This window comes from Pecten maximus, chromosome 11 (assembly GCF_902652985.1).
Source record: "Pecten maximus chromosome 11, xPecMax1.1, whole genome shotgun sequence".
Classification (NCBI taxonomy): Eukaryota; Metazoa; Mollusca; class Bivalvia; order Pectinida; family Pectinidae; genus Pecten; species Pecten maximus.
Genome location: NC_047025.1, coordinates 23,777,518 through 23,899,413, shown reverse-complemented (window position 1 = coordinate 23,899,413; position 121,896 = coordinate 23,777,518). Strand labels below are relative to the sequence as shown.

The 121,896-nt window shown below is 37.1% G+C and overlaps 6 protein-coding genes across 6 annotated transcripts; 4 read left to right on the top strand and 2 right to left on the bottom strand.

Moving 5' to 3' along the window:
• The first annotated feature begins 446 nt into the window (after positions 1-446).
• Positions 447-15,018, top strand: LOC117337907 (dnaJ homolog subfamily A member 2-like). The gene is made up of 10 exons (XM_033899050.1): positions 447-553; positions 1,796-1,855; positions 2,134-2,248; positions 2,506-2,632; positions 2,761-2,841; positions 3,203-3,336; positions 4,091-4,233; positions 4,697-4,895; positions 7,455-7,582; positions 10,629-15,018. Exons 1-10 carry the CDS (start codon positions 485-487, stop codon positions 10,818-10,820), a joined length of 1,248 nt encoding a protein of 415 aa, XP_033754941.1. The 5' UTR covers positions 447-484; the 3' UTR covers positions 10,821-15,018.
• Positions 15,019-15,787: 769 nt separating this feature from the next.
• On the bottom strand, positions 15,788-33,327 carry LOC117337906 (xaa-Pro dipeptidase-like). Its single transcript, XM_033899049.1, has 15 exons — positions 33,096-33,327; positions 31,548-31,725; positions 30,162-30,289; positions 26,796-26,859; positions 25,959-26,006; positions 25,670-25,731; positions 24,347-24,391; positions 23,805-23,880; positions 22,767-22,813; positions 22,188-22,256; positions 21,458-21,535; positions 20,994-21,142; positions 20,491-20,675; positions 19,432-19,539; positions 15,788-18,249 (listed from the first exon to the last, which is right to left on the bottom strand). Exons 1-15 carry the CDS (start codon positions 33,116-33,118, stop codon positions 18,013-18,015), a joined length of 1,497 nt encoding a protein of 498 aa, XP_033754940.1. The 5' UTR covers positions 33,119-33,327; the 3' UTR covers positions 15,788-18,012.
• Positions 33,328-33,451: 124 nt separating this feature from the next.
• LOC117337908 (nucleoside diphosphate-linked moiety X motif 19-like) lies at positions 33,452-43,570 on the top strand. Its single transcript, XM_033899051.1, has 3 exons — positions 33,452-34,272; positions 34,883-35,090; positions 42,151-43,570. Exons 1-3 carry the CDS (start codon positions 33,550-33,552, stop codon positions 42,366-42,368), a joined length of 1,149 nt encoding a protein of 382 aa, XP_033754942.1. The 5' UTR covers positions 33,452-33,549; the 3' UTR covers positions 42,369-43,570.
• Positions 43,571-44,454: 884 nt separating this feature from the next.
• On the bottom strand, positions 44,455-55,848 carry LOC117337256. Its single transcript, XM_033898147.1, has 6 exons — positions 55,783-55,848; positions 52,095-52,315; positions 51,096-51,212; positions 50,651-50,752; positions 50,120-50,209; positions 44,455-49,839 (listed from the first exon to the last, which is right to left on the bottom strand). Exons 2-6 carry the CDS (start codon positions 52,300-52,302, stop codon positions 49,346-49,348), a joined length of 1,011 nt encoding a protein of 336 aa, XP_033754038.1. The 5' UTR covers positions 52,303-52,315; positions 55,783-55,848; the 3' UTR covers positions 44,455-49,345.
• A 24-nt stretch (positions 55,849-55,872) lies between these two features.
• On the top strand, positions 55,873-62,716 carry LOC117337255 (dynein regulatory complex subunit 4-like). Its single transcript, XM_033898146.1, has 10 exons — positions 55,873-55,991; positions 56,976-57,089; positions 57,376-57,573; positions 58,579-58,785; positions 58,974-59,234; positions 59,707-59,874; positions 60,264-60,350; positions 61,127-61,336; positions 61,517-61,582; positions 61,905-62,716. The coding sequence occupies exons 1-10, from the start codon at positions 55,989-55,991 to the stop codon at positions 62,052-62,054; spliced, it is 1,464 nt and encodes a 487-aa protein (XP_033754037.1). The 5' UTR covers positions 55,873-55,988; the 3' UTR covers positions 62,055-62,716.
• Positions 62,717-78,696: 15,980 nt separating this feature from the next.
• LOC117338665 (E3 ubiquitin-protein ligase MYLIP-B-like) lies at positions 78,697-98,957 on the top strand. The gene is made up of 6 exons (XM_033900036.1): positions 78,697-78,897; positions 80,546-80,736; positions 88,139-88,534; positions 90,876-91,132; positions 91,696-91,862; positions 92,926-98,957. Exons 1-6 carry the CDS (start codon positions 78,811-78,813, stop codon positions 93,133-93,135), a joined length of 1,308 nt encoding a protein of 435 aa, XP_033755927.1. The 5' UTR covers positions 78,697-78,810; the 3' UTR covers positions 93,136-98,957.
• The last annotated feature ends 22,939 nt before the right edge of the window (positions 98,958-121,896 follow it).

Below are 121,896 nucleotides of genomic sequence, written 5' to 3'. Positions count from 1 at the left end.
ACTGGAAAAATATTCATTTTAAAGTTTAACATTTTAGATATATTGAGGAAACATAGCAATTGATATACTGGAAATCAATCATTTATTTATTTTATGTACATATATTGTTGATATGGATATAGAGGCTTCCAGCCTGCATCCATTAATTATCCTAATAAATCCTAATAAAGAAACGGAACAATAAGTCACAAGTCAACCAACTTCGTGTATGTTTCTTGTTCGGAGTCAATTAATTAGTATGCCATTTTATTGATATCCACATAATTTCTTTTTATAACAGTAAATCACTTGATAATATCCATAAACGACTGCAATGTTAGGTTTTGACAGGCCCTTAAAAGGAACTATACTTATAATATAACGACTGTATAATGACATGAACCTGCTCACAACTTGCGTATAGAATACTATAGTTATCTCCCTTCACAATACAAAAAAGATTTTCCTACCAGGTGGCTATGACGTCACGGTACACCTCGTGAAAATGGCAGACACAACGCTCTACGAAGTGTTGGGCGTTTCTAAAACTGCCTCTGATGGAGAAATTAAGAAGGTAAATGAAGACAAAAGTTGATATTTAAGATATTCGTTATCTTTCTTTTCAATACAGAATTCTTAAATTGTCTCAAATGTAGTGCTAGTTTTCGTTTACAATGGTTTTGTTCCCCGATCATGTTCCGGCGTGGAGAAAAGTCGTGCATGGTCTTGACATTATCTTTATGCGACTTAATTTAAGAATCATCACTGCTAACGATATGATGTACTTTCGTTAAATGAGATTCTTCTACATCATTTACTCGGGGGTTGATTCATGCGACAAACACAGTTATAATTTTAATGTCTAAAAGTGCCATAAATATATTTGACAAAATGGCGAGTAAGAAGAATATTCTAGTTTCACTAAAATTACGTCACCTACTGGGCCCAATTAAAGTTGTAAATTGCAGTTCGTGAAGAATCTCGTTATGACTGTTCGGTTAATTTCATTTCTTTGCTTCAATTACTTGCTAAATTTCCCGAAGTTCCATTGAATTTTTGACTGTAATTAGTGATATTTTTTGTGACCGTCTATAGGCTATAGTTCATTAAAAAGACAATGACATAGCCAGTAAGCAATTGAAAGTTTCCCATGGTGCGTTGCGGAACTAGACAGTTAACTCATCGTTTTTCAGCCAGCTCAGTTGAGTAGAATTTCAAGTGTCTTGCTTTGTCAATCAGAACATTGTGCATACATTTCTAGAATTTATCTCAATATAACCCCCAACGTCATAATTCAGCAAGAATTGCATCCCTCTTTCACATAAAAAGACAGACAAAACATGACTAATTACTGGCATATATATACTTATGTACATTGCTGATGCACTTTTGAATTGTCTGATGAAGGAAGTTACCAATATTACCTTAAAGTTAGGTCGAAATAGAAGAAAATCATAGATTAGGAACCGTGAAATTAAATGATATTGAAAAGAGATGTGTTGTTCTGGGAAGCAGACATCGAAATAGGGAAATAGTTTGAAATACCCACTGCCAGTTGGGCATCCTGTATTAAGGTGCATTATACATGAGATGAATTCCAAGAATGAAACGAAGCATGTGGTTTTCAGTATTTGATCATCTTAATCATGTGATAATAAGTTCCATTTCATGAGAGATTTTTGATACTTTAAGATTTCACTAGCAAAAATGATAATTCTCATTTCATCTATAGATTTTCAGTATGAATGAATTTGGGAATATTGTAATTGTGTATGCCTATATATTCTAAAAATGTATTAAATTTTATTTTTAATAGTCCTACTATAAGTTGGCAAAGGAATTTCATCCTGACAAGAACCCAGCAGCAGAAGACAAAGTAAGGATGTTACCTGTTACTTGTGATCTCAATGAATCTTACTACCATCCGTCGTCATCATAATTTCTTACATTAACTTGATTAAGTTGGCTAATGATTGAATTGATGGTCACATCTTCCCATCAGGTTTTGTGTAGTAAAATGTTATAATTGTAAAACTTCATAAGCTAAAATATAACAAATATGCATATCATATATTCTTTTTCTGGAATTGCATTTATTTTTACTTGATTAACAATACAAGATAGTTGCCATCTAATAAATGGTTTTTTTTATAGTTTAAAGAAATAAGCTTTGCCTATGAAGTTCTTTCCAATCCTGAGAAAAGGGAGACCTATGACAGGTTTGGACTACAAGGACTCAAGGAAGGAGGTGGAGGTGGAGGGGGAGCAGGTATTAAACTGAATAACATTATATTCATATACCAGTGTTCAGAATTCCATACCTTATTACAAGCTTATAGAAAGGACAACCATCCAATTTCAGAAAAAAATAGTCTTTTTATTCCATTTTTACCAGTAAAATTATCAGCTTGATCAGATAAATAAGGAGACATAAATCTACCTGTCTACTGTTGGTGTCACTAGAACCCTGTTAGTCATCTTGAGTCATTTTCATCTTCTGAAGTAGAGTTTGATGTGATCTTTCAGGTTTTTCCGACATGTTTGGTGATTTGTTTGGAGGAATGTTTGGTGGTGGTCCATTTGGAATGGGTGGAATGGGAATGGGTGGACGACGTGGCAGAAGGAAAGGAGAGGATACACTTCATCCCCTCAGGTGCATTTTTTTTCATTTTTAAATAAGGATGTAACAATGCACCATGAACTTCCTTTTTCCTCTTTGTCATTTATTTTAATTTATAAGAGCATTTTAAACATAGCATGATTTTTACATTGATATTTCAGAGTAACGCTTGAAGACCTGTATAATGGAAAAACATCAAAGTTGCAATTAAGCAAAACTGTAATCTGTACAAAGTGCAATGGGTGAGTAACATATCTGTCAGAATGTGTTTCAATGATATGACCTTAATGGATTTTGTGTTAATGTTCAATTAATATCATATTTTGGACAGCTTTCCCTGAATTGCTAGTGTCAATTTTAGACAATAACTGGGAAAATTATATCGTCTCTCCATATAACCTTTGTATTATCTAGACAGTTATTATTCCTTTATCTACCAATGCACTGTATTTGATTGTTAACAAGAGACATAGTTTTTATTTAGACAGAAATGTATTTATACAGAAATGATGTACATTACTCCTGTCACTCTTCATTTGATGATATTTTTACATGTCAAGAAATACAATAGATGACCATTTAAGATATGCAACTTTTTTCTAGATCTGGTGGAAAAGAAGGAGCCATGCATAGATGTAGAACATGTAATGGTCGTGGTGTCAAGGTAACACTTAGACAGCTAGGTCCTGGCATGGTACAGCAAATGCAATCTGTATGTCCTGATTGTCATGGAGAAGGTAATTTATAATGCAATAAAAGCAAGCTATGGGATTACTTGTAAATCATTAAATGTTTCCAGTAAAGGCAAAAGACTGAAAGTTACGTGATTTCCTTTACACTAAAATAAGTAGGCAAGCAATCCCAAGTCAGAAAAATGCTGAACATATTCTCAACGGATCATGATGGTACTGTGGTAACACTATTCCCTAGTCAGTCAGGGTTTGATTCCCTGATCAGACGTGAAAAGGTATACTATGTATGCCATACCACTGGGTTTTCTTTGGGTAATCTGGTTTTCTCCCTCAATAAGACCCCTCACGCACTTCCATAACAAGTTGGTGTAACTTGTTTTGCAATTGTTGTGAAATAAATAAAGTTAACATTTAACTGGAGATAAAGCAGAAACAAGGCTTACATTCTATCTGATGTGTTTTTCAATTCATTATATATGAGTGTTTAAAGGGAGGTGAGCAATGAATTAATAAAAATTCTCCACGATCCATTCACAAATCATTGGAGTCTGGTATCACTCATTATCTAGTACAATATCAATCATTGACAAGAATTTGGTTCATATTTAATTAAGTGGTGGGGTTGTTAGTATGTGAATTGTTATGTGAATATGCGCTTAGCTAACTCTTAGTGCTAAACCGAAACAACTTCTTTCCATAAAAAATGCTGAAATTACACTCTTATTAGTCATACTGAAAATATGTTGTGGGAAAAGTCAAATTTTTCATACTCAGGTTAAAACTGTTTGGTTGTTTACAGGTGAGATGATTAATGAAAAGGACAAGTGTAAAGACTGTAAAGGAAAGAAAGTGATCAATCAAACAAAGATCCTTGAGGTCAATGTGGACAAAGGCATGAGGGACAACCAGAAAATTACTTTCCGATGGGAAGGTGACCAACTGGTATGCGTTCTAAACATCACATCATTATCATTTTCTGTGTTTTATATCAAAAAATTCTAATTTGTAGTTACTTAGGGTTGCTACTGTGCACATTCTTCAGTTTATAAGTCAACCTTGGCTTACTAAACTGTATTTGACTTAAAAAGAATTAAAGTTTTGGAACAGAGGCTTCCAGTTCATTTCTAGTTTTACATTTATTTCAGATCTTCATGATTATCTATTGTAATGTTCTAGCTCATACATTCTGTTATCAGATATATTGTTGGCCTCTATTATGGTCTATATTATAAATAGAATACACTGTATAAACATCTATTTAGGATAAATATATATTTTTTATTTTGACAAATTTCATAGTAGACTAAAGTAGAGTACTTAAATTAATTATGATTTCAAATAGCTTATTGTCCTTTAAATTATGGATAGTACACATACATTATTAACAGTGTCTGTTTTGTTACAGCCTGATATGGAACCTGGTGATGTTATAATTGTGCTGAAGCAACAGGAACATGAACTATACACACGTGATGGAGAAAACCTTTACTGTACTTACAACCTTAGTCTAACAGAAGCTCTCTGTGGTTTCCAGTTTACTCTCAAACATTTAGATGGTAGAGATTTACTCGTCAAAAGTCCCCCTGGTGATGTAATACATCCAGGTAATTGTTCTGGTCTCTGACCTGCAGGGCATCTCTGACCTACAGGGCAATGCCATGATGCATTGTCTAGTATCTATTGTTCTTGGTCTTGCTACTCTTTAATGAATGATGGTACAGTGAAAGGATTAATAGTGATGCAGAGTAGAACATGGTCTAATTGGTCTTTAGAAATGTAATTCTGGTCCATACAAGATGGTCACAGATCTAGCCATCTTGAAAATCTTGTTATTAGCTCACCTGGTCCGGAGGACCAAGGTGAACTTATGCCATACCGTGGCGTCCGTCCGTCCGTCAACAATTGACTTCTTCTTCATAACCGCTGATCAGAATTTGAACAAATTTGGTCAGAATCATCCCTATGGGTAGGGGACTCAAAATTGTACAAATGATGGGGCTGACCCCCTGGGGGCCTCTGGGGCGGGGCCAAAAGGTGTCAATTTGGCGCTATTGATATAAACGACTTCTTCTCTGAAACTAAGCAATGGCTATCGCTCATATTTGGTGGGTAGCATCACTATGGGGTAGGGAATCAAAATTGTACAAATGATGGGGCTGACCCCCCAGGGGCCTGAGGGGTGGGGCCAAATGTGGTCAATCTGGCTATATTGATATAAACGACTTCTTCTCTGAAACCAAGCAATGGCTATTGCTCATATTTGCCTTGGTAGCATCATTATGGGGTGGGGATTCAAAATTGTACAAATGATGGAGCTGACCCCCCCAGGGGCCTGAAGGGCAGGGCCAAATGTGGTCAATCTGGCTATATTGATAAACGACTTCTTCTCTGAAACCAAGCAATGGCTATTGCTCATATTTGCCTGGTAGCATCATTATGGGATGGGGATTCAAAATTGTACAAATGATGGGGCTGACCCCCCAGGGGCCTGAGGGGCGGGGCCAAATTTGGTCAATCGGGCTATATTCATATAATGGACTTCTTCTCTGGAACCAAGCAATGGCTATTGCTCATATATTACTGGTAGCATTATTATGGGGTAGGAATTCGAAATTGTACAAATGACGGGGCTGACCCCCCTGGGAGCTGAGGGGCCAAAAGGGGTCAGTTTTGCAGAATTGATATAAACGACTTCTGTTCTGAAAAAAAGCAATGGATATTGCTCATATTGGCCTGGTAGCATCCCTATGGGGTGGGGATTCAAAATTTTACAAATGGTGGGGCTGACCCCCTGGGGGCCTCTTGGGGGGGGGGGGGCAAAAGGGGTCAATTTGGAGCTATTGATATAAATGACTTCTTCTCTGAAACCAAGCAATGGCTATTGCTCATATTTGCCTGGTAGCATCATCATGGGGTGGGGATTCAAAATTGTACAAATGATGGGGCTGACCCCCCAGGGGCCTGAGGGGCGGGGCCAAATTTGGTCAATCGGGCTATATTCATATAATGGTCTTCTTCTCTGGAACCAAGCAATGGCTATTGCTCATATATTACTGGTAGCATCACCTTGGGGTAGGAATTTGAAATTGTACAAATGACGGGGCTGAGGAACGGGGCCAAAAGGGGTCAGTTTTGCAGAATTGATATAAACGACTTCTGCTCTGAAAAAAAGCAACGGATATTGCTTATATTTGCCTGGTAGCATCCCTATGGGGTGGGGATTCAAAATTGTGCAAATGGTATGGCTGACCCCCCTGGGGGCCTCTGGGGCGGGGCCAAAAGGGGTCAATTTGGCACTATTGATATAAACGACTTCTTCTCTGAAATCAAGCAATGGCTATCGCTCATATTTGCCGGGTAGCATCACTATGGGGTGGGGATTCAAAATTGTACAAATGGTGGGGCTGACCCCCCCAGGGGCCTGAGGGGTGGGGCCAAATGGGGTCAGTTTGGCTAAATGGATTTTAACAACTTATTCTCTGAAACTTAGCAATGGTTTGACTGGTAGCATCCTATTTGGGTAGGGATTCAAAATTGTATAAAGGAAGGAGCTGACCCCCAGGGGGCAGGGTCAAAAGGGGTCAATTGGTCTAGACAAGTTCTTCTCTGAAACTAAGCAATGGACATCACTCACATTTGTGTGGTAGCATTCCTATGGGGTGGCGCCAAAAGACTATTTCGATTCATGGATTAATGCACTTTGTGGCATTTTTAGTATATTTTAGTATATGTACCCATATAAAATGCTTATGATATATATTGACATAGCAATACCAGCGACAAATATACTTAAGCATCATTCTTGTTTCATATCTCATGAAACCAGGTGAGCGATACAGGCCCTCTGGGCCTCTTGTTACTACTTAATAGAGAAATTCATATCAACCCATGATTTGTCCTTACTATTTAACTTGTGTATCAATAAAGTCTTGATGTGTTAAAATATTTATTGAATATCTTTAAGGTTATATTAATTTTACTACAAATAGTTAAAAATGTACCTTCCTGACCCTATATTATCATGGCAATATATTTTATTTCCTGTGTTAAAATATGAATGTCTTTCAATATGACCTTAGAATGATACAGGTCACTGTGTTTGGCATCTCAAAACTATTTCATCAATTATACATCCTAATTAACACATGGTTGTTATTTTTTAGGAGCTGTAAAGTGCATAAAAGGAGAGGGAATGCCTCTATACAAGAGTCCATTTGACAAGGGAGACCTTTTGGTCAAGTTTGATATCACCTTCCCACCACAGAACTTTGCTCCTGAACACAAGTTACAGGTAATACTTAATAGTCCTGCAGTACAGAAAGTTTCTAGGTTTTTAGCCCACCATCATCAGATGGTGGGCTATTCAAATCGCCCTGCGTCCGTGGTCCGTGGTCCGTCCGTCCGTCCCTCCGTCCGTCCGTCCGTCCGTCCCTCCGTCCGTCCGTAAACAATTCTTGTTATCGCTAATCCTCAGAAAGTACTAAAGGGATCTTTCTCAAATTTCATATGTAGGTTCCCCTTGGTGCCTAGTTATGCATATTGTATTTTGAGACAAATCGGAAAACAACATGGCCGACAGGCAGCCATCTTGGATTTTGACAATTGAAGTTTGTTATCGCTATTTCTCAGAAAGTACTGAAGGGATCTTTCTCAAATTTCATATGAAGGTTCCCCTTGGTGCCTTGTTATGCATATTGCATTTTGAGACCAATCCGAAAACAACATGGCCGACAGGTAGCCATCTTGGATATTGACAATTTAAGTTTGTTATCGCTATTTCTCAGAAAGTACTGAAGGGATCTTTCTCAAATTTCATATGAAGGTTCCCCTTGGTGCCTAGTTATGCATATTGCATTTTGATACCAATCCGAAAACAACATGGCCGACAGGCAGCCATCTTGGATATTGACAATTGAAGTTTGTTATCGCTATTTCTCAGAAAGCACTGAAGGGATCTTTCTCAAATTTCATATGTAGGTTCCCCTAGGTGCCTAGTTATGCATATTGCATTTTGAGACCAATCAGAAAACAACATGGCCGACAGGTAGCCATCTTGGATATTGACAATTTAAGTTTGTTATCGCTATTTCTCAGAAAGTACTGAAGGGATCTTTCTCAAATTTCATATGAAGGTTCCCCTTGGTGCCTAGTTATGCATATTGCATTTTGAGACCAATCCGAAAACAACATGGCCGACAGGCAGCCATCTTGGATTTTGACAATTTAAGTTTGTAATCACTATTTCTGAGAAAGTATTGAAGGGGTCTTTCTCAAATTTCATACGCAGGTTCCCCTTGGTGCCTAGTTATGCATATTGCATTTTGAGACTAATCAGAAAACAATATGGCCAACAGGTAGCCATCTTGGATTTTGACAATTTAAGTTTGTTATCGCTATTTTTCAGAAAGTAATGAAGGGATCTTTCTCAAATTTCATATATAGGTTTCCCTCGGTGCCTATAGTTATGCATATTGCATTTTGAGACCAATCCGAAAACAACATGGCCGACAGGCAGCCATCTTAGATTTTGACAATTGAAGTTTGTTATCGCTATTACGGAGATAGTACTGAAGGATCTTTCTCAAATTCATATGTAGGTTCTCCTTGATGCTTAGTTATGCATATTGCATTTTGAGACCAATCGGAAAACAACATGGCTGACACCTGAGGGGCGGGGCCAAATTTGGTCAATCGGGCTATATTCATATAATGGACTTCTTCTCTGGAACCAAGCAATGGCTATTGCTCATATATTACTGGTAGCATCACCTTGGGGTAGGAATTTGAAATTGTACAAATGACGGGGCTGAGGAGCGGGGCCAAAAGGGGTCAGTTTTGCAGAATTGATATAAACAACTTCTGCTCTGAAAAAAAGCAACGGATATTGCTTATATTTGCCTGGTAGCATCCCTATGGGGTGGGGATTCAAAATTGTGCAAATGGTATGGCTGACCCCCCTGGGGGCCTCTGGGGCGGGGCCAAAAGGGGTCAATTTGGCACTATTGATATAAACGACTTCTTCTCTGAAATCAAGCAATGGCTATCGCTCATATTTGCCGGGTAGCATCACTATGGGGTGGGGATTCAAAATTGTACAAATGATCGGGCTGACCCCCCAGGGGCCTGAGGGGTGGGGCCAAATGGGGTCAGTTTGGCTAAATGGATTTAAACAACTTATTCTCTGAAACTTAGCAATGGTTTGACTGGTAGCATCCTATTTGGGTAGGGATTCAAAATTGTATAAAGGAAGGAGCTGACCCCCCAGGGGGCAGGGTCAAAAGGGGTCAATTGGTCTAGACAAGTTCTTCTCTGAAACTAAGCAATGGACATCACTCACATTTGTGTGGTAGCATTCCTATGGGGTGGCGCCTAAAGACTATTTCGATTCATGGATTAATGCACTTTGTGGCATTTTTAGTATATTTTAGTATATGTACCCATATAAAATGCTTATGATATATATTGACATAGCAATACCAGCGACAAATATACTTAAGCATCATTCTTGTTTCATATCTCATGAAACCAGGTGAGCGATACAGGCCCTCTGGGCCTCTTGTTACTACTTAATAGAGAAATTCATATCAACCCATGATTTGTCCTTACTATTTAACTTGTGTATCAATAAAGTCTTGATGTGTTAAAATATTTATTGAATATCTTTAAGGTTATATTAATTTTACTACAAATAGTTAAAAATGTACCTTCCTGACCCTATATTATCATGGCAATATATTTTATTTCCTGTGTTAAAATATGAATGTCTTTCAATATGACCTTAGAATGATACAGGTCACTGTGTTTGGCATCTCAAAACTATTTCATCAATTATACATCCTAATTAACACATGGTTGTTATTTTTTAGGAGCTGTAAAGTGCATAAAAGGAGAGGGAATGCCTCTATACAAGAGTCCATTTGACAAGGGAGACCTTTTGGTCAAGTTTGATATCACCTTCCCACCACAGAACTTTGCTCCTGAACACAAGTTACAGGTAATACTTAATAGTCCTGCAGTACAGAAAGTTTCTAGGTTTTTTTAATCAATATTTATTATTTTCACAAAAAATTTGTTTAATATTGACACTTAAATGGGATAAAGATGAGATGATTTAAACAATCTCTGTTTTCTGGTTATCAAGTTTTTGCTCATCAAAATGTTTAGAAAAGTTTGTGTTAAGAAATATAAATTAAGATTGTGTTAAGAAATATAAATTAAGATATTAGAATTTGATAGTTTTTTTGATAGAACTACACAAAGGAATGTTGATATTGTTGTGTCAAATGACTGCATGTAGTTATTTATGTGTGAAAAGATGAATGGTTTGTATCTTGTAGAAATTGGAGAAACTTCTCCCAGCTCGGCCCAAAGTCGAAATCCCAACTGGTGAAGATGTAGAGGAAGTGAACTTGGTAGATTTGGATGAAACCAGAGGAAGTGGTCGTCGCGGTGGCAATGAGGCATACGATGAGGATAGTGATGATGAGGGAGGCCATGGAGGACCCAGGGTTCAGTGTGCACATCAATAACGCACAGACTTTTAGTAACAATGTGGGTGTGGATGGATAAAAGGGAGAAATGGAAGGGAGTGTGTTGTCAGATGTGAGAATTGTCAAGCAAGTCTTTGACTGCCCAGGTTCAAATTTCAAAAGAAAAAGTAAAAAAATCAAGATCTTATTTCACTATTAAATCTAAGGTCTTTATTATGAAAACCATCATTTAAATTGAAAATGAATTTGATTTTATTCCTTTTTTGTTTTGAAATTCAGACCTTAGTTGAATGGAAAGATCAATTTTATTGTTGTCAACTGTTTTTTGAATATTTATAATCTATACGATAAATGTGATGCCATTACATATATTATGACTTTTGAGGTGACGTTTTAAAAGATAGAACAACTTTTTTTTTAAAGTTTGTTCCTTTATTATTATAAAGGTTCTGTCAGTGCATTTCAACAATTTCTCTGGTAATTCCCATCATTTTCATGTCATTTGTTTTATAAATATGTATTTTTGGTTTCTAATAAATTCAAACGATATTTCCTGTTTAAATATATTCATGCATGGCAGTTTGTTTATGATCCATTACTAAACTCTCTTGTATAAACAGAGATCTGAATAGTCTGTTTGAAGATCAAGCATTTTCGTTGAGCAGCTTAACTGCATTTGTAAATTTGGAAGCTTTCAAAATCGTTTTCTTTTAAATTTTATTGCATTGTTCTGTGAATGCATTTATTTATCAAGTTGTGAAGTGTGATCATGCATCTGACATTGAACTTCCACATAGCTGTACATGTGATCATTGATTTTAAAGAAAATTTATAGACATGCAATGTTGCTTTTGAGTTCAGGTGAAGAATGAATGGAACAGTTCAAAAAATTGTCTATTCGTCCTAATATTGATACCAAATACTCTAACATTTGTGTCTTGCTAAAAATTATTACAGTTTAAAAAAAAATAATGTACTAAGGATTTGTTTGTAGCATTGAGCAAGAATTCATGAAACAAATCTTTGAACTATGAAATCCAGAACAAGAAATATCTAATAATAGATTGTAAACAAAACTATACAACAGCAAGGCCAGCCAGTCTGGATGTACTAAAACTGTAATCACAAACAAGTAGGATATAAATTTTTATATTCTTTAACTGAAAGGTCAGTAATAAGGAGCAACCATATACTGAGGTATTAAAAGTATGGTATATCTTCAATGTTATAAAATATGTCCTATCCTATACCAGTATATGTGTGAATACATCTTTTGTAATTTTAATGATAAATAAACAGCTTTTTATTTTCAGCCAATTTTTATTCTTGCATTTATTTGATTATATACAGTTTTCCTACAAGAAGTTGGGGTATCCATATTTTGTTTTTGATGTAGCAGAATGAAAGATCGTAATTGATACTTTTCTGGATTAATGATGCAACCTTTATTGAGATGGTAATATTTATAAGACAGTTTGTGAATTGGGTTATGTGGAAGTGTGTCCAAGTTTCCTGACTTGCGTTATGAAAATGGTGTATTGTAGTGACACAGTATATCAAAGTGACAACCTTTAGGTGATTGTACACATTCTAGAGGGAGAGTGTATGGTGGATGATTCACTCAGTACTAGTAGGGTAAATGTGGATTTGGTGTTGTGCTATTTGTTGTGTCTGTTGACCCTGCTTACGTTTGTAGATCATAATACAAATACATTGTTGTGCATTGGATTGCAAATTTTCATCAGAAATCTTTCATTGTGGAGGTTGTAAAAGCTTGTATCTCTATGTACTACAGCTGAAACCATTCATCACAATGTTTGTCTATTTAGAACAAATATTATCTGGGTATACTTTTCTATCATTGAAAAAAAGACCTATCTTTTATTTAATGAAGATTGATTTTGAGTGGCTTTTGGCATGAAAAAAAAAAGCAGTATCATCAAATTACTTTGCCCGGTGATCAAATGTACAGGTGGGGCTTCATGGCAAATACTCGACCAGTGAGTTACTATAGACACTCATATTATCAAAAAATATATACAATGACCTATATTTAAAGGTCACATTAAATTATCACTTTCATATTCTACTTACTGGCAAAGGAATATATTTGAAGATACATGATGTGAATACTTCTTTGGATGTATAAAAACAAAGATGAAATCATTCCAGATTTAACCCCATGAATCTTTCGGGAATCGTGTTGTATTTTCTTGCCAATTTTTGACAGAAAAAAATCTTTAATGTATCGCAGTTTTTTTTATAGAGTATGTGGCTATACGCATGCAAGGCCATGGTACAAGTGGGATATTGCATGATTTATTGCAGCTTCAATTAGAATTGATGGTCTTTTAACTGGATTGCACAATTTATAATCCTTCAATATATATATTTTAATAAGTAGCAATCTAACTTCTGAAAAAATCTAATGTTTCATAACTTTTCTCAAACATTTTAGTTCTACTCAAATGAAAAGAAATGTGAAAAGAAACTTGTTTTGATTTGAATGTAAATAATGTACTGTCTACTCTGTGAATAATGTTCTGTCTACCTAGAAAGTGACAAATTCATGAGATTTTTTCCTGGTACGTGTTGTCTGGTACTGCAAGTTTTCAGGACTGAATAGTACTTTAGATTTTAGAGATGAACCACTGAAAGAGATAGTACAGTAAATGATAATATAAAACTGCTGAATAGACTTTTAGCTTACTCTTCAGACGATTAAAAGTTTACTACATCTGTTTCTCCTCACAGTTAACCTATAATTGACTGGTTATTAGTTCACCTGGTCCAAAGGACCAAGGTGAGCTTATGCCATACCGTGGCGTATGTCGTCCGTCCGTCCGTCTGTCAACAATTGACTTCTTCTTCATAACCACCGATCGGAATTTGACCAAATTTGGTCAAAAGCATCCCTATGGGGTGGGGACTCAAAATTGTACAAATGGTGGGGCTGACCCCCTGGGGGTCTTAGAGGCAGGGCCAAAAGGGGTCAATTTGGCTAAATTGATATAAACAACTTATTCTCTGAAACTAAGCAATGGATATCGCTCATATTCGCCTGGTAGCATCCCCTTGGGTAGGGATTCAAAATTGTACAAATGATGGGGCTGAGGGGCGGGGTCAGAAGTGGTCAATTTGGCTAAATGATATAAACAACTTCTCCTCTGAAACAATTAAGCAATGGATATTGCTCATATTTGACTGTGAGCATCCCTTTGCGGTCTGGATTCAAAAATGTACAAACGGTGGGACTGACCCCCCTAGGGGGCTGAGGGGAGGGGCCAAAAGGGGTCAATTTGGCTAAATTGATATAAACAACTTCTCTGAAATTAAGCAATGGATATCGCTCATATTTGCCTGGTAGCATCCCCTTGGGGCAGGGATTCGTAATTGTACAAATGACGGGCCGACCCCCCGGGGAGCTGAGGGGTGGGGCGAAACAGGGTCAATTTGGCTAAATTGATATAAACAACTTCTATGAAACTAAGCAATTGATATGGCTCATATTTGACTGAGCATCCCTTTGGGGTCTGGATTCAAAATTGAACAAATGGTGGGGCTGACCCCCGGGGTTTGAGGGGCGGGGTCAATTCGGCTAAATTGATATACACAACTTCTTTTCTGAAACCAAGCAATGGATATAGCTCATACTAGACTGTGAGCATCCTTTTGGGGTCGGGATTCAAAATTGTACAAATGGTGGGGCTAACCCCCTCCCAGGGGGGCTGATGGTTGGGGCCAAAAGGAGTCAATTTGGCTAAATTGATATAAACAACTTCTTTTCTGAAACTGAGCAATGGATAGCGCTCATATTTGCCTTGTAGCATCCCCTTGGGGTTGGGATTCAAAAAGGGGTCAATTTGGCTAAATTGACATTTTTAGAATTACAATAAAACAATGTACCCATATGAAATGCTTATGATATATTGACATAGCAATACCAGCGACAAATATACTTAAGCATCATTCTTGTTTCATATCTCATGCAACCAGGTGAGCGATACAGGCCCTCTGGGCCTCTTGTATAACTAGACAGGGTGATTGTTGTCTAATATACAGAGAACCGTTAAGTAATCAATCCCTATACAAGGTTTAAACTAATGATCATTATGTACTATCAATATAGATGTTTTTAGAACTTGACAAGGATCTATTATTCTTGTATTTGTGAATGGTGTCTTCTTCAATATTTGAGGGAGAAATTTATAAAAGAATAAACATGACGCACCAACAACAGGTTCTCTGTTTTGTATCTGTTGTCAAGCATGACTAAAATAGGAAGTATCAAATGTTTTCACTTTTTTTTCAGGTAAATATATCTTACCTATATTTTATGCATTGCAAAAACGATTTCTTATGTACATTTGTATATATGTATTTATAAATAGATAAATTAAGCTGCAGTTACTTGAGAAGTTTGAATATGACGGAAGGTACATGTATAACAGATAAATCACCTAACGTCCGTAAATCTAGACAATCCGATGAGGTCAGGTTGAAAGTATTCTTGGTCTCACAAGAATTGATGTTGAAATTTCCAAGAAGAAGCTTAATTTCCAACAGAAACTGATCTCGCTTGATAGTATATACGCTATAAAGCGTTTATTTCTCCAAGTGTGCGTATCAATATTTCCTGGCACCTGAAGGTTTAAGAATGAAAACACAATATTCCCGATAGTTACTATTCTGACCAAATAAAGACTTATTGGCCATCCTGACACTTATCGGGTATCAGAGGTTTCCGAAAAAAGATAAAATGGAAAAGACTGCTCAATGGAGCAATTCTTTCCATTGAAAATAACTTTCCGAATCAGAAATCATTGAGTGTTATAACAAATTTAACCCATGTGACTTTTGAAAGGGCCCAGTTTATTTCTATTCTAAACTTTGTGAAGCATCATTCAACAAATCTACCCGCCAAATGAATTGATTCTAGGTCTTTCAGTTAATTAGAAGTCTTGAATTTCTGAACAAATTTGATCCCTGTGAACTTGATCAAGGTATTTTTTTTTCAAAACTATGATCTTTTGAATTTTGGTTTTTGAAGTATTTAAATAAAAAATGTTGACCGAATTATGAGGCTATATTTACTGCATTTATAAAGAAAATTGATATACAGTATCCCATTGCCTACTATATACAGGTGAATTGACTTTTCTTGTAAAAATAATTAGGTCAATAAAACTGATTTTGTCTCGAGACTAATACACTTTGGTTGTCTTGCGGTTTATAAGCGAGACAATTTGACTTCTCACCATCATGTATTTTAGTTCTTCTGCTTATCCAAAAACAAAACAAGATTGCGGGCGAGAAGGCAGATTGAAGGAGATAAGAAACTATAGAAGATACACCCAACCCCCTCGTCAATAAAATAAGGAAATTTACAGTAGTTGATTCCAACATGAATACATTTTTATTACGTGACAAATTCTGCATTAAAACACCCGTAATTATAGCTTGTATTATTAAGCCATGTAAACTTGTGAACATAAAGAGCCAATGTTACATTTAAAACAAGTTTATGGTGAAGCAGAAGTTTATTAGGTAATACACGTGTGGTATACCAAGTTCTCAATTGCTTTTAGAATTAATGTTTGAAATGTTCAATAGAAATGGACTGAAATTTGGTGGGAGTTCATTATTATACACATTTGGAACCCGTTTGCAATATGTTTAGATATATTAGCAGACACCTGCATCCAAATCAACAAAGTCATAACTCTTTAATTTCCGTTTGATAATATTTGATATAAAATCTGTCCAAGCTTTTGGAGTAATTAAACGTTCAAAGCTGTTTTATTAACTGAACAGACAAAGTGTAATCCATGGGATAAAAATGAAACAATTTGAAAACATGACATTTCCTTTATTAAAAAAAATCTGAATAAGATATTTGCTCCAGCAAATTTTGCACTAGTCAGCATATCTTTAATGAAGAATAACAATTTTCAAATGTACAATTTCTGTGAAGATGAGACAACCAAATTACGAAAGTATATTTAATATTGTAGTTCACATAGAATTATTACATACCTAGTATACATATATATGCACAATGGAATCCTTTATTATATCATTTAATACATGAGACAGACATGGTAAATGTATAAATTTTGTTTGAATGTGTGTGTCAACTCTCAATTAGGAGGGAAACAGCCATTTTGGACCTAATTTTGATATGAAATATTGCAACAATCATTTTAAACAATCATAGTTATAGTGCATTACATATACATGTACAATTGTTTTGGGACTAATCCATAACCAGATGATATGATTTTTGCAACCAATCCATTGCATTTTTTTCCAAAAACATGAATTTTATAACGTTGGACCAATCCCTAACATAAGTACAATTTGTTTATCTCTTGATTTTCGAAAAGCCTTTGGATATCATGTGTTATCTGATCTCACTGGGGAGTAATTCTGACAAGGTAGAGAGACATTAGACCCTTTTAAATAATTTGATATCAGCAAATTAAAACCACAGATTCCCCCTTGATTACGATTTCAACAATTCGTCCAACTTCACTGTGGATTAGCATGCATTTTGGAATTTAAGAACAAAAATAACAATAATAATTTAAAGTTGGCATTTTTCTGAGTACAGTACGGTACTTGTTACGGTCACAATGTGTGTACAAACAACTGATCTGTAGCTTGAAGTTAAGAGCTACCTTCTTTGCTAACCCTGGTCCGCGATCTTGAAAAGACCATATTCCATACCATGTTATCTACAGGGATTAGATTTGTTTTTTATAGTAAACGTGCATGACCATACAAATGAGGCAGCAAGTACAAAATATGGCACCAATACTTTACATTTCAACTGAATATTGGGTATATACAGCAAACCATTACTTTAAATATAATTTACAACTAAATATCAGGTATTATGTACAACAGACCACAGAATGCTTTGACAATTGTTTCCCAATAAATATAACGCCTTGAGATTTGTACATATTGTGTTATGTATTGTAAATGAAGTCTAAGACATCATATGATAATATTGATGAATTATAACTCTTAAATTTCATTATATAAATGTCAAATTATAAATTGAAAAAAGGTACTACATATATGACATTTTAATGTAATCATTCTGACAACTCTAAATAATAACCAATATCCATTTTCAAAGTCAATATTCTGTTTAAACAACAGGTAACATGTCACTCATTTGAACAGCACACTGTTTCTAAATTTCTTTTCAATGACATCTTTCTCATGCCAGTTTCTCTGTTTCTTGAGGAAGAGGCACATGAGGTCTGTTATGGCCCTCCTTCATAATAGCCTCAATCTCCTCCACTGTCCTTGGAACACATGTAAGGCACTCCATCCCATCTTCTGTTACAGTGACGTCATCCTCAATCCTCACCCCTCCAAAGCCTCGGTACTGGTCAATTTGTTCCCTCACCAAAAACCGTGCCTGCTCTGGGTTGTTCAGGGCAGCATCTATCAGCTGCAGTGATATGACCAAAAGTTTAACATTTCTTATGAAGTTGAATTGTAATTTAGAACTATTACACAATTTCTCATTTAAATATAAACTTATAGAAACCATTGTCTAGGACAAAGACTGAAACTTATGCCAAAATTCTATCTGAAATTTTTCTGACAGTTACAACAATTTTCAGATGTAATATAATATTTTTGAGGCAAAAGGATGCTTCTTATGTACAGGATATCTAAGCGTTTTCAGTAATACCAAATATATTTCACGAGTGTGGCTAATATTAAGCACTTGTGAAAAATATCAAAATATTAGCCACACTCGTGAAGTGTATTTGATATTACTGAAGATATTCTGTTTCTTACAATTCAAAGCAAAGTATACAGAGGCAGCTCAATCTCTCCCAGAATTCATTGTGATCCCCTGTCAACGGCTCACAAATATAAGTCAATTTGTGACGTTTTATATTCTATCTTGCATTAGGACATCATATAACATGACAGAGCTATATGAAAATCTTAATTTTCCCCATTGTTGTTTGTAAGCAGTGTTCTGATTGGTCAAATATGAAAAAGTTATATTTTTCAGTAGTGAATTTTCGATATTTCACTGGTAAAAATGTAAAAGTATTCTTCCAGATACATGTATAAAATTTCTCAAAACATATCCCTTATCAGGTACCATATATTATGATCCGAGTAAAACTAGATCTTGATTTACTATGATACTCTCTGCAAAGCATTGGCATATTGAAGGGATGTATTTTAACCATACTGACGCAATATATGTAATGGAACACAACTGAATCTCAAGTGAGTTTCCAAATAATTTAAACCTAAGCACTGACGATTTTTCTTTTTAACAGACAAAAATCCAATACCTAAAGAGTTCCATCAAATGTCATTTATGAGTACAATTTCAAAAACAAAGATTCTCCACGTTTTCAACAAAAAGTATATTTGGAAGATGAATGAAGCATCAGTTTCTCCATCTTGGATCCAAGTGATATGTTTCGGACAACGAAACCTTTGGTTCTACTGGTGCGCCATGTTCTATTATTATCATTATCAGCAGCACAGCGTAATTCTATATATATAAGTGGAAATCGTGGTCCAAACATCAGTATTGACCCAAACAGAACAGCTGTATTTATGTAACTAGTTACTTGTGATTGCCTCAGTGTTTACTCACCACATCAATGAAATAGATCCCTGGCTCTACTGTGATGACCATGCGGTGGTCAAGTGTCCGTACTGTCCGAAGTGACCGCAGGCCTGGCTTATCTATTCGCTCTGTACCCTGAATCAGAGAAGTTCCAATATTAAACGGTCTTAATTCCCTGAGTGATTGAACTCTGAACCAAGTGTACAATACCATCTTTCTTCATACAGCATGCTGTATATTTAATGAAGGTAAATTTGTAAACTGAAGCTTGTTACTCTTTCATAAACCCACCTACACAGTCTATTGACATATACATGTACTTGCAAGTATTCAGTGAGTCTCATGCAATATCTAACTCACCGTTGTTATTTAATTAGCACTTTTTTTCTCTTTTCTTTTTGTTTCATTCATCTGTAAGTTGACTAAATTGATAACTTTTTGTTAGAAATGTAATCAGTTTTAATATGATGTTAAAATGTACACTACACATTCAATTTCGGTATCTTAATTCAAAAACATCTGAAAATCAATGCCATGTTAAGATGTATGATTTGTTTCTGTTGCTGAAACTGGAGAAACTTCTCTCAGCTCCACCCTAGATGACACATGATACCTAGCAATGGGCGGAGTCATGTAGACAGGAAACCCGTAACTAAATAACTAAGGCAACCTAGACTGTATGTACTGCTACATCACAGCAACACAGCTGTCTCAAAGTGGTTCACAAATTATCATCAGTGGTTATTGAGCCTTTAGCAACCAGTCGATGCGTTTCTCAACTCCAAGGGAAGCATACAGCCAGAGCTGCTATTTCTGCACTAACATTTTACATGCGACCTTGCCCTACCGCGTACTCATTTACAGCTAAGTCGACTGAAATACAACAGAGTAAAGTATCTTGTTCAAGGATGCAACAGTGCCCTTGCTGGGATGCGGACAAGCAACCCTTTGGTCACGTAGCCCTGCATCCTACCACTAGAGCCCGACACCTCTGTAAATATAATATTTTCAGCACACATATTACCAGAAACCTGGTATTGAAAGATAATTCTTTCCTCTCTTACTTTCCGACTTTGATATCCTCACCTCTGGATAACCCCCAACATCGTGTGTGTCTATCCCCATGAAATGTCCAAGCCCGTGTGGCATGAACACTGCCCCTAGCCTGACTTTCATCATCTCATCAACATCACCCTGTACTAGTCCGATCTTCTTCAATTCCTCCAAGTGGGTTCGGTCTGCCAACAGGTGCATATCTACCCAGGATACACCTGTCAAGGATGTCCGTGAAGTTGAAAAGTGAAAATTTTAAGGTGAAAAATTTGGCTGAAAAAAAACTTTTTCAGCAAGCGACAAATTTTTCAAAAAAGTAGTAAAATATATAGTAGATTTTAATTTCATAATCATTATTATTATCTTTTAATTTCGATGATTTGTCTTTAATTTTGCATGACACTGTTTGGAATTTAAGATGATCATTCAGTTAAGATGTTCAGAACTATATAAATGGGCAAGCAAATAGTGTTAAACTGGTGTCTTGCAGTTTTGAATATTTTTTATGTCACTCATATCTGAGAGAGTAACTATACCTGGTTTCATGGCAGCCATGACAGCTTGACTAGACGCAAGGACAGCCTCATATATGTTACGCTGTTTCTGTGAGAACTTTCCATTGGCTGGGAAGGAACATGTGATATCTGAGGCATAGCAACAGTATTCACTGCCCATGTCAAATAAGCTGAAAAAAGGCAAAATTAGTTAATATCATAGCTTTATATGAATACTCTATTGAAGCATGCGCCATATTTAGTCATTCTAATATGTGTGCACATCAAAAACGCATATACCTATACAGCATAGTAAATCTACCCCAGATGGTCCTCTGAAAGTCTTAAACAAGTCAATGTCAAAACTTTCAGACCAAATCTATCCTAAACAATATTAATAAATTCAATTATTGTTTTGTCTATTCAAGTGCAGCAAATATCCCTATACTTGATCCCAATCACATTTTTTCTTAAACTGAAAAAAAACAACAAACAAACCTACATACCACATGTCTCCGTCGTTGACCTGTTTAGAGTTTGGAGCTCCTGCATGGCCATAGTGTAACACTGATCCATTGTCACCTCTGAAAATAGTAAAACAAACTCATTGATCAGAAATTCTAACATGGATTCACATTATATCTTTGTACACAAGACTGACCAGTCTGTTGACCATTCATCTGAGAGACAGGGACAGTCTATCTGTAATGTTTTCAGTTGTATCTAATGCTGTGTTCATTGAATTTTTAAAAGAGAAAAGAAAATTGAAATATGTCTCAGAATGTAAACACGAAATGTCGATAAGGCAGATTACCGTCATGATAAAAGAATCAATAAAACAGCTCCTAGTCTTGTCTGATGCTTCTGTGAAATACCACAAACTGCACTCAATTATCTACTCATCTGAAAATTTTAACAGATTTGGCACACCCACAGCACATAAACCCATACACAGAAAATGATATTAGCATAATAGAAATCTAGCACTATCATAATGTACCAGGCATTCTACATATTGTACAAGCAGAACTAAAACATATCATAGGAACTGTAAGTTAACTGAAGTTCTTAATTTGAAGAGTCAACAAAATTTTCTAATCATAGTGATCTGATGCTCATGAATTAACTTACGATCCACAAACGCCGTGCCCCCAGGCTAGGTGCCTTGTACCCCCATTAAAGTAGCAGAAATGTTGGAAGGTGCTGAAAGTAAAGGCACACTTGATGTTCACTTACGTTCCACAGATACAAGTGTAGGCCAGGTTCCGTGCCCCACCATTGTAGTAACAATAATGACGAAATATGCTGTAATACAGAAAACAGTTATCCTCTATAAATTATCACTTAATCAGTATGATTTCTGTACAATTTTTCAATTAGATGCACATCAACAACCAAAACACTGTTCTATTGGAAACAGAATAGATACTGTAAACGTGATTATTTTCGCGGGGGGTTAATTTCGCGATTTCAATATGTAAACTATATGCGTGGGGGTAATTTTCGCGATCGATCCACTTTGGCTTGTAGTTCAAGATTACACAAATTGATATCAAAATAATACCTGTGGGGGAAAATTTTCGCAAATAAAAGGAGTCCGCGTAGTTAGCGTAAAATTCCCCCTCACGTAAATTTCAACGTTTACAGTAGTTACAGAGATAACTATTTGACTAGTGATTGGTTTTGCAATATTCTCAATTAATATATGTATTCAAACTTTCAATATCATTTATAAACTTCAACACAATTCAGACAATATCACTCCTGAGGAAAATCTCGTGATCAAGATGTTCCAGAGGAAGTGTCATTCCGTACCTTTCCAACTGGTATTCATACATTCCTGGCCGGATACATCTCATAACCTGAAAACAGGAGATCCTCTAATGGAATATCGATGTTTACAGAAAAACCTGCCTATTGCAACATCACTCAACACTCAATGATTTGGGCCTATATAATGAGTATGTCTTTAAATCAAAACTAGAAAGTCAGTAAAACTAATGTCTTCAACTGAAAACCAATGAAGCAAGTAGGAAATTACCTGATGTAAGTAAAACAGTTCTTTTTATCACCGACAGTTATTGTTATAAGATTCCACCGACAATTTCTTAATGAATTTATGAAACTGTTAACACTTATAATAGAATATAATAATAGGTAGGTTTGTAGTGCCGATACAAATGGAATTTCGATGTTGAAAAAATGTTGGCGTTTACCATCGATCTTTGGGACACAAAAATTATACTTCGACTTATTCGTTCATTTCAAGTAGCATTTTTATTGTTAGGACCAAATTTTCACTTCGTATAAATATTATCTGAGTTTTTCGAGTTTTCTGAATTTGAGTTTTCCGAGTTTTTTTTACTAGGATAAAGAGAGAATTCGGCAGGGACTGACGAAGTACTTCGAGTTAAGCGGGGTATTCAAGTTTTCCGAGTTCGAGTTCCACTGTACTGATATTTTTCAATACTGAAACAGTCTATGAGACAAAATGTCCCTACCTTCTAGATCAAGTTTGGATCACGGCTATTGTTCCAAATATACTTAGGAATTACTAGTAACATTAGTGATGTCAGAAGATCAATGAGAAATGTGTGTGAAACATGTACATGCCTGCTCCTGTTAATGGAAATGGAGCTAAAAGTAGACAAAATCTAAAACATGTCGAGGATAAAATAATTTCCCAATTTGCCTGCACGGTATTGATGTTTGACCGCTTAAGAACTGTAATATAAAGTAGTTGCATCCTATCACTATTCATAAGTGTATGACAAACTCTGTAAATCTTCCTAACCAAACTTTCAACCTAGGAATGTTAAGTCAGGAACTTGTCTAAAATTCAAGAGAGTGTACCTCCTTGTGAGCCTCACTGCTGAGTTGGTTGCTGTAACGAAGTACCTCCAGCTCCTCATCAGTCTTGAACACACGGCTGTTGATAAGAAGGAATACAAAATCTATTCAGTCACCAAAAAATACAAGCATATTGGGTATTGCTAAAGCAATACATGTTCTCTACCAGCCTCTGCTAAAAATAGTGACAATGACCTTGACCTTGACCCAAAAACCCTGAAATTTGAACTTGTCCTAGAAATTAAGGACCTTTATCGTTGTCTGACAATCTTTGGCATTACATACCGTACAAATGTACCTACATATGGACAGAGAGGAAACCTATAGTCTCCCCAGATTTCACTTGTTAGGGGACTAATAGAAACTTTCATTGGCCTGTTCTTTTGACAGATATCTCAACCCAAGTGTAACAGACTGGCCCGTTTCTCAGCTTCCCAAGAAACACAAACCAATATGGGTAGGGAGTGTCAAACCACACATATCATCTTGACACCTGAGGTTACCTGGTTGGCACTGAGTAACAAGAATAACAGAAAACAACATACCATTCCATAATCTGAGGATGAAGGGCTATGTTGTCCAATTTAAACCTGTAGGTAAAAACAGAAAATTACAGAACAGTTCATATGGCACATCTCTTTCATGTACATGTATGTACAACTGGAAAACTCCACCTGAGGAATGATACGAAAGCTTGTGTGTAATTTTCAATCTACAAAAAGGTAATTTTCCTCTCATTGTTTTCACTTCATATTTCTAACAAACAAAGTTTAAATATAAAGTAAAAAAAATGTTTTTCATGGCAGCTGAATAGCCTATTTCAAATTAAATCAGCTGTATAGCCTAAATTTCAAGCTAAAGCAGCTGTATAGCCTAGATTTCAAGTCAAATCAGCTGCATAGCCTAAATTTCAAGCTAAAGCAGCTGTATAGCCTAGATTTCAAGTCAAAGCAGTTGTATAGCTTAAATTTCAAGCTAAAGCAGCTGTATAGCCTAGATTTCAAGTCAATTCAGCTGTATAGCCTAGATTTCAAGTCAATTCAGCTGTATAGCCTAAATTTCAAGCTAAATCAGTTGTATAGCCTAGATTTCAAGTCAAATCAGTTATATAGCCTAGATTTCAAGTTATTTCAGCTGTATAGCCTAGATTTCAAGTCAATTCAGCTGTATAGCCTAGATTTCAAGTCAATTCAGCTGTATAGCCTAAATTTCAAGCTAAAGCAGCTGTATAGCCTAGATTTCAAGTCAAATCAGTTATATAGCCTAGATTTGAAGTTAAATCAGTTGTATAACCTAGATTCAAGTTAAATAAGCTTTAGAGTCTAAATTTCAAGTTGAATAAGCTTTAGAGCTTAACTTTCAAGTTAAAGAAGCTCTAGAGCATAACTTTCAAGTTAAATAAGCTTTAGAGCCTAACTTTCAAGTTAAAGAAGCTCTAGAGCATAACTTTCAAGTTAAATAAGCTTTAGAGCATAACTTTCAAGTCAAAGAAGCTTTAGAGCCTAAATTTCAAGTTATCTGTAATCTATCTAAAAACAGTTCCTTGTATGATCTCTTGAATTATTTCAAACAAAGATATCTCAATTGTTTCCATCATGATTTTTCAAAATAAAATTTTATGTGCAATTGAACTGATCTTATAAGGACTCTTTTTCACAAATCAATACGCAATGTCAATTGCTGCATTGTGACGTCACATATTTCACGCCATTTTCAGATTTTTTTCATAGAGGTATCAAACACTGGACAACTAATTATTACAAAACTGATTTTGACTACAATTATCTGCCTTTCATAGAATAAGATCCCTGAGATGGGGACTCCCTCAGACTATCCATGCTAGAGAGGTCTATTGTCGCTATACTCACTCGCTAATACCATCAAAGGCTGCCTCCCTAGTATAATTACTACTGTCTGTGTCCATCCCCCTCTGTAACACAGAACAGTCCGCTCAAACACAGATGTGACATAGTTAGAGAGGATCAGGGACCATATAGTACAAAAAATACTTACATTTCATATGAACAAGAATATCTATTGTTGATTTGATTAATGATAGTTTATACCTAAATATATAATAATGTTATACCAGTTGTGGATGAGGATAGAAGAGCAGCAATCAAAATCAAACACGATCAAATGATTAATATACATTACCAGGGTAAGGATTACAGAAGGTGCTTTAGTCTTGAGAACTTGAGCAATCTGTAACATAAGCATATAAATGTCCAAGTATTGTGAAACATCCAGTTTACTACAGGCAATGAAATGTTTGTCCCTCAAAATACTGGGTGGATAATGGGGACCACCAGATTCAGGGTTGATTAGATACAGAAAGTACATCTGTACTCATGCAAGTTTTTGTGTTTCTCAGGGAGATTTAGTTTGATTTGGTTTATTTTGTTTAACGTCCTATTAACAGCCAGGGTCATTTAAGGACATGCCAGGTTTAGAGGTGGAGGAAAGTCGGAATACCCTGAGAAAAACCACCACTCTATGGTAAGTACCAGGCAATTGCCCCACATGGGTTTCGAACTCGCAACCTAGGTTTTGTATTAGGAAAACCATGATTGCACAATTATGTTACAAAATGGTCACCATGACTGCCATGTTCAGTTTTTATGAGGTTGAAAAAAAACAACACTTTGTTGGCTCTCCTTCCTCAACCTCCTCACTAATTTCCAGCACAATGCCACCAGTGGAACAAGAAAAGGAGTTTAAAATGTGTTTTACAAGATGGCTACCATGGCCGCCATCTCGGATTTTGGACCAATCCAAAAAATAACAACACTTAGTCAGGGCCATCTCAGGATCATTCCTGGCAAGTTTCAGTTCTTTCCCACCAGTGGAACTTGAGATGAAGTTTGAAATGTGACAAGTTTACACAAAGCGCATGACGACAGACAAAGCACGATAACTTAGGTCCTCCTGACCCTTCGGGTCAAATGACCTAAAAATGTAAATACTTTAATAACGTAGAACAATTTTACTTACATCACAGGCCCATTGAGCTTCATCCACACCATATCTCACTCTGAAGTCTTCGAGCTCTAAGAGTCTAAGATGAAATTGAAAAATGAGAAGGAAAAATATATAACAGCATGACTTATGGAAATGGCAACTTAACAATACTGCAGTCCATGTACTTCCCCCTTTACTACTACAACTCCACCAACACAATCTTACATCTTCCACTATTCCCTTTTGATCATTCTCTCCTTTTCACCTGTACATCTTCACTATCTCCCTTTCCATCTGTATATCTCCACTATCTCCCTTTCTACCTGTATATTTCCACTATCTCCCTTTCCACCTGTATAGCTCCACTATCTCCCTTTCCACCTGTATATCTCCACTATCTCCCTTTCCACCTGTATATCTCAACTATCTCCCTATTCACCTGTATATCTCCACTATCTCCCTTTCCACCTGTATATCTCCACTATCTCCCTTACCACCTGTATATCTCCACTATCTCCCTTTCCACCTGTATATCTCCACTATTTCCCTTTCTACCTGTAAATCTCCACTATCTCCCTTTCCACCTGTACATGTATATCTCCACTATCTCCCTTTCCACCTGTATATATCCACTATCTCCCTTTCCACCTGTACATGTATATCTCCACTATCTCCCTTTCCACCTGTATATCTCCACTATCTCCCTTTCCACCTGTACATGTATATCTCCATTATCTCCGTTTCCACCTGTATATCTCCACTATCTCCCTATTCACCTGTATATCTCCACTATCTCCTTTTCAACCTGTATATCTCCACTATCTCCCTATTCACCTGTATATCTCCACTATCTCCTTTTCCACCTGTATATCTCCACTATCTCCCTTTCCACCTGTATATCTCCACTATCTCCCTTTCCACCTGTATATCTCCACTCTCTCCCTTTCTACCTGTACATCTCAACTATCTCCCTTTCCACCTGTATATCTCCACTATCTCCCTTTCAACCTGTATATCTCCACTATCTCCCTTTCAACCTGTATATCTCCACTATCTCCCTTTCCACCTGTATATCTCCACTATCTCCCTTTCCACCTGTATATCTCCACTATCTCCCTTTCCACCTGTACATCTCAACTATCTCCCTTTCCACCTGTATATCTCCACTATCTCCCTTTCTACCTGTATATCTCCACTATCTCCCTTTCCACCTGTATATCTCCACTATCTCCCTTTCCACCTGTATATCCTCACTATCTCCCTTTCCACCTGTATATCTCCACTATCTCCCTTTCCACCTGTATATCTCCACTATCTCCCTTTCCACCTGTATATAACCACTTTCTCCCTTTCCACCTGTATATCTCCACTATCTCCCTTTCCACCTGTATATCTCCACTTTCTCCCTTTCCACCTGTATATATCCACTATACCCCTTTCCATCTGTATATTTCCACTATCTCCCTATTCACCTGTATATCTCCACTATTTCCCTTTCCACCTGTATATTTCCACTATCTCCCTTTCCACCTGTATATCTCCACTATCTCCCTTTCCACCTGTATATCTCCACTATCTCCCTTTCCACCTGTATATCTCCACTATCTCCTTTTCAACCTGTATATCTCCACTATCTCCCTATTCACCTGTATATAACCACTATCTCCCTTTCTACGTGTATATCTCCACTATCTCCCTTTCCACCTGTATATCTCCACTATTTCCCTTTCCACCTGTTTATATCCACTATCTCCCTTTCCACCTGTATATCTCCACTATCTCCCTTTCCACCTGTATATCTCCACTATCTCCTTTTCAACCTGTATATCTCCACTATCTCCCTATTCACCTGTATATAACCACTATCTCCCTTTCCACCTGTATATCTCCACTATCTCCCTTTCCACCTGTATATCTCCACTATCTCCTTTTCAACCTGTATATCTCCACTATCTCCCTATTCACCTGTATATAACCACTATCTCCCTTTCCACCTGTATATCTCCACTATACCCCTTTCCACCTGTATATCTCCACTCTCTCCCTTTCCACCTGTATATATCCACTATCTCCCTTTCCACCTGTATATCTCCACTATTTCCCTTTCCACCTGTATATCTCCACTATCTCCCTTTCCACCTGTATATATCCACTATCTCCCTTTCAACCTCTATATCTCCACTATCTCCATTTCCACCTGTATATCTCCACTATACCCCTTTCCATCTGTATATTTCCACTATCTCCCTATTCACCTGTATATCTCCACTATCTCCCTTTCAACCTCTATATCTCCACTATCTCCATTTCCACCTGTATATCTCCACTATACCCCTTTCCATCTGTATATTTCCACTATCTCCCTATTCACCTGTATATCTCCACTATTTCCCTTTCCATCTGTATATCTCCACTATCTCCCTTTCCACCTGTATATATCCACTATACCCCTTTCCATCTGCATATTTCCACTATCTCCCTATTCACCTGTATATCTCCACTATCTCCCTTTCCACCTGTATATCTCCACTATCTCCCTTTCCACCTGTATATCTCCACTATCTCCCTTTCCATCTGTATATCTCCACTATCTCCCTTTCCACCTGTATATTTCGACTATCTCCCTATTCACCTGTATATCTCCACTATCTCCTTTTCCACCTGTATATCTCCACTATCTCCCTTTCAACCTGTATATCTCCACTATCTCCCTTTCCACCTGTATATCTCAACTATACCCCTTTCCATCTGTATATTTCCACTATCTCCCTTTCTACCTGTATATCTCCACTATCTCCCTTTCCATCTGTATATCTCCACTATCTCCCTTTCCACCAGTATATCTCCACTATCTCCCTTTCCACCTGTATATCTCCACTATTTCCCTTTCCACCTGTATATCTCCACTATCTCCCTTTCCACCTGTATATCTCCACTATCTCCCTTTCCACCTGTATATCTCCACTATCTCCCTTTCCACCTGTATATCTCCACTATCTCCCTTTCCACCTGCATATCTCAACTTTCTCCCTTTCCACCTGTATATATACACTATCTCCCTTTCCACCGGTATATCTCCACTATCTCCCTTTCAACCTGTATATCTCCACTATCTCCCTTTCCACCGGTATATCTCCACTATCTCCCTTTCCACCGGTATATCTCCACTATCTCCCTTTCAACCTGTATATCTCCACTATCTCCCTTTCCACCTGTATATCTCCACTCTCTCCTTTTCCACCTGTATATCTCCACTCTCTCCCTTTCCACCGGTATATCTCCACTACCTCCCTTTCCACCTGTATATCTCCACTCTCTCCCTTTCCACCGGTATATCTCCACTATACAAAGGGGTACAATGTACAATAGAAATCTATAACACATTGTTTTTGCACTCACTTCCCCATCCACACTGCATAAGAGTCTGGCAATTTAGGAGGGAACAAGATACTTTTCTGGGTGTCAACATCTATAGCTCCAAAGAAGTCTGGCTCCTCTACTCCGAATGTCCAGTGGAAGTAAGACTCCTAATAAAAGTAAAAAGGTATAACTTACATAACTTGATGGCTGTCATCAACACTGATGTATAGGTTATTCACTGAAGGATACAACTGAGAGGTCTGTTGAAAATATCTTTACACTATAGGATACAACACAGGGGTCTGTAGGAAAGGAATATTATTTTAGAATATTTCAAAATTTATCCTGCAATAAACCCAGAGGCCAACACATAATCTCTCTCTCAAAATAGGTGTGGGCTACTAAATAATTACAGACACGGTGGGCTAATTACCAACCAGAAACTTACTAGTACATGTATTGTTGGATAAAAAACAACTTTTCAATTCAACTCAGCTTGAGAACTGAATTAATGCAAGGGAGAATTGTACAGTATACACTTCGTGAAAATCTGTTGATTCACCTGATGCTGCAGACAATGTAAATGTTTATGGGTGACCATCAATGAATGTGGGCATAAAAAATAGTGTCTTAAGGGTACTAATAGTCTGGAAACTGATTATTCTGGGAATAATGATTATATGTCAAATTACAAACAAATAGTATTATGACAATAAGTGTTTAAACAAGCAATTTCATGGAAGTTAGATCCCCCGCTTTCCTGAGATATTACACCATTGCAAGATAATTCTATCTGCCAATAACTACCAATCATGAATTTGGCTGAGCCCTGTTATTTATTTAATACATTGAATCCTGTTCCTAAGTTTTTGCCAAAGACTTTCGGAAAATATTTGGGAAAGTTATGTAATGGCAAATAACAATGCTTTTCATAAATCAAGGTGATGATAATGGGATAATATCTGTGGCAATCAAACTTGGCCTAGCCCTTGAGGCATTTAACATGTAACTGTGTTTAAAGAAAATCTGTTAACAACTGCTCAAGTTATAACAAATTTAATTAATCAAGGGGCCGAGCTCTTAAGGCTCTTGTTACGAAGTCTGAAGAAAATCTGTTGATATTTATTGCAGTTATTGCACAGAAACGAAGCGTGACAGAAGGAAAGACAGTTAGTCAGACAGACAAACAAAACCAAATTAATATCCCCCGCCCCGTTTTGGTGAAAGCAGGGGATAAAAATAAAGTTATTATCTATCCGACATTCTCCAACAAGAAATGGTCCTACAATTAATTGAATAAATTATGTTCAAAGTAAATAAATTCATCTGTTATGACTTTACAATCCAAAAAATTGCTCCTTTGTATCAAAATTATTTCACCTCTGTTATCACTATCTTGTTGAAAGAATGCATTGCTATATATACCTGTCTAAAGATAGGTTCGTGATCTGAAGAGTGGCGTGTTTCCGACTCTCCGCCCTGTAGTAGTACCAGTGCCCCTTTTGGGACTTTGTTCTTTAGAATTTCACACAGTCTTTTCCTGTTTATTTTGAACAGATCCGCTGAAACAGCTAGGGTATGTACCCCTCTGCAGAATGCAGGCCTGTAAAAACAATCAATTTTAATGTTTAAATAAATGGACTGTATCACTACATGTATTATCCAATGGCAATGCCACAATGTAGTTATCTCAATGCTGATCAAATCTTAAACAAGAGGTCCAATGGGCCTATGTTACTCATCTGTTCTGTAGCTAATGAAATGAAGACTTTGTTAATTTGACCCCTGTGATCTTGATAGTATGAAAAGGTCATTTACTTAAACAAACCTGGTAGCCTTTCATCGCAGCATGGATGAGTATGGCCCAACATCATAACCCTGGGCCTGGTTAATGGGAAGAATTTGTTTAAATATTTAAATCTGTACACTGAAGGATACCAACAAATGAAGGATACAACTGAAAAGTTTGTAGAAAACATTTTTATAATGACAGATGCAACAGATGAAGGATAAAACAGTGAAGTCTGTAGAAACACAGCAAGAAGCTTCAGAAGAAGCATTGTTGATCGGTTAGCAAGGAAATATAGTTTCTCACGGAGAGTTGCTAATAACGTGAATGCCTTACAAAATGAAATTGTGTGTGACAAAAAATTTAATTACTTCAAATCCAAAATCTTCAAACACTGGAAATGAACAGAGAAGACAACCATGCAAATGGCTCAGAGAGGCTCCCAAGCCTAACAGAAGAGCTTGATGACAAGTGACAGTAACAAAACATCTTTATACTGAAGGATACAACAGAAGGATACAACAGAGAGGTCTGTAGAAAACATCTTTATACTGAAGGATACAACAGCGATCTGTAGAAAACATCTTTATACTGAAGGATACAACAGCGATCTGTAGAAAACATCATTATACTGAAGGATACAACAGAGAGGTCTGTAGAAAACATCTTTATACTGAAGGATACAACAGCGATCTGTAGAAAACATCTTTATACTGAAGGGTACAACAGCGATCTGTAGAAAACATCTTTATACTGAAGGATACAACAGAGAGGTCTGTAGAAAACATCTTTATACTGAAGGATACAACACAGAGGTCTGTAGAAAACATCTTTATACTGAAGGATACAACAGCGAGGTCTGTAGAAAACATCTTTATACTGAAGGATACAACAGAGGTATGTAGAAAACATCTTTATACCGAAGGATACAACAGAGGTATGTAGAAAACATCTTTATACTGTCACCAGACATGGTGTTAGGGCCAGAGGAAACTTGGGCTAACTAGCCTAGATGTAACTGACACAGCAGGAAAGAAATTCAGTTTAGGTAATGTAGATGTAAAGTGAAAGTAACTATCATGACATACATGTTACTTAATTTATTTGCGTGAGGAGCAGAGTAGATCATTAATCCTCGTCATCAACTCACGTAAAAAAAATATACCATTAGGCCTATTACTTACTGTGCCCTGTACGCCGCCATCATTTAACAGTAGGTGGTGATAAGTCAGATGACAGGAGCCAGGGCCGTTTTCGATTTTGCGATCCAACCGGTTGGACTAGTTAGCCCGGTGTTGTTCGTTTATGAAATAAAGACGGACCTGGTGATTCTATATTGTTCTCAGACGAGCCTTGACAAAGACTTCCAAGACATGTATTAACATTTGCAGGTCCGTCAAGATATATGTTTGAAATATTACATTTAAAAACTCACGAACCGGGTTGTCCGCATAACGAACAGGTCCCTAGAGTCGGAAGAACGGGCAGCTCGGAGTCACAACACGCTTAAGAGAAAAAACTTGTGTTAATGTAAAGAATTCCAGAGACTCTGATCAATTTTCAATATGGATGCGCACATGTTTCAAAGTCCGACTGTATTTTGAAAGATTTATGAAAGAGTCCACACGATAGGTAAATATGGCAGCAGTTCTAAAGCACTGGAGAGAAGCTGCTACATTGATTTTAGTTGCTAAAAGGGCCCCAGTAATCTCTGGTATCAGTAACCGGATCGAGAAGTCTATAAGAAAGTATGATTATGACATTTTGATGTTGAAAAGAAGCAGTAGAAGCAAGTTCATGCCCAAGTTGTACGTGTTTCCTGGAGGTGCAGCCCACGATGTAGACTTTTCAAAAGAATGGATAGATGTTTTCAGAAACTGCCAAATAGATAGTTTGCTCGAGTTCGTGAAACTAGGAGGGGCGGGACCGTCTATGTTTAGCAGACGACGTAGCCCAGAATTTGAACACATACCCAGTGAGCTAGCATTTCGGATTTGTGCTATACGAGAAACATTCGAAGAATCTGGAGTCCTATTAGTGAGGAATGGTGCGGATTCTCTTAACAGCAATAGCTTAGAAACTCCTGTCTTTGGAACCACTAGCAGTTTTTCAGATTCAGTTATTCAGTCTTGGAGACAGAGGGTGAATGAAGATGCCAGTGAATTCTTGAAAATGTGTCGGGAATTACACATCGTTCCCGATGTTTGGTCACTCAACGAATGGTCAAATTGGTTGACCCCAGTCATGATGCGTTCGGGTCAAGGTCGGTCAAATAGACGGTTTGATACTGCATTTTATGTGTGTGTCTTGGACCATATGCCACCTGCTCTTCAAGATAATACAGAAACTGTACATGCAGAGGTAACATGATTTATGTGCAAGTTGATAGATATATTGATAGAGAGCAATAAAAAAATAATTCTAATAAATTTCTATAATGAGCATGTCTGTGATAGTCATGACATGGTCCTAGTATATTCCTGGAATATTTTGAAAATAATTTGAAAAGTTGATAAGGAAATCAACATAATGAATTCAATATCAATTGGTTTTCTTTTCAATATTGTATGCATATATCAAGAACCATTGGATCATTTAACTCTGTCAACTGTCATGTCACATGGCTTCCAGCATTACACAGATTCAGGACATGTTTCTGCTAACATGCCAGAAAAAAATAGGCAGGTCGAAAAATGTTTCTTTTTTTTTGTTTTGTTATATGCCATTATGGACAAGGAATCATGACTTAAACTAGTCCTTCCTTGAAAATGACCAAAGGACTTCAAGGTGGGTATGCACAAAAGTATTTGGCAGGTAAGCCAAGGGTTAGCAGAGTATTTTGAGGCCTCATCTTTTAGAAATTTCAAGAAAAATCAAAGAATTTACCCATTGTATGAAAATTGCTGTTATTCACCAAGAATATCCTATTTTAGTATTTAAATATCATATTGCTTGCATTTTTCTATTTCAGTGGTCCTCACCAGACAAACTCCTGATTGATCGCTCAGAAGGTGGTCTAGCCCCACCACAAGTGTATGAGCTCTGTCGAATGCTGCACTTCACTGATGCTGACAAACTTAACCAGTTTGCATGGTCAAGAGCTAAGACTTGTAGTCGTGTCGAGAGATACTTTCCTGTACCATGTATCTGTAAGGATGGGATAATTGTCCTCTATCCAGGTAAGATCAAAGATGTTTACCTTGTTTAACTACTAATTGGGCCCTGTCCACAGATATTAAAGCCCTTTTTTATGTAGTATTAAACCAAAATATGCCATTCCCAAACTTCAGAGCTAAAATTTTGTACAAAGGGATAGCTAAATGATGAACCTGTTCAAATCATTCTGCGTCCATGGTCTGTCCTTCCATGCTTAAACAATTTTTGCTATCACTTTTTCTTGAAAACTACTTGAGGGATATTTCTCAAACTTCACATGAAGGTTCCACTTGGTCCCTAGTTGTGACCATTTTATTTTGAGTCTGATCTGACAGGCAGCCTAATATGATTTTGACAATTGAAGTTTGTTATTGCTATTTCTTAAACTACTGAAGGGATATTTTTCAATCTTCACATTTATGTTTCCATAGTTGTTCAGAACTAATCAAGGAGTCAGCTGACCAATGGTCATAATCATGTCAAAAGTCAAGGTCAAAAGTTTGTATCTTTTCACTGAGGGCAATTTTGTTAAGACATTAACAAGCAAAGCTAGGTAGAATTAAGTAAGGAGTCAGTTGGCTTAAGGTCAAGGTTATTTGGTCAAATATCAAGGTCACATTTATATATTTTCACTGTGGACAATTTTGTGATGACATTATGAAGCAAAGTTGGTCACATTTAAACAAGTAGTCAGCTGGCTGAAGGTCAAGGTCACTGGGTAAAATGTCAAGGTCACATTTTGTATCCTATTTGCTTATGAGGTCCGCGGTGGCGGAGTGGTCAAGGTGTCCCGACACTTAATCACTAGCCCTCCACCTCTGCGTTGAGAGTTCGAAACCTACATGGGGCAGTTGCCAGGTACTGACCATAGGCCAGTGGTTTTTCTCTGGGTACTCCGGCTTTCCTCCACCTCAAAAACTAGGCATGTCTTTAAATGACCCTGGCTGTTAATAGGACATTAAACAAAAACAAACCAAAAATTAATTATGATTGTTTTGCTTCAACGTGATGAATCAGTGTTCAAAATCAAACAAGGAGACAACTGACAAAATGTTAAGATCATGGTGTAGAGGTCAAGGTCATAAGATCAGAGGCCAAGGTCACATTTTTAGCTCACCTGCCCGAAGGACAAGTGAGCTTATGCCATGGCGCTGCGTCCGGCGTTAACTTTTCCATTTAAACAACTTCTTCTCAATAACTAAGAGGCCCAGAGACCTAATACTGGGCCTGTAGCATGAAGTTGATATTGGGTCTGTAGCATGCTGGGGTGAAGGGCTACCAAGTTTGTTCAAATGGATGAAATTGACTTTCATTCAAGGTCACAGGGGTCATAAAGGCTAAAATATTTAAACAACTTTTCTCAATAACCAAGAGACCCAGGAACTTGATAATGGGTGTGTAGCATGCTGTGGTAAAGAGCTACAAAGTTTGTTCAAATGAATGACCTTGACCTGCAAGCTGGTGTAAAAGACTATCATGGATGACCTTGACCTATATCAAAAGTCACAGGGGTCTATTAGGCTAAAATCTAACGACTTCCAAATAACCAAGAGTCCCAGGGAGTTGATAGTGGGTCTCTAGCACGCTGGGATGAAGTGATACCAAGTTTGTTCAAATGAATGACCTTAACCTTCATTCAATGTCACAGGGATCAAATAGGCTGAAATCTGTAAACAACTTCTTCTCAATAACCAAGAGTCCCAGGGTGTTGATATTGGGTCTGTGGCATGCTTGGGTGAAATGAATGACCTTGACCTTCATTCAAGGTCACAGGGTCAAATAAGCTGAAGTCTTTAAACGACCTCTTCTCAGTAACCAAGAGTCCCAGGGAGTTGATATTGGATCTGTAGCATGCTGGAGTGAAGGGCTACCAAGTTTGTTCAAATGAATGACCTTGACCTTTCAAGGTGAGAGCAGTCAGATAGGCTAAAATATTTCCATGTCTTATTTTTAATAACTGAAAGGTCCAGAGACCTTATATTAGGCTTGTAGCATTCTTGGATGGTAGACATATTTAGAATTCAAGTCTAAATCAAGACTAACAAATTGGGCACTTGCAATTGCTAGCCTCTCATTGTTAAACTTTTTTTTAAAGTTTGATTCAGAAAACAAATTGGCTTTGTATTAAGATCTCTAATTCACAAAATGTTCTGCTTAGATTTCATATGTTGGTTCCTCTTTTCTCACGCTTCATATGCAGTCTTCCCTTGGTCTCTAGTTGTGCACATTTGATTTGAGTCTGATCTAGAAAGCATAATTGATGACAGATGAGGTAGAACATTGCTATTTCTTATTCACAGAAAATTCTTTTCTAAAATGTCTCTGATATATATATATATAGATTTCATATAAAGGCTTCCTTGTTATTGGATGATTTAAGTAGAGAAAATATACATATAACAAATAAAGATCATTCATTGATGGGTGCAAATAACCCTCTTGGATATCTTATTTTATGATAGTAATTATGGTAAGTTTATTATTAGCTCACCTGCCAAAAGGGCAAGCAAGCTTGTGCAGCATCTGTCATCAATCTGACATCAACTTTTTCCTTTAAACAACTTCTTTTCAATAACAAAGAGTTCCAGAGATCTGACAATATACTTATTAGCTCACCTGGTCCGAAGGACCAAGGTGAGCTTATGCCATACCGTGGCGGACGTCGTCCGTCTGTCGTCCGTCTGTCGTCCGTCCGTCCGTCAACAATCGACTTATTTGACTTCTTCTTCATAACCGCTGATCGGAATTTGAACAAATTTGGTCAGAAGCATCCCTATGGGTAGGGGACTCAAAATTGTACAAATGATGGGGCTGACCACCTGGGGGCCTCTGGGGCGGGGCCAAAAGGGGTCAATTTGGCATTATTGATATAAACGACTTCTCTGAAACCACGCAATGGCTATCGCTCATATTTGCCTGGTAGCATCACTATGCGGTGGGGATTCAAAATTGTACAAATGATGGGGCTGACCCCCCAGGGGCCTGAGGGGCGGTGCCAAATGTGGTCAATCCGGCTATATTGATATAAACGACTTCTTCTCTGAAACCAAGCAATGGCTATCGCTCATATTTGTCTGGAAGCATCATTATGGGGTGGGGATTCAAAATTGTACAAATGATGGGGCTGACCCCCCAGGGGCCTGAGGGGCGGGGCCGAATGTGGTCAATCCAGCTATATTGATATAAACGACTTCTTCTCTGAAACCAAGCAATGGCTATCGCTCATATTTGCCTGCTAGCATCACTATGGGGTGGGGATTCAAAATTGTATAAATGATGGGGCTGACCCCCCAGGGGCCTGAGGGGCGGGGCCAATTGTGGTCAATCGGGCTATATTCATATAATTGACTTCTTCTCTGGAACCAAGCAATGAATATCTCTCATATTTTAGTGGTAGCATCCCCTTAGGGTAGGAATTTGAAATTGTACAAATGACGGGGCCGACCCGCCTGGGGGCTGAGGGGCGGGGCCAAAAGGGGTCAGTTTTGCAGAATTGATATAAACGACTTCTGCTCTGAAACTAAGCAATGGATATCGCTCATATTTGCCTGGTAGCATCCCTATGGGGTTGGGATTCAAAATTGTACAAATGGTGGGGCTGACCCCCCAGGGGCCTGAGGGGCAGGGCCAAAATTGGTCAATTTGTTTAAACAACTTCTTCTCTGAAACTAAGCAATGGATATTACTCATATTTGTATGGTAACATGGTTATGGGGTGGGGATTCAAAATTGCAAAAATGTTGGGGTTGACCAGGGCTGCCAGGGGGCTGAGGAGTGGGGCCAAAAGGGGTCAATTTGGTTAAATTGAATTAAACAACTTATTCTCTGAAACTTAGCAATGGTTTGACTGGTAGCATCCTATTGGGGTAGGGATTCAAAATTGCATAAAGGAAGGAGCCGACACCCAAGGGGGCAGAGGGCAGGGTCAAAAGGGGTCAATTGGTCTAAACAAGTTCTTCTCTGAAACTAAGCAATGGATATCACTCACATTTGTGTGGTAGCATCCCTATGGGGTTGCGCCAAAAGTCAATTTCATTTCATGGATTAATGCACTTTTTGGCATTTTTAGCCCACATCATCAGATGGTGGGCTATTCAAATCGCCCTGCGTCCGTGGTCCGTCCCTCCGTCCGTCCGTCCGTAAACAATTCTTGTTATCGCTATTTCTCAGAAAGTACTGAAGGGATCTTTCTCAAATTTCATATGTAGGTTCCCCTTGATGCCTAGTTATGCATATTGCATTTTGAGACCAATCTGAAAGCAACATGGCCGACAGGCAGCCATCTTGGATTTTGACAATTGAAGTTTGTTATCGCTATTTCTCAGAAAGCACTGAAGGGATATTTATCAAACTTTATATGTAGGTTCCCCTTGGTGTCTAGTTGTGCATATTGCGTTTTGAGACCAATCCGAAAACAACATGGCCGACAGGCAGCCATCTTGGATTTTGACAATTGAAGTTTGTTATCGCTGTTTCTCAGAAAGTACTGAAGGGATCTTTCTCAAATTTCATATGTAGGTTTCCCTTGGTGCCTAGTTATGCATTTTGCGTTTTGAGACCAATCTGAAAACAACATGGCCGACAGGCAGCCATCTTGGATTTTGACAATTGAAGTTTGTTAACGCTATTTCTCAGAAAGTACTGAAGAGATCTTTCTCAAATTTGATATGTAGGTTCCCCTTGGTGCCTAGTTATGCATATTGCATTTTGAGACCAATTGGAAAACAACATGGCCGACAGATAGCCATCTTGGATTTTGACAATTGACTTTTGTTATCGCTATTTCTCAGAAAGTACTGAAGGGATCTTTCTCAAATTTGATATGTAGGCTCCCCTTGGTGCCTAGTTATGCATATTCAATTTTGAAATCAATCGGAAAACAACATGGCCAACAGGCAGCCATCTTGGATTTTGACAATTGAAGTATGTTATCGCTATTTCTCAGAAAGTACTGAAGGGATCTTTCTCAAATTTCATATGTAGGTTCCCCTTGGTGCCTAGTTATGCATGTTCCATTTTCAGACCAATCAGAAAACAACATGGCCAACAGGCAGCCATCTTGGATTTTGACAATTGAAGTTTGTTAGCACTATTTCTCATCTAGCACTGAAGGGAGGATCTTTCTCAAATTTCATTTGTAGGTTGGCCTTGGTCCCAAGTAAGCATATTCCATTTTTGGACCAGTTAGAAAACAACATGGCCCACAGGCAGCCATCTTGGATTTTGACAATTGAAGTTTGTTATCGCTATTTCTCAAAGTACTGAAGGGATCTTTCTCAAATTTCATAAGTAGGTTCCCCTTGGTCCCTCGTATTGCATTTTGGGAGCAGTCTGTCCTGAAAACAACCTGGCAAACAAACAGCCATTATCGCTAAATCTCAAATTTCTTATATAGCTAGGATTCCCTTGTTTGAAAAGTACTGGAGGGATGTCTCAATTTGCACAGATTAGTAAAATGAAGGGAAAAGTAGAGAGAAGATCAATCTGACATAGAACCTATAAAGATCATTCAGTGGTGGGCGCCAAGATCCCTCTGGGATCTCTTGTTAGTATTAAAATAAAACCAATGTACATGTACCCATATAAAATGCTTATGATATATGTTGACATAGCAATACCAGCGACAAATATACTTAAGCATCATTCTTGTTTCATATCTCATGAAACCAGGTGAGCGATACAGGCCCTCTGGGCCTCTTGTTCATGCAGTGTTTTCATGCTAGGTGCATTTACTAGGTGTCATGCATCGAAAGTAGGTCACTTCGACATTTGACCCACATCAAAGAAAAAAGTTTGTCCAGTCTCTTAAACTACTGGAACTTCATACTTAGGGTATGAGTTCACCTAGGCGAGGTTGTGTGTTATGTACCAAAAGTAGATTACTCTGACATACATCAAAGAAAAGTTTGTCTGAGCTCAATTTCTTACATACTATTCACTGAAACTTTCTACTTTGGCATCGTTCAACCTTACTCCAACAATGTTAGAGGTTCAACATGGCAAGAAACTTTCAACAGGTGCTGTGTTACAGTCGGCACAATAATATCAGATAACAATACAGCCGACCAGGGGCCTTTTATGTTATATGAGTAGGGTTAACCTAGTTGAGAGAGTGCGACATGTACCAAAAGTAAGTCACTTTTACCACAGGCGCCTGCTTCTGGTTAGTATTAATAGAAAAAAATTAGACCCTACTCATACTATATCTGTCAACATGGTGTAACACTTGAAGATCTACGATGCATCAACTGTGAAACAGAAGTAGACTTGATTGGTTGACAATAATAGTTATTATCGCTTTTGATCCATCTTCTTATATTTAAATCATTGTCATACGACAAAAGAATAACATGCATTGATATTAAAGGATTCTAAACCAAGGTACCTTACTGAACTTTCAGGTGAATTTTATATTTTAATCGGATTGAACTTTAATTCAAAGTGAGTCGAAGCTTAGCCACTACTTCCGGTTTTTCGAGTGTTACAACTTGATGATATAGTACCTGCCGGTATGAGTAGGGTCAAATTTTTTTTCTATTAATACTAACCAGAAGCAGGTGCCTGTGCATTTACCTAAAATTTGACCTTGACCTACTCGAAGAAAAATTGTTTAGGCCTGATCTCCTGTACTACCTGTCACTGGAACTTCTTACTTTGGGTGTAAGTTATTCTTACTTCAGGGTTCACTTGCATTGAACTTCTGATAATGCCTACTAAAATTTGTGATATTACTAAATTCATTCACATTGATACCAACAATTTATGAATTATTGAGTACAACAGGTCAATCTGTCAAACTTTAAGTGTCTAGAATTAGTTCCTACACAAATTCATCATCTGTGCATTCTAGGTATATAATTTTACATTCCGTGGGAGACTGTAATTTGCTAAAATGCCTTGCTTCTTCTCCCCATAAAACACTTAGAAATTTTGTTGTCATTTTTCAGACCAATACTGAATTACCCACACTACACAGTTAATATGATTCTAATGTAGTTAATAATTCTGCAGTAAAAAAGGTAAATCATATAAGTAAATCAAAGAAGCAAAGTTGGAACTTATGCCTATAATGTATATATGCAGGTGATGAGCTGTACCCAGAGGAACCTGATTTTGAGGGGAAGAATCCTTTCACCACATATGATTTTACTATGGAGGAGCTGAAAAAGAAATATCCTCGTATGAACAGGGCATTCAATACACCTAATGGGCCACTTGAGGTTACTGTAGAGCCAAAGGATGGACACAAAATGCCGCTGTTAAATCTGTCCTCTATTGGTATGACTGTTGCAAAACTGTAATAAATTATCCAGAGTAAGCTGTGTGTGAAATAGTGGTTTATATATGCCATGTGTATTTGGATTTTATTTAATTATGTATGGAACAAATATGCAAGTGTATAGGTACACATGAACTGTTGTTGGGCATTTGTAAAGTAGAAAGTGCAGTATTGGTAATTATTTCTAAGTTACCAAGAGATAGACTTATCGATGAAATAAATAACTGTTATATGATAGAGACAGGCCTTATTAGCTGGACATGTTCGTCTTGATGTGAAGATTATTTATAATTATTCAATTCAGAATTTAGAAATATATACACAAATGTAATAATCAGGTATTTTGACAATTCTGGTTGTGGAATTATACAAATACATGTACATAGTATCCTGTTTTATTTTACAATATTCTGATGAACCTCATCATGAAATCAAAATCTGGCAAATTAAACCTTGATTTATATATATACAGATCTCCAGTGTAACCATGTAAAATGTCACTACTAAATTGAAGGTTTGGGATTAGCCGTTTGATAGTTCCATACAAATCCCTTTAATGGCTGGTGTATTTATCTACCTCTGGTATGTTTTGGTAAAAATGCTGTTCAGTCCATCTGGTCTTAAAAACACTTGACATGTGTTAAGAAGATCTTCAATAATTGGTGTCTCATTACCATGCTTACACTGTTATTACTTGAGCTATTAATCTAGGAAATTAAAATAAAGTGTTCTATATTCAACCTGATATAAACCTACCTGCCAAATATTTATAAGCATATAATTTTGTTGTACTTTTGTATTAAAGCAAACAGTTTTTATTTGTATTTGGTCAATCATGATAAAAAAAGTTTTATAGCGTGTTTAATTTTTTTAGTATTGATAGATGTCCTGTATTAATTTGGAAATCACAGTTACCACATAATTCATTTGGTTTGTGACCAGTCAATGAAACACTACAAACATATCTATAGGAAAGGATAAGAGCAGTGACCAGGTGGACCCAATGTTAACTTATACTGAAGGCAGATATATCTAGATGTATTGTCAGATAAAGGTTTTACAGTATTAGAGATACAGGAGAAAGGACACATTCACTACCTATATATACTGATGTTATTTTGTGTTGAAAATTTACAGATCACCATTGATTTTATTCCTTTACTGTTCATGATTATGTAAATAAATATTATAATTTATGAATAATAAAATTTGCTATATTTTTGAGATAGTTTTAGTTTTGTCTTTGTACATCAAATACATACGTTAAAAAAGAAAAAAAGTCACCTAATGTTAATGGTTTTTGGCAAAAATATAGCTAAGATGTTGTTATACATTGGATACTTCTCCGAGGGAAGTAATTGAAATTCGTTCATATACCAGCTATTTTTACTATTAGGATAGCTGCTTACCTCAATAAGACAGCAAAAAGATGATTATGGATCGCAGTAGAGAGTAAGTGTTCCAATCTTTGACAAGAGTTGTCTCTCACAGGAAGAAGTAATTTGTGTTAAAACTTTACAGGCCTATCAATTGTAGATATCCTTTTCCTGATGGATTATAGGAGGTCATTTCAGTCTGAAGAGCTGAACACATTTGACCTCTGTGTCAAGGTCATAAAATAAACACATTGATTGAGCTACACACCTATAGTATCATATGCCATGTGATATTTGACATAACCAACTTTCCAAATGTGCATCAAAATCTTTGGTATTTACTTACCAGTAAACAAAGTTGCATTTTTTTAGGAGGATCAATATCAGATGTTTGGCTGTTAAAGTCACCTGTTGTCCATAGGAGCACATAAACAATCATTATCACTATTTCTTGAGTACTGACAAGAAATTTCTCCAACTTTATGTGTAGATTTCCTTTTGTCCCTAGATGCATGCCCACTCAATTTTGGGAAAGCAAAATGGTCGACAGGTGGTCATCTTAGATGTTGAAAGTGAGAATTCGTTAGCATTATTTCTTAAGATGTACTGGAAGGATATTTCGGTAACCTGATGTGTATTTCCCCATTATTAGACAACAAAATCAAGTGACCTCAAGCAAGTGAGAGTTCATGGCTCAGATGTAAAGGTCTATAAAGAAAAAGTTAAGGTAAGATCATTTTATTTCTTTATTCAAAATTCCTGAAAAATCACTATTATCACATGCATCATTAATACATACTGTAATCATTTATCATCTACATTAACAGGTTCTCATTATAAAGGGGACCATTAAAGTGATTTCCCTTGTCACAAATGTCACATACATACCAATTTTGATAGAAAATTGGACATATAATTTTACCGTTACTTTGAACAAATTTGAAGCAAGACCATATTAAACGAGATGAGCATAACATTTGAAAGAAATTTATCAACGTGTCTTTGAATTGCAACAAGTGAATTTCATTTTTATTAAGTGATCAACTCCATTAAAAAAAATTCATTTTAAAAGTGCTTAATCCAGCTATTATTATGTACAAACACATATGCTTCATATATCACTGTTTTAAATTTGACACAATTAAAATCCCATCCTCCAACACCAGGTGAAAATTGCTGCGATTTTCACCTCGGATAGAGGATGCCCCCAACTCTGGCTTTCATAAGTTGGAGTTTCATAAGATTAATAATGAGCATCTTTTCATTGCAAAATGAAAATTATTTCATTTTTACAAAGAATGTGAACAATGTAATATAATATGTAATAGAAATAAAAATGTGCCTAAGTCATATCTTAACCGTTCCATTAATATATTAACATGAATTTAAAGAAGACATTTTTCATTCATTTTTTTTTTATTTGAAATAAATCTTGAGCCATTTATACATATTTAAGAGCAAACATCATTATTCTATAAACAATGAAATTCGTTGTTATTTCTCAGACATTTTGTCACTGTATATGTAAGTTCACACACTCAAGTTCAAAAGCATATAATTAAGTATTACACTGTTACCTAATCTGACTTAAAAAGAATATGATATTGTAACAAAACAATAACCTACTAATTATCTATATAAAAATAGGCAGATTTGGAAAAAAAAAATGCATGTACATCAAAATAACAGTATAAAGTTTTTCTGATATAAGTTAAAACATAGGTATTAATTCAATCCTCAAAGAATGTAAATATTTGTATAGACACTATCATTGTCTGGTTCTCATTGCTGATCTCATAGTGTACATATACACCTCCAAACTGTGTTTTATATAGGCTGTCCCTTTATCACTTATCAACTTCTCTAACACTGTCAGTCAACAGTAAAATTATATAATGTACTTAATTGAAAGATTAATCAGTCAATAGGTATCGTCATATAACAGTCTTCACTTAAAAGACAAAAAAATCATTCATAGATCAAATATTAATAAATGTGATGATAACTATCTGATTTTGGGGTCGTTTTTCATTTATAGGTTGGACCATCCAGTTTGTGTTGATTTTAGACAGGCCTTGACAAAGAATTTCAATGCCTGCAATAACATCTGCAGGACTGTCAAGATCTATTCCTGAAATATTACAAACAGGCCCAAGGTTGTCTGATAAGTAAAATATGCTAAGGGAGATTACTCTCTCTGACATAATTTTCTTATAAGTATCCGGTTGATAAAATTTTACCAAATATTTAATTTACTTTGAAACATAAATACAATAAGAAAATACAACATGGAGTAAACTTTAACACGAGAATATTTGTTTCATTGAAAATTGAAAAAAAAAAAAAAAAAAAATTCATTAATTAACAAGATCTAACACAAGAAAACCAATTAAATTATTAATACTTAAAAGATATACATGTACTATTCAAAAACAATCATTTTTAACTATTAAATCAAGTCACTTTGTAAAAAAACATCTTTTTTAACAAACTCCATAAAAAACCATTCCTTCTCAATAGCACCTAGAATATAAAGCAGATACACACATTTTGACACAGTGCTGCGACTTCGAAAGTAATCATCAACATATTAAAACAAAATAAAATACAGTTATCAAACTTGCTTGTTAAAATTACTTGATATGCATATGCAATTTTATTACAAAATATTTCAAAATGAGCAGTCTCCAAGTAGCAAGTGATTCACCAAAACCAACATAAATACTGGTAGTAACCCAAGGTTTTCTCTGTCTGTATTGTGTTTTTGCTAAAGGATTTCTTTTCACAGCTATAACACTAAAATAAGCAATAAACAACAAATAATTTTATTAAAAACATGCATTCATTGGTAATATATTGACAATAAGTTATATCAGTCTTGTCATAAGAGTTGTTCATCTACTGTAAACTCCAGTAATTCTAGCATGTTTGGAGTCCAAGGCTAACATTCTTGATTAGTTATCTGGTAAGTGAATGCAATACCTGAAATTTCAAGTAATTTTAGAGGTTAACAAGACCATATCCTATTAAAATTATTACAAATCATGGAGAACAAAGAAAAGTCATAATCTATTTATCATATACATGTACTACGAAAAGGCAATTGTTACTAGTGGCATTAGAATTATTACAAGTCAACATTCCAAAACCAGACTGTGATGAGCCATTATATGATGTGTGACTTAGTTTTACAGGAAGTAAAACATATATTATGCATTCAGGTCAGATAGGGATCAAGCCAAAGTATAGCATGCAGACCATGATATAGACTGCAGGATGAATATGGATTAGGACAAGATATAAGATATAAACCAATCACCAGATATGGATTGGGCCCAGATAAATCATGCATGCAACAGATATTGATTGGGTCAAGATATGACCCTCAGACCAGATATGGATCAGGCAGATATATAAACCCCAGACTGGATATGGATTGTGCTGAGATATGACCCATAGACTGGATATAAATCAAGCCTAGATATGATCCCCCAGACTAGATATGAATCCGGCTGAGATATGATTCCCCCAGACTTGATATGGATCTAGCTGAGATATGATTCCCCCAGACTAGATATGGATCTAGCTGAGATATGATTCCCCCAGACTAGATATGGATCTAGCTGAGATATGATTCCCCCAGACTAGATATGAATCCGGCTGACATGATTCCCCCAGACTAGATATGAATCCGGCTGACATGATTCCCCCAGACTAGATATGGATCTGGCTGAGATATTACTCCCGGACAGGATATTATGGATATATCAAGATATGAAGGAACTGATTAAAATACTGATCATCATTATACACTACTGGGTACATTATGTGAAGATCTGATGATGGCTAACAAGGGGTCATGTTCAGTTGACCTCAATGCTTAACATACATTAGTATATGTTCAGGCAAACAAAAAGCATCACTTATATGTCTGTTTCAGGGTGTGTGCAAATTGAACAGGAAATCAAAAGAATACTGAAAAAGTTAATTAGCCTATAATCTATCTTTTATTTTGCTACATATACTTTCATTTCCTTCTGGGGCATTTTTAGAACAAAGGAAAATCTACAAATCACTCATACCTTGTCCACAAAATACATCAATTTGAATATGAATTTTCTTGAGGTGGGTGCAGCCATATTATCTTTGATGATATTTGGGACGCTTGGATATACATGTACCCGGTAATCTATTCAATAAGGATCAACCATGAGATTGTCAATGGAAAGGAGATTCTGGAAAAATTTTGCCAGTGAAGCTATGATTGGTTGGTTGAAAGGCCATCTAACAGACACCCTAACTAGCCACCACCATGTCTTCATAACATAGTATATAATGACGATTCGTATTTAGATCAGAAGGCAATATGACCTGTAGGTGTTATGGTATGGACCAGGTATGGATCAGGCCAAGATATGTCTAGACAGACATGCACTGGGTCAAGGTAAAACATTCATGTCTAACATGGTGTCACAAAGATATGACAAGTGTACAACAAACTGTATGTTGATTGTGTCGCATATATATCAAATGGCTGACCTTACCATAGAATATAATAAGCGGCTGCAATGTACATATAAATCTAGCATATTTTACTTGAAACTGTTCCGATACTTAGTTTTAGGCCCAACCCACTGTTCCATCATATCTAAAACAAAATTGGTACAATGGTCATATGGCCTTTCTTAATTTGCTTATTGCGATAGGAAATCTGTGTCTAATATACTAATTAATGATCGCAAGCCTATTTGGGTTATAGATAAGATATAGTACACTTATGTAAAATCAATACTGAAACATATGTACCACTAAGTCCTTCAAACAATGACATCAACACATCTAATCCTACTGTATCATACATGAAAATGACTTAAATTTCAATTTAGAAAATATTGTATGTATGCAGCAAACAACCTGATAACATGTACAACAATTCAGGTTAACTGTTTAACACCAGTATCCAAACGATCAGTCAAAGGTGAATATTACCTACACACTGAAAACAAAGATCACATGTACTGATATTAATAGGTGGTTTTAGATTTTGGCAGGGTACTTGTACTTACTAATGACTACTAAGTGAGGTGTTTTGGCATCATAATTTACATCTATAACAATTTGATGTGCCAATACATGCACAATCAATCCAATATCTAACAAGTTTCAAGTAAATATGAATCATCCACCTTAAAATTAAACATTAACCTGCGGTATAATCTGAAGGTTTCTGATGTTTTATCAGCCTTTTAAAAATCTGACATGGGCCGAGTGAGATTAACTCTAGTAGTACCAGTAATAATAGAGTGATTAACCTGCTAATCATATGCCATCTCCTATGTGCAGTAATAGAGTTGTATCATTTTCCAATCAAAAAAGATTGCAATATATAAATATGTAAAGAATGCCCTTCCATCAAGCAATAACACTTAAATAAGATCATATTTATATAAAAATGCAGTTCCATTTTAAAATATCTCCATCCCATGGAAGGCAATTATTTTTGAAAACACAAACTATTATTTATAAATAAATGTAAAAATGTAGCTATTATTCGGAATCCAACCAAAGCCTTCCATGGGTGTGAAATGTTTTTAACTAAAAATTTCTGCATCTCATCGTGGTATTAGTTGTTCTCTCCTTCGTTTCGGTTTTGGTTTTGGAGTCTGGCTAAGATAGCTCTACAGTGGTTCTGGACAGAGGGGCTGATAAAGTATAGGAGGATAAACAGTGGTATCACTGTCCGTAGTATGGTACCTACAGTCATCGTGACGACCTGTATCAAACCCAGGGCCATTGTTAAGGGTAAGACACCTAACGCCACAATCATCTGTACAATTGATACCAAGGTCTCCACAGTGACATCTGCTATGGTGGACGCTACCTCCATGGTGCATAGAAATGAACAATGTAGCGGACGGAAGACAATGTAGGTCAAGCACACCAGCAGTTCATGAAAGATGAAGAAAAACGTGTGAAACACTGGAAAGATCACAGATTGTATAAGGCCATCTTTATGTTGGACATCCACTATGAGAAGGACCACCAGCACGGCCAGGGAAATGGCTAATACATGTTTCCAGTCCTCTGACAATCCCTGCCATTTCCTCTTCAGAGACTCTGTAATACAACATCATAGGTAGGTTCTAGTGTAAGTCATGTATCCATGACACAGACAGAAAATGCCAGTGATTCTATGTTACATTTACTGCAGTTTTAATGTAGGTTTAAGTATGACAGTAAACAATAACCTAACTCGTATGTAGAGGTGTCATTACTTCTATTTACAACACTGACATCTTATACGGTCTTATGTAAAGGCATGTACATGTACAAAAGTAAATAAAAATGTAGGGTGTTGTTTACAGTTACTAAAATTCTACTGTAAATGATAACCTACCAGTGTGTCGATGGTGCATCACTTTATGTTTACAATGACTGACGCCCTGATGTAGGCGCTGCTTCACCAAGTTTACTTTGTTCTCCAAACCTGAAATAATGTATATCCCAAGTTATCATAAATTATTACAATATTACTATACCTGTCCATTTATTATTATTACAATTCCTTTAGTTTATATTTATAGAAGAAATACTGGAGATTTCTATATCATGTTATAATTATAGCCATCATTACTTGGTGGAATTTCTCAAAAAGGTCCCACAACCTGGGACATCCTACATGTAGTGTGTAAACCATTTTATAAAATCTAATTTGGGCTATTCCAGAGAAAAATATCCCATGGGAAGACTCCAGAGCTACAAACATACTAGCAGGTGCTGGAGAATGTTTTTTTATATATTTTTTACTGCTTGAATTTAATCATTTCTTACTGTGGTTCCTGTTTGATAAACCTGGAGTCCTCCTGTTGGGTTGATATATTACTACTGTAGAATAGCCTTAATATTCACAAAAACACAACAATCTCACCATCAGATGCATGGACCTCTCCTATAAACCGTTTTCCAACATTCCAGCCATCCTTGGCACAATACCACATGTGTTTGACACAGTCATATGATAGTATTCTGGCTGTAATATAAATATTAAAACTGCATCTAAATGTGGGTAAATGTTTTGCAAGACTTCTAATAAGAATATACATAATTTGTCATGTTTGTCAAATTGACTACAGATCCATTGAATCTTGTTTTGAAAAAATCTGAACTCTGAAGCAAAAGTATTTATACAATTAAGTATATAAGTTTCCTTGATTTCATTACAGAAGCATACAAGCTTGGATTCATTATTTATATGATGGTAAATATAATAAGAAGCAGATTATGTTTTTTCTTCAATTTTGTCATAACAAATACAAATCCTGACCAATAAATGCCATGACACAAACCTAAGTGTATCCGTTCAGCAATTTTACCTTGTCCAGATTTGAAGATTTGTCTCATTTGACTCCTTTTCCAAATATTTTCCAATGATTTCAAAATTGTTCCAACATCAGATTCATCCCAAGGATTTTCAACAGCATCATCATATTCTGTAATGTAAATGCCATTGGAGTGACACTTTTGTGAAAACATTAAGAATGTGAAAGTTAATGACCAGTTCAAATATTCTGAACAAAAGATAAGAAAATGTAAAATCTTTCGAACAAAAGATAAGAAAATGTAAAATCTTTCGAACTTATTGTACTGGTGAAATTTTCCTATTTGAAACATAGTTGTTAAAATTAAGAGAAATCTTGGTGTCCACCATTGAATGGTCTTTATTGGATCTATGTAAGAGTGATCTTTTCTCTACTTTAATCATCTTTACTTTCTTTTTTATCTAAAAAAATGGGGAATCTACATTAGTAACCTCAGAAAGATCCATCAAGATCTTTCTAAGAAATAGTAATAGCAAATTTCAACTACCGGAAATATCCAAGGTGGCTGTAATCAGCCATTTTTTTTTTCAGATCAGTCTCAACATTTATCATACAAAATAAGAGATCAAAGAGAACCCACACATCAAGTTTGAGAAATATCCTGAATTACTTCTCAAGATATAATGATAATAAACTAACACATTCGAAAATCCAAGATAGCCACCTGTTGGTCATTTCGTTTTCCCAATCAGACTTAATATTAAAAGGGTACAACAAAGGACCAAGGGGAACCTATATATCATGTTTAAGAAATATCCTCCTCTTCTTCTCAAGATATAGTGATACAAACTTCAACTGTCAAAATCCAATATGGTTGCCTGTTGGCCATCTTGTTTTCTGATCAGTCTCAAAATTACATTGTGTTGTCTAAATTGTTTGCTATGTATTTAGGCTTGTAGAAATTATCATACTGGCAAGTGTTGCAATACATGTAATTTACAACTTAATACATATAACCACACATCATGATCACATATGTACAAATGTGTATACCTATGTCATTGACTTCCTCCGAGATATCAAACCTGATGATCTGGGCGTGTTCTATCTGGCGCCGACACTGTGGGCAGTCCCTGGTTGTACCGTTGTAGGCATGCTGTCGCTGCCATCGTCCTATACACATGTTACAGAACACATGTCCACAGGGAATGCAACAAGTCGGCGTCTTGATGGCATCAAGGCAGATGGAACAGTTCACCATCTCGTCATTTCTCCTACAAAAGTTATCTCATTTTAATTGTGATTAAATGTATTCCATATATCATTTATTGCTAGGGATTGTTCTAGGAACTTTATTACTGTGCAAACCAAGAAATGAGCTAGATTGTGAACTAGACTAATAGTCCCATATTCTACCAACAGCAAAGTTTGGTTTTAAATTTAGGGTTTAAAACATCTTTCAACATTTTTCCACATCTTTCCACAGTTTTAGATATGTGCTTGCGTCTAAAGTTCCATGTGATTTTTAGTTGGGTACCAATGTGAAAGATAAGGGGGAAATACATTTCTGTTGAGTGCCCCTAAGAAATCAAAATGGGTCTCAGTACTCTATGGTAAGATAATCCTCTGCTCTACATTCTGAGCCAAAGGAGCATGCTCATCAGCTGAGTGACAGGGACCATATTTAACACTATGTACAAGCCACACACTTGTAGATCTATATATGATCACATGTAGGTGAATTTTCACTCAAATATATCACATCACATGAATAATGTGTATTTTATATACTATGGTATACATGTACTATAAATGACATATATACAATACAGTATACAAACTACAGTAGGTAGGTGTAGCCTTGTGATCTCTGGGCAGTCAATTAAAGAGCATTTTTTAGCTACGGTAATATGATTGAATAAATGTGGTGGATCTGGAATGAGATTCCTGTCAGGGAATTTGGCAGGTAGGTGTGTTGTCTTCTCCTCCACAAGATTATGACAAAACATTAATATGATTGAATGGACGGACCAAGCATATATAAGCTTTGTACTCCTACAACATAAGAGGCCGCTTGTTGGTGATTTATTATTTGTCAAGGGGTGTACCAAGCATATGTAATCTTTGTACTCCTACAACATAAGAGGCCACTGATTGGCCTATTTATTATCTGACATTATTTTGCCGACTGTAACGCCTATAATAAATTTCTCACTGTGTCAACCTCTAACATTGTTGGAGTACAAGCTTTGGTGTTTCAACAGAGTCAAAGGAAAGACTGACAGAAGTGTAAAATGTCAGCTAGGCATACATGTACAATTAACCTTGTATTTCAGAAACCCATCAATATTTCTCTGAAATCAGAAAGGCCAAAACATGTCAAATAGACAATTCCCTTCAAACCCAAGAGTCAGATATCATTTTTGGGCTTTGAAAACATTCAACTCAATAGTCTGGATACAGAAAACATATTTCATTTGTTTTAATTCACATTATCAATACATGTATTAGTCTAGTACACATTTCTAAATGATAATGACCAACTTCAACAAGTTGAAGATGATGTCATGAGAGAGAAAAAGAGATGCGGTCGTTTCCTAGAAAGCCAAAAAAGATGTACATGTATATATTTTTAACGGGTGCCAGACGTTTCGCCCCAATGTCACAATGTCCCATGCCTCAATGTCCCAAATTTGTTTCTTAATGTCCCAAATTTCTGTCACAATGTCCCAAGGAGGGTGTCACAATGTCCCAAATTATTTGGGACATTGTGCCTGTCATTTTCACAATGTCCCAAAATACCTTGCCACAATGTCCCAAATGTTACTACAATGTCCCAAAATATTTCTCATGTTTTAAATAGATGGAAAATTGTGAGAGTGAAATATTATCATATGCACTGGCTACTTACCACTTATTACAGGATATGTACACGTTTTATACCATTTATTCACCGTACAGTGTGGTGAAAATGTGGCTTAAAGTGTACCCTTAATGAAAAATTATATGTAAATATGTTATTGGTATTGATTAATAAACAAGAATGCAGAAAACCGCATCAAAATCGGCCGACCCATTACCGAGTAATTGGGATTTTTCTCAAAAACACACCTGAAGCCCAAAGCCGAATGACCTCTGACCTGTGACGTCACAGGTTAAACACGATCGGAGCCGCCATATAGGAAATATATAGAAACAAACGTGAACACGTGCCTGTAGTAGATGCGAATAAGACAACAAAAAGGAAAGTGCTGAATAAACTCTCTGAGTTATATTTGTGAATTAGTTAATAACAAGTGCTACCGAAACCAGGGGCATATAATTTTCTTTTGAAACGGTGCCATATAGGCTTATAACATGTAGATCTAGCATCTCACTAATTTTCTCTCATAACGAGCCATATACAACATGTAACATCTTACTAATTTTCTATTATAACGGACCAAATACAACGTGTATCATCTTATTTATTTTCTATTTTAACAGGTCGTATATATAACATGTTTATTTATTTTTTTGTTTTGCTTAGCGGTATACTAACCCATTCAAACTTGAGAATTTTGGGACATTGTGGCAAGGTATTTTGGGACATTATGGTAATGACAGGCACAATGTCTCCAAATAATTTGGGACATTGTGGCAGAAATTTGGGACATTAGGAAAAATATTTGGAACATTGTGGCATGGGACATTGTGACATTGGGGCGAAACGTCTGTAATTTATTTTTAACTTAGGGCGAATTTGTTCTCCTAAAACCAGTTTTAGTTTCGAACCGGTTCTGTAAACTTTCCATTTGTTGAGTAAACCAGTTTCAAACCACATTTAAACTGAAACCGGTTCATTCATTTGTTTCTGATAAACCTAAACTAGTTTATTAAACCATTCAAACCACCACCGGTTGTGGTTTGGAAGGTTTCGTTTCTGAAAACAAGATGGCGAATGTTGTCAACACACATGCAGAATGTGCTCTTGAAGTGCGCTACGTGCTCCAAACTTGCCAGTTATGGCTTGTAGAGTCATTTGACTTGACAAATAAAATATAAATTATAAATATTAATAATTGTTTTCCCATTGGTATGACAGTGTTCCCTTGTGTTTGAAAGAAAGTTTGCTAGAATTGCATGCGTTTCCCTGTCATTGCATTGAATTGTGGAAGTATGTCTTCAACATAATTTGGGATTCGGGGGATTTTTGTGCGTTCAGGAGGTATTAACGTTTCAAATACTGCTCTGAAGCTTTTTCTCCCAAAGACACCATATTGAAAACTAGAATTTCGCATTTGTTTCTCAAGAGCAAACCAGTTTAAGTTTACAAACCGTTTTGAAAACCAGGTTTAAACCATAAACCCAAACCTAAACCAGTTTATTTGCAACAAATTTGCCCATAGTCTATTACATATAGTCTAGTACATGTACTTGTAATGTGAATCAAAACAAATGAAGCCTTCTTTGTATGGCCGTAGTTTATTGATAACGATTCTGTATCATTTGAAATAAAACTGGAAAATGAAAGTTGTGTACTATATAACACTGCATTGGTCACCAATGGGTTTTTCTTACTGTTACCAGAGACCTATATTATATATACAGGTCTCTGCTGTTACTGTACAGTACAGTATAATAAAATACTGCGCAATTTTTCAATCATATAAAAGTAACGTATCTGTAATATAATTAACCACGGCTTTACCACCGTTCTAACTTAATCTGTCTATAAATATTTCAATAGTGACAAATATACCTCCGGGCTTTTAACAAAGTCAGAATCAGCACTTGTCTCCAACCATCAGGTAGAACTACACATGATAGTGATCTCCCCTGGCGGAAACTGTACCGGAAGTGACCCAACATCCGGGTTCTGTTGCCTGGACAACAAAGTAAAGCCATCTTGGTTGCAAACGGGAAAAGGAGCACAGTTCTGACAGTTTGGGCTTCAAAACAAACAAAATGGTAAGGATGATGTTTATCAGATGATAGGTACCCCAAGTTTATAGTTGTGTGTGCTGTTTTGCGGACTTATGGCTTTCATATACAAATAGATCGCTAGAAAAAGTGAAATGTGTGAATGATTTGTTTCGAAAACAAAACAAGTTTGGAACTCTCAGTCGTAAAATATATTTGTCTTTTCGCAAAATTTAGACTGTATTCGCTTTCCGAGAGCGTTTGCAACCTAATATGACTGGATTAAGTGTATTGCCTGTAATTGTTTGAACAGTATTCCCTTACTCAAGTTAAGAACGAAGCTCTATTCCTCAGAATACATAATTCGTCAGAATACATCGTTACCTTATTATTGATCATTCTCGCACCTCTTATATTTTAAATCACAAGAGCTTGACATTCTATAAAAAATTATGATAATCTATAAAACTACAATGTTTACTATAAAATTATAGAATGTTGTGGTCCTATATATATATGAAAACGGACTGTTCTGACACTGTTTCCCATTGGTGTTGCTAAATTATGCATTACATAAAGACTTTGCACCTACCTTTCATATAATCATATATTAATTTATCCAGTATAATTGATTTAGTCCTAAATTGCTGTTGCATTCTGTCCATACAGAATACCCCTCTGTAATCATATACATGTATGCATTTCCTACTAGCTATAGCTAAAGCCAATGTCATTTTGCAATCTAATTTATCTAAATATTGTGATGAAATAGTGTTGCAGTTAATGTGGTTAATTCAATTTCAGATTCATCCAAGTCTTTTCGACAAAGTGTTATTAACATAACTTCTTAACATTGTTTCATACCTGAAATGGATTTTTCCCCTTTCCTTTGCATCTATGTGTTGAAACACCGGCAAGTGATGTTACCTATACATGTTCTAATCAATATAAACAGTATAATGCTTTGGTATAAATAACTACAGGCCATTTGGATCATAAAAGTGAGTACTATAAAAGCTTTCTTACTTTTAGCCTCCTAAAAAGAAGAAGAGTGGAAAGAAGGGAAAGAAAGGCAAAAAATCTGGAAAGGCAAAAACTCCAACCGTCATTGATGGAATCTCAACAGAGGAAATGTCTAAGGAACAGGTATGTGCTAAATGAGGACAAAATTTGTATGGTGTTGAATAATTTTATATGAATAGATATTTTTACCTCTCATGGGAATGGAAATGAAGAAGATCCCCTTGATTTTAGAATTGAGTACAGTATTCTGTTTCCCTAATTTCAGGGATGGATTTCAAATATTTTGACAAAAAGAATAACACCTATCACCTTTTGACATAATTCACTATCTTTGTGTGGGATATGTAGTTCAGTTTATGTGTAACTTGTAAATATGTGCATACTTCAAATTGATATGTTTATCCTTTAGCTGGAGGAGCATATTGTACGCCTTCGCGAAGAATTGGACAGAGAACGTGAAGAAAGAAATTACTTCCAGCTTGAGAGAGACAAAGTTAACACATTTTGGGAAATTACAAAAAGACAGCTGGAGGAAAAGAAAGCAGAATTACGTAATAAAGATAGAGAAATGGAAGATGGAGAAGAAAGGCATCAAATAGAAATTAAGGTAAGATTAGACCTGTTTAAACCTGTTTATGCTTTAAATAATAGATATCATATGGGGTAAGATATGCAATATATTTTATCAATGAGCAGTACAGAACCAAGTCTTAATAACTATAGACCACAATTGGTAGAGTATACATGTATTTATTAGCCCACCATCATCAGATGGTGGGCTATTCAAATCGCCCTGCGTCCGTGGTCCGTCCCTCCATCCGTCCGTAAACAATTCTTGTTATCGCTAATCCTCAGAAAGTATTGAAGGGATCTTTCTCAAATTTCATATGTAGGTTCCCCTTGGTGCCTAGTTATGCATATTGCATTTTGAGACCAATTGGAAAACAACATGGCCGACAGGCAGCCATCTTGGATTTTGACAATTGAAGTTTGTTATCACTATTTCTCAGAAAGTACTAAAGAGATCTTTCTCAAATTTCATATGTAGGTTCCCCTTGGTGCTTAGTTATGCATATTGCATTTTGAGACCAATCGGAAACTAACATGGCCGACAGGCAGCCATATTGGATTTTGACAATTGAAGTTTGTTATTGCTATTTCTCAGAAAGTACTGAAGGGATCTTTCTCAAATTTCATATGAAGGTTCCCCTTGATGCCTAGTTATGCATATTGCATTTTGAGACCAATCGGAAAACAACATGGCCAACAGGCAGTCATCTTGGATTTTGTTAATTGAAGTTTGTTATCGCTATTTCTCAGAAAGTACTGAAGGGATCTTTCTCAAGTTTCATATATAGCTTCCCCTTGTTTGAAAAGTACTAGAGGGATGTTTCTCAATTTACACAGATTAGTAAAAGGAAGAGAAAAATAGAGAAAAGATCAATCTGACATGGAACCTATAAAGATCGTTCAATGGTGGGCGCCAAGATCCCTCTGGGATCTCTTGTTGTATACAAAACCACTTGTTTTGGATCCTGACTCCCTCTAAAGCATTGGTTGATTGGTGTATGATACAGTTGACAATAAGCACATCATTGTTTTTCTTACACAGGTTTATAAACAGAAAGTGAAGCATTTATTATATGAGCACCAAAACAACATATCAGAATTGAAGGCAGAAAGTGTTTGTGCCATCAAGTTAGCACAGGATGATCACAGGTCTGGTGAGAATGAGTTACGGAAAGACAAGCGAGGCCTCAAAGTGGAGCTTAAGGAGCGCGAACTTTCTCATGAGGACTACATTAAAAATTTGAAAAAGGTATGTGATAAACTGTTTGAACTATATTTTTATACATCAACTTAATGTCATTAAGTTACTTCACTCAGTTTAGCTTTGATATTCCTTTAAAATATTCAATACAAAATAAGGAAACGTATGCATTTTTTTGGCATGACTGTTGACAATCGAAGGCAATGATTACTATTGTTTGATTCCTTTCTTCACAGAAACATGATGAAGTAGTAACACAGCTGAGGTCAGACTTTGAAAGGCAGTCGCGAGAAATTGAAGCCAAATATGAGAGAAAGATGCGAACTCTTCGGGATGAGTTAGATCTAAGGAGGAAAACTGAAATTCACGAGATTGAAGAGAGAAAGAATGGTCAAATTAATGAACTTATGAGAACACATGAAAGGGCTTTCAGTGATATCAAGAACTACTACAATGACATCACACTCAACAACTTAGCACTCATCAACACACTCAAGGTATTGTTGTGCCCACCTATTTACAATCAAACTTCCTTATCTCGAACTGGGATAACTTGAAGAAAAAAATCAGTCCAGCAGTAAAAAATCTACATAAAGTATATATACTTGGTTACCTCGAATACTTGTGATAAGTTATTTCATGTCCCATCTGATTTCGTGATAGCGAGGTTCAACTGTAATTAATTTTTTTTTTTTACAAATTGTCCCTTTTGGCATGAAACATTGACTTCCATGTAGTTTCTGCATATATAGTAGCAAACATTTTGATTGTAGCTTTTCATAGTTCAATTATCAAATTCTTGTGTTTTATGATGAAAAATAGGACAATCTAAATTTGTTATTCGGCTTCAAAATTTATTTGAATTATTACACTGCAAAGCTAATATATACAAACAGTACATTATAAATAACCGATATGCAAATAAGTGGGCTCCTCTGTATAACATCATTATTGATCATCCTTCCACAGGAGCAAGTAGAAGAGATGAAGAAGAAGGAAGAAAGAATGGAGAAGAGGATGGCAGAAGTGATCCCAGAGAACACTAGGCTTCGAGAACAGTTGGAGAAAGCGAATGGAGAAGTGGACGATCTGAGAAAACAACTAGCCAACTATGAGAAGGATAAAGAGACATTGAGGGTATGTACTTTTTGTCCTTTGTGTGTGAAACATGTTGCAGAAATGCATGTTTTGATGCCCTTGGCATGTACGTATATCAAAAATGTTCTTTTACAGATAGCTCACAAATTACCTATTTGATCCAAAGAAAATAAGAAATAGTTCATTTACTTTGATACATTTTTTATCATAATTTGTAAACATATCTGGTTCGAGGTACCTTTAAAAGTCATTCTACATAAAGGTTGTCCATAATATACATGTAGTTTTATCCACTACCACGAACTGTCGTTAGTAAAATGCATATTTCTCTTGAAATAGTCCAAATAAGTATATAAATGGTGTTTTATCTGTTGTACTAAATTCATGGTAGTTTGCAGAGCATTAACAAAACTGTATTTTAATCACAGATGACCAAGGCTAGACTGAGAGTAACAGAGGATGACTTCAGAGCCATGAAGTGGGAACATGAGGTGCTCGAACAGAGGTTTGAAAAGGTGAAGAGACTTTTACCCACGATATTAAGTCAGAGTAATAAAGGATAGAATCAGTTACTCTTGTGTGATGTAGACAGTCAAATCTCAAGTTTTAGATGAAGAAGTTTCAGAGGTTTTTAAGCTAAGATACACAGAAGTGAATATTTTCTGTCACACTTTTCTACAATTAAAATGTTGATACCTTCATCACTAGCACAGGGAATATTTATGACCAAATAGATGATGAGATCCCATTTTGAATATGAAATACAGCATGTTAATACATTTGAGAAAACACTAAGAACTATACTATATATGTACCATATTTAAATGTTTAAGCATTGAAATTGATAATTTTTTGAAAAGCAGAATTTTGAGTCCTTATCCTGGGACACAAAATAATCTTAGTTAATGATTGAATGCATGAATATATCTAGAAGTAAGTGTTTTATAACAGTTATGTACATGAAGAAGGATCATGTTTCACCATTGTACTGAACAAATGGGACACATACAGATTTAGGTTTTAGAGCTTAGTGTCTGAACTTGCCGTTTTGTCTGGCACTATATACTTTATATATCTTAGTTTGAATATTGCATAATAGAAAATTCCAAATTGTTGATGAAAACTTTTTAATTCTTTGTATGGATATTTGTGGTAGTTTGAAGGTAAAAACGTAAAAATAAACAAAGAGTTAAGTAACATATTAAATGTGTTGTAGTGTAAAAATAAACAAGAGTGTAGTAATCTATGTTGAACATGTAACTGTAGGTTTCATTCTTTGATTCTTCAACAGACACAAGGTGAGAGGGATGACCTGTACAAGAAGTTCGTGAAGGCCATCCATGAAGTACAACAGAAGAGTAACTTTAAGAACCTGCTGTTGGAGAAGAAGCTGGGTGCCCTGGCTGACACCTTGGAGAAGAAAGAAGCACAGTTGAATGAAGTGTTATCAGCCTCAAACCTTGACCCCACTGCACTCACTGTTGTCACACGCAAACTTGAGGTAGCTACAGTCACATGACAATGCAATCTTTCAATGCTGTTATTGTTCCATTACAACTACATACTGTTAAAAGCAATCTTACACTTTGTTTCTCTGTTTCTATCAGAATCAATGATTGAAACATTTGATGTGATTTCCTTACTCATTTGATGTACAAACTGCCATTATTTCCTATTACAGGATGTGCTCGACTCCAAGAACAGTGCTATCAAAGATCTACAATATGAATTGGCAAGAGTATGCAAGGTATGTAAAACGTTGACCTGTATAGGACCCGATATGGTAATTCAAGATTAATCCTTCAATGATATTTTAAGCAGATAGGATATAAATTACCTAACAGAAGTAAAATTGTAAGTTTGTTGCTCAATTGCTGTCTGTTCTCCATTTTATCAAATTGTCAAGTTCAAAACAAGATCAAAGTTGGCTTCTGTGACTTGCTTTCCTTCTAATACAATTAAAGAAATAATACTAAACTCAAAATAAAAGTAAAGATAGAGACTTTTATTCAAAAACACTTAAGGATACAACTAGCTCTATGTGTTGTCTTTCTCTCATTTTACTCAAGGCTCACAATGATCTGCTGAGGACATACGAGGCAAAACTTATGCAGTTTGGTATACCCACAGAAGAACTGGGCTTTAAACCTCTGGAAAGTACTGTTGGCGGTCAGGCTTTAGGACAGGGACCTGCTGGACTGGTGTCTGCCCCATCGTAGCATATATTTAACACATTCTGAACATTCCTAGAACGTTTTGTGTCACTCCGTCCATTGGAAATCATGCAGGCTTTTAAATTTACAAGATGATGTCATAAAATTAAAAGATGAATTATTCTTGTTTGCTTTGTTCCTGATGATAATTAAAATTCATATTTTGTGGAAAACTTATCCACACCTAAAATGTTTTACAGTACTTAAGTTTAATTAACAAAGTCTTACACTTAGTATGTCAGATGATAGTAATATAGCCAATGATTCCACTGTGGTTGAAAATATTTAAGGACTGGACTGGTTATGAATGCATGTGTAAAATAGTACTTCATGAGAGAAACAGAATACTGTAACTGGGGGAGCAAGCTTTTAATGACTCGTATAAGCCCAGATGAGCAGCTAGGATGGATAGTCTGAACTCGCCTTACTGATCTAAATGAATACTATCGATAACACAATTTACACATCCCAGTGATAAATAACGGGTCATACTGGATTATTTGTTAACTAAATACCGTTATTTATTGAGGCTTTTATTTTGTAAATACTTTTTTGTACAGACACATATCATTTATCTGTGATAGCTAAACTGTACTTGTACATTGTAAAACAAACAGTCCAATGTATAATGTACAAAATGAAACAAAAATAAAAATCTATGAAAGAAACTTGATTGTTTTTTATTTTTATATACCCATCAAATTTGATGGGAGTAAAATGGCAGGGCATTGTCCATCTGTCCGATTTTTGTCCTACATTTATTAAAAGATCTCATTGAAACTTGGTATGTATACTATTCAAGACATGTTGTGTTTTCCACAATCTGATTACAATCAACTGTTGCATGGCTATGTTTACTATGTACTACACCTAAACCAATAATCGGGCATAATACGTTGTAAATGTACGCAGCCATGTGTTTTCCGCAAAAGGAATTTTGATTCATATTGCCCTTAATTTATTTCATTATTTGATTTTTGATCTCCTACATTCTTTCAAACTTTGTATGCTTTATAACCAGGATTATTGGAAAAACTTAGTAACCAATGCCTAACTGGTGTGTCACCATGCATGGAGATATAACCATTACTCCAATGATGAAAAAGTGTCATTAATAAGCTTATACCAAGCATTTAACAAAACTGAGACTGTTATGCCCTTGATCAATGAACATTTCTCTTGATATATTGTGCCCTTGAACAATGAACACTCTTTGTGTGTAATGTCCTTGATCAATGAACACTTCATGTGTTACTATTATGCCCTTGAACAATAAACACTTGACAAGTTCTGACCTTTAACAATGAACACTTGACATGTTTTGACCTTTAACAATGAACACTCTTGACATGTTATGCCCTTGATCAACGAACACTCTTGACGTGTTATGGCCTTGATCAATGAACACTCTTGACGTGTTGTGCCCTTGAACAATGAACACTTTACATGTTATACCCTTGGTCAATGAACACTTGACTTGTTATGCCCTTGAGCAATAGACATTCTTGATGTGGTATGTCATTGAACAATGAACACTTGACGTGTAATGCCCTTGATCAATGAACACTTGACATGTTATGCCATTGATCAATGAACACTTGACGTGCTATGCCCCTTGGTCAATGAACATTTGACATGGTATGCCCCTGAACAATGAACACTTGATCAATCAACAATCTTGCCGTGCTATGTCCTCAATTAACACTTGATATGATACTAGAATGTCCCTGATCAATGAACACTATTGACGTGTTGTGCCCTTGAACAATGAAAACTCAACATGTTATGCTCTTGTTCAATGAACTATCTTGACGTGTTTTGTCCTCCCTTGATCAATGAACACTTGATATGTTACTAGAATGTCCCTGATCAATGAACACTCTTGACGTTTGCCCGTGAACAATGAACAATTTTGACATGTTATGCCCTTGAGAAATGAACACTCAACATGTTATGCCCTTGATCAATGAACATTCTCGATGTGTTATGTCATTGAACAATGAACAATCTTGACACGTTATGCCCTTGCACAAAGAACACTTGACGTGTACTGTCATGTGTAGGATAAAGTATGCGTGTAATTGCCCAATCAAAATCAAGATATTGTGCACACACTGATTAACGTACATAACCGTTCCTTAACCTAAGGGAATTCTGAACTTAAAATTGTCCATAGTAAAGTATTACAGTATTAAGGGGAGAATCTTGTGAGGAACCTGGGGTAAATTCTGGTATTGCTTTCCTATGGACAATTTTAAGTTAGGGATTTCCCCTAAGTAAGGGAACGTTGATTTTAAGTTCAGGAGTTCCTTTAATATAAGGAATATTGCTGAAACTAGTCCCAGGTACTTTAACCTTTGACCAAGGGTCTGAAATGGTATTTCTTCGAGTAAGCACCAAATAAAGTCTGAATGTAATCTACCCAAATAGAACTCGAGATATTTTACATAAACTGTGCTTTTCAATTCAAATAACAGTGACTTTAACCTTTGGCCATGGGACCTGAAAAGCTGTCACAAACAAATGATGTTTAATGAAACATTGAATAAAATCTTAATGCAATCAACCAAACAGCGTTTGGAATCTTGATTGTGCATAAACTGATTTACATGTAGCATTTTTAGTAAAAATGACATTGATCTTTGACTTAAAAAAAACTTGACCAGGCAGGCACTGGGAATCACTTTGTAAAGTGGGAGTGCAGTCGACCTAATACTTTTCAATTGCCGTGCGTTTTTATAAGCTAGATTAACATTTGATAAGAATTAAATATTACACTCATCATTACATTTAATAATCAATCTAATTAAAATTGGACTTGTAATTTCCTTTCTTCTTCGATACTCTACGATACACTATAATACTTGTATTGCAGTGTATCGTAGAGGAGCGGAAATTACAAGTCTTATTTTAATTAGATTAATTTAAAAATAAACATCGAATAGGGCCTGTTATATTTTCTTCCGTGAATGATCTGTTTTATCAATTTTATTCTACCATCTAACAAGTCTTGAAAGATAATTTTGTTTTACTGACTGATACTTGTCAAAGATATTGAAACTTCTATTCCAGTAGCATTGACCGAGTATCTATATTTAGCAATATTTATCTATACACAAACGTCATGGGTTTTTCTAATTTCCTCGAAGGAATTTGTGTTTTTAAATTACCATGCAGGTATACGATACTAATACAGTACAATATATATAAATAGCGGATCACACCACACTGTTCTAACAACCACGCCCCAGTCTACGACCAATAACATTCTGTTCTTTAGTGTACATTCAAGGTTTGCTGTGCATTAATTTCCACCCTGATCTGGATGTCAGACAGCTAAGTTCGGGTGTACTACTGAACACGTTAGGTGCGTCAGGAACTATACACACTTCCCTTGGTACGTCAGGAACTATACATACTTCCCTGGGTACGTCAGGAACTATACATACTTCCCTGGGTACGTCAGGAACTATACACACTTCCCTGGGTACGTCAGGAACTATACATACTTCCCTTGGTACGCCAGGAACTACGTACATACTTCCCTGGGTACGTCAGGAACTATACACACTTCCCTGGGTACGTCAGGAACTATACATACTTCCCTTGGTACGCCAGGAACTACGTACATACTTCCCTGGGTACGTCAGGAACTACATACTTCCCTAGGTACGTCAGGAACTACATACTTCCCTGGGTACGTCAGGAACTACATACATTCCTGGGTACGTCAGGAACTACATACATTCCTGGGTACGTCAGGAACTACATACTTTCCTAGGTACGTCAGGAACTACATACATCCCTTGGTACGTCAGGAACTATACATACTTCCCTGGGTACGTCAGGAACTACATACTTCCCTTGGTACGTCAGGAACTACATACATCCCTGGGTACGTCAGGAACTACATACATCCCTGGGTACGTCAGGAACTACATACTTCCCTTGGTACGTCAGGAACTACATACTTCCCTTGGTACGTCAGGAACTACATACTTCCCTGGGTACGTCAGGAACTACATACTTCCCTGGGTACGTCAGGAACTACATACATCCCTGGGTACGTCAGGAACTACATACTTCCCTGGGTACGTCAGGAACTACATACATCCCTGGGTACGTCAGGAACTACATACATACTTCCCTGGGTACGTCAGGAACTACATACATTCCTGGGTACGTCAGGAACTACATACATTCCTGGGTACGTCAGGAACTACATACTTTCCTAGGTACGTCAGGAACTACATACATCCCTTGGTACGTCAGGAACTATACATACTTCCCTGGGTACGTCAGGAACTATACATACTCCCCTAGGTACGTCAGGAATTACATACTTCCCTGGGTACGTCAGGAACTACATACTTCCCTGGGTACGTCAGGAACTACATACTTCCCTGGGTACGTCAGGAACTACATACATACTTCCCTGGGTACGTCAGGAACTATACATACTTCCCTTGGTACGTCAGGAACTATACATACATCCCTGGGTACGTCAGGAACTACATACTTCCCTTGGTACGTCAGGAACTACATACTTCCCTTGGTACGTCAGGAACTACATACTTCCCTGGGTACGTCAGGAACTACATACTTCCCTGGGTACGTCAGGAACTACATACATCCCTGGGTACGTCAGGAACTACATACTTCCCTGGGTACGTCAGGAACTACATACTTCCCTGGTACGTCAGGAACTACATACTTCCCTGGGTACGTCAGGAACTACATACATTCCCTGGGTACGTCAGGAACTACATACTTCCCTGGTACGTCAGGAACTACATACTTCCCTTGGTACGTCAGGAACTACATACTTCCCTTGGTACGTCAGGAACTACATACTTCCCTGGTACGTCAGGAACTATACATACTTCCCTGGGTACGTCAGGAACTACATACTTCCCTGGGTACGTCAGGAACTACATACTTCCCTGGGTACGTCAGGAACTACATACTTCCCTGGGTACGTCAGGAACTATACATACTTCCCTGGGTACGTCAGGAACTACATACATCCCTTGGGTACGTCAGGAACTACATACATTCCCTGGGTACGTCAGGAACTACATACTTCCCTTGGTACGTCAGGAACTATACATACTTCCCTTGGTACGCCAGGAACTACGTACATACTTCCCTGGGTACGTCAGGAACTACATACTTCCCTAGGTACGTCAGGAACTACATACTTCCCTGGGTACGTCAGGAACTACATACTTCCCTGGGTACGCCAGGAACTACATACATACTTCCCTGGGTACGTCAGGAACTATACATACTTCCCTTGGTACGTCAGGAACTACATACTTCCCTGGGTACGCCAGGAACTACATACATACTTCCCTGGGTACGTCAGGAACTATACATACTTCCCTTGGTACGTCAGGAACTATACATACTTCCCTGGGTACGTCAGGAACTACATAATTCCCTTGGTACGTCAGGAACTACATACTTCCCTGGGTACGTCAGGAACTACATACATCCCTGGGTACGTCAGGAACTACATACTTCCCTGGGTACGTCAGGAACTATACATACTTCCCTGGGTACGTCAGGAACTACATAATTCCCTTGGTACGTCAGGAACTACATACATCCTTGGGTACGTCAGGAACTACATACATCCCTTGGTACGCCAGGAACTATACATACTTCCCTGGGTACGTCAGGAACTATACATACATCCCTGGGTACGTCAGGAACTATACATACTTCCCTGGGTACGTCAGGAACTACATACTTCCCTGGTACACCAGGAACTACATACTTCCCTGGGTACGTCAGGAACTACATACATACTTCCCTGGGTACGTCAGGAACTATACATACTTCCCTTGGTACGTCAGGAACTATACATACTTCCCTGGGTACGTCAGGAACTACATACTTCCCTTGGTACGTCAGGAACTACATACATCCCTGGGTACGTCAGGAACTACATACATCCCTGGGTACGTCAGGAACTACATACTTCCCTTGGTACGTCAGGAACTACATACTTCCCTTGGTACGTCAGGAACTACATACTTCCCTGGGTACGTCAGGAACTACATACTTCCCTGGGTACGTCAGGAACTACATACTTCCCTGGGTACGTCAGGAACTACATACATACTTCCCTGGGTACGTCAGGAACTACATACATTCCTGGGTACGTCAGGAACTACATACATTCCTGGGTACGTCAGGAACTACATACTTTCCTAGGTACGTCAGGAACTACATACATCCCTTGGTACGTCAGGAACTATACATACTTCCCTGGGTACGTCAGGAACTATACATACTCCCCTAGGTACGTCAGGAATTACATACTTCCCTGGGTACGTCAGGAACTACATACTTCCCTGGGTACGTCAGGAACTATAATACTTCCCTGGGTATACGTCAGGAACTATACATACTCCCTGGGTACGTCAGGAACTACATACATCCCTTGGTACGTCAGGAACTACATACATCCCTGGGTACGTCAGGAACTATACACACTTCCCTGGGTACGTCAGGAACTATACATACTTCCCTTGGTACGCCAGGAACTACGTACATACTTCCCTGGGTACGTCAGGAACTACATACTTCCCTAGGTACGTCAGGAACTATACATACTTCCCTGGGTACGTCAGGAACTACATACTTCCCTGGGTACGCCAGGAACTACATACATACTTCCCTGGGTACGTCAGGAACTATACATACTTCCCTTGGTACGTCAGGAACTACATACTTCCCTGGGTACGCCAGGAACTACATACATACTTCCCTGGGTACGTCAGGAACTATACATACTTCCCTTGGTACGTCAGGAACTATACATACTTCCCTGGGTACGTCAGGAACTACATAATTCCCTTGGTACGTCAGGAACTACATACTTCCCTGGGTTCGTCAGGAACTACATACATCCCTGGGTACGTCAGGAACTACATACTTCCCTTGGTACGTCAGGAACTACATACTTCCTTGGGTACGTCAGGAACTACATACATCCTTTGGTACGTCAGGAACTATACATACTTCCCTGGGTACGTCAGGAACTACATACTTCCCTTGGTACGTCAGGAACTACATACTTTCCTGGGTACGTCAGGAACTACATACATCCCTGGGTACGTCAGGAACTACATACTTCCCTGGTACACCAGGAACTACATACTTCCCTTGGTACGTCAGGAACTACATACTTCCCTGGGTACGTCAGGAACTACATACTTCCCTGGGTACGTCAGGAACTACATACTTCCCTGGGTACGTCAGGAACTACATACATCCCTGGGTACGTCAGGAACTACATACTTCCCTGGGTACGTCAGGAACTACATACTTCCCTGGGTACGTCAGGAACTACATACATACTTCCCTGGGTACGTCAGGAACTACATACATTCCTGGGTACGTCAGGAACTACATACATTCCTGGGTACGTCAGGAACTACATACTTTCCTAGGTACGTCAGGAACTACATACATCCCTTGGTACGTCAGGAACTATACATACTTCCCTGGGTACGTCAGGAACTATACATACTCCCCTAGGTACGTCAGGAATTACATACTTCCCTGGGTACGTCAGGAACTACATACTTCCCTGGGTACGTCAGGAACTACATACTTCCCTGGGTACGTCAGGAACTACATACATACTTCCCTGGGTACGTCAGGAACTATACATACTTCCCTTGGTACGTCAGGAACTATACATACTTCCCTGGGTACGTCAGGAACTACATACTTCCCTTGGTACGTCAGGAACTACATACATCCCTGGGTACGTCAGGAACTACATACATCCCTGGGTACGTCAGGAACTACATACTTCCCTTGGTACGTCAGGAACTACATACTTCCCTTGGTACGTCAGGAACTACATACTTCCCTGGGAACGTCAGGAACTACATACTTCCCTGGGTACGTCAGGAACTACATACATCCCTGGGTACGTCAGGAACTACATACTTCCCTGGTACACCAGGAACTACATACTTCCCTTGGTACGACAGGAACTACATACTTTCCTTGGTACGTCAGGAACTACATACTTCCCTGGGTACGTCAGGAACTATACATACTTCCCTTGGTACGTCAGGAACTACATACATCCCTGGGTACGTCAGGAACTACATACATCCCTTGGTACGCCAGGAACTATACATACTTCCCTGGGTACGTCAGGAACTATACATACATCCCTGGGTACGTCAGGAACTATACATACTTCCCTGGGTACGTCAGGAACTACATACTTCCCTGGTACACCAGGAACTACATACTTCCCTGGGTACGTCAGGAACTACATACATACTTCCCTGGGTACGTCAGGAACTATACATACTTCCCTTGGTACGTCAGGAACTATACATACTTCCCTGGGTACGTCAGGAACTACATACTTCCCTTGGTACGTCAGGAACTACATACATCCCTGGGTACGTCAGGAACTACATACATCCCTGGGTACGTCAGGAACTACATACATCCCTGGGTACGTCAGGAACTACATACTTCCCTGGGTACGTCAGGAACTACATACTTCCCTGGGTACGTCAGGAACTACATACATACTTCCCTGGGTACGTCAGGAACTATACATACTTCCCTTGGTACGTCAGGAACTATACATACTTCCCTGGGTACGTCAGGAACTACATACTTCCCTTGGTACGTCAGGAACTACATACATCCCTGGGTACGTCAGGAACTACATACATCCCTGGGTACGTCAGGAACTACATACTTCCCTTGGTACGTCAGGAACTACATACTTCCCTTGGTACGTCAGGAACTACATACTTCCCTGGGTACGTCAGGAACTACATACATCCCTGGGTACGTCAGGAACTACATACATCCCTGGGTACGTCAGGAACTACATACTTCCCTGGGTACGTCAGGAACTACATACTTCCCTGGTACACCAGGAACTACATACTTCCCTGGGTACGTCAGGAACTACATACATACTTCCCTGGGTACGTCAGGAACTATACATACTTCCCTTGGTACGTCAGGAACTACATACTTCCCTGGGTACGTCAGGAACTACATACTTCCCTTGGTACGTCAGGAACTACATACATCCCTGGGTACGTCAGGAACTACATACATCCCTGGGTACGTCAGGAACTACATACATCCCTGGGTACGTCAGGAACTACATACTTCCCTGGGTACGTCAGGAACTACATACTTCCCTGGGTACGTCAGGAACTACATACTTCCCTGGGTACGTCAGGAACTATACATACTTCCCTTGGTACGTCAGGAACTATACATACTTCCCTGGGTACGTCAGGAACTACATACTTCCCTTGGTACGTCAGGAACTACATACATCCCTGGGTACGTCAGGAACTACATACATCCCTGGGTACGTCAGGAACTACATACTTCCCTTGGTACGTCAGGAACTACATACTTCCCTTGGTACGTCAGGAACTACATACTTCCCTGGGTACGTCAGGAACTACATACATCCCTGGGTACGTCAGGAACTACATACATCCCTGGGTACGTCAGGAACTACATACTTCCCTGGGTACGTCAGGAACTACATACTTCCCTGGGTACGTCAGGAACTACATACATACTTCCCTGGGTACGTCAGGAACTACATACATTCCTGGGTACGTCAGGAACTACATACATTCCTGGGTACGTCAGGAACTACATACTTTCCTAGGTACGTCAGGAACTACATACATCCCTTGGTACGTCAGGAACTATACATACTTCCCTGGGTACGTCAGGAACTATACATACTCCCCTAGGTACGTCAGGAATTACATACTTCCCTGGGTACGTCAGGAACTACATACTTCCCTGGGTACGTCAGGAACTACATACTTCCCTGGGTACGTCAGGAACTACATACATACTTCCCTGGGTTCGTCAGGAACTATACATACTTCCCTTGGTACGTCAGGAACTATACATACTTCCCTGGGTACGTCAGGAACTACATACTTCCCTTGGTACGTCAGGAACTACATACATCCCTGGGTACGTCAGGAACTACATACATCCCTGGGTACGTCAGGAACTACATACTTCCCTTGGTACGTCAGGAACTACATACTTCCCTTGGTACGTCAGGAACTACATACTTCCCTGGGTACGTCAGGAACTACATACTTCCCTGGGTACGTCAGGAACTACATACATCCCTGGGTACGTCAGGAACTACATACTTCCCTGGTACACCAGGAACTACATACTTCCCTTGGTACGACAGGAACTACATACTTTCCTTGGTACGTCAGGAACTACATACTTCCCTGGGTACGTCAGGAACTATACATACTTCCCTTGGTACGTCAGGAACTACATACATCCCTGGGTACGTCAGGAACTACATACATCCCTTGGTACGCCAGGAACTATACATACTTCCCTGGGTACGTCAGGAACTATACATACATCCCTGGGTACGTCAGGAACTATACATACTTCCCTGGGTACGTCAGGAACTACATACTTCCCTGGTACACCAGGAACTACATACTTCCCTGGGTACGTCAGGAACTACATACATACTTCCCTGGGTACGTCAGGAACTATACATACTTCCCTTGGTACGTCAGGAACTATACATACTTCCCTGGGTACGTCAGGAACTACATACTTCCCTTGGTACGTCAGGAACTACATATATCCCTGGGTACGTCAGGAACTACATACATCCCTGGGTACGTCAGGAACTACATACTTCCCTTGGTACGTCAGGAACTACATACTTCCCTTGGTACGTCAGGAACTACATACTTCCCTGGGTACGTCAGGAACTACATACTTCCCTGGGTACGTCAGGAACTACATACTTCCCTGGGTACGTCAGGAACTACATACATACTTCCCTGGGTACGTCAGGAACTACATACATTCCTGGGTACGTCAGGAACTACATACATTCCTGGGTACGTCAGGAACTACATACTTTCCTAGGTACGTCAGGAACTACATACATCCCTTGGTACGTCAGGAACTATACATACTTCCCTGGGTACGTCAGGAACTATACATACTCCCCTAGGTACGTCAGGAATTACATACTTCCCTGGGTACGTCAGGAACTACATACTTCCCTGGGTACGTCAGGAACTACATACTTCCCTGGGTACGTCAGGAACTACATACATACTTCCCTGGGTACGTCAGGAACTATACATACTTCCCTTGGTACGTCAGGAACTATACATACTTCCCTGGGTACGTCAGGAACTACATACTTCCCTTGGTACGTCAGGAACTACATACATCCCTGGGTACGTCAGGAACTACATACATCCCTGGGTACGTCAGGAACTACATACTTCCCTTGGTACGTCAGGAACTACATACTTCCCTTGGTACGTCAGGAACTACATACTTCCCTGGGTACGTCAGGAACTACATACTTCCCTGGGTACGTCAGGAACTACATACATCCCTGGGTACGTCAGGAACTACATACTTCCCTGGGTACGTCAGGAACTACATACTTCCCTGGGTACGTCAGGAACTACATACATACTTCCCTGGGTACGTCAGGAACTACATACATTCCTGGGTACGTCAGGAACTACATACATTCCTGGGTACGTCAGGAACTACATACTTTCCTAGGTACGTCAGGAACTACATACATCCCTTGGTACGTCAGGAACTATACATACTTCCCTGGGTACGTCAGGAACTATACATACTCCCCTAGGTACGTCAGGAATTACATACTTCCCTGGGTACGTCAGGAACTACATACTTCCCTGGGTACGTCAGGAACTATAATACTTCCCTGGGTATACGTCAGGAACTATACATACTCCCTGGGTACGTCAGGAACTACAGACATCCCTTGGTACGTCAGGAACTACATACATCCCTGGGTACGTCAGGAACTATACATACTCCCCTGGGTACGTCAGCAACTACATACATCCCTTGGTACGTCAGGAACTACATACATCCCTGGGTACGTCAGGAATTACATACTTCCCTGGGTACGTCAGGAACTACATACTTCCCTGGGTACATCAGGATCGAATAATGAATCCGCTGCCAATAACGAATGGAGATATACCCCCGCCATAAAATGGGGGGGGGGGGGGGGGGGGGGGGGGGGGGGGGGGGCGCATCTTTTGATATTTTTTTAAAAAATATTTGCAACTTGAGTGAAATGTATTTGGTTTTACTGAAGATACTGTTAGATATTCTGTCTGTCTCATTTTATAGCAAAATTTACTGAGGCAGCTCAATTTCTCCCAGAATTCGTTGCGGTCCCTTGTCAACGGCTCACAAATGTACGCCAAATAGTTACGTTATGTATTCTATCTTGCATTAAAACGTCATATAACATCAAATCTTTATTTTTCGCATTCTCGTTTGTAAGCAGTGTTCTGATTTGTCAAATCAGAAAAAGTGATATTTTTCACTAGTGAAAAATATAATTTTGATAGAATGAATAATTCTCGATATTTCACTGGTAAAAATGTAATAAATAGTGTTACCCGTGTCCGTCCCGTCCCGCTTCAATATTAAACTAACATATCTATATAACTACAAATGTGATTGTTATCAAACTTTGTTTACATAACAAACATGATGCCTACTGGCGCAAATTACTCTTTTTACCGGATCAAACATCCAAGATGGCCGCCACAGCCCCTGGCTGAAAACATATCCTGTAATAACGCTTGTTCTATCTGATTGATTCTAATGGAACTTGATGGGATTTTACTGATATTAAATTCCTTATACATGTTTGCATTCCAATCAAACCTTCAGCTATATCGAAATGATACTCGATCTCGTTAGAGGTTACAACAGTAGGAACCCTTCTGGTCTTTATATTTGTACCATAGAATGCTGGCCAAGAAACATAGAACTTGTAAAGAGACGATAAACCTCCCACAAGAAAGAAACTCTTGGCAGCAGATTCGAACTAGAATCCCATTATTGTTGATTGAAGTATTAAGTAATTATATCATTGAAATACCCGCAAATTACCATTTTCGTAATTTGTGATAAAATACGTCAATTAAACATCAAGAACTGAAACCACAATACGCTATTGGCAGCAAATTCGTTATTCGAATCACAAAATCAAAATGTAAAATCGAATCTCCAATCATAGTTAATCAGAAAAATACCAATGAAACATAAGTAATTCTTATTGAATCCCCAATCCGTTCCTGGCAGTTATCCGAATCCCAAAATCAAAATTTCAATAAAAAGAAAAGAAAAATCCTTTAAATATATGTAACTGAATTCCCAATCCGCTGCTGGCTGCTGGCAGCGGATTCGTTATTCGAATCCCCAATCATGTATTATAAGAAAAAATACTAATATGTAACTGAATCCCCAATCGACTGCTGCAGCGGATTCGCTATTTGAAAACAAATGTTTCTGCGGATTCGTTATTCGAATCCCCCATAACGAATAACGAATCCGCTGCTAACTTCAGACCGCTGTCTTTCTGTATTGTTCACTGGACTTTAATTCAAGAAGTGGGTTTAAGTTGAAACATTTTTAATGTCCCTGCAAGTATATTACGATAATTCATTTGAATATCCATGCCCCAAGTTGACAACAATTCATCCCAGCATATCACTGGCCAAATGACATCACTCTAAGTCTCTCGGGTTCTCAGAAGAACTTGTTTTATTGTTTTAAACATATTTTATCCCTCTGACCCTGGGTATAAGCAAAGATAATTCATTCAAATCTGGTAGTTCTTTACCCCAGTATATAGCATGTCTAACATGAGGCTCCTGTGCCTCTTGGTTATTGAGAATATGTTGTTTGAATATTTAAGAATGTTTGACCACTGTGACTTTGAAAGTAGCCCATGGTCATTCATTGACTTGAGTTGGCAACCCTTCCCCAAGCATACAACAAGCCTAATGTCAGGTCTCTGAGCACTTATATTTATAGTTATTTGGAAGAAGTCGTTTTAAGATTTTAGTCTACTTGACCCCTGTGACCTTTAATATAGGTCAAGGTCATCCATGATAGTCCTTCATCCTAACTTGCTACAGGCCAAATATCAGGTCCTTGTGTCTCTTGGTTGTCCTTTAAAAATCATAATCTATTTCCGACCCACGTGACCTTCAATGTAAATTAATATCACTCAATTAAACAAACTTGGTAGCCATTGACTTAGCATGCTACATGTCTTGGTTATTAAGGAGATTTTTGTCTATTTTTGACCTCTGTGACCTTCAGTATTGGTCAATGTCATTATTGTTAATTAACTTGGTAGCCCTTCCCCCGATGCTACTGTCCTAGTGTCATGTCTCTGGCCAATACCAGGTCCTGGAAACTTCCCGGGCAAAATACTCTCTTCAAAAAATGGTCGATAAAACCATGAAAAACTGAACTTTTGACGAATAGTGCATCGTGAGGTAAAACCGGAAGCAAGTACCTGACAATATAAATAATTAAAAAAAACAGCTGCAGAAAAAATGACAATATCTGTGGGAGGATGTTCAATCGCTCCAACATAGCGTCCCGACAGTCTTCTAGTACCAAAGAGAGATGGAGCAACTACAGGTACGTATATTAAACCACAGGTTTTTATAGATACCTATATACATGTATGTGTGTGCGTATATCATTATATGTCATGCAGCATTACAGCTTATTGCAGATATGTAATTGCATATTTGTATATTTCACATTTAATTACGGGTTGCTGTCGAATTGTGTGTTGTTATGGATGGGTAAGTGCCACTTTTAATTACGGGTTAAGAAGAATGGTTGAGTGCCATGTTAAAAGATCACGCTGAAGTTGAACAATATATTACGTATATTCTGTGTAATGTTCCTTATGCTACTAGAGCAGAACGTCTTTAGTCCTTGACAATTAAAACGCAAAACATTGTCTGCATCTAGGTTGATATACAAATTGTACATAATAATGTAAGTAGGCCACTGGTTTAAAAATAATCCGTGTTTTGTGCCGTCTCCGCCTGACCTACAATGATAAGGAGGGGACTATCTGTGTGAGTTCACCACCTCCGTGACCCTGTCAAATCAAAACACTCAATAACTCATGACAGGTCATTGTCTGTCATCCCTAGACATATATTTTATTGGTGTACAGAATGCTATGATCAATGCCGCATATTCAATATTACGATGTATGCATTCGGTGAAAAATAGGTGCATGTAAAAAAATATTTGTCAGGTTTTCTAAACAGTGTATTATTGTATTGTTCTACTCTCCACCTTTAATTCCAGTTTGTCATTCTGTCTTTCCTGTATTCGCCAGCAACATAGGAAAGACGACTGAATTGACACTTTGTGGATAAAAAATAGAACACTTAACATAATCTTATGAAAACGATTCCTGGTGTTACAGACGACGTAAGAGGCGACTAATGTGAAGCCACACAATATTCTTGGTTCGCCTTTGTCCCCCAGTTTGTGAAAATATATGCTGTCCCCATTATAGAAGGTTATACATATGCTAAATCTCTCCTTTTTTTTTTAATATCTCCTTCGTTGGTGTTGACTAACGGTTGGGTTAACGTTGAAACTAATGTCTAGGTAATTGTACCTGTATTTCGTGTTCATGACTGGTTAAATTATATTCCATATTGTAACAACACTTTTAGTTTACGTCAATGGCCCATTTGTAGACATCCGCATTATAGCTGCACATACATGACACATGACCCCCCCCCCCCCCCCCCCCCCCCCCCCCCCCCCCCCCCTTTGGATCCGCTAGTGCTCTGTACTATATCTGCTTGATAAACCAAGATGTATTATTTTATTTTAACCTTAATCCTCATTAATCATCAGGACCATTGTGGTTATTCATGCCAAAATATTTTGCATTCTCATTTACTGTTGTCCAGAATAGTGACTTAGACGTTTGTAACGGTTTGGTCACGAGAAGGGGTATTGATCGATCAACCTAAAATCTTTCATGATTTCCAGATAACTTAATTAAGCACGATGACATTTCTGTTTAGCACAAAAATGGTTTCATGAGCTTTTCAGCTCTAGCCGTTCAGATTATTCAATTAATATATATATATTCATTTATCTTCTGTTATAACATACCAGCACAGGGGCATGTCTATAGTCTTATATTAAAAAATAGCCAGAAATACCAGGGACATATATACATGTATATGTACTATCTTATATAATGTATATGTCCTTGAACATACCCAACGATAATATGAAAAACAATTTTTAAATAAACCCTATATTAACTGGACTATAAAAGATAGGGAAAGAAATTTATAAAATATAGAAGTTATATTTTTTTTTTTTTTGCTATTATATGCGTGTATCCAAAGCAATAAGAAAGTATATATATATAAATGACGCAACGGTGCACGTGGGATCGTAACGGTGAGTAAGGACAAGCGCAATGTTGCCCTATTTATTTGGAACGCTCTTGATATGTACGCCGCACATTATAATTTTGTCGGTCGGTTGTCTCGCACTTTGGAGGTCCTTCGATGCAAATCGTTATTTATCCTTTCTAAATGTAGAAATATCCGGATCTTTGCACAATTTTGCGTTGTGCATGTGTTCTGTTTTCATCATGTAAGGGTCAACTCCGCCTCATGGAAATCAGATAGGTCAAGGTTGGCGACCTCGTCGTTGATTGGTTAAATGACTGTAGTGTCCATGTGATCAGCTTCTGACCTACATGCTGTGTGTATATCAGTTGCAACAGAGATTGAAACCAGCATACTTTATGGTGATAAAATGTAGGAACGACGATTAATGCTAAACTTTTGATAATTTCAAGATGCGTTGTCAGATAACACAACCGAATTCTATAGTTTTAGAAGTGGATGTAGACCCTAAATCGAACGGACAAGAAGTTCTTGAAAAGGTAAGTTGACATTTTTACCTATGATGGAGTCTCTCTCGGAAAAGTAACAGACGAGTTTATATTTCTATAAAAACGATGTAATTTTTGTCCAAAGATGATTTTATTGGTCGATTAATGTATAATTGGTATGTTTTTGGTTCACTACTTACACTCAAATTGTTATCGTTTTCTTTAACACATTTCTGAAATAAACCTCTGGGCTATTGTGATCGATGATCGCCAGGGTCCAAAGTCCAACCTCAAGTTTCACTGGCCTTTTTCTTGTGTATTCAAACAAAGAACGAAGATATTTCACCCCGTTGACAACTCAATTGACTAGATATATAGCATTATAAGAGATCAGTTTAGCATCCATTTAGCCTGTTAATTTATCAATTTTTATTTAACGTTAATTTCAAACTATTGTTTTGTGATCAGCTGGCAGGACACGATCGCGATCAGCTGTAGTGAACGTGTGCTATTTTTAGAAAAATTCTAGCTTAGCAATCTTTCTCTGTATTTACGTGTTCTAGGGTCTACTGTAACAGGCGTCTGCATCTCGTTAAATATTTACACCAAAAAATAACTCCAATCTCTTCTATAGTAAGGGTAAGTTGCATAAATACTAAAAAAAAAACCCAAGCAAACGAGTAATAAATTGACAAATTGAAAATACATATGATTTATAGTAAAATATTTTTTTGGGAACTAACTTATAATTACATTTGGCCAAAAAACTGCCCATGTCCATCTGTTAAAAACAACATATGTTTGTAACGTCAGTCTACTGTCTACATATTGTATAGACTGGAGGTCAATCTGATTTAGCTAGGTATTTAGAGTATAACCAAACTTTAATTTACTGTCACAGCATGCGCAGAGAGCAATATATAACGGTCAGTGTCTTAAAATATAAGATGTATTTTGGTGAGGGTAAAAAAAGACAAAAGTAGCGAGCCTTGGCGAGCCACTTTTGTCTTTCTGTCCTGAGCCAAAAATACAACTTATATACTTATATTTTAAGACACTGACCATGTATTCTATTTATCCTGCAACAGTCACCAAAAATAATCATTTTGAAGTGAAATGGTATCAACAATAATCCAAATATGTTCACCTTTTAAACACAGTTTCACTTAGTAGTAGGCTAGTTGAATTGAAGCATGTGCTAAGATTCCAAAATACATCTGTTTGCCATCACTGGTCACTGCCGTATACAGCAAAAATATATATGGTGGGTGTATTTTGACATTAATTTTGGGTATGTCTTATTCTGCGGACAAACATTTACCCGTCACCTCCCTCAAAATATCAAAGAAAAAAGAAGGAAAGCTGATGGATAGCAAAAAGATCCTATAAGGAATGGGGGGGGGGGGGGGGGGGGGGGGAGACTGTTAAATTATGTTGGTTGTAATTTTCTTCAAGTAGAGAACATGTACACAAAAAGAAAATTCTACAGTTGTATACATACTAAAAGGGTTCCCACAATATTTTCTTTTTATCATATGAACGATACAGTTGTGGGCTTGTAAAGGCATACTCTTTTCTAACCCTCTTAAATCGGAATTCTACACCAGCACCATGGCCAGCTGTGAGAATAAAAGAAAATTTGAAATTCCTCTTTGGGAATAATAAATTTATACCATTTAATATATTTTCAATATTGTAGGTTTGCCAGCAGCTTGGTATCGTGGAACAAGATTACTTTGGACTCCAGTTCCATGGTGCTAAAGGTGAACTTTTGTGGCTGAACAGCAGGAACCCAGTTTGTAAGCAAGTGAATGGACCTGTTCCATACAGGTTCCAGCTCCGGGTCAAGTTTTATGTTCAACCTCATATGCTTCTGCAGGAAGAATGCAGGTAATTTTACATCAAAATTTGTGTTAATTTATTAATACTTTATACAGATACACAGTTATTATCATGAAAATGTGTCACTTTTATACAATATATACATGTACTATACAAATGTTCATTCTTGAGTTCTGATATGAAACTCAGCTTGTCCATATACTTTGAAATATGTTTTTAGACAAGTTGTTATACCATGTCATGTTTTAGAGCCATCATTTTGATTAAGTTTGTTCATGAAGTAAAATACCTTCATAAAGAGACTTTAAACATTATGTCAGATTGGTGGAATAAAATTGAGAAGCACTTTCTTTTGTAAATAACTGAAGTTCAATAGTATGAAAATTAAAAAAAAAAAAGAATTCTGATGTTTGTCTTGATATTAAATTAAATGAGTAAAAGAATTATGATATCAAACTATTTGGCAATTGATCTGAACTTAAAATTACTGTTTTTGACCAAAATTGATTTATTAATTACGGTAAACCTCCGGTTAGTTTGAACACGTAGATAGTTCGAACACACATTTTTTTCAAGAAAAACAATATTTTTTATATTAGCTACTAATAGTTCGAACTCTGGTTGTTTATAACTGCCACTATTTCGGATAGTTCGAACTTGTCAAATTAAGAACGTAAAATAAGATTTTTTTCGGCAACTCCATTGAAAGCTCGCGACAACCCGGTCCCGATGACCGGCCCAGAAAAAAATGCCAAGACTTAAATTTGATCAACAGGCACCTTTAGGTTATTAGGTTGTATGCTTGATCATTAGAATGCGTCTGTGATTTAATATATGCCACATATTTAAGCGTTAATTCAGTTTTTTTTTACATTGCAAAATACACCACGCACGAGACAGCTGATTGCAAATTTAGGCCCCGACAATGTATAAATAACATGCGATATTTGTATTCGCGGTGGTTATAGCAAACTAAGAAATCATCCGTGTATTTTCAAATATAGTGTTGCATTATGATTATTTAATTGTGACTGGACATCTCTTAATTATTGCCAATCAAGGTATTACCTGAAAACCTGCGACCTCACGCTAGGTAAGCAGGCCACGAGAGGTGTCGCTTGCGGTAAAGTTGAAAAGATCGGCCGCCGGGTCATGCTGAGTGACGTGATCAGCATTCATATCCAGTCAAAACAATCCACAGGTGTCCCAATTAGTGATGGATAATTTTGTAGGTATCAAATTAAATATATGTTTGGTAGATAATACGACTGGGCATATTAATTTAAAAGCAGACATGTTGATGTTCTGACCTAATTGTATCAACATATATCGCCTATTTTTACAATAGTGCTTTCGTAAATGCAACAAGTTATGTAGACTATGCTTTCGATGTTTTAAGAGACCATTTATTACAATAATAAAGCGATAGTTTCTGATTCAGATCAAAAGATATAGCCATCCGGAGATTATACTGTAAAAATGTTTAACTTTTGTGTCACAAATGAAACGTGTACTGTATTGTTTTGGGGCCCGGCCTACAGGATACATTGCCCGAGCAGCTTCGCGCAATTACCATCATAATTATCACGAAATGAAGAACGTTTAACGATCAATTGACATTGAATTAAATAAAATACTATCATTTTACTTAATTATAAATGTGCCATTGTTCAGGCCGCCGTTGTTACGTATCAGATTTACAATGGATGTGTATGTGTCTAATGATTTTACTTTGCCGAGATTTTTGTCGATATAGACTCGTGCTTATTTTCTGAAGCATAATTTCGAATAATTCGAACAGGCCCGTCAATATTTATTTAATTTTGTTCGAACTAACTGGAGGTTTACCGTATGTTTACCGTGTTCAACCTTGTCATATGATCCATCCTACTTGTATCATTGTCACTTGCCAAAAGACTCTGGGTCATGGAATAGTCCCAGTAGCATATATGTATGTGATGAGGGATATCAATAATATACTTTTGACCTACTTAAATTGTCACAAGGGTCATATAGTAAGAGCCCAACATATGAGTGATGTATGTAGTCCAATGGGCTTCTTGTTTATGAAGAAATTGTGGCAACATACATATACTATATAACCATAGCATATTACTTCTATAGGTTTTACCTTTTAGTTTTACTGTACAATACATTCTTCATGTAGAATTATGATCGTCATATATGATTGGCCATTTAAATAGAAGTTGTTGAACTTTAGACTTTGGACTTTCAAGTTTGTAATATTTTGTTGAACTTTGGACTGTGAAAGGAATATTGATAACAACCTCAATTGTTTATCAGTTGTGGATTTGACTTTGAATGACCACTCGCCATGATAAGGTTAAATTGCTAATTTAAAAAAAAAATCTGGTCGGATTTTTAAAGAAGTTTTTATAGATATATATATACACATTCTGTAGAAACTTTCAGGATCAATAATGTGAAATGTTGACATCCAATCAAGTATTCACCTGGCATAACATGTCAATAGACACCTACATAAGATATCTGGACTTTGACCCCACACTCAAACAATGCAGTAAAAAATTCAGTGTATACATATACCTATGTGACTCAGACTCAGCTGGTTTGCCCAAAGGCTGCTTTCTCACACAGGGAATGTGAAGTTAACAAACAAAGGTGACCTTAAACTTTATAGAAGCACATGTAGAAGATTTCAATTTAGGTCCAAAAGTCAATTCCCCAGCTATAAATATCAGATTCAGACAAGTTTGTATCTTGAACACATTGACATCAGTTAATAAGGTCATTAACTGAATTTAATGGAGGATGAACCAATGTCATTGATCTATATACCATAGGTGATTCCAGTCAATCAATACCATAGCCTTAATCATCATTTCTGTAGCTGTATATATGTGACCTATATAGCTACATAAGTATAAACAGGATCTAAAAATTCGGTTAGATTTTCTGCACGCAAATGCAATACAATACGCCTTATAAAAACACAAGTGTCATGTGACCACAAACACTTGGATGATTTTTCTTTATGATTTATTTCTCTTGACAATTAAGCCTTCTATCACAATGATAAATACATACATGTGTAAATAGTATGCAATATTTACAATGATGTTTACTGTCCATTTCATTGGGTTAAATATGTGTTGTGTTGTTAAACTCTGTAAAGCCTAAACAGTTGTCACAGTTATCTAGGATTTAAGTCTTTGATATTGGTTAATATATTCTGTTGTCCTATTTAAAGGCTGGTGTATTTAAGGTCATGCACACCTCTGACTCATACTTTGTTATTGTAAACATGCAGCTCCTGGTGTGAATCTTAAGTCATCACTGAAGATTTTAGATATGTTATTTTGTGTTTGGACATCTAGCTAGTATACAATATATATAAGTTATAAATCTCTGTGGAATATATATATGATGGTTCAACAAGGTACAACTGGTAGCTGCATTTGATCAATATATTTGATTTGTTTAATGTATAAGTTTGCTTGATATATTATGTGTGTATTGAATTGATGTGGAATGTTATAGAGTAACATCAGTCGATGAACATCTTTCATGACTTCAGTTGATAACATATGGTGTATACATATTATCAAGGTATCTGTTGTACTGATTAGAAATTAAAATATCTATATGATCATATGAAAATTATGGAGAATGCCATTTTTGCTGATAATGGTACATATATAAATATGCTGTCGACATTGGGTGGTCGGGTGACACAGTTGAACTTGCCATTAACCTAGATGGCTGGGGTTCAATTCCCCAATTGAAGGTGAAAAGGTATATTTACAGGCCCCATGGGGTCACCAGTCCGACCATGTGCTCTGGTAATCCGGTTTCCTCTCACACTAAGACCTCTTGTACGCTTCCATCTTCTGATTTATATCAATTGGTATTGTTTCGCAAATGTTGTAAAATCCACTACAAACCAATTAACACACAATGCCATGTCAGGATGTCAAGTTCTTTATAAATTACAACTATGTTAAATTTATTGTCCTGTACATAAATTCTGATTGCATTTTGCAGTATTTAACCAAGTCTGCTTTTGTCTATTAATGATTATACTGTAATAAATGGTAATTCAGTTGGCTTTCAGAGGCAAGCAGTTGTTTGGGACAGATCTAGAAAGATCTTAGAATTATTACACAGTGATAATGCTATATATAGATGTGGTTTAATTATATAAGCGGGGCCGCGGTGGCCGAGTGGTTAAGGTGTCCCGACACTTTAACACTAGCCCTCCACCTCTGGGTTGCGAGTTTGAAACCTACGTGGGGCAGCATGTTGCCAGGTACTGACCGTAGGCCGGTGGTTTTTCTCTGGGTACTCTGGCTTTCCTCCACCTCCAAAACCTGGTACGTCCTTAAATGACCCTGGCTTTAAATAGGACGTTAAACAAAAACAAACAAACCAAATATATAAGCTTTTTGACAAAAAAGGCAATTTCATACCGCATACATCAACAAACTACCTGGTATCTTATCTAAAAAAAATTCTATTTAAATGTGTTGATGATAATAATGTATACAAGATACATTCTTTTGTTTTTGACATTGTGATCATGAAGTATCCTCAGCCAACCATCTGAGGAGAACTATGTGAAGACTTTTGATTGTTGAGAGAAATTTGAAACAAGAATCAACAAGTTGTTTTAGAAGGATTTACTAAGAACAGAAAACATCACTAGTTGTCAGACTACAGAGTGTAGGTAGGCCTAGCTTATAGAATGATCTGGATTAGGCAGGGCCAAGAAAATATAAAATACAATACTTTCTAAGAAAAGTGGGTTTCCGGAGTCCCAAATCTTGTTTCTAGATATTCCTTGATCTCGGTCGTACATGTATTATTGCAAGTAATGCTCATGACTCTGCCAGTTATTTATAGTCGGTCATAGCATTTTTTTAGTGCTGAATTTTACATTTTTATTCAGTTTTAAAATCACACCTGTAATTTACAACAATAATTTTTTTGGGAATTTCCATTGTGTGTAAAATTAGAACCACCTATGGATGATGTCATGTATATATATATATATTACTTTTGGATTTTCCAATGTGATTATGTCATTACTGTATGTACGTAGGCTACTGTACATGTGATGTGATCATGACCATGTTCAAATTTTTATGTAAATGTTTACAAAAGCATCCTGTGAATATTTATTTTTTCAATGCATTTGGTTGTGAAAAAATGGTTATTTTGATAGGGCATGTCATTAAATTTTTTTTAGTTAATTGTATATTATAAGTGTCATGATTTTTGATGAGTTTGTGTTACAAGTGACATGCATGAATGACTACACTCTGGGCATGCCTGAGATCAGTCGCTATTTTTACATGTGATGCATCATGACCAATTCATATTCCTACAATAGGTAGAAGAAGCCATTCATAGTTTTAAGTCATTCACCTGTAAATTTTCCAAGTTTTGGTGCCGTTAATCTACATTATAAATCTATATGTCCTGGATCGAAGTGTAGTGCTGTGTATCGTCACCTGTAGGTAGATATATAGGTGACGCGTAGCATGTACTCCAGGCGTTACTATATACAGTATACAGTGGTCCCCCTATTTACGACCACTCTCAAGAACGACCACTCCCTGTATGCGACCAAGTTTCGCGTTCACCGACGTTTTCCAACGATAAATTACCCCTTCTAAACGACCACCCCGCTAACCCGACCAACGACCGCTTAATCATGTCCCAAAAACGTGAAATGTACTTTGGTATCCCTCTCGTGAACGACCAAGATTTTTGCAAAGTTTCATTAAGAAATTCAAATTATAGAATAATCAATAATAAAAGCGTGTAACGTCCAGCTCATTGAAATTCGTGGACCCAGGTAAAATTTGACACATTGGATTGACAGGTTGTTTACACTGCGATAGCCAGCTAGTGAGCTGTTTTGTCCACCGATGTTTTTACAAACAAGATAATTACTCCTACCTTTTGTAGACAAATGGTTTGTTGTGATTTTCACAAATTTAATATATTGTCGAATCTGTATACAATGTATCCATTATACAAAGCTATTATTAAATTGTACGTACAACGTAGGCCTACAGTATACGAAGCTAGACACCAGTATATACCAGATAGTTAGATACACAATAAATTATATGCGTAGTTTTCACTACCTTGTGACCTTAAGCTTGACATGCTTGAATAGTTATATAATTATCTTTTTAAAAAAAAACATATTGATTTGTACTTTTTAAAAAAAATAATAATCTCATCAGCAATTGCATCATTCAACATGTACACTCAGGTATTTTTTCGACCATTCACCAACCTTGATACTTGCTGTGTTTTTTGAAGTCATGCTTTTTGATTTGACAATTTAAATTTCTATTTTTCATTTATCTTGCGAAATTTGATACAGGAATGTGTGGGCAGGTAGACAGATACATATATTGTTTGGGTAGACAGATACATATATTGTTTGGGTAGACAGATACATATATTGTTTGGGTAGACAGATACATATATTGTTTGGGTAGACAGATACATATATTGTTTGGGTAGACAGATACATATATTGTTTGGGTAGACAGATACATATATTGTTTGGGTAGACAGATACATGCGTAGACAGATACATATATTGTTTGGGTAGACAGATACATATATTGTTTGGGTAGACAGATACATGGGTAGACAGATACATATATTGTTTGGGTAGACAGATACATATATTGTTTGGGTAGACAGATACATATATTGTTTGGGTAGACAGATACATATATTGTTTGGGTAGACAGATACATGGGTAGACAGATACATATATTGTTTGGGTAGACAGATACATATATTGTTTCACTAAGTGGTAATCTTCATTCTCTGTCTTATTTTTAATGTAGTTAGTTCAATTGAGTTAGATATTATTTTGATTATAATTAGTAAAGATATAAATTTATATACATGTATCAGTTGTTTTGGATATACTAACATTTATATAAGTTAGGTAGATTTTCATTAACGATTCTAATGTTTATAAGGGAGATATGTCCACATCACACATGTAGTGAATAGCATGTTTAGGAATTGAACCTTGAGCTCCCTATTCAATAAGTCTTCTATATTCCAGCCTTTTTGTAAAAAAAAACCCCAAAAAACCTGCCTGTGCTAAATACATGTGCTAAATACATATATGTATATCAGGTATAACTCTGGTATGTTACCATATTCATTATCATATTCACAAATACATATTTACTGTCTCTAATTAAAACTATATGATGTATGGCCATATAATACTTCTAATTACCAGTTTCCACAGATTTCCATGGCAAATGATGTATATTTGATGCAAACTTATAGTTAGAAACAGTCTGGCAATTCAAAAAGTATGGTGTGAGTATATATATATAGCTAGCAATTCAGAAACTTATGGCGTAAGTCTATCGGACATAATTTATACAAGTTCATAATTATTGCATTGTTCTTACAGACACCTGTTCTACCAACAAGTGATACAAGAGTTGAGGAGTGGGAAACTCCATGTAAGTGATGAGGCTCATTTGGTGCAGATTGCCTCCCTTTGTGCCCAGGTCGAGTTAGGAGACCAGACAGACAATCCTATGTTGCTGCAGCTGTATGAGAAAATTCTGGAGGGTTTGACCCCTGACCCCACTAGTGACCTGGTCAGAGAAGTCGCGATAGGTCATGAGAATCTATTGAGGGTAACCAAAGCACAGGCAGAGTATCGCATGCTACAAGAAGCTTCCCTGATACCAAACTATGGAACAGAGTACCACGAGGCAAAGTATATGTCGGGCAGCACCGTCCATGTAGGTGTCGGACCAGAGGGCATTTTCTTATACGATCTCAACAATGAGTTTGAAAAGTAAGTACATGTACATATTGTATTGGGTTATTTTACCTGAGCTTGTTTCTTTCACTTTGAAGAATCTATAAAAAATTGTGCGTGAATAAAGAGATTATCCAGTGAATAAAATTTGTTATAACTGAAACTTAATGAATTGAAATTGAAGGTATTTAATTATATTAAAACAAATTTTTTAATATTATACTACAAATCATAAGATACTCAATTTTAGTTACATTATGTCAGTTGATGTGACAGGGCTTGATATGAAGACTACATCATGTACAGTTAATAGAATTTGATGAAAAGTGGCACTTTATGTTTTTTTTTTTTTTTTATTCATTTTAATTTTTTTACAAGGCATACAATAACATACATATATACATATGGGGAAGCATTACATATAATATATACTTTACATCAACATAACATTCTCCCTGGTGGTATAAAAAATATATTATGATATACAAAATGTATTAGATTAACTAAATGAGGTAGTTGGATTTATTATTAAAGTATACTGACTTTATCTTTGATTGAAACGTTATAGAATAGCAAAGAATGTAATAGACTGGAATAAGGATGGAGATTTGGAGGGAGGGGGGAGGGGGAACAACAACAACAAAGACAAAATGAGCAAATAACAAAAACAAAGTATTATAGTAAGTGAACAAGATGTGATTTATTGCTACACCCAAATTACCTTTGTACTGGTGACAATGGATGTAAGTGACAAATTGGTTGTCTATACATAAAAATGTACAAAAGTTTGTAATAGGTAATTCATAATTAATTAGTATGTATAGCTGTATATACACATGTTTGTGTACAGAGCTGACCGAGATAATACACAGTGTATAGTGGCACATACAGTATGTTGATATCCAGCTCCTAGATAGAGTCTGAATACATGTTATCAAGTACAAATGTAGGTTCATTGGTCAGAAAAACAAGATAATTTTCTACATAGCATATATACACGCCAACTCACTCACTGACCCTACGACCAGTGTGTTTAGCCTTGAGGTCTGTCTGATGGGTTTATTGATGGACTTTGGACTGGTCATTGGTAAACACATACACTGTACTGGTCATTGGTAAACAGGGGTCATTTTAGGATATTGAGTATACAAATGTCAGTAGAAATATATGTTACAGAAAATGTGTAGCTTTATTTTCTTTGCCACTCTGTATATAATTTGAAATAAAATTAATATATGCAAGGTTTTTGTATTACCTTTATACAGATTTTCAATTTGCTATACATGATATATACAAAGTAATGCATTTAAAACTTGTGTTATCATTATTATACACTTTGTCAGGTTCAATTGGATTAAAACCATGTTTTAAAACTTTCTTACTTTGAAATACATTGTACAAGCTACTGTCAGTTGGATGGAATGATGCAACAAGGAAAAGAGTGTGGAGTGTTTATGACATGGGGTGAATATTGCATGGGTGTTTATGGCGAGGCGTATAATGGTGTAGTGTGGCGCCATGGATTGGGGTATTCATAGTGTGGGGTGATCATGTTGTGAGGTATTTATGGTGTGGTATGGAGTATTCATGGTTTGAGATATTTTGGTGTGGGGTATTCATAGTGTGACATGGGGTATTCATAGAGTGGTGTTGGGTATTCATGGTGTGGGGTATTCATGGTGTGGTGTGGGGTATTCATAGTGTGGGATATTTATGGTATGGTGTGGGGTATTTATGGTATGGTGTGGGGTAATTATGGTGTGGTGTGGGGTATATATATATATTCATAGTGTGGGATATTTATGTTATGGTGTGGGGTATTTATGGTATGGTGTGGGGTATTCATGGTGTGGTGTGGGGTATATATATATATTCATAGTGTGGGATATTTATGTTATGGTGTGGGGTATTTATGGTATGGTATGGAGTATTTATGATGTTGGAGTATTTATAGTGTTGGGTATTCATGGTGTGACATGGGTATTGATATTGTGTGGTATTTAAGGTGTGGGTATTCATGATGTGACATGGGTATTGATATTGTGTGGTATTTAAGGTGTGGGTATTCATGGTGTGACATGGGGTTAATAATTCATGGTGTGGGATATGCATGTTGTGGGGTATTCATGATATGGATTTGGGTATTTATGGTGTTGTGTGGGGTATTCATGGTGTAGGATATTTATGGTGTGGCATTGGGTATTTATTGTGTGGTGTGGGATATTCAAGTGGGGTATTTAAGGTGTGGGGTATTCATGGTGTGACATGGGCATGATGGGGTATGTATGGTGTGGAGGCTTCTGATGTTAAATGTAGTGATATGATTGTCGTTCAATTTGTGAAATAGTGGAGTTAAAGAAGTCTTTTATCCTGACAGGTTGGAGTATTCCATGGTGATGAAAGCAATCCATGATAGAAATAAGGTTATCCTGGAAGCATACAACGATGAGGGGGAAACTACCAAGTATGAGTTCAAGTTGGTCAGTACGAGAGCTGCCAATGCTTTGTATCGCTGTATTACAGAAATGAATTCCTTTTTCCGCTGTGATACTGTCCATGATGAGGTCAGCTTACAAGTGAGCCATGATCTCAAGGGGATGCTCGCTTCGATCTTCAGTGATAATACTGCCAGTGGTAAGAATGACATGTCACTGTACCAAAGAAAAGAATTACAATTTTAATTTATGATCAATCCCTTTATTAGATGTGTCTCCTTGTTTAACAGATTTTATTTACAAGGGTGAAATCTGCAAACAAAATATTGCTTATAATACATAATTGAGAAAATGTCTGTTACATATACTGTTTGGGCCTTAAACAGGTAGCAACATGTGGGCCATGCATAGATACCATATTTATCTAAAATTATGCCCATGCTTGTAATTGGCTGAGCCATATCTTTTGCATTTCAGTGAAAACGAAAACAAGTATTTGTCTGCATTATTACAGGATAAATACAGTTTTTTATTAATAGAAGTCAACTGGCATTATATCTTCTACCTGTAGGTACATTAATTGTACTACAAAAACTCAGTTTGTCTTGAAAACATATACATGGGATTTTAAGATGTAGATAAAAATCACAATTCTGAAGCACGCCAAAATTAAAACATTCTTCATACATATAAGTAACAGTAAGTAATACCAGGAGTAGTAGGAAATGAAAGTTTTTGTAAAATAGGTGTTTTGTTTTTCAGGCCAGAATTATGTATTTGATGTGAAGCAAACCTGTAAAGAAGTGTATGATAGCACTCGGAGAAAACTCCTCAAACAGCAACAGGTACCCATGACACCAGCAGCTAGCCATGAGGACATATTACAGGCAACAGACAACAAGGAAAACTGTGAACAGCAACAATATCAGGTATTTGTTAAAGATGGATGTTATAATAGTAAAGACTGAATAAATACTAAGAACCAGGTTTGAGGAAGGTGAGGTTGGATGGCCGAGGAGGAAGGGTACTCACTGTAATATAAATTAGTGTAAGGAGATCATATGTACAGGTAGGTGCCTAGTGACACTCATTACAACAGATAACTACGTGGATAAATAAGAAAAAATCAAGATAAGATAAAACTTTCATATATCCAATGAAAAAAAACCTTTCATATATCCAATGAAAATTATTACTATTGATGTGGCACAATCCCTCTTAAGATCTTTTGTATTTCATTTACTTTGTGTGAGACTTTAGGGGATGATAGAGTAGAGGATAAGAATTACAAAGTATGGGGCTTTCAAATATAAATTAACAATGAAATACCGTTACGTATAGCAATTACAGTGATAAAAGTGTACCGACAGTCTTTAGTTTCCATCTAATTATGACGAAGAAAAACACCTAAAATAAGGTCAATACTTACAGCAGGATACATTTGTAGACTCTAGACCTTTTACATGGTAAGAGATTTCCTGTCGCAAGTGATAGTGCTGTCTGTGTGATCACCATATCAGTCATACACAGTGAGCTGTGTGTGTACACACACTGATCGTGACTATACACTTGTTTATCCTGTTGAGTATGTAGAGGGGTATATAATGATATCTGATAACCCTTTATTATAATATTTCCGTTTTGGCTGTTTAGTTTTGCCGTATATCATAGTCACACATTTGGGATTTTGAACAAATACTTTATTGTTCCTTTTGTCATGAAGTTGTTCATGAAAAGATACAAATAATACACAAGGGCCTTTCTCTCTTACAGACATTTTCTTGTGCTAAACTGTAACTAGGCAATACAGTAGAATGCCACATAATTAATATAAAAAAAAGGAGATTTTTGTTTGACACATGTTTCAGATTTGTGATTTGACTTAATCTTAAACTGTTAAATGTCAAAAGTAAAAAAAGAAACCTGGTTCTGGAAAGAAAGTTAATTTCAATTTATGTTTGTAATAAATATGTACTTCCTGCTCTGCTTCAGATGTTGAAGGAGAAATTGGAGACAATCCAGGACTCGTTTGTATGTAAAGTGTGTATGGACAATGGGATCTCTACAGTGCTGTGTCCGTGTGGTCACATGGTGTGTTGTAATGACTGTGCATCTCAGCTGGCGGAGTGCCCGCTGTGCAGGACTTCTATACAGACTGTGCAACCTGTTTATCTCCCGACAGCTTTCTCGATGAAAACGTGACGATTGTGTCATGGGGAGAGGGGAGGTTTTAGCTGTCATGACAAGAAAGACTTGTAAGAATGCATTACTGATGAACAAGAACCAGTAGTTCTGATTTTCATGAGATTGTGACACCAGCAGTTATCCTGAGTTTTGGATGGATACTGTTTATGAAGGTTGTATTTGGTCATGATGGCTAGACAGAGACGATTATCGGGATTGTGCATTTGACTTCACATAAATCATGATCAGTCATTAACATTATTATATTTTTACATGTTGGAACTCTCTTGTCTCATCATTAATTGTCAAAGTTTTGCCATTGTTCATCATCTAGTTCTGCCAGCAAAAGTTTACAAAAATATCAAACTTTTCATGTTTTAAATATGTGTGACCCCAGTGTACTTAGAAAGCAATAACTAACATACACCATCTGTTCATAGATATTTACTATTGAATGTTTTACATGGATAAATTCTAAAATATTGAAAAGTTTCAAAAAACATCTGTAAATATGTTTCCATTTATTTAAGTATACTTCACCTTGACATTTTTTTCTCATCCATGTTTGTCTAATATTTAAACATTGCTTTGATAAAAAAACATTTTATCATCAAATTTGTCCTCCAAAAAAAGCAATTTTGAACATATCTGCCCTACATAGATGAAAAGTATCACAAACACATTAGTATTGATGTGAGAAGATATATTTGATAATTTGCTAACATAGACTTTTTGTGTTTTCCATAGTCACTCCAGTTGTGTTAAGTTCAGAGAGCTGCATATTTTGAAACAGGATTGATCAGTCTTTTTAAATTCAATGATTTAGTCTTCATCAGGCTTTCAAGTATAAATCGGTAGGTAATGTTGGTGAACCCTTTTATCATTTAATAATTTTTGCAGTAGGTTCATGCTGAGGTCATTGTTTATTTTGCATAGCTCTGCAGCTATACAGTACGTGTTATTTACAATGTAAATTTTACATGGCCTTCCTCTTTCTATGAATAAAAACATTCCTGAGATATCTATAATTGTGACAGCATTCTGCGATTTGTTACTTAGGACTTTCTACAACGAGTAGGATATTCAAACTGTATTAAATGGCATTTGTTTAAAATTGAGTAATTTTATAAAACACCTGTGATATTCGTTTAAAAATGTTTTATGTGGTATATGCTGTAGTGCTTTTGTTTCATGAGGTCATAGTTTTGATATTTACACTATGGGTTATTCCCCCTGACAGACACTATCAAAATTGCAACAAATTCACAGGGGATTTGATAGTTTTTTTTCATGCCTCAAAAATAGGTCATGTCATGGTATTCTGAATGATAAGGATATAAATTTTCCTGATGCAACTGGCAAATTATCTTGTCTAAGTGAAAACATTGATTTTTTGGTAGAAGTACTGAAGTTTTCCTATTGGTTAATTATTTTTGTGCATTAATTATTTAACATTGTATCTAAGTATTTGTTAATGGAAAGAAAATCCGTTTTCAGTGCCTTTGATAAACTTAACGCAATTTTCCTTTTTCTTAGAAGGCAGTAAGAAATACAATTTACAGCATATATCTCGCCTAGATATCAATACCAGCACTTTTGATCACTGCAGTTTTCTTTTAATCTGTACTTTTATGAAGATTGTAGACTTGTTTGTATATACAGTATATGTAGTTTGTGGAATGAAGAAACACTTCCTCCCACAAGAATGGTCATAACAGCCCCACTTTTCATGTCCTAGGACAGGATATGACTTTATTCATTGATACATTTGTACAGTAAATTTGTGATAGAAAACTGCCTTGCATATATATATGTTTTTGTCATTTGTTCATTTTACTTTGTTTATTGCAACAATTGTGTGTCATTTGTACATATTACCACTTATACTTTATTTTAATTTCAACTTTTCACCATTTCAAAATTTTATAAATAATTATTTATTGAAATCGTAAAAATGATATCAATGTGCCATAAATGTAAAAAAAGACTATGTAATATAAACCAACAAACCGTGTTATGATATACATTGTGTGTTTGTATGCACCATTAATTCTGAATTACTGAGATAATGCAACACACTGTTGGTAAAAGTTTGTAGATCTTAACATTTTATTTCTACTTCAACTTGTGGGAAATTAAAGAATACATGAACATGTAGGATAATTTCTACAACCACAAAAACCAAGAATTGAACATTTGTTGCTACATGTACTCCAATAAAGTTATACTGGACAGAAACGTATGACAGGGCCTTACATACATTAACGTCAAGTAAAATGGACCAACCAACAATCTCTTCTTTACGGTGTTGTAAAAATGAACATTTCATTTGCTCAGTGTTGCCAACTTCCTGGATTCCATCATGTCAACCAGATATTGGCGACATCATGACCTAAAATCATTGGAAATGCTGGAATTGCCTGATATTTCATTGCTATTGATCAGAGAAGTGCAATTTTAAAATGATCAACAAGATGTTAAAACATTCTGAACTTCATCTTAATACCTACACTACCAATGATCCAAACTCCCTTGCTTTTGAAGGTGTTAACCAGATAACTGATGGGTGGAGGTTGGCAACACATGGCTAAATGAGTTACCAGTAGTGTGTACACACTGAATTTTATGTACAATTTGCCTGAATACACTGAATTTTGTGTACAATTCGCTTAAATATGCTGTATTTTGTGTACAATTTGCCTAAATTCACTGTACAGTATTTTGTGTATATTTTTCTTAAAAGTTCAGTTTTTGTGCACAATTTGCCTAAATACACTGTATTTTGTGTACAACTTGCCTAATTTCACTGTTTTTTTTGTGTATACTTTGCCTAAATACCCTGTATTTTGCTTACAAATTGCTAAAATTCACTGTATTTTGTCTACAATTTGCCTAAATTCACTGTATTTTGTCTACAATTTGCCTAAGTTTACTGTTTTTTTTGTGTATAGCTTGCTTAAATACACTGTATTTTGTATACAATTTGCATAAGTTGAGGTTATGGTACAATCATCAACTTCACATGTAGAATATATACACTAATATACAATGTTTATTTTTCTTATGCCATACTGTGGCGTCCGTCTGTCAGTCAACAACTACCTTGTGAACACAATATTCGACAGTAACTTACAGAGCTATTGCCCTTTGTAATAATATTATTATTGGACCTTATGAATATGATAGCTCGAGTGAATATCAACCAAATTTGATGAAACTTTGTATACAGCCATATATTGACAAGATCTTGGACAAGTTCAAAAATGGAAATTATTCGACTAACTTACAGAGTTATTTCCCTTTGTAATAATATCATTTTTGGACCTTGTGAACTTTGTATGTAGCCATATATCGACAAGATCTTGGATGAGCTTGAAAATGGTAGTTATTCAACAGTAATATACAGCGGTATAGCCTTTTGTAATAATATTATTATTAACATTAATAACATTGATTAGCTCATCTGGCCCAAAGGGTAAATCTATTAAAAATGCTACTTGTCCTGAAAAAAACTAAATGGATTTTGGTGAAATCTGGTCAGAAGAATTATTTGGCAATGTTGTTTGTTGAACCTGGACACCCTTGGGGCAGGAGAAAGGGGGCCCAATTAGAGAAATGTAAAAAAAAAAAAAATTTTTTTTTAAAATACTCTTTCTTTTTCAAGAGTGACAGGATTTAGTCAACCTGTAGTTTAAGCCACTGTTGGGAGAGTCAGTTCAAAAGTAGGAAAATATTTAAATTTAACTTAAAATCATAGTATTTTGCTGTACTTACTGAAATATCCAGGCGAGCGATGCAGGCCCTCTGGGCCTCTTGTTTAAAACTTGAATCAAACAAAGTATAAATACCAATCTGGGCTCGGTTGTAATCAGTCATGGATGATGCGACACAAATTGTTCTTTGATTTGATCATTGCTACCAACACATACCTTCCTGAGGTTCTAAATTATCATTAACGGATAGTCAACCATTTTACAGCAGTTTTGTTTTATAAATGAATTAAAATACCAATGAAGTTATGGATATATTGGAACAGCTTAGTCCTAATATATCATTTACAGAGCCATATTGATGTGTTACCGAACTCTCAATATTTTAATTGTTGATCCGTGATGAATAATTTATTGGTTTTTTGTTGTTATTTAATTCACAACTGTTTTTACATGTCAGTGTGCTTGGTTAAAAGAAACTTTAACATTATTTTATTTGACTAAGCACTAGATTTCAAAATGTCAAACTTGACTTGAATGCATCTAGCGAAAAATAAGTGAAATTTGAAATTGGTATTGATGTTACTTAGACATATTGATAATAAGAATTGTATTTTATTGTTTGGGATGTTAATTCTGAATTTCTCATTAGTGACTTCAGAAAATTGTCATGTTTAAATTTACCTATGTTGACCAAAGTTCAACCACAAAACATGAAAGATAGGCTGCTTCTGTAGATATTATTGCATTTATTTTTTAAGTGTTTATTTTCTGACAATTATGACACAATTTTAAAGAGAAAATAAAATATTTCCAGTTTTGATGCTCTTACCGGTAACATACATATTGAAGAAGTAAACTTACTTCAGTAACTAATGCCGTCATTGAAAGTTAATTATATAAACAAATGTTCAATGTTTTTTATTTGTTTGACGGTAAATTGGACTTATGTTACGCTTGTGCTATTTTGAAGAAAATGCTAATGTTTTGCACCATTTCAGTGTCGGATTCAGGTTTCAGATGTTTTGAAGTTTAAAAAAAAAGTTGAAATTAAGATCATTCGCATTTCATAATTCGAAATATATAAATATTTTTCTTTTTCAATATAATTACTATCAGATTTTTATTATAGTATGGGAAGGAATTTTATGGTTGACATGGTCAAAATACTTATTAAGCAAGAGTCCAAGGCAGTGACATTTTGAATGTAAAAGTTTATTATGAACATTATAATCGTGACTTTTCTTGCTAAGCTGTTCATCATTCCATGCCATAGAAACTCAGTACTACATATCATCAACAATGTACTTTACAATTATGTGTAATCATTTACTTAATTACATTCCAGCATTCGTACCAGATATAACAAGTTAACTAAATAATGTTTGCATAGTGATGTGTGTTCTGTACTCTGAATAGTAAATTCAGACAAATAACTGTACGAAAAAAAATGCCTATGTTTCAATTTAATTCATTTGTTCAGATAGAAACAGGGTAATGAGCCTCTCTATTACACAATATGCTATGCTAATTTAAATGTCCTGAACAGGGGAAAACTAATGTAGACTTTAATTTCTTGTGAGAACAACCAGATACTTAAAATAACTGTTAAATTGTTTAGGAAATCATCTGTTTGAAGGGCTAATCTTATCCATTTTTGAGGATATTGATCTTGTTTATCTGTAAACAGAATATTTTAATCTAAAAAGCATTGAGATATCTGTAATTTTAAGAAAGACAATCATATCCAAAGGGGTTTTTATTGAGATGTGGTTCATTTATTGGTGTTAATTCGAATAAATTAAACTAGACAGAAATGAGGTGCTATTTGTACTGTGTAATATTTGTCTGTTTTGTGAAGCAGTCATTCTGTGAGGTGTTACAGAATACTGATAGTTGATGTATAATAGCATCAGCTATTGAAGGTGAAGTTGTTTTCAGGGACACAAGTTATATGTTAATAAGAAAGAGAAATGTTGAAATGTGATGTGTTAATTTATCTTTTTTAAGAAATCATTGTTGAGTAGATGTTTGTCTTTCACTTCTTATTGAAGTATTTGGTGAACATAGTAAGAAATGTAGATAATTTAAAAACGAGAAAAAAGACAAAAAATAAAACATAACAATATATTAGTGTCTATGTTTTCTTTCTTTGCGGAGACCTCTGATTTAATCATACTTTTTCATCCTCCATTTGTGCTCTGATTTAATCATACTTTTTATACCCCCGCAACAAAGTTAGGCACATTTTGCCCGGACAACTCCTCCTAAACCGAAGGGCCGATTCCAATGAAACTTCACACACATATTAATGATCATGTGTAGATGTGCACGCCACTTTCTTTTTCTCAAAATTATGGTCACTATAAACAGGTTTTCCGATAAGAACCATAACTTTCAGTTTGTCCGGACAACTGGCACTGGTCACTACATTACTGGGTTATCTTAGTTAGCCTCTAATTAACAGTTCCAATTCACCATTGACTCGTGCAGATTGCGGGGGTATTAGTCAGCCATCCTGGCGACAGTTCTAGTTCATCCTCCATCTGATGATGGTGAGCTGTTCAAATCACAACATCCTTAAATAATGCCTATCATTCTTTCATAAGAAGTCCTGAATGGATTCACATTTCAAATACCTGGTATAAGTCCTGTTTTGTCTCTAAATGTGCATGTTTAGATCCAAGACTATTTTTTGGTAAACAAAGTGGCCATCTTGGATTTTGAAGGTTGAAGATAGTTTCTCAGAAGGTACAATGGCTTTTTAGGTCACCAGAGACAAAGTCTTAAATGACCAATTCTAATTGTCTTTTGTCTTGACGTGCGTCGTCCGGTCGTAAACAAGTTACATTTTCAACTTCTCATTAAGCAAGAGGCCGAGACCTGAATTGGGCTTATAGCATGTTGGCATGAAGGGCTATCAAGATTGTTCAAATGAATGACCGTGACCTTCATTCAAGATCACAGGGGTCAAATATGCTGAATTCTTTAAATGACTTCTCATTAAGCAAAAAAGACCTGATATTGGGCCTTTAGCATGCTGGGGTGAATGACTATCAAGATTGTTCAAATTTATGACCGCAACCTTCATTCAAGATCATAGGGGTTAAATATATTGAAATATTCAAATGACTTCAGAGACCTGAAATAACTACATATAAATAATTTTAAAATTCCCCTACCGGTGAAACAGAGGGGACTATAAGTTTCCTTCCCAACTGTAAGGAAGTCCATCCGCTCAATTTTCGACACTGTTCTCAGCCATGCTTAAAGATTGGTATGCAACTTGAGTATGAATAGCTACAGATAAAGTTCAACTTACTTCCACTTGACTAATTTTTAGCTCACCTGGACCGAAGGTCCGTCCGTCCGTCCGTCAACATTTGCTTCAAATCACTACTAGTCATCAAGTTCTTATTGGATTTTGCGGGGCCCAATAGGGGAAATTAAGGTTATTCTTTTAAATCGCTACTTGTCATCAAGTTATGAATGGATTTGAACCCAATTTTGTCAGAAATATCCTTGGGGGAAGGGGAACAGATTTTGCATAAATGGTGATTCTGACCCCTGAGGGGCCAAAGGGGCAGGGCCAAATATGGAAAATAGAGGTAATTCCTCTAAATCTCTTCTTGTCATCAAGTTATGAATGGATTTCAACCCAATTTGGTCAAAATGACCATAATAAATGGTGGCTCTGACCCCCGAGGGGCCAAAGGGGCGGGGCCCAATAGGGGAAATTAAGGTAAAATTCTTTTAAATCGCTACTTGTCATAAAGTTATGAATGGATTTGAACCCAATTTGGTCAGAAACATCCTTGGGGGAAGGGGAAAAGATTTTGCATAAATGGTGGCTCTGACCCCAAAGGGACCAAAGGGGCGGGGCCCAATAGGGGAAATTAAGGTAATTCCTTTAAAACGCTACTTGTCATAAAGTTATGAATGGATTTGAACCCAATTTGGTCAGAGATATCTTTGGGGCAAGGGGAACAGATTTTGCATAAATGGTGGCTCTGACCCCAAAGGGGCAAAAGGGGCGGGGCCCAGTGGGGGAAATAGAGGTAATTCCTTTGAATCGCTACTAGTCATCAAGTTATGAATGGATTTGAACCCAACTTGGTCAGAAACATCCTTGGGGGAAGGGGAAAGGATTTTGCTTAAATGGTGGCTGTGACCCCCGAGGGGCAAAAGGGGCGGGGCCCAATAGGGGAAATAAAGGTAATTCCTTTAAATCACTACTAGTCATAAAGTTATGAATGGATTTGAACCAAATTTTGTCAGAAATATCCTTGGGGGAAGGGGAACAGATTTTGCATCAATGGTGATTCTGACCCCTGAGGGGCCAAAGGGGCAGGGCCAAATATGGAAAATAGAGGTAATTCCTCTAAATCTCTACTTGTCATAAAGTTATGAATGGATTTCAACCCAATTTGGTCAGAAACATCCTTGGGGGAAGGGGAAAGGATTTTGTATAAATGGTGGCTGTGATCCCCGAGGGGCAAAAGGGGCGGGGCCCAATAGGGGTAATAGAGGTAATTCCTTTAAATCACTACTAGTCATAAAGTTATGAATGGATTTGAACCCAATTTGGTCAGAGATATCTTTGGGGGAAGGGGAACAGATTTTGCATAAATGGTGGCTCTGACCCCAAAGGGGCAAAAGGGGCGGGGCCCAGTGGGGGAAATAGAGGTAATTCCTTTGAATCGCTACTAGTCATCAAGTTATGAATGGATTTGAACCCAACTTGGTCAGAAACATCCTTGGGGGAAGGGGAAAGGATTTTGCATAAATGGTGGCTGTGATCCCCCGAGGGGCAAAAGGGGCGGGGCCCAATAGGGGAAATAGAGGTAATTCCTTTAAATCAATACTAGTCATAAAGTTATGAATGGATTTGAACCAAATTTTGTCAGAAATATCCTTGGGGAAGGGGAACAGATTTTTGGATAAATGGTGATTCTGACCCCTGAGGGGCGAAAGGGGCAGGGCCAAATATGGAAAATAGAGGTAATTCCTCTAAATCTATACTTGTCATGAAGTTATGAATGGATTTCAACCCAATTTAGTCAAAATGACCATAATAAATGGTGGCTCTGACCCCCGAGGGGCCAAAGGGGCGGGGCCCAATAGGGGAAATTAATGTAATTCTTTTAAATCACTACTTGTCATAAAGTTATGAATGGATTTGAACCCAATTTGGTCAGAAACATCCTTGGGGGAAGGGGAAAAGATTTTGCATAAATGGTGGCTCTGACCCCAAAGGGACCAAAGGGGCGGGGCCCAATAGGGGAAATTAAGGTACTTCCTTTAAATCGCTACTTGTCATAAAGTTATGAATGGATTTGAACCCAATTTGGTCAGAGATATCTTTGGGGGAAGGGGAACAGATTTTGCATAAATGGTGGCTCTGACCCCAAAGGGGCAAAAGGGGCGGGGCCAAATATGGGAAATAGAGGTAATTACTCTAAATCGCTACTAGTCATAAAGTTATGAATGGATTTGAACCCAACTTGGTCAGAAACATCCTTGGGGGAAGGGAAAAGGATTTTGCATAAATGGTGGCTGTGACCCCCGAGGGGCAAAAGGGGCGGGGCCCAATAGGGGAAATAAAGGTAACTCCTTTAAATCACTACTAGTCATAAAGTTATGAATGGATTTGAACCAAATTTTGTCAGAAATATCCTTGGGGGAAGGGGAACAGATTTTGCATAAATGGTGATTCTGACCCCTGAGGGGCCAAAGGGGCAGGGCCAAATATGGAAAATAGAGGTAATTCCTCTAAATCTCTACTTGTCATAAAGTTATGAATGGATTTCAACCCAATCTGGTCAGAAACATCCTTGGGGGAAGGGGAAGAGATTTTGCATAAATGGTGATTCTGACCCCCGAGGGGCCAAAGGGGCGGGGCCCAATAGGGGTAATAGAGGTAATTCCTTTAAATCACTACTAGTCATAAAGTTATGAACGGATTTGAACCCAATTTGGTCAGAAACATCCTTGGGGGAAGGGGAACAGTTTTGCATAAATGGTGATTCTCACCCCCGAGGGGCCAAAGGGGCGGGGCCAAATATGGGAAATAGAGGTAATTCCTGTAAATCTCTACTAGTCATAAAGTTATGAATGGATTTGAACCCAATTGGGGGAAGGGGAAACTATTTTGCATAAATGGTGGCTCTGACCCCAAAGGGACCAAAGGGGCGGGGCCCAATAGGGGAAATTAAGGTAATTCCTTTAAATCACTACTTGTCATAAAGTTATGAATGGATTTGAACCCAATTTGGTCAGAGATATCTTTGGGGGAAGGGGAACAGATTTTGCATAAATGGTGGCTGTGACCCCCGAGGGGCAAAAGTGGCGGGGCCCAATAGGGAAAATTAAGGTAATTATTTAAAAATCACTACTAGTCATAAAGTTATGAATGGATTTGAACCAAATTTGGTCAGAAATATCCTTGGGGGAAGGGGAACAGATTTTGCATAAATGGTGATTCTGACCCCTGAGGGGCCAAAGGGGCAGGGCCAAATATGGAAAATAGAGGTAATTCCTCTAAATCTCTACTTGTCATAAAGTTATGAATGGATTTCAACCCAATTTTGGTCAGAAACATCCTTGGGGGAAGGGGGAAGAGATTTTGCATAAATGGTGATTCTGACCCCCGAGGGGCCAAAGGGGTGGGGCCCAATAGGAGTAATAGAGGTAATTCCTTTAAATCACTACTAGTCATAAAGTTGTGAAGGGATTTGAACCCAATTTGGTCAGAAACATCCTTGGGGGAAGGGGAACAGATTTTGCATAAATGTTGGCTCTGACCATAAAGGGGCCAAAAGGGCGGGGCCCAGTGGGGGAAATAGAGGTAATTCCTTTGAATCGCTACTAGTCATCAAGTTATGAATGGATTTGAACCCAATTTGGTCAGAAACAGGGGAACAGATTTTGCATAAATGGTGAGTCTGACCCCCGAATGGCCAAAGGGGCGGGCCCAATAGGTGAAATAGAGGTAATTCCTTTAAATCGCTACTAGTCATAAAGTGATGAATGCATGTTCTATAAACAATTCTTGAGGTCTTTCAGACCTTAGAGAGTCTGGACTTCATTAATCTTTAAAGCAGTTCGGATTCCCTCACTATAACCATATATAGCATTGTTAGAGTTTTACAAATAAAACAATTTGAATATGAACATTATTTCGACATTTGGTCTAATCCAACCAGGTGAGCGATACAGGCCCCATGGGCCTCTTGTTAGAAGAGTTGATCCATAATGTAGTTTTTGTACTTTTCTCAGCCATGCTTCAATATATGATGGTGAACGCTGCTATGTATTTTCAGTATGAGTTGCTGCAGATCATTTTAGTTGTCGGATTATGGAGTTATGGCCCTTACATTGATACAGAATTCAGTTGTCCACACTTTCCTCAGCCATGCTTTTAAATACCAGTGAAAGTTTGCATTCAACTTCAATATGAGCAGCTACAAATCAAGTTCGACTCTTGTTCCAGTTGATTAATTTTGGCAAGAATTAGGATCCTTATCTTGATCCATTATTTTGCTTTCTGCTTAACCATAATATTTAGAATTGAATTCCTACTGATATGAAATCAATGCTTCCTTTTTCTTTCTGCAAAATATGGTAATTTAATGCTGTGAGATTGTTTTGTCTTATCTGATTTGATAAAAATTGTTTCAGAACTCGGAAGGGAAATCATCATTTTCTGAAAAATAAAAGCTAACTTGAGAACTATTGAGAAGGACCTATTTTGTGCTGCAAGATCTTAACTCCCAAGAAAGATATGTGCAGTGAACAGATAGTGAAGATGGACATATGTTAATTACCATGGGAAAAGCTTTGCATTAGAACGTCATATTGAATCAATGATTTGCGTCAAAACTCAGCAAATTATTTCAAAGCCTGCAAAAAAGAACAGACTGGCAAGAAAGCAGGGCAACGAGAAAAAACTTGCCATTGTGGAGGAGGATAAAGAAAGGAAGTAAAGAAAAAGGGAAAAAAAGAAATCACACGAAGTGGTAAGGGACATTCACTGTACAAAAATTATTTGAGACAAACGTATATCTTGAGAGATAAAAAAAAAGAACAACATAGGTACTGGAAAAGAGGGCAATGAAGAAAACGTACCACTTGAGAGGGAGAGTCAATTAAGGAGAAAGATAAGGAACGGAAAGCAAAGAGAAGAAAATTTCTGAGAAAATAGCATCAAGGTTTGATAATGAATTACTTCAACCAACAAGAAGGAAGTCCTTGAATGTAGAAGAGAAAAATAGGCTAAACAACATTGATAAACTTCAGCATGAAAGCAGGAAAAAATATCTCGGTAAAGAAGAGAAAAAAACAGGTTAAAACATTAATAGACTTTAGCATGAAAACAGAAGAACATCTGTGAGTTTAGAAGAGGGAAATAGGTTAAAAGATAGTGATTGACTTCAGCATGAAAGTAGGAGAAAGTCAATAAGTGCAGAAGAGGTTAGAGTACGAGACAAAGGTAAAGATCGGCAACAAAACACGAAGCTGTTCAGGATGTAGCGAAAACGTTTCTACAGAATATAAAGGGGAACCTACATATGAGAGTTCTGTTTATAAAACAGATTTTTGACTCGAACTTCTATAAAACATGCAACAGAAAAGTTGGTAAATCAAGATTTAGGTATACTACCATTACAAATAGATTGCGAGTGTATTTGTGTCACGTGTGCAAACGGTATTAAAAAGAAGAGACTATCTGCACCAGCAGCAGAAAAAAGGTATGGCTGTCTTAGAAATTCCAGCAGAGTTGAAATCTCTGAGCAAGCTTGAAAATACAGCTAGTTTCAAAATTCATCCCTTTCATGATGATTCTTTTACTCCCTAAAGGTGCCCAACAAAGACTGAAAGCACAAGTGGTGTTGGTGCCTTCAAATGTTTATCTAATTCATTACCATGGGACACATCAGAAGCCCAGATCGTCGCATTAAATCTTTAAAGGAGGCTTGTAGACAAATCTTCCTTCTGGAACGAGTACATACGGCACAATTGAATGATGCATTGGCTTGTTTGAAATGCATCAACATGCAGTATCTACACTATCTAGACATTGTCAATACTGAACCATGGGAATGCACAGAGTACATCAGGACCAAGAGTTGTGGAAGTCAGCATGTATTCTTTCATCTGAAGATGACATTTCTGAAGGTCATGAACCTTCTTCAGAGAATTTTAACGTAGTAATACAAAGCAGATAGTACCGATGGACACTCTTCAGACAAGGAGAAAAAGAAAGATGAAAAAGTGACACTCAAAGGATGAAGAAGAGAAAGAGGTTTGTTGAAGACTAGGGTTACACACGCTCAATGAACTCTGTGACTTGTGTGTATCCTGAAAAAGGACTATCAGTTAGAAGTGACAAGATTTTAAATCTTGCTCCAGCAGAGGGCCAGATTCCAACATCAGTATTTTACCTAGATGATTGGGAAACAAGAGTATTTCCGAGTTTGTTTCCTGACGTAGTCAACACCTTCCCTGAAAAAGAGCCCATTAGTGAAAAAAAGTATGTCAATGCTAGACTTGTGGCAAGTGATTCGTTATGCTGAATCGCATGAATACACGTTTCAATGTCTCGACATGGATTGAGTCAGTTTCTGTTAATGATAGCATTACCCTATCTCTTAATAAAGAACACAAGACAAGCAGGTCTGTCTGTTGGACAGTTGCAGCAGCCTAATATTATTATAATCTTTCCCTGCCTTTGGGGTGACAAAAAATATCAACCCGAGGGGAAATTCATGAATTCCCCGAGGGTTCAGATTTCTTTGTCGCACTCCCTAGGTAGGGAATGATTATATTTCTCCCACCACTTTAAATAATTTCATATCCCATCGGTGATCTAGGTCTGTTTGTTAACAAATGCGCATGAATATCATCATATGAAGAAGTACCCATCACAACCCAAAACAGATTGCAAACCAATATCATCACACAAGAAAACGTATGTCTAAAATCAATTCACAATATTTATTCAAACATAGACTAAAATAAGATATCAGTGTTACTATTATATTGCTAACGGCAGTAAACATTGTCATTTCATAAAATTTTGTGTCTCTTACGCATATTTAACATTAAATAACAATTAACGCTGGAACTATAGTGACGTCACTCAAAATGTAGTTTCTGAAGTACTTCCGGTTCAGAAGGTTAGCGCGTGCAATCTGTCATACCCTATCGCTCAGGTCTAATCTAAAACTGGAGATAAATCGGTGAACTGTGGGAGAAACTCCAGTCTATGTTTACGAATGAAGAGCTCTTCGCTTCTTTCAAACGAGTGCGTGGTACACCACAGCACTAGAAGGAAATTCTGCTGCAGAATTTCACTGGCCGGATCTTCTCTACAGATACTAGCCAGGCATTATGGGGAACACTTTGATTTGGACTACATAGACAATCACATTGACAAAAAGCCGAACTGGCTAGCCAGAAACCTTGTCACCGCAGCAAGGCATATAAACTACATTTTCAGGAAGTTAAGGTGAAAAGTAATTCTCTCTGGAATCCATCCTATTGGTTAGATCTTGAATTACGACATCAAGGAAAGAAATACAAACCGAGGGAGAGCCTACTTCCATTCAGCAGTGCATGCAATGGTCCACTTCAGTTGGACAAAGACCCAGATAGTGAAGTTGTTGCTTTCACTGATGCATACATCTCCTGCACTGCAAGAAGAAAATTGTGAATTGCAGATTGCATCAATGTTGAAAGCTGCAGACGTATCAGAAAATGGTTATCAAGAGGCACTGGAGACATTTCTTAAGAAGGCTAGTTATACTGTAATAGAAACCTTCAGAAAATCACCTTGAATGTACTGAGGGCAAACATGGATATCCAGTCTATCACAGATGTGTGGGCGTATGTTGCATACATTACCTTATATGTACGCAAACCAGAATGATCAATGTGATAGGTCTTTCAACTGATGTTAATCACCTCATGTGATGTTATCTTTTCTCTTCTTCTGAACAACTTTCTTCTTCCTAATGTCTCCCTTGACAATGCCTCACTTTTGGCCTTTAGTTGAGCGTTCGCCGCTGTGAGGAAGGCTTTGGGTTCTGTCCCTTAGCCGATACATACCAGTCATTAACAAGAGGCCCATGGGGCCTGTATCGCTCACCTGGTTGGATTTGACAAAATGTCAAAATAATGTTCATGTTCAATTCCTTTTGTTTGTTAACCTCAAACAATGCTATATATGGTTATAGTGTGGGGATCCCAACTGCTTTAAAGAAATAATGAAGTCCAGACTCTCTGAGTTTACAACATGCATTTATAACTTTATGACCAGTAGCGATTTAAAGGAATAACCTCTATTTCCCCTATGGGGCCCCGCCCCTTTGGCCCCTCGGGGGTCAGAGTCATCATTTATGCAAAATCTGTTCCCCTTCCCCAAAGGATGTTTCTGACCAAATTGGGTTCAAATCCTTTCATAACTTTATGACTAGTAGCGATTTAAAGGAATTACCTCTATTTCCCCTATGGGCGCCCCTTTGGCCCCTCGGGGGTCAGAGTCATCATTTATGCAAACTCTGTTCCCCTTCACATAAGAATGTTTCTGACCAAATTGGGTTCAAATCCATTCATAACTTTATGACTAGTAGCAATTTAAAGGCATTACCTCTATTTCCCCTATTGGGCCCCGCCCCTTTGGCCCCTCGGGGGTCAGAGTCATCATTTATGCAAAATCTGTTCCCCTTCACATAAGAATGTTTCTGACCAAATTGGGTTTAAATCCTTTCATAACTTTATGACTAGTAGCGATTTAAAGGAATTACCTGTATTTCCCCATTAGGCCCCGCCCCTTTGGCCCCTTGGGGGTCAGAGTCACCATTTATGCAAAATCTGTTCATCTTCCCCCAAGAATGTTTCTGACCAAATTGGGTTCAAATCCTTTCATAACTTTATGACTAGTAGCGATTTAAAGGAATTACCTCTATTACCTCATTAGGCCCCGCCCCTTTGGGGTCAGAGTCACCATTTATGCAAAATCTGTTCCCCTTCCCCCAAGAATGTTTCTGACCAAATTGGGTTCAAATCCATTCATAACTTCACGACTAGTAGCGATTTGAAGGAATTACCTCTATTTCCTCATTAGGCCCCGACCCTTTGGTCCCTTGGGGGTCAGAGTCACCATTTATGCAAAATCTGTTCCCCTTCCCCAAAGGATGTTTCTGACCAAATTGGGTTGAAATCCATTCATAACTTTATGACTAGTAGCGATTTAAAGGAATTGCCTCAATTTCCCCTATTGGGCCCCGCCCCTTAGGCCCCTTGGGGGTCAGAGTCACCATTTTTGCAAAATCTGATCCACTTCCGTCAAGGATGTTTCTGACCAAATTTGGTCAAAATCCAATAAAAACTGTTTGACTTGTAGCGATTAGAAGCAAATGTTGACGGACAGACGACGGACGACGGACGACGGACGCCGCACCATGGCATAAGCTCACCGGACCTTCGGTCCAGGTGAGCTAAAAATGGTAGTTGTTACTCCTGCTTAGCGCTCAGCATATTTGGAGTGTGACGAATGGTTCGCCCGTTGTCAGTATAATGTGACCGGGAGGGTGTGCTGCTTGGTGTCTTCGGCAGTATGTTTCAATGAGGTAGCACTATAAAGTGGGAGGCCGTCCTTAATTGACCCTAGCTGTTAATAGCACGTTAAACAAAATAAACCAAACCAAACCACACCATATTGGTAATTCAAAGGCAACCCTAGTGGAGGCAGTTCACCTGGCCATTGAGCCAGTCACCGCCACTGAATCAGAAGGTAGATTACTGTCAGAAAAAAATGCATGGTCATTAATGTTATGAATTATGCTACGCTCGGGCAGTCATAATTTGGATAAGTTTGACCCAAACAATATCTAGTTGAAAGTGTTTCCTCTGATTTAAGTTGCAATTGTTTGCCTCTAATTGTCGAAGCTACCTCAGGTGAACGAGGATAAGCATTTTCTCATTGATCATTGGTGAATTTGTTATTAAAAACAAAACAAAATAGGACCGCGAAAATAGTTGTAGACACGTGGACAGTTTGTTAGTTATACCATTCTTAAAAATATGTATAAAACGAACATCAAACAAATGAAACATTCTCTAGGCCTCTTTCGCTCACCTGGAAATTTCAGTGATTATGGTAAAATACTCTCATACAAGTGTCACGTCTGTCGTTCTTTCTTCTGTTAATGGTTATTAACTGAATCTATATATCCGACGTACCCTGGGTTCGTCTGGTCCTGGCTTTTGGTACACTTGTCTCTTGTAAACACTTAATTACCAAAAGATAACTCGAGATAACTCAATTAACATTCTGAAGTCATTCTGAAGTTTATTACTGAAGTGGATTTTACATAATTTGACAAAGTAGCGTTCCACTTTATATATATATATATATCATGGACATTGCTGGCGAAAGTTTGCGAACTACATGAACTTGTATATTTATTAGTTATAATCAAATTATTTATTTATATCAACTACTTACCGACTTACCGAGGATATGAGTACTATTTTTTAACACTTTACGAACTTATACTTTAACAATAATTAACAAGAGGCCCATGGGGCCTGTATCGCTCACCTGGTTGGATAAGACCAAATGTCAAAATAATGTTCATATTCAATTTGTTTTATTTGGAAATCTCTAACAATGCTATATATGGTTATAGTGTGGGAATCCGAACTGCTTTAAAGATTAATGAAGTCCAGACTCTCTAAGGTCTGAAAGACCTCAAGAATTGTTTTTAGAACATGCATGCATTCATCACTTTATGACTAGTAGCGATTTAAAGGAATTACCTCTATTTCCCCTAATGGGACCCGCCCCTTTGGCCCCTTTGGCCCCTTTGGGGTCAGAGTCACCATTTATGCAAAATGTGTTCCCCTTCCCCCAAGGATGTCTCTGACTGAATTGGGTTAAAATCAATTCATAACTTTATGACTAGTAGCGGTTTAAAGGAATTACCTCTATTTCCCCTATTGGGCCCCGCCCCTTTAGCCCCTCGAGGGTCAGAGTCACCATTTATGCAAAATCTGTTCCCCTTCTGCCAAGGATGTTCCTGACCAAATTAGGTTCAAATCCATTGATAACTTTATGACAAGTAGCGATTTAAAGGAATTACCTCTATTTCCCTTATTGGGCTCCGCCCCTTTGGCCCCTCCGGGGTCAGAGTCACCATTTATGCAAAATCTGTTCCCCTTCTGCCAAGGATGTTTCTGACCAAAATGGGTTCAAATCCATTCATAAGTTTATGACTAGTAGCGATTTAAAGGAATTATCTTTATTTCCCCTATTGGACCCCGCCCCTTTGGCCCCTCGGGGGTCAGAGTTCACCATTTATGCAAAATCTGTTCCCCTTTCCCCAAGGATGTTTCAGACCAAATTGGGTTCAAATCCATTCATTACTTTATGACTAGTAGCGATTTAAAGGAATTACCTCTATTTCCCTTATTGGGCTCCGCCCCTTTGGCCACTCCGGGGTCAGAGTCACCATTTATGCAAAATCTGTTCCCCTTCTGCCAAGGATGTTTCTGACCAAAATGGGTTCAAATCCATTCATAACTTTATGACTAGTAGCGATTTAAAGGAATTATCTCTATTTCCCCTATTGGACCCCGCCCCTTTGGCCCCTCGGGGGTCAGAGTCACCATTTATGCAAAATCTGTTCCCCTTCTGCCAAGGATGTTTCTGACCAAATTGGGTTTAAATCCATTCATAACTTCATGACTAGTAGCGATTTAAAGGAATTACCTCTATTTCCCCTATTGGGCCCCGCCCCTTTGGCCCCTCGGGGGTCAGAGTCACCATTTATGCAAAATCTGTTCCCCTTCTGCCAAGGATGTTTCTGGCCAAATTTGGTCAAAATCCAATAAAAACTTTTTGACTAGTAGCGATTTGAAGCAAATGTTGACGGACGACGGAGGGACGGACGGACGGACGACTGACGGACGACGGACGCTGCGCCATGACATAAGCTCACCGGACCTTCGGTCCAGGTGAGCTAAAAATGGGAATTCGAGAATATGGCGACTGGATATGGATTGTTTACATTGGGTTATAGTGAAACACTTCAAATAATTTATCATATCCATTGTCCTTTTATCAAGAATATTATGAAATAATCACCCGTTTTTCACGTCCCATGTTCGACGATGGATATTCAGTCTATATAAGTATAAGTGGTGTAAATCGCTCTGATCTACGAGGGCCACAGCTTTTATAGTGTCGGATTCCCGCCCTTTGCTCTGATTGGTCAATTACAAGAACTCAGTGACGTAACATAACTCGTAACTATACCAGAGCGCAATGCATACACTCCTAGAGGTCCGAATGTTAGGTAAACAATATGGCGGAGCAGACGATAGAATCAGTTACTAAGAAATGTACGATGTCGGATATTGACTACATAAGGATAAATTACACAAAAATACTCTCTCTGCCGGCAAGTATATTGTTAAGATAAACGAACCAATAATCGTAAGTTATTTTGACTAGCTCAACCATAACTCTGCTAACGTTACCGTAGGTGAACACATGGTACATTGATTCCAGAGAATTGATATCGTAAATAACTAGTAGGAACAAATTGTTAATAATCATACTAATATTAATCAAAACATTTGTATATAACGAATTTGTGGAAGGCAAAGACACGTGTGGTCGTTACACAAGATACATTATTTCAAATACTTCACCCTAGTTTGGGATCTCTCATTTAGTAGCATGCGTTACAGTCAGCACATTCTTTTAAGTAACATTTTGCTTTCTGGCAAAATACTGTTGAAAAGTATGAACCAAATCCTTTTTGTTCAACAATAGATGACTTTAAAGAATTGGTTATGTTTCTCCTAATGGGCCGTGCCCCTCTGGCCGCAAGGAGACCAGACCCAAAGTTTATAGAAATATGGATGCAATTCCTACAATAAAAAAAATATTTCAAAGATTGTGTTATATTTTCCTGATATGGGGTCAGCCCCACCGTTTACACAATTTTGAATCCCTACCACATAGAGATGCTACCAGTGAAATATGAGTGATATCCATTGCTTAGTTCGAGAGAAGTAGTTGTTTATATAAATATAGTCAAAATGCCCCCTGTAGGCATCGTCCTCAGGCTCTTAGGGGCAAGTCCAATCATTCGCATAATTTCTAATCCCTACCAGCTATGGATGCTTCCAGTCAAATATGAATGATAGCCATTGCTTAGTTCCACAGAAGTCGTTTTTAGCAATATAGTCAAAAGCCCCCCTTTTATCCCTGCCTTCCACACCACCACTTTATTGTAAGAATGCTCACAGGAAGAAAATAACCCAAACTAAATGGCACTGAGTTATGCCATCATTTTTAAGGACTACCTGCAACGAAGATTCTTATCAACTGCTAAACATATCCTACTAGTTTGGCGGAGATATATTGATGGAAATTTTGTCAGTTGGCCACACCTTCGATAGGCATTCAAATCAATTCACCTCAAGACTATAACATTTACATTTGAACTCAGTAATGAGTCAGTTAACTTACTGGATTTCTCAACAGGATAAGGACACTAGCTAGCGATATTTACAACTAACTCACCAATGCATTCCAATACCTACACTACCTAAGCAGCCATCCTAGACACCAATATATCCTAATCACCCAAGCATTGAGACTTTGAAAAACCATTACTCATGTTACGAATTTATAGCCTACTAAGCGTAGATCTTATAAATATTACTCAGCATCAACTGAGCCCGACGTAAATGCATATTTAAATGGGAAATTTGCGACAATTTTTCATATCACGACATGCCTATGAAGAGTACTAGTATAAAATGAGGTGAAACACCGCCTGCGGGCAGTTGAATTTATTCGCTCATCTCTACGCCTCAGAAGCGTCAGACTGCAAGACTTCTAGAAAAAGATGTCCTTGACTTCACCCAAACGATGGATAGGTTTCTATTAATGTCTTGGAAACATTAATAGTGATGTGTTGGGTGTATGAGGCCTGGAATGGGTAAAGGTTGTGAATGTTTACCTTCGCAACTAAGCTGAAGTGTTGCATTATGAGATACTCCCAAAAGTAGAAGATATTAGCAAATAGCGAGAAAACGATACAAACAAATCTTTTCCATTGTACATCGATTGATCATCATACAGTCTAAGGGAGATAATCCAAATTGGTACCTCGATATTTACAAAGGTATTTATATAATTGTAATTCATCTTTTCCAAAATATTATGGTAAGAACCGATGTATTTGGATATAAAACAGTCTATGTATCGTAACCATATTTTCATCTATTTAGTATTGATAAATGTACCAGAATTTGTATCTAATGTATTAAATTCTTATAATTCCAAGATACTGGACAGGAGCGAACCTGAATTTATGTTACTCCTCCTACTATTGCTAACATACTAGTGTGGAAATACGGGAGCCGGGGGAAACGTTACATTGGCGTCGTCGGCAGGATAAACTTTCATTTCATTGGTATCTTCTGTATCTAGCTGGGAAGAAAAGAATATCAAAAACAAACACTGAAAATAATTTTTTGGTTATTTTTAATCAAATAATGGATGACCCAGGTGAAATTATTATCCAAAATAGACAAAGGTCTTGCTCTCCCAATTTTCGTGTAATAGATCAAATTGATTCCAGAGATAACCAAATATCGGCTAAGAAGTAATACTGGACTTTTAAGAGCTATAAATCAATTAGGGGAACATTTAAATGTTCTTTCAGAAGTGTCAAGATCTATGAGAAATCATATTAATGCTATTGAAAGTAGACATGATAAAGTTCAAACACAAATTTTGTACGTAGATCTTGTTTAGGGTAGTCATGAGAGCCACCATTCCCCTTTTAATGGTTCAAATAGAAAAGACAACCACACAACATCAAGGCTCATCCAAAGACTTTGGTTTGGTTTAGTTTTATTTGTTTAACGTCCTATTAAAAGCTAAGGTCATTAAGACGACGGCCTCCCGTGTTCGCGATATGCATGCGTGTGGTGAGTACGTATGTGTGTTTTGGGAGGCTGCGGTATGTACGTGTAAAGTCTCCTTGTGATAGGCCGGAACTTTTGCCGATTTATAGTGCTACCTCACTGAAGCATACTGTGAAGACACCCAGCAGCACACCCCACCCGGTCACATTATACTGACAACGAACCAGTCGTCCCACTCCCAAAATGCTGAGCGCTAAGCAGGAGTAGCAACTACCATTTTTAATGACTGGTATGTCTCGGCCAGGGGACAGAACCCAAAGCCTTCCTCACAGAGGCGAACGCTCAACTGAAGACCAAAAGTGAGGCCTTGTCAAGGGAGACATTAGGAAGAAGACAGTTGGTAAGAAAGAAGAGACAATATAAGATCCCAAATTTAGTCGCCTCTTACGATCATGCAATGGGGGCAGCAGGTACAATTCTTACGCCCTACCTACAGGGCGTTCCTACAAAAGTAGAGGCAGTCAAAAATTGGCCTATCCCTTCAAATGTAAAGGAAGTAAGAAGCTTCCTGGGTTTGTGTTCATATTATAGACAATTTGTTCACAAATTTGCTGACATTGCGAAACCTTTGCACAAACTTACAGAAAAGAGTCAGAAATATGTTTGGACAAAAGATTGTCAAGATGCATTTGACAAGTTGAAAAGAGCTTTAACCAGTTGTCCTTTGTTATCTTTCCCAATGAAAGATCAAGGTCATTTAAGGACGGCCTCCAGTGCGTGCGACCTGCATGGGTGTGGCGAGTGCGTATGTGTGTTTTGGAAGTCTGCGGTATGTTCGTGTTAAGTCTCCTTGTGATAGGCCGGAACTTTTGCCGATTTATAGTGCTACCTCACTGAAGCATACTGCCAAAGACACCAAGCAGCACACCCCAACCGGTCACATTATACTGAAATTGTAGGCAAACGCATATATAATATCGTTGATGTAATAGAGTTTTAACAAATTAATTGTACATTGTAATTGAAATTTTTATGAAACAGTACAGATGTGTATGCAGCCTAGTCCCATTGCAGACATTGGTGCACAAAATGTGACCAATGTGTGGCCAGAAAAACTCCCAAGAAAGCGAAAGCACATTTACAAAAATATAATGTGGGAGCACCTATGGAAATATTAGCCATACATGTACTTGGATCATTACCCATAACTAAAAAGGGTAATTCATATATCTTGGTTGTAGGTGATTACTTCACCAAGTGGGTTGACGATATTCCTATTAGGAATCAATAAGCTTGTAGAATTTTTGGTTAAAAGAGTAATCACCATATTTGGAATTCCTATGGAATTACACTCTGACCATGGTCCAGCTTTTAACAGCTAAGTTTTCAAAGAAATGTGTCAAATTCTCTGCATCGAGAAAACACGAACTACACCATACAGACCTCAATCTGATGGAATGATAGAACGTGCAAATAGGACAATTGAAAATGCTCTCAGCATTTGTAGATAAAAATAAAAAGGATTGGGACGAACACATATACCCTCTCATGATGGCGCATATATCTGTAATCCATGAATCTACAAGTCTCTAACCTTGCGAAATGGTCTTCGGCGCGAAGTCAATTTGGAAGTTAATCTCATACTGGGACGTATCAAACCTGTAAATCAAAAACAAGAATTAGCTTAGAGTTTGCTTATACACTTGCAAAATCGATTGAAACAGTACACAATTTTGCAAGAAATAAATTAAACCAATCAATTTCAAGCATGGTCAAAGAATACAGTAAAAAGATACACAAACACCTGTATGAGCCAAATGACGCTGTCTGGTTACATGATCCCCAATTTAAAGGATTGGGAAGAAAGTTACACTGCCCTTGCCGTACCTGATAACAGAAAGAATAAATGATGTGTTATACAGAATGAAGAAAGGCCCAAAATGTAAAGTGAAGGTGGTTAATCATGACTTACTCAAACCATACAAGGGAGATAATAAGCCCCAATGGTCATAAAATGATAAAAGTGGGACAATTAAACATTTACTACTAGTTTATGGTTTTGTCTTTTTAAAACTTATCATTATACATATACTTATACTTGGTTCTTATTCTTAGGTCAAAGGATACCTCTGTGGAGTATGTAAATGTCATCCCAGCGCAGCCATGCCAATTTTGCATTCATGTGCAAGGAGTGCAAACGGTTAATGTCTCGACCTGGAATAAAGCACAGCTGCAATGCTCTTATCGTCCCCGTGAAACGCTCCAATATGCCATTTGGGCCGGAGGAACAGCAGCAGCAGCTTGATGTTACAGAGAGAACTTTAAAGAAAAAACTCCAAAAACCATTTGCAACCAAGTTTCTAGAAGAAGCCCCTCCAACAAAAACAGCAAAAAGACCAGTGATAAACATTACCCCTAGTAAAACTACCCACATGTTCCACAGATTCTGCAACTCATTGAGAACCCGAAAAGAAACCCAGCAGAATTTCTTTTAGAAGGGTATTGTTCAAAACCAAAGCAGCGCAGGTGTCATCCTCCTCCTCCTCATCTGCTCCATCTTCACCGACTGGTATCACAACATCATTTGCTGTTCCAGAAGTCACTCTACCTTTTTTAAGCTGAGATTGTTGAGCCGGCTCAACAAGTCTCCTCCCCTTTAGACCAGGAGGATGTTTTCTCATATGTAGTTTCATCAAATTTGTCCATCCATGGAGAAGAATATGTGCCCATGAATCCACCAGGAGATGCTACAACTCCAACCATTTATAAGCCCACATCCAAAAATATCATCAAGGTACAAGCTCTAAAGGATTGTCAGAAATCGCGTTGCATACTTAATATTGGAGGACGTAGGTTCGAAACTAGCCAAACCACACTTAAAGTTGAGTCGTCTTCTGTCTTCGCTACAATAGTGTCCAGGGAATCACCATTAGCCCTCTACAAGGAAAATGGGACAAATTCTTATTTTATTGACAGAAGTGCTAAAATGTTCGATTACATATTATGTTGTTTGAGAAAAGGATCCGAGAAATCTTCTATGCAGTATTCCGCAACTGAGAGAACTCTTAACCGAGGTAGATTTCTATGGTTTGAATGATATGAAATTGATTGTAGAGAGGAAAATGAAGTCTCTGATGCTAAATTTCAGTGAGGAACTGTCAACAAGTGAAATATGTGTATATACTCTCAGGAAATGGTCATAGAACAGTGTATATTTCAACATTGAAATTAATATGAAACATAATGACATTTGTTTAGCGTTGAAAATATTGAATCTCTACAGTCTATTTATCTAGGTAAAATATATTATAGATATAGATAAGAACTAAAACATTATTTATTATTATATAAAATGACTGGTCCATATTGTTTATATGACATATTACTAGGATTGCTAATTCTAAACCAAACTGGTTATTATACAAATTACATAGACTCAAAATAATTGTATATATATATTTTTATGCAAAATGGTGTCCATCAAAAGGGTTGATTTATTGATCAATGTACATTATGTAACAGTGTGTAAATTTGGCAAGTTATTGGTTTTTTTAGCACGATATATTTTACCCCTGGTACGCGCCGCTCGCTGTTTTCGTCAACGTTTTCGCGGTGCTGTTTACCTGTGTACGTTACCCGTCTTACATGTATGTTGTGAATTGTTATGTAAATGTCGTGTTGGAATGTTTCCTTATATGGTCATGTCCAGTGTCGTCTCGTTTTGGGTTTTGGCGGTCAACTTGGTGTCTTTGTCTTGTATAGTTTTATCAGACGTAGAGCCGCCGAGGTGAAAGGATGTGTGTTTGAGTTGGTCCGTTAAAGGTTAGTTCTTTTAAACTCTAGAAGTCATATTATATTTTGTTATTTGGTATTTATTGGACGCAGTCGATTTCGTTTTGGTGTTCATTATCTAATATATTATTAATTTAGGACATTATTATTTGTTCTAGCAGAATACCGACCGGCACTGGCCGAGAGTTTTCTTATGAAATATCTGACACCCCAAACCCATTGTTCGGGTACGTATGTACATGTATTATGTAAAATTTATAGATATATATAGATATATTAGAGAATAGTTTATTTGTGTAAATTATTCTATAGGCTAAGTACATGTACGCCAAATGGCGGGAAAAGTAAAATAATTAAAGTTTATAAGTTTCACCGTGTAACATGTCCATAATACCTATAATGGTGATAATATATATATATTGTTTTACCATTTGTATTGTAGGGTTATTTTATATGAATAATAAAGGCATGTAAATTTCAACTCGGCTTGGATGAATTTGTTCGGATTTACAATTATATTACAAAATGTATATAAAATAGGATTATAAAATTAAATAGAAGGAAATGTTATATTCTGCAGACAGAAATAATTAGGAATATGGGAAAGTCGGGTTACTTCGGTCATACGGTCAAATTCGATCACTACCCATTTTCCCTCATACAATACGATTACTCCGTGGCACTGTTATACCAACATCGTAATTGAAGAACTGGGAATCCCCTCTATTATAAAAAGAATGCCCATCACGTGATATTTACGTAAAGCGATATGATTGGTTGATTTGCACCGATAAGGAACACACCTCGAAAATGCGGCGATTTCAAAGAAGATACTTGACCTTATCCTTGAGAATTTGTTATCATTGAGAGAGTAAGTAATTGTTTTTAAGAAATAATTGGAATATTCAAACGTTCAACTCACGATTTACACAGGTTTTTAAGTTATTGGTTATCACATCTATTTTAAATAAGCTATAATAAGTGATGCGGGTAACTTCGATCATACGTAATCGAAACATATACGTGAAATGAGTCGTTTTTTCTATGAAAAACATTACGAGGTAGATAATACTACACATGTGGTTCTCTGTACCAACTAATATCCTTTAAGTCACAATGTGAATATGAGGGCGTGGTCAGATGCTGCACTTGAACCTAAACCTTTGAAATTACAGGACGAAGTATCATATTATCCCCGGAATATCGGTCGTTAGGATGCATCACTGGGGCTACCGGCATTTATAAGTTGGAGAGGGATACATGCTCCAGAGGGAACTAGAAAACCCCAAAGATGTAAATGCAATCGCTGTGGCCAGTGATGGAAATACATAACCTACATAACTACAAACCACGCATTCGTAATCTTTGGTTTGGTTTGCTTTGATTGGTTTAACGTCCTATTAACACCTAATGTCATGAAGGACGGCCTCCCGTGCGTGCATTGTGCATGCGTGTGGTGAGTGCGTATGCATGACTTGGGAGGCTGCGGTATGTTTGTGTTATGTTTCCTGGTGATAGGCCGGAACTTTTGCCGATTTATAGTGCTATTTCACTGAAGCATACTGCCGAAGACACCCAGCAGGACACCACATCCGGTCACATTATACTGACGACGGGCGAATAAAAGTAAAATATAAAAGAGTTGGTCCACAACAGAAGTGTAATGTCACATGCAAATACACGATGAGTTAAAACTCCTGAGGGCGATCAACATTTTATCTGAATATGGATTCCATCACAAGAAGACTTAACACGAACATATCGCAGCCTTCCAAATCACACATACGCACTCACCACACGCATGCATGTCGCACGCACGGGAGGCCGTCCTTAAATGACCTTAGCTGTTAATAGGACGATAAACAAATTAAACCAAACCAATATGAAGTGAAATCGAAATAGAGAAACAAGAGGCCAAATGGGCCTGTATCGCTCACCTGGCTCTACAGCAAATTTGCAGTTGATTGAGGTCATTTCTACAGATACTATGCTGATAACAACTTTATTCAAATATCAGAGTAAGCTAGGTTTATTCTTGTCAATATGTTTTCTAGTCCTTCATTCCAACATACTATTGACCTAAGATCGGGTCTTGGTGACTCTCGGCTCTAAGCATGCTACAGACAGGCCCAATATCAAGTCCCTGGGCCTCTTGGTTATTTAGAAGTAATTTGAAGATTATAGCATATTTGACGCATGTGACCTTGAATGAAGGTCAAGGTCATTCATTTGAACAAACTTGGTAGCCCTTCACCCCAGCATGCTACAGGCCTAATATCAAGTACCTGGGCCTCTTGGTTATTGAGAAGTTGTTTGAAGAGTATAGCCTATTTGACCCATGTGACCTGGAATGATAGTTAAGGTCATTTATTTTAACAAACTTGGTAGCCCTTCACTCCAGCATGCTACAGGCCCAATATCAAGTCCATGGGCCTCTTGGTTATTGAGAAGAAGTCGTTTGAAGATTATAGCTTATTTGACCCATGTGACATTGAATGAAGGTCAAGTTTATTTATTTGAACAAACTTGGTAGCCCTTCACCCCAGGCTGGTGAGCTAAAAATAAGCGACGTGATTAAAATCAATTAACACCTTGTTACACGTCTTTGACTCTGGAATATTATGTCTATTGGACATAAAAATTAATTCACCCATGTTGTTTTGATTTCTGGTTTATTTCACATTTCTTCTGAATTTTGATACTTTATAAACTATTCTGATAACGTACATATACTCGAGTTTCCTCCTTTAACTTTAAAACAGATTTTCAATAAATATATGTATAATAAAGTGTTCAGCGAACAGATGTTACAATACAACTTTCACAAAAATGATTACGACGAGGTACCAATCACAATGACGCCAAGCCGTTTGTGAAGGTGTCCCGAAATTCTAAGCCTAGGTTCGACGCCCACGTGGGGCAGTTACCAAGTACTGAAAGTAGGCCGGTGTTTTTTTTTCTCTCCTGGTACTCCGGGTTGTTCTTCACTACCTTAACCTTGCTTGTCCTTAAATTACCCTGGCTGTTAATAGGACTTTGAAGAAAAAATAACCCCGAACCACATCCTTTATAATAACTCGTATCCTGCAGTTCATGTAAGTTATCTATATGATATACAATAATCATACAATACTACTACAACACAATGTTTATACAGATATATTATTTGACATCATTTTCATATCTGCAGCATAACACACAAGTAATATATAACGCCATTCTTCTCATACAAATGTACACACAAATATGGTCTTTTCTTAAGTCATCATTCTACATGGCTTCATTATAACATCATTACTTATGTCATAATATCCCGTCATTT

What these genes read in the sequence shown, in the direction of transcription:
- LOC117337907 (XM_033899050.1), top strand. Translation starts at nt 485, where the DNA reads ATGGCAGACACAACGCTCTACGAAGTGTTGGGCGTTTCTAAAACTGCC. An exon ending in GATACACTTCATCCCCTCAG is followed by an intron (nt 2,633 to 2,760) that starts GTGCATTTTTTT and finishes TTGATATTTCAG; the next exon opens with AGTAACGCTTGAAGACCTGT. An exon ending in TGGTGATGTAATACATCCAG is followed by an intron (nt 4,896 to 7,454) that starts GTAATTGTTCTG and finishes GTTATTTTTTAG; the next exon opens with GAGCTGTAAAGTGCATAAAA.
- LOC117337906 (XM_033899049.1), bottom strand. Translation starts at nt 33,118, where the DNA reads ATGATGGCGGCGTACAGGGCACA. An exon ending in ACGAACCTATCTTTAGACAG is followed by an intron (nt 30,290 to 31,547) that starts GTATATATAGCA and finishes TACTTTTATTAG; the next exon opens with GAGTCTTACTTCCACTGGAC. An exon ending in CTTCTGTAATCCTTACCCTG is followed by an intron (nt 25,732 to 25,958) that starts GTAATGTATATT and finishes TCTGTGTTACAG; the next exon opens with AGGGGGATGGACACAGACAG.
- LOC117337908 (XM_033899051.1), top strand. Translation starts at nt 33,550, where the DNA reads ATGGCAGCAGTTCTAAAGCACTGGAGAGAAGCTGCTACATTGATTTTA. An exon ending in CAGAAACTGTACATGCAGAG is followed by an intron (nt 34,273 to 34,882) that starts GTAACATGATTT and finishes TTTCTATTTCAG; the next exon opens with TGGTCCTCACCAGACAAACT. An exon ending in GATAATTGTCCTCTATCCAG is followed by an intron (nt 35,091 to 42,150) that starts GTAAGATCAAAG and finishes GTATATATGCAG; the next exon opens with GTGATGAGCTGTACCCAGAG.
- LOC117337256 (XM_033898147.1), bottom strand. Translation starts at nt 52,302, where the DNA reads ATGGTGAACTGTTCCATCTGCCTTGATGCCATCAAGACGCCGACTTGT. An exon ending in GGAGGAAGTCAATGACATAG is followed by an intron (nt 51,213 to 52,094) that starts GTATACACATTT and finishes TTTACATTACAG; the next exon opens with AATATGATGATGCTGTTGAA. An exon ending in GATGCACCATCGACACACTG is followed by an intron (nt 49,840 to 50,119) that starts GTAGGTTATCAT and finishes GTTGTATTACAG; the next exon opens with AGTCTCTGAAGAGGAAATGG.
- LOC117337255 (XM_033898146.1), top strand. An exon ending in AGGAAATGTCTAAGGAACAG is followed by an intron (nt 57,090 to 57,375) that starts GTATGTGCTAAA and finishes TTTATCCTTTAG; the next exon opens with CTGGAGGAGCATATTGTACG. An exon ending in TTGTCACACGCAAACTTGAG is followed by an intron (nt 61,337 to 61,516) that starts GTAGCTACAGTC and finishes TTCCTATTACAG; the next exon opens with GATGTGCTCGACTCCAAGAA.
- LOC117338665 (XM_033900036.1), top strand. Translation starts at nt 78,811, where the DNA reads ATGCGTTGTCAGATAACACAACCGAATTCTATAGTTTTAGAAGTGGAT. An exon ending in CTTCTGCAGGAAGAATGCAG is followed by an intron (nt 80,737 to 88,138) that starts GTAATTTTACAT and finishes TTGTTCTTACAG; the next exon opens with ACACCTGTTCTACCAACAAG. An exon ending in CTCAACAATGAGTTTGAAAA is followed by an intron (nt 88,535 to 90,875) that starts GTAAGTACATGT and finishes TTATCCTGACAG; the next exon opens with GTTGGAGTATTCCATGGTGA.